Source organism: Argiope bruennichi, chromosome 5, assembly GCF_947563725.1.
Source record: "Argiope bruennichi chromosome 5, qqArgBrue1.1, whole genome shotgun sequence".
Taxonomy (NCBI): Eukaryota; Metazoa; Arthropoda; class Arachnida; order Araneae; family Araneidae; genus Argiope; species Argiope bruennichi.
The window spans coordinates 129,349,006-129,450,715 of NC_079155.1; the positions used below are offsets into that span (position 1 = coordinate 129,349,006).

The following is a 101,710-nucleotide window of genomic DNA, read 5'->3' on the forward strand; positions in this document are numbered from 1 at the left end:
TATTATTCCATATAGTTAGAAATTAATTCATAATTATTAAACCATGAAATTTTTATCAAAATTAATATGCTGCAGGGCATGAATTCGACATGTAAAAAGCATGTTAAAAAGTGCTTTATTGAACTCTTTAAATGAAGTCCGTTTTCATCCCCTTTAGGTCCTTCGGTGGATTCGTGCGTCAAGAAACCATTTGGGATGATCAAGCTGCTGCCCTGAGAGTTTCTCTTCAGAGCGATGCTGCTGCCCCTTTCTACTACATGTCCGTGTATGACAGTCCCTGGCGAGAGACAGACAGACTGAACGAGGTGTGGTTGTTGAAAGAATGAAGCTGAAGCGAACAAAAAATACCATCATTCGCATTGTATCTTGAAAATTTGTATTTAAAAAGTATAACTCATAATTTTATACTTTTCTGAAATGAAAATAAATAGTGTTATCTCCTTTGTAATTGAGAAATAAAGAAGAGAAATTCGTATTGAATCAATACACATTTACTTAGAAGCTTCGAAAATTTGCCGTGTTTGCTGTTTGAAAATGAGTGTGCATATCAAATGAAGATAATTTTAAGTGGGCACTAAACAAAAACGTTTTCATTTTTAAGAAATGATGGGCCATTCTTAAAGTTACAATCCAATGATTAGTAGGAATAAATTTGTGATAGATTCGTACAGTACCAGCAAATAACGACCTACACTAATCATTCATTACCAGTGCCATTTTTTGTAAATTTTTCGATACAAATAAAAATTTCGTTATAATTTCAAAATTGATTTCACGCTTATTGGTATGTTTTAAACTTATATACTAAAAATATTCTATTATTTATTATTTTTATATTTTACTTAAATCTATTAATATTAATTTTATTAACATTCTAACAAAAGAAATAATTTTTTTTTCTTAATTTTTAATTTAAAACAACAACAACGGAAAACAAGAACTAATGATTTTAATACACGTTTTTTTAAAATCTAAAATATATTTCAAAGAAGACAGTTTTCCATATTTTGAGACATTGTGATTGTACTTTTTTTTCTTTTTTTCAACACATCATATTTCTTAACTGTTTTTTCTATGAAGGAAGAAAATTATCTAACAGGAGTCAACACTGTGACCTTATGAATGAAATAAGAGTCAACAGCACCCTAAAATATGTGAATATTAATCGTGAATTTTAATCAAATTTAAAAAGGTCACTTGAAAAAGTATTCAGCCATTTAAAGTTTCACCACATTTGCGGTTGTGATACTCAAGTAACATATGAGAGCTTGAATTAATGATATTTGATCTGCTCTAAATGATAAGCAAAATTTTTTTAAAAGTAGCATTAGAGAATTCTAAAATGATTTTAATAAATCAATTTTTTTTTCCTTCAATAGAAAAGAAGAATTAATTTCTTCAAACATACTACATATTTAAAATTTTCACAATTCCAATCCAAATAGAAAATTCTACTTCGAGCAATTTGAAAAAATGGATTCTAATGGAGGGTTGTAAAAGTGGAAAACTTCACAATTGTTGAAAAGTCTTGCTAATAAGTTCGTTTATCTGGAAAGTTTCCAGATAAACGACGACCTTCGAACATATTAAATTACTTTTCATAGCGTGAAGAGCATGTGCGAGAAATTGCGATATTTACATCCCAAAAATGATGATGATGTTGAGGTTCAGTGAGAGAGACGAGTGACACGCAAAATAATGGCAACAAATATAATATAATGCTCAAAGCAAACTTCGAAATGTTCTCTTTTTTTTTTTTTTTTTTTTTTCCTTTTTCAAAATATGATGATCATTCTATAAACCAATTTATATTACTTGTATTTAGAATTTCAGCAAAAAAATTTTTTGATTAAGCTTTTAAAAGTAATTTCAGTGCCGCCTCGAATAAAAGCGAATTCGGTGCAAAATAGACGTGAGGTTTGGAAAAGAATTTTGGATAACAAAATAATAATTTATGTACAATTTATTCCATTGGGAAAATTGATATAATAAAAACTTTAGGATATAAGAAAATGACAAATGAATTATTTTATTAAATTCACGTTTCAGTCACACATATAAATCAATTAAAAAATGAAATACTAAAAGAAATGAAATATTCCGTTTAAAAGCGTTCTCTAAATAAAACTATGAATACAAATATTACGTGCTGCTTTTCATTATGTATTTTATATATACAGGGTGTCTCAAAAACCTTGACCGTGGCTTTTATTCCTTAAATATTGATCATAGACATATACTGTAAATTACAAAGTTGTGTAAAAAAAGGTGTAAAATGTTATGAAATCGATAAAAATTTTCAGGCGATTAAACTTCAAAAAATACAAAATTTAAATTTTTATACGGACCCTGTACAAAAAAATTCCCAGTCAATAAAATGTGTTCCATTGTATAATAAGGTCATGTACAAAATTTCAACAATTTATCACAAAAAGTCTCAAAGATATGAAACTACATATGTTTGTTATGTTTGATATACTGTTTGTTTTAGCAACAGCTAAATATAAAGCACATGTAACAGCTCTATTATTCTTAAATGGAAGAAACCCAAATTGGTTAGCATTTAGCTTGCTACATATCTTTAAAAAAAAATCAGCAATATTTTTAGTAATAATCATTTCAAAAATTTCTGAGAATATTAAAGGAATTGGTCAGTATGAAGCAATCAGAAATTTGCAACAGCTAGTGTTCATATTTTAAGACAGACCCTGAGAGTTCATCTTCAACCCGCAACAACATAGCAGCTTGCCTTTACCTACGCCAGCCTGATTCCTTCTGTTAATTCTACTTTTAGAATTGCTAATTTGAAAATAAATTTGACCTTTCAGTTTGACATGCCTGATGAAAGGACTGATCTCGAATCGTAATAAAATGTACGAAATCTTCACAAGTGCAATGTCAGAAATTTAAACGCAGTAAACACAAACCGCATTCGCATACTGAAGCAAACCGATGTGCATCCGATTACTTTCGTACCAAGCTAAAGAATCGTTTCCAATTCATAGAAACCATTAATTAGCACGATATAACTTTTCAGGATAACTCACACAAGAAGCTTAGTGAATTTTCCTTGTAGAAAAAAATTTGTAATGCAAATATAAACAACATTGTTTAATGTCACACAATACACAGAAATTTTGTATAATCACAAAAATTTTATTCAACAACTTAGCAAAAAAATAAATAAAACAATAATAAAAAAATTGAAAGTTTCTTGCGAAGAAACTAAAACATGACTAGAAATGCAAAAAAAGGATTTAAAAAAATTGCAAAATATGATGATTGTAAATATAAATAAAAAAATAATTGAAACATAAACACTTAGTAAATTTAAATAATAAGTGCAGACGGAAGAATAATTCTTTTTCGAATGCTATTAAATTATTGGTATGCTCATATTCAAATTAGCTGATAAGATAGAAAACATTTGAGTCAAAAATACATGAAATTTAATTTGGAAGTGATACATTTTCGTGTCAATGGAAATAAAAAACAAACATGAAAACATTATCATTCATTTTTTAGAAAATGTTCATATTGCGTAAAATACATTTATTAAAGGGAAAAATATTAATAAAATTCAATAATGCATATAAACACAGTCAATAACTTCTTTTCTCGTTTCACAGATATTCAAACAACAGCTAATATTCCCTAAGCCAAACTGATTGCCCGATATGCCATTTTTTCTTGTTCGAAAAGAGAAGCCCAATGTTTCTTTCTTTTTTTTTTAAGTAAGAAAATCAGGTATTTATTTTGAAAATGAACAAAATACTCACTGATAATGTATACATAAAAATGTCTAAAATGAGACATTGAATTTTTGACATCAAATCCCAGACACAAAAATATTGTCAAAAATAATTGATCATTTCTACCAAATTCCATATATTTAATTTTTACTTTGGAGTTATTGCGTTTATATGCGTGAGAAATTACAAACTATCAAATGGTTCACTTTTTGACAGATTTCATTCAAAATCTGATATGAATCTACACTTAAGATGCTGAGACTATGCATCAAGTTTCCTTTGTTCAAGTAGTTGAGTTTTTAAGTTATCGCCATCTGAAAGCACTGAGCGACAGGCGGGCCCCTAGACGAATTTGGTCCGAAATCTGATACAGATCCACACTTTTGATGTTAATGAGCCGACTTTCATTTATCCAGCTTTTTACGTTCGAAATTATTATGCTCACTTGCATTCAGATAATTGGATAGACTTCCTGAGAATGGTTTCCTTCAATATTTGACATACATCTATAAATTTGGTGTAAAGACTCTGTTCTAAATTTCATCCTTTTAGATCAAGGCGCTTTTAATTTATCGTTTTCATGGAAAGATAGAGATACTTCCAAAAATATATTTTTCGTATTCAGAGAAATCTGCGACGTAAAGGCTCGTCAAAACCTTGATTTGAATTTTTGTATATTACCATACTTTGTATGGTTCATATACAAGAAAACAAAAATGCATAGATTTTGAATAATTTTACCCTCAAACTTTGCTTTCTGATTTGGAGGGAAAGTGGCAGAATGAACAATTAAAGTTGAACGTAGCGCGTTCTTTCCCTCTGCGAACAATTAAACAATTTACAACAAACATCTTAACAATTTTAAACAAAAAGATAAAATGACCAACATATCAATAAAATTTTTTAATGAATTTTTTCCCTTCATTTTCTATTTCACCTTTTGCCAATTTTAAATTCATGAAAAAAGACCTTGGAATGATTGTTGTTGATGAGGGTCGATTTTCAAAATGGATGTCTTTCACAATGATACCTTGCTAAAGGAATAACACACAGAAATCTAGTGCCGCATATCACAAAAGATCACAGTAGTCAATATTGAAAAGAAAATGACTAGTTCTAAAAAAGTACTGGTGTTCGTATGATGGAAAACTAACTCAAACACAATTTATAAAAATATTACTGAAAAGCCTTTTTTCTTTAATATTTACAGGTGTCACCAAAAGAAGAAGTTTTTATACACACCTTATTAGTATACTAAAAAGTATATATATATATATATATTTTATTATTTCCTACTTTTTATACTTGAATTTACAATTCACTATTAATAAAATTTATGGGCCTTTCAATAAATTTTTGCAAGTTCCTTTCTATGGAGTCAAAATGCAATCACATTAATTGATATAAAAATATTAAATGTGTGCACTGTCACTGACAAACGGACAAGTACTCAGAATTTTAAAACTCTAGCTCATGAGAAATTCAAAGGGAAAAAAAATCTGACAAATACGAAACAAGTCAAACTGGCTAAGTGTCAAAAATCATTATGTTATTATCAATACATTACGATCACAGCTTCCAATGCACTGCCAATCTGATTTATCAATATAAATTGAGACAGACATCAAATTGCATTTCAAGAATTTAAAAAAAAAATGTCGGGTTAAGAGACATTATTTATTAATTTTGTTATAGGTATATGGCGAGCCTTACAGTTTAATATACTGGACTTAAGTATATTAAATAATATAATTAAAATATTAAAAGTATAAATAATAAAAAAATATTAAATTAAAATATTAAATAGTATAATTAAGTATAATTAAAAGCTGGCGGTAGTGTTATGAAAATGAGAGTTAGGAAAAGTTGGGTCTAAAAATGAGTAGTTGTAATGATTTTTAAATTAAAAATGGAAACAAAAACTTATTTTTAATATTTAAATTTTATGAAAATAAATGCATAATCAATAAACAATAAGAAAGTTAAATAAATGAAGTAATAATGTGAATTTGCACATACGCATTATCTTGGCAGATGTTGCCATGAATTTTAAAAGATTTCCATCAACAGAAAATTGTTTTAAAACAAAAGCACTCATTGCATAAGTAGTTAGAATTCAAAAGTATTAATTTTTGTGTAAAAAAAAAAGAAAGAAAGAGAGAGAGAGAGAGAGAGAGATTACAGCATGGATCGAACAATGACGAATGATAACATCAGTTGAGAGTGAAAGAGGAGATGGTGCAGAAGATAACTTACAGGAGGTCGATCAATGAGGCAGGGCAACAGTTTGGAGCAGATTAAAAAAGAATGGGGGGAGGGGGGGCATTGGAAACTCTGCACTCCATACCAGGAAACTTTTTCCCATTTTTATTGCAATAACATTAATGCTGAATTACATGCAGTTTTTTAATTTGAACAATTTTTCTCCCATATGTTGCGAAACTAAATTTGTCGTGCTTTAATGGCCTGTATTTAAAGCGAGTTTAATGTAATAATGAATAAATAAAATTATCATTTCAAAAACAAGATTCAAGAATCGCGCTTTTTAATTTCAAGTTTTGTTACATCTAACACGTTAAATAATTGCCAAAAATTTTTTAATCGAAGACATTATGCAGAAGTGAAATCTTCGAGGCCTTAAAGATTATTTACTATTGATCATTGCGGTTATTAAGTGCGGGTGCATTTAACGAACAAAAGCAATCCTTTATAATTATTGGCTTTTATGGCGAACAAAGCGAAATAACAGAGGATACTTGACTTTATGGAAAGAAAAAGACAAAAGGAAAATTCAAAGGAGAAAAATCGAATCCATTGCACTTCAGTTCATTAAACTGTAAAGCTCGTCTGAAAACATCCCATTTACTATTCTTAAGAGCAGTTGGTTTGCAAAGCTATATTCCTCCCTCCAACCCTACAGATACATCCCGTTCACCAGATAATCCGCATCATGAGCCAGTGCCCGGCCCTTCCGGGACATCCTCTTCCGAATCGTTTTGATTCGACATGCCAGGAAGACGAACAGCAGGACTGTGATAGTCAGCCCCATGACCAGAGCCAGAATCGCACTGTTTGCTTCTTGAGAGTGAGTCCGGCTTGCCTGGTAGAGTTCCGTAACAGACATTTTGAAATCCAACACGGTTCTCTGAACAGGTTTAGTCGGCTTCACAGTGGTGGCAGGTTCCTCAGATGAGAGATTTTTCGCTGTAACAAATTAAATAGTAATTACAAAAACACTCACTTATGAATGTTTTAAAAGTAAATAAACTGCATCTTAAATATTTTCTAATAATTTTTTTTTCATTAAAAATTTATTTTTATAAATAACAGTAAACCCATTCAGAACTTCAAAAAAAAAAAAAAAATGGTTTAGTTTTGACAGCAACTGAATACTCAGCTAAGTATATACAAAAAAGAGCTTACGAATGAGAATGCGATAATCTTGAAGTTTGAAAAAGCTGAAGAAATTATATGATTTACTTCGATCACTTTTGTAAAATAAAAAAATGTCATATTATCTACAATGTTTTAATTAAAAATTTTTCCCCATATAAACTGAGTACACTGCATCAGAACTCGTTAAAAAATTCTATCTGCTAATACTTTCTTCATCTTTGTATCATTTGTGGAAAAGGAGCATTGACACCAGAAATATTATATAGGATCAAGTTTTTTATTTAGGAATTTTTTTCTTTCAATTTATTACTCGAAATAATCACAATGAAATAAAATTCTTGTATTAACCGATAATAAACTGAAAATATTAAAACAGTGTATAGTCATTGAAAATACACCAGATAACGAAGTGAACATCAAGAAGTGAATGAAAACTGAAGTAAATTAAGTAAATGAAGCAAATTAAATAAGCGTGTGATAATAATTTACCTTCACTGATTTCCATGCCCTTATTTTGAGCACGTAGCACATTAGTCCCTTCTTTATGCTTTTCATACTGATACATATGATGAGGACGGTCTGTAGAAATAAATATATTTTAGAAAATTTATATCTAAAACTTATATCATACTGAATATAATGTTAAAAATTCTCTAGGAAAAAGTATCTTATCTTTATATTTAATCCTATTAACAAAATTATTAAGTAGATCATTGTTATCAACAATGCAAACTTCTAGCCTTTTCGTTTACTAGCAGCAAAATAAATCAATTCCAAAAAGCTTCCAGAAGAAAATTAATATAATTACTATTTATTTAGTAAAATTATACAAAAACTGAATAAATAAATTCAGGCTTCCCATTCTTTTTGAAGGGAAAAAAAATTAAAGAATTTTTAAAGACTTATTTGAGAAAATTCAAGAACCATAAAATTACGTACCTTAGATACAGAAATGCAAATAATGGATTTAAATAACTTATTTTCACTATTATTTTCAAATACGTAATTATTTTCTTACGTATTACGCTTAAATACTTAAGGGAAGAGCACCAAGGAACGCTCATCTTCAGTTAATAAGTTAAAATTTGAAGTTCAATGGTGGTTTCAAGTTCAGAATCCAAGCGCCTTCACCGCTGGGGGCAAACTGCAGACGGGGTGCGGGCTTTCACAGATTGGTTGAAGCAGAGTTGTATACATAACGGGCGGGCTTTCATTTCATAGGAATAACCTTACTTTTGATCAATACTTGGCAGAGTGAGGATTAAATTATTGATTTACATGCCATTGGAAACAAGGTGCCTTTCAATATACATTTTACACAAAACTGTTGAAGCTGAAATTACTAAACCAATTAGATTTGTGTCATGCACTCAAAATTTACAGTTTTTAGATTTTGAAAAAGTTTTTAATAGAGAGCGTGCCTTGCCTTCCACAATTAATTACAATAAAAGAAAACAAACCCGGATAGTACGAAAGCCAGACAATCGCGAACCGGATACTCGGGAGTGTACTGTATCTAGTTTCAACCTCTTTAGTTGTTTCAAAAGAGAAAGTGTCAATTCATTTGTCCTGTTTCAAGGATTGGTTGAATGTTCATCAAGCATTAGATTATATGTATTAAGATCATCCAGGGCTTTGTTTAAAATACCCCGAATGCGTGCAGCAATGCCAAATACGAATGCCTTCTTACAAGAGTTACGTGAATAATAATTCCGTCTACGCTTAAAATGTCTTTTCAGTTCTGCATCTAAGACGTAAAGACAGGATTGGGCGGTTGGAAATTCCTCCGTCTTAAGGAAAACTTGTTTGTTGCATCCTCTATTCACTTCCTATCAAATTATGCAGAGAGAAAAGATCGAAGATCAGTAACTCTCAATTTTCATCTTTTCTGTTGGTAAGGTAATACCAACCAATAATCCAGTCGAATTTTTATGAAAAATACAAAGCAAGCATTTTATTGGTCTAAGTTGTTGAGTTAGCTCTTCTAAGTCTGCAGCCGAATATATTACCGAGTGTAAGGGTTGTGAGGAAGTCGGAACATCGGCTTTTTACCTTTAAATCAAACAGGAAAAACTAAAATGAGATATTAAAAAGGCTTATATAATGAGTTGTCGAGTGTTAAGGCAGCTTAATGATTAGTACGCTATATTTTTATTATTATAATAATGTATTAGGAAAGCTGAAATTTGAAAAAAAAAAAAAAAAAACCCAGTTTTTTTCAATTTGAATGGAATTCTTGTAATTTCATTACAAAAATGAATGAAATAATAAAAAAAATGCGATTTCAGGTCGACATTTGCATTTTCTTCAAAAAACAGTGATGATCACTAGTACTTTTCTATCTGTCCGAACGGGCGGATCGAAAAGATAAAAAATCCTATTAATAATTGTTGTTCTGCGATTTCATATGGTATAATAATTGTCACGAAAAAAAAGGTGAAAATTAAATGAAGGAAAACAATTCATTTTCGAAAAATATTAAATAGCAGTATTCCTGAGCATGAAGGTTATTGGAAAATGTGTTTAGACTTAATAAATGATACAAAATATTAATTTCAAATTAAAAACCTCACATCGTTTTTTTTTTGTTGTTGTTTGTTTTTTCTAAATATTGACTACTGTAATGCCATCTGAAATCGTAGAGCAACGTTTTTAAAATAGAATTATTTTTTTTTCGGTCGACGAGCTGAAAAATATTGAGCGCACAGTTCGCTTATTTTTCAAGGACTTAATGAAAAATCAAGTATTTTTCAGGACTATCGAGTACAGTAAAATAAAATTCAAGGACCGTGGGAACTCTGAAACTGTTAGCAAAACCACAACCTACCTAGTTCAATAGGTAAATGATTCATAAGACTCGCTCGAATGAGATCGTCATTGCTATAAATGGAGTCATCAGCAACTCGAGGCGGACTGTAGTGCTTGGGTTTCACATCCGGATAGCCAGACAACTGCTTTTCTACTGCTTCCTCGTACGCCGTATAAGGAGGCTGCCTCGGCAGCGGGTACCTCTGCTGGACCGCCGGCATCAAGTCGATGGGCTTGCTGCGCGACAACAAGTTATAGACTGAGATATGAACACACACAAATAAACATAGGATAAAAAAAAATAGTTCTCAGAAGTAAGTCGAAGAGGGAAATCTAGAAGCAGTTATCCACCAAAGACTTTTTCAGAGCCGTCTATTTTCACTCTTATACAAGATCAACTCTTTCACAATAGTATAATCATTTATGGATAAATAATTTTTTTAAAAAAAATCCAAAAATTTTTTGTAAAAATTCAGTCTACATTTTATGTTACTATTTTGCTTCTTTTAAAAATGCACATATTCATACTGTGCAGTTCACACTGTTTATTGTTCCCTGAAATTAAATAAGATATTATTAAAATTTATCTTGCATTCTTTCACTCCAAGAGGTCAGAAAACAAAAGTAATAGCAGGTTTTGATGTAAAAAGGGCCTTTACTTTCAATAACATGGTCGAGGGCTGAAGTGGTTACTTACAGCTTTTTTCCTTCCAATATGCCGTCACATGAAGGAAATGAAATAAAACTTATAAAGATACAGATTTTCTGAAGTTCAATTCAGATCACAAATTCGTGGATGTCATCCAAAGAAAATATAAAATAATAATAATAATAATAATAATTTAAAATTATATCGTTGTTCATTTTTTAAAGAATTAGGAAAAAAATGAAAAAAAAAAAGCATGAAGTAGCAAAAATTAATGTGTTCTGCATTTTTTTTAGTCATTTTTCCTTCATTCAGACTCATCAACACTGATTTTACTACTGCAATTCTATTCTATCTTCAACAGAATTTAACAACGCAATCTGTAAAACTGGGCAGAGTTAAAAATATATCATTTGGTCTGCATCTTTATCAGATCCGCAAATCCTAATTTCTATTTTGGTATCAAATAACTAAGACAGAATTCTTTAATGTTAAAATCCACTAAGCGAATTAGTTACGGTATCAAAAACTTCACATTTTATTTATATTTCTTTATGCTAGATTGTAGCAAAGGTCAATGGACTGAGGATTGCAATTCTTGTAACTTTATATTCATATTGATTTATTGAGTGATGTTGCGAATATTTTCTTTCAACATTATTTTTATTTTGTAGTTGGCATTGCATTTTTTCTGTCAGTGCGTCCTAGTTTATTTCATTCCGATTATAGTGACATTATCAGTATGAAGCATAGACGCTGAACATAACGACTTGAAGCTGACCCAACCCACACCAAAGCAAGAAGAGACAGAAAGACAAGCGTACGACGTGATCAACCCGATCTATGTATAAAATATTATCCCAATAGGTATAAGATCATTTGTGAACAAAGTGATACTAATTATAACTTGTCTTTTTTCCCTCTTTCCTCTCCTCTTCTAAATTTAATTGTAGTTTAATTTAGTTATATTAACGTTTCGTTTTTAAAGAAACACTAAGGCTATTTTGGGAGGGACTCGCAAATGTGAACCGTGGTCAGATGACGAACCAGCGCTGTACCCCTGTTTCCAAACAAACTAAACATTCATAATTTGAGCATTTATTGACTCAAGTTACATAAAATATAATTATATACTGCATTTAGACCATTTTAACACAAGTTTTTCTATTATTAAAGATTTACAATTTAGCCGTTCAGCCCGAAATTAAGAGGATATATATATTACATCATGTTTGCCTTAAATAAATCTGATTTAATGAATTAACAATAAAGATATTGTAAAATATCATAAAAAGTATGTCTTGCATTTATTTTTTAGAAATTTCAGACATGTGCTGAATATTACACATTTCTTGATTCAATTTCTAGTAATTTCGAGAAAGATAACGAGTACTTCACTAATCTGAAGATTAAGGGCCTTGATCATAGAGAGATTTTAATACAGAGGATTTTCACATCCTTTCCTGAATGTTAATTTTGAAGATCTGATCATTTCAGTCTGCCAGTTTCCAAGGGCACCATTTCGGCTTGGAGCACACACACTTCGAGGATTTTTTTTTTTTTTTTTTTTTTTTTTTTTTTTTTTTTTGTAATCAACAGACATTCAGAAAAAAAAATGAATTTACTCAGTGAACTTACTGGATTGCAGGCCGCTTCATCTCGGGATACTGTGCTGCAAACTGCTGGGCATAAACACTCTCTTTATCTGGATAATTGTTGGGTTTATTCAAGCTGTGTAAAGCAGGCTGAGGAAATTCTGCAAAGGAATTCATACATAAGAGTTAAACAGACCAGAAGAAAAGTTACTTACAAATATAAATTTAATACAAGTAATTTTAAAATAATTTTATTAATATACTCATTTCTTTTTCATTTTAATTACTGTCTCATTTTAATTTTAAATTCTTTATTACAAATATTATGGTATCAAGAATTCTCTAGCAGGGAGCGTCATTCATATGAAATCAAAAGTTAACTAAATGATAATTAAGATATGAAACCGAGAACTCACAAGTGAACAGAATTTGAACGTCCTAGCCTTCAGAAAATGAGTGTAAAAATCAATGATAAAAATATCCTTGTTGTTGTTGTTGTTTCTTATGGCAGTTGCCAAAAAATATCCTTACAAATACATTCAATGAAAAATATTCAATATGTTTTAGAAATGATTCAAAAATTAAGTTCGTATTATATGAACAGTGGAATAAGAAAATGAACTGATGGTGAATTTTCTAGACTGCGATATCACTTCTGCGGCCGAGGTAGCTAGGCAAGTACTCGTTGCTATACCTTCCTTTCTACAATTAAGTTTTGATTTTCCCTTAAAAAATCTTCAAATGATGTCATAAGGTGAATATGGAGAGTATAGTTAGAAGATGTTATGGATGATGGTTTTCGAAGGAACGTGGATTCTGCGTTCCAACGACTGCTCTAACAAAAATGAGCATCAATCAACAGCTACTGATAGTGAGGGAAGATCGTCGACATTTCATTGGTGCAACTGATGCGTCGCTCACAGAGCATTTGAGGGCTGTTTACTCATCACTATTCTTCAAAAATCCACGTCACATGATTCCCCAGGATGCTTTTATATAGGCCACCATGCCTTTTTATTTTCCTGAATTGAGAAAAAAACAAAAAACTCCGAGATAAAAAGTTTTACATCATTAAATCAATGAAAAGCCTATAGAGCCGAGTTTCGGAAAACCTATCAAAAAATGTCTTCTAGCATGTGCTTGATAGCATGCAATGGGGAATATTTTAATTTTAAAAATATCAAAATTTGGAGGCTAAGCGCAGGCAATCATCTTTAATTAAATATTATGATCATACCTTATCGAATAGCCTATGTATCAGCAGCATTCAAGGTTTCTTGCTTAAAATACGCAATACGGTAGCGTGTAAAAATTGATTATGCGAGGTTTGGGTTTTAATCTGGCTTAAAACTCTTGCATTTGAATGATTTTTAAGCCTGAAGAAAAATACAGGGAAAATCAATTTTTACTTTGAATTTTAAATTCGCTCATAGGTCCTACAGTTTCGGAGAGGAAAAAATGGCGAAAACCATCCAAATTTATCTTTGCTCTCAAAAAATACAGAATAGGTTTTCGGTTTCTGATTGTATTTTAATATTTCATTTTAGTTCTTCGATGATGAAAAAAATATAATTTAAAATTATTTGTTAGTTTGAGTTTTTATATATATATATATATATATATATATATATATATATATATATATATATATATATATATATATATATATATAATTACTATTTTGGAAAAATAAATACACAGTGATATTTTAAATTCTAAAGTGCCATCCTTCTGTCTGATTTATTAATGTATGTGACTTGATACATTAACACTCAGTCATGGAATCAATGATTATTATAATATATTTGATTAATATCAGAACATATTTGGAAACCTTATTCCAATGACCAGCCTCTCTTAATAGGAAATCAGGCAAGAATGCAATGTTGTTTATTATCATCGTTTGCAGGTTTGTTTTAGAAATAAGCACCCAGTTTGTACACCATCTTCGGGAGTCATGGAGAGGTCCAAGATCGAATTGAGAGCACATTGTTCAGTCTGGGTTGTTCTGACGATATCTAGAAAGAACTATTGGTCTTACACTGGTTTCATTTCATTCAGTTGCTTCAAAATGTATAAGAAGTGCTCATTGAAACATTTTCTCAAAAAATGATTATGACTGTGCTGCAATAATGAATGTTTGAAAAGTACCTCAATCAGCTGTAGCAAGAAAATGGACTACTGCATTTGGGAAAGAATGCCAGTTTTTATGTTGTGGGTCATTTTTTTTTACACTGTATATATGTTACTGTGCCATCACATTCAATCGTTTCCATTTCATTAATGTTAATATAATTATCTTTCAGACACTTCATCTGCACTTAGCCATTTCATAACAGGCTCCACTTGTCAGTGCTATGTGGCTCACATATGGCAAATCAAGTTCATGCATCTCACTTTGTGCACCCCTCTCCTATCATTTCGATGCGTTTATCATCTCCTACGTTTCCACAAAAAACAGTATTATCCTTTTTGCCATCAAAAAATATTCCTTTCAATACTACAAACCGATTCATATCGTGTCTTACAGCTTGTCATGTAATGAAATTTTGCATACATTTATATAAAGCTAGAACGAATTTATTAGGAATGTTCGAAAATGTTAATTTTAAGGTGCAAATTTAAAATGTAGCTCTTTGTTTCAATATAATTTTTTAGTGATTAGTTAACTAAAATGAAGTGCAAATTTAGAGACAATTGAATTAATTGAAAACCAAAACGGACAATTTTTGTAATTTTAATCAAACAATTGATTTTCGACGGTTTTGTCATTTTCTTCATATTTATAATAATTCATAAAGAAATTCACAGAAATAGAATTAACTTATAGATTCATTGAAAAAATATTTTTCTCTTGGAATATGTTTTTATAGATTTCTCAAATCTTGAATAGCATTTTACAGATTTTAAAAATGAATAATCACAATAAATTTTAAAATGATTCCAAATTTTAAAACAACAAATGAATGAAAACTGCTGCAATGCGAAGATTAAAAAAAAAATAAGTAAGAATTATTTAAAAGATGATATATAAATTCATTAAATAATATATTCTTTTAAATTAGAAACAATTGAAAGAAAAAAACTTATAAATACCAATCAAAGAAATTAAATTTAAAATTTGTATCAATAGTAAAAATCTTAGAATTTAAAAAGATGATTAAAATCTTAGTCTATTATTATTAAGTACTAAGACAATAATCTTAGTCTAAAATAATAAATCTTAGAATTTACCTTCCACTGGGTAAGTATTATCTTGAGCTGCATCTTGACTAGTCCAGTATGGGCCATCTTCCTGTCTATAATTGCCATAGTTTTTTACACTGTCATATTCGGGAGATAAAGGATTTGATAAGTACTGATCATCAATTCTCTGGTAATTTCCATCATAAGCATTATACGGTTGATCGAAAGGAACTGAGTGAGAAGAGTACTGATCGTAATCATTTGACCAGCGATTCAAGCTCTGCACATGAGGATCATTTGCAGCAACAAACTGGCTATGGGCATGTTTAAAAGGAGATCCCAATCCCTCTGAATCTGAAAAATCGATGCACATATTCAGTATACCATGTTACAAAATATATACATGAGTTATCTACAAAATAAATCCCTTAAGCAATTTAAGGCACATTTGTACTGCAGTCACAATAATATGCATCTATTTTATTTAATTCAAACCACCTGAAAGACACTGTAAGGAAATGCAGCAATGGAGATATTTCGTAATGGGTGTAGTAATATTTAAGAAAGTCAAATTACCCATCACATCCCCATGTACTTACTAGCTGAAACCCACGAATCATTACAGATTTCGAATGAGAAAATTTTCCTAATCTTATTTACAGCCCAGACGTTCCTCCCTCAGATTTTCATTTTTTTTTTTTTCCAGTTTTAAAGATTTTGTTTCTCATAAGAAGATTTTGAATATGTTTTGCAGTACAAGTTATTACTTATTCTTTGGCTCAGAAATACAAAGTATGATATGATACCAAGATATGCTTAAAATGGATAGCGAATATGCTTAAACAGCCCAGGAAATTAGATACTCTAATAAAGAAGAACTACGGATACTCCAGGTATCTTACTCAGGAAATTCGTTAAACTGGAACTTGCTTGCAAATTGCTTGCAATTAAAACTGACTTTGTACATTGTACAGTACACTCCCGATTATCCGCGGAATTGGGTGGCGCGGCCGCCGCGGATAACAAAAATCGCGGATAATCCGAAAAAAGCTAAGAACGGGTATAGCAAAAGAGAAAACAGTCATTCCAACTTTAAAAATTTGTTTTATGTACAATAAAACGTAAAATAAACAGCAAGAAATGTTTAACTAACGCTTACTATTTTAGTATATCACTCAAAACTAGCCTAAAATGCATTTTGTTAATGAAAACAGAAAAGTGCTTTGTACTTACGAGAGGCGTCAAGGATACACAGAAAAATTAATACTGTAATGTATTATGTAATTACAAAAGCATAACTGTAAAACTACACCTTTTTGATGAAATCAGTCATTTGTGTTTGCTTCTTGCTTTGGAAGCATTTTCTCTTTGCTTGGAAACAAAAAAAAAAAAAAAAAAAAACTTAGGATAATCCGCTCCGCGGATAACCCGCCCGCGATATAATCGGGAGTCTACTGTAATTGCATTTAAATAGTAACATTTATACTTTGCATCAAGTAACATCAATAAAACAAATATTGACGTTTCATTTTGTAAAGTGTCTGCATATTATGTACCAATGAAGTCAATTCATATGACACACATATGACATGAGATATTGTGCGAGCGCCTTTCTTAGCTCCTGCAAGATCTGCTGATTTTGAAGGATGCTAGATTCGGTACAGTTCATTTCACTTATATCATGAATTGCATGTAAAAATTGCTTTTATATAACTGCAAGGACAGTTTATCTATATTAAAATGAATCAGTTGATCATTATCTATAACCCTTAGTAAATAACAAATTTGAAAATCTATGTTTCTTAACAATTCTTGAATATAAGTTTCGAAAACTCATTCTTCCACTTTATAAAAGCTAATTCATTCTATATCTATTATACAATTAATCCACGAAACAATTTGTAATATTCTTTAAAAAAAATTACTAAGTAATTTGCTGTAGAAAACTAAAACAAACATATGTGCATGCGATAATTTTTTTTTTTTCCGCCATAGAATACTCTCGAACTTTCAATCTCTCGGATTCCCTGTCAGATGAATGGGAAACGTGGGAATGCGCGTGATATTATTTTAAATGCTAAAGTTAATATTGAAGCAATATTTGTATATTTGATACTATCAGTAATATATCTGTAACTCTTTAATCAAGAAAAAGTTTCATATAAATAAACGATAAGTATATCAATTTAAACAGTGGAGGGTTCACTTCATTCTTAGCAAATAAGCTACAAATGAAAGATTTTTCTTTTTGAGAATAATAATGCTAAACACCAGTATTAAACTAACGATGTCTTCATCAGTAGTGATAAAGTACTGTTTTGATCCTTTTTGTTCTCGGAATCAAAGTTTTGAATAATATTGTCAATTCATGTCGAATCTGACATTTCATTTACAATATTTATTACACAAAAGGAGTACCTTGAGCAGTTTCATGTACGATACGAATGTTCCACTCATAAAATATCAAACAAAGGATTAAGCTTTTTATTGATGTAAAATCATGAACCATTATTTTGCAATCATATATATATATATATATATATATATATATATATATATATATATATATATATATATATATATATATATATATATATATATATATATATCGCTCCATCTAATGGTTAATGAGCAAAGCCAAAATACATACTTTCAAATTATATTATCTAGCCGTCACAGAATCCACACAGAAAAATATTACTATTTAATTCCATTTTTAACACAACAAACGGTTACACAACACTTGAGTTTCATGTAATTAATTCCACACTGGACAGTTAAAGCAGTTTGTACGTTGTACTGTGAGAGAATTATTTAAAATGAATAACAAATCTCTTTCAGCGGCTTAATTCTTGACTTTCCTATTGGTTCAAGTGTTTAATATTTATCACAACAGATTATGCTACTTTTTCTAATGAGGAAAAATTTCATTATTTCATGACCAGTGAACAATCATCCATTTTCTCATTATTTCATCTATTCCAATTAACTATTTAATGCTAATAACATCATTAAATCAACGGCCTCCATGATAATTAAATAAATGGTCCCTCTTTCAACAATTATTTTAACAATTTCATTACGAAATATAACAAAATATAATTTTTTTGTTTGAACACACACCATCATTATTTTGGTAATAATCACTTCTTGAAGCCTGTCCATCCTGCCAAACTGACTTGGAATTATCCATGTGTCTGGAGCCTGCTTTACTGGATGAAACTTTCTGCCTCTCGTTTGCCTGGGTGATGTGCACTTTTTCAGGAGTACGAACCGGTGGAGTACGATTCAACACAGGAGTTAAGTTACTCATTTTTGTTTCGGTGGGATGTGGAGACTCCACAGGACGCTGAGTTTTAGCTACGGTTTTTAGAAGTTCTAAAGTGGAGGGAGAGAGAAAGAAAGAAGGGTAAAAAAAACTTCAATGGCTTTTTATTCACAATTCATATAATAAATTTCATAAAATAACAAAAATTCTACAGAGGTATATAAATTTTTCTACCTTTTTAACACACACACACACACACACACACATCTTCTTTTAGAACAGACATGAAATCTTAACCAATTTTTATTAATTTACCAGATTTTGGTTCATATTTAAATGTATTTTATAAGCAGTATTTCTACTCGCAGTTTATCATATGAATTTTGAATAAGGATGATGTGTGTAGACATTGCAGAACTGCCGCATTTCCAACTATATAGTGAATAAATCTGAAAGCTAATTTATTTAACTTTGTGAGCTATATCTAAATCAATAAGCAATCTAAAGCAATTTTCTTTTTAAATATTTCGGTTTATAGAGAAAAATTGCATTTCTTACTTCTTGAAAAACTACATTTTAACTCATTGTTGACAAACGCAGTTCACAGGCTAAGAAACAATACACATGTTCTTTTAAAAAGAAGAAGTGACTGCAGAAAAATGTAGTTTAAAAGATGTTAGAAATGGAATTCTAAGTACTTTTCCCCTAACGAAATAGTTCTTGCAAACCAATAATTCAAATATAATTAATGATAAGTAAAAACTTTAATTGAAAATATTTGAGTACAAAGGTTTCCTTTAAAATAAATATGCAATTAATTTTTCTGCAAGAATAATTGTTTTAACTTTACACTTTATTTCTTTTTTTCTATTTAACGATAGTTGTGCGAATTGAATAAACAAAATTAAGGATTGTAAGAAAAATAATTGCAAACAGTTATTTTGTGGATAGATAATTAATTGAAAATCAGTAAATGTTTTATTACAATTTAATAATGATTTTTACATGAGGTTAAAAAATAAATGCAATTTTTTATCAACTAATTATTATACTATTTGAATTAAAAAATGGCAAAATTTAAGTTTTTAAAAAATTTATCACTTTGCTACATAGTGCTACAGATTACATCACTTTCAAAGATATAATGCACAAATTATCATTGATTCTGAATATATGAAATTCTGATGGTTTGCTGATTTTTCAATATTATAGTGAGATTATTTGTAGTAGCTCTAGATGTTGTAAAAGACATGACTATTCCCATTTCTGGAGGTCTAGATTTTTTAAACAAGACTAGTTTTTCTATTTCAAATAAAGGGAAAGAAATATCAACAGAATATAAGAATCCTTAAAGCGTAAAAAGTTTTATTTATATTTTTCTAAAAGAAAATATTTAAAATTCATAAACTAGAAAACAATTAAAATTCATAAACTAGAAAACAATTAAAATTCATAAACTAGAAAATATTTAAAATTCATAAACTATTTCACATTATATTAGTAAATATAAATATACACCAATAATTGAATCAATCAAAACTGTCAAATAAAAAAATATGAAATACGTCTTTTTTATTTAGTTCAATTAATTTCTTAAATATTTTTTTTTAAAAATGGCATTTTATATGCTATGTTATTATAAATTATGTGTCATTTTGTTTATTTAATCTTTTAAAAAGTTGTTCAATCTTTCAAACTCCAAGGAATTTTCTCTTAGCATTTAACTAATAGATCTATGAAAATTAATTTTGAAACTGATTACTAGCAAGAAATTGTAAATAAATAGAAATAAATAGGACACCATTGCAAAGGAACAAACCTTTCATGTGACATTTCAAGTCCACACTTTCATCACTTCCATCAGGACACTGAGGAATTCCATCGCATACATTGTAAATAGCAATACACTCACTGCTATTGGCACATTTGAACTGGTAATGGTGACATACACTGGCTGAAATGCAAAAGAAAGATGTTAGTAAAGTGAAATAATAAGAAATAACTCAGAATTAAAACAAAATCATAATATATAAAGAATGAAATATCTATCGCATTAGAATAAATGAAATTTTTTTTTTCAATGTGACATTGAATTCCAATTTTACTCTAAATATTGAGTGGTTTTTAAATGGCTTTAGTGAAATCTGACTATTTGAAGTGTTTACTTTTGTTCATATTTTACAATTAAGAACAAATTATTTGAGATTTCCTCTTTAAACAATGAGAAAAAAAAAAAAAAACCTTCTTACCTGGTTTAGTTGAATTATTTAGTTTTAATGGCGTTTCTGTAGTCACAATGGCAGTCTTTTGATCAGCTGAAAGTGGCAAAGAGGTACCCTGAGAATCGCTCGTGCGCAGCTCTGCTAGTTCTTTCTCGTGTTTTACTTGATTTCCCCATTGTTGAAGATCATACGAGTGTTGAGTTATTTTTAAAACAGAACTAACGAAGTAATGGTGAGGAGTAAACTTGCACAGAAAGGTAGATGGAGAGCCACAATCAAACATGTAACAACTATGAACATTCTGCAAATACAAATGCAAAATTGGCAGACAAAAATGAATTTACTGATACAAATTAGAATTTTCAATTTTAGAAAAGTGCAAAAAATTATATTTTTAAACTATAAAGTTGCCAATTAAAATAATTAAGAGATCAAAGACACACTTTTAATGTGCCAAAAAGAAGAGTTTCATATTTTAATTATTTTTTACTTTGTAAGTTTCTAATTATTATAACTATTAATATAATACAGATATTAATTAATCTTAAATTTCCTTAAAAAGGTTCTATTGATCACGAAATAAAAATTTCATTTATTGATTAAATGATGATTAAATTCTAAAAATATCAATATAATATAAAGGTCATTGAGAATGCATGAATGCACATTTCAAAAAACTAATAAAGGAAGTTATACAAAATTGATTACAAAAATTTTATTTTTAAAAAAGAAGAAAATTTAAGCAAAAGTATACATTTGCTGGTATTCTACTAAAAGTATTAGCTTAAATAAGTGGAAAAAAAAAACTCAAGGAAAAAGTCATATTATTTTTTAACAGATATAAAGCTTCAGATTGACAGATACATTATGTTAACTAATTATAAAAAATAGTTTCAAGCAACAAAAAGCTAACCCAAAACTCATGAATGTAAAAATACAGAGTCAAGGGCGGTAAAGTGGTCAAAAACTTTTTTTTTCACTTTTTAAAAATATTTAAAATAATTTGATGATACATTTTTATATTTTTACGAGCATTTTACTTGATGAGGAAGAGTACAGTGAGTAGTGCATAGGATAAAGTAATTGTAATTAAAAAATGGGTACAAAAAAGTATTATAAGAAAGAGTATTTAAAAGTACTCAACTGCAAATTTGAAAATCATATTACATAATTTAACCAAAAATTTATATCCTCAAGGATAAATAGTTGGCACATCAAGAACTTTAAGAGTGTCCACTTCATCAATGTCCTCATCTTCAGAAAAAGTAAAATAGTCTCTAATTTTACCATTTTTAGATGTTACACTGATTAAAAATTCTATTTTATTAATAACTGTCTGCTAAACTCTTTGATTGATTTTTCCCCTTAATATTTTACCAACATTCGAATCGTACAGGAATCCTTTATAATAATTGATCCTCTAGACTTGTTGATTTACTTGACTGAGTAAAATATGTTACATTTTTTTTTTAAGTATCCTCCCATGTTTTTAAATATTTCCAAGCATTTTGTTCTTGTTGTCCTTTTCATAGTTGATTTATATCGGTTTCTTCAGTTACAATTTCTCATCGTTTGATAGAACCTTTTTCTTTACTTGAATTCTGGGAACCATTAAGTAATTAGCTCATATAAGTGTCGATTGACAAAAAGTATAGTTTGTTTCAAACGTTTTAAAAGTGAAATTAGGCTGTTAACAGATATACTTGAAATTTCATTTTGCTCTAGATTTAAAGTATCTTTGTGTGATAGTCCTGATTCCAAACCTTCATTCAAACTGAAAATAGACTCTATTATGGCTGCTTGAGTGCCTATTTCACACATCAAGAGTTTTTTATTATTTTCTTTTTATTAAATAGAAACAGTCTACTGTCTTTAAACATTTTTTATGGTATCTTGTACATGAAGACAGCTATTAATGCTTTTAACATAAATGTAAAAACCCTTTTTAAAACTGTCAGCAATCCATTTTTCTTAAATCACCTTTAAAAAAAACTTTCTCCAGGATTTTTTTTTTTTTTTTTTTACCTGTTAGTTCGTGTATAGGGTCTTTTTGACCCAAACTTCCTCTTCTATTAACAAACTAGGGTTGCCCCTCAAATCTGGAAAAAATATTCCCTGTACGTCAAGCTACAAAAAAATACGCAAATAGCCTTCATGTTCTAGTTATAATGGAATATGTTTTTAAGGAGTGGAGAAAGCAAGGGAAGGGCAATATTTAACTTTATTTGAAATAATTGCATATCAATTGAAGGTTTATATTTACATACAGAAAAAAAAAATTTATTATTCAGAATTTAGCAAGACAAAATTTATATATTAAAGGGGGGGGAGGGGGTATATTACCTCTCATGTTCTTTAAGTGTAAGTCACACAAAATTAAGGACTCGGATGAAATGAAACACAAAACATTTTTGTTATCATGATACAAATCATTTAATAAAACACACACAAAAAAAATTACAAAGCAAGATTTATTTTTATTTTTTATTCATTTCTGCCAATTCAAGTATTTGAACATCAAATTGCACAGATTTTTCAGACATCAGATTCGTGAAGTACATTTTTTAGCTATTTCTCTTTCAGTGAAGATATGTGAAAATATTTTCGATAAATCATTGAATGCATTAAAGGACGAATGTGATGCAGCAAGTTTCAATGCCTATAAAAATCCAGCTTTAAATTATTGTTCTTGATCGAATCAGTTTATTTTTGGACATTAAATTTGACTTGTCATCTTTCCTTGTATTCTTTTTAGATACTAAGTCCAAATTCAATGGCACAGAGTCTTCTATATTTTTCTCTTTTAGCATGAACAGTAAGTACCTGTTATGTCATATTACTTCTTAGTTTTCTTATTTTATATTATTATCTTGTTAGAGAACAAGCAGTATTCAATAAACGGATTTCGTTGAACTTCTCGAATTCATCCAGATAAATCAGGATTTTTTTTTTTATCGGCCCAATTCGTACTAAATGTGGTTTTTGTGCTGTTCATTATATTAAAATAATTGTCTACTCTAACAACAAACAAACCATTCAGTACTTAAGTATGGTTGAATAAACACCACTGCGCTGCTTCCACAGACTAATGTTGCTAATCCCGCTAGAGAAAGGTATTCTATTCTTTCGAGTAGTTACAGAAGCTTCGCGTATACTCATTAATTGCAATTCGGGAATTTCCTGGAAAAAGAATACTTGTCTCGCAAATCGAAACTTGAATGACCTACACAAAAATGTGTGTGGGGGGGGGAGTAGAGAAAAGGGGTGAGTTTCTACATTACACAATCTTGGATGGTATTGCTTGGTTTTTAGAAACCATAATTACGATCTTTTATTCTTGCAATCTTTAGAGATCGGTATTTTTTAGATGGTGGGAAAAATAACTAAGAAACTTAAAATTCTCTGTATTTTCCCAGTTATTACAAACGTTTTCAAATTTCCCAGCATTTTCTTGGTTTTTAAAAGATGACTTTTTACTTCCTTGCGTTTTCCTTGTTCTCCGGTGGCGTGGAAACCCTGCACCAATAGTAAAAGATGGCAGCTTAGATTCATCGGATAACATTCAATGAAACTTTGGAAAGTGACTATGATGCAGAATTTAAGCAATCACTGATTTTGAACGTTCTACTCTGAACAATCGGGATATTAGTGTCCCGTTTTTTATTGGTAAAATGAAGCAAAATAAAAATAATAAAACCCTTATCAAAGAATTTTCAAATTTTTACAACATAGTATTACATTTGTCAGACATCCAGATGTTCAAATTTCGACCACTGAAGACTTTTTTTCTAACGATATTGTTTAAATAGTACAAATAATTATATTTCATCGACTCAAAATGCAATTCCGCCATGAAAGGGATTTCAAGGATACAAATTCTGCTGGCTGTTTGAATTACTATTTTATGCTGGTATGCTAAATACTGAAAAAGATCTATAGTCTGCAGATGGAACAGGTATAATGCCAATCAGTCGTTTCTACTTTCTTCTTCAGTCTTTATATTTCGACTATATCCTCATTCATCAGAAAGGGAATACAACAGATAAAGCAGTAACCAATAAGAAATGCACTTGAAAAAAAAAATTTATGATTTTGAAAAAGTAAACATAGCTCCGAATATTGTACAACAGGAAAAAAAAGAAAAAATTAGAACCCATTTGTAGCTGTCACAATGGGACTTGCAGCTCCAATAAATAGAAATTATCACAATATAATGCTACATAATTAGTTAAAGAACTTCACTTTCACTAAAGAATGATGAAAAGAATAAGCTCACAAGTTGGAATAATTTGAAAAAATTAGAGAACGCCCAAAGAATTTTTTACTATACTCATCAGAAGATGGATTCTACTCTTCTTGGATTTTATGAGAAAATATTCTTAACCACTTGTTGAGTGTATAAAGAACAGGATTGCCACTCAAATCAGGAAGAAAAAAAAATCCCTGTTTTTTCCCTGTACATATATTTAAGCTATGAAAAAATGCGCGAATAGCACTCATGTGCTAGTTATAATGGAATATGTTTTTAAGGAGTGGAAAAAGTAAGGAAAGCGAGAAAAATTTAACATTATTTGAAATAAATGCAGATTAATAGAATGTTTATATTTACTACAGAATTTTTTTTTTACCTTTCTTTATTATATAGAATCTAATAAAACAAAATTTATATATTAAGGGGGGGGGGGGGTACATTGCCTCTCATGTTCTTTAATTATAAGTCACACAAAATTAAGGACTCGTGTGAAATAAAACGCAAAATATTTTTGTTATTATGATACAAATTATTTAGTGATTACTTAACAAAAAGTATTCCAAAGCAACTTTATTATTATTTTTATCTATTCATTTCTGTCAATTCAAGTATTTCAGCATCAATTTCTGAAACATCTGCAGAATTTTCAGCCATCAGTTTCGTAAAACTAACGAGCCTAATCCTTAATAAATAAGATCAACATTTCTGTATGGCCTAATGTTACATTTTTAGCTATTCACTTTCAGTGAACATATATGAAAATATTTGTGATATATCATTGAATGCATTAAAGGGTGAATGTGACGCAACAAGTTTTAATGTCCATAAAAATTTCAGTTTTAAATGATTCTTCTTGAACTTAACATTTCGAAATCAGTTTATTTTTGGACATTAAATCTGACGTTCTCGAATTTGACGTCATTCCATTTAGATACTAAATACAGCATCAATGATGATTCTTTTGAACTGGTTTGCACTCCTGCATGTTTTTCTCTTTTAGAATGATTAGTGTGACCTATTTTCCCACATTACTTAGGCAAAACGAGCAGTACATAAAAAATTGATTTTGTGGAACTTTTTGAACCCCATTCAGCAAAATCGAGATTGATATTTTTATCTGTCCAATTCGTATGACATACGAGTTTTGAGCATCTCATTGATTTAAAAATATCTAACGTGGATTAAATAAGCTTATAGTAACGCAAATAATAAACAAACTATTCAATAAACTCAAGTATAATGGACTAATCACCACCGCATTGCTTCCACAGATTAAATGTTGCTAATCCTGCCAGAAAAATGTATTCTATTAATTCATACAGTTGCAGAAGTCTTGCCCTGCCCATTAGCTGCAATTCAGAAATCTCATGGAAAAAGAACAGCTGTCTCCAAATCGAAACTGGAATGATCTAAACAGAAATAAAGGAGAGAGAGAGTATAAAAGAGCTGAGTTTCCGCTTTACACAATTGCAAATGGCATTTTTTCGTTTTTGGAAGCTATCACTACGATCTTTTATTCTTGCGATCTTTAGAGATTAACATTTTTTGGACGGGAAAAAATAACTAAGAAACTTAAAATTCCCTATATTTCCCCTTGTTTTTACAAAAATTTTCAAATTTCCCTGCATTTTCCCGGTTTTTTTAGAGGATATTTGTTCCCTTTGTTTTCCCGGTTTCCCTTGTTCTCTCTTCTTCTGTGGCGCGGCAGTCCTGAAAAGAAAATCTATAATAATGTTGTCTTTGTTTCCTCAAGATGATACAACTGATAAAAAAAAGAAATTTATGCTGAAAGGATATAATTTCATAATTTGAACAAAAGAGAAGTTAGCAGTTGATGCACAGCATATTCAGTGTCCACATTGGTCTTTGACTATTTTCTATGGGTTATTGAATATCACACATTGACTACTCCGCCCTGCCTTGAGAATAAATCTAAATGACCAGACTGTTGCAGCAGCATTGGCAGAAACTAAGGTTGAGCCCTAAAGGCCATCACTAGTCACAATACAACCCTTCCTGTCGGAAGCAAGTCCCTTCATCGGTAGAGGGTAATTGACCATACACCATTTCTGTACTTACCCAGGTGGAGAGAACTAATTACCATGGTGACAGTTTCTCATTCTCAAATTCGGAGGAGCGCCCCCCCCCCACACACACAGTGGGATGGGCTATTGAATATAACAAGTATAATTTTTTTTTATCATTTTCGGAGTAAAGAACAATGAATTCAAATTTTGAAAGGACTATTCAAAACAGCTTGCAATCAAGTTTCTAAAGTATCACCTGGACAGAATCTATTAAAGAATGAAAATATAGCAAAAATTATTCGAAAAAATGATAAGAAACTATTTACTTTGCCATAACAAGGATGAGTAAAAACTTTTGATTAAAAATCCCCAATTCCTTAATGCAAAGAATGATCTAGAAAATCTGATTACCTTCTCTTTGCAAAAAAAAAAAAAAAAAGCCGTAAATCCTTATGTAAAATGCATTCTCTTATCATATCAAAAACTAACTTGACATTCATGATAAAAACAGACGAATTTTTATAAATTTCCAGATATGCTTTTATTAACATAGATATATACAACATACTTTTGTCATCATTCCAAGAAAATACTTTTATTTAAAAAAAAAAATAATGATGATACAAGCAAGTATATATATATATATATATATATATATATATATATATATATATATATATATATATATAACTGTACATTTTAAAGGTTGAATCAACTCTTTTTTCTAAAAAATTTCAAATGTAAACTACATGTAAAATAATGATTCGCTTGTAATTCCAATACTTTTTATATATAACGATTTAAAAAATAATAATTTTTTTTATGGAAAGAATAAGTTAAAAAAAAGTATAATTAATACTGAAAAGGTACAGGTCAGTTTTTCGTTTTTTGCTTAAAAAAGCACATCTATTATAAATTTAAAAAGGGCATTTGTCTTTTAAATAAAACTTTTTTCATTAACAAATATTCTTATGCTCAGAAAATATATTTGTGCAAATAATCAATAAAATAAGATATGCAAGTACAATTTGGTGTGAAAATGCCGCTGAGCATGTTCCAAAAATGGGCATGTAAGTTGAGGAATTAAATGGAAAAATAGTTCATTATCTAATAGTGGAAGAGTATGATGTGTCTGGTTGCAAGAACAAAACAGTAATGAAATTAGCAATAGTCTTTTTGTCTTTTCTGCAAATCACGTGATTCCCACATTTATTATAAACTAAAAAAAGCTTTAGCAACCCAAAAGTGAATTTGATAAAATGATCTGTCCAGGGTTTAAAAACTGATCTAACATCCAGCAAACAATACATACATATAAAGCACTCATTAGGACCACCTTTAGACCATTGCTTTTATAAATGAGCTGCTTTGTAAATAATAAAAATAGGCATATGATCCTCATTTGTAGATGTACAAAAAATAAATTTTACAACCCTTTTACGCAATAAGATCGACTTCATATAATCATTACATGACGATTTTCGCTCAAAAATCACTGTTATAACTATATGTACACCTGCCAATTCCATATAAATTGAAAATTATCTGGGACTCTCATAGAATTTATGTTAACAATAACTTGGAAAATAAGTAATGAAGAAAGTATAAACAATTTTAGCTGCTAAGTTGGTTGCTCGAGATGAACCAAACTGTTCAGATGTGCATTTAACCATACATTTTCCCCAATGTTTCACATCTCTAAGGTAATCCTACTCTATTGATTTTCCTCTAAAAAGGCTGTCTCTCTCTGTCTGGTGTTTAGGTATTTAAAATATGTCTGTATTAAATTTGATACATGTGCATGATTAAATGAATGTCCACATTGTAAAGTGAATGCAAGGCATTCTATTGCATGATTCTTCTTAGCATATCAGCCACATGCTTCGCATCCAAGCCTCTTATGCTCAAGATCATCGATAACCATTCGTTACAATGTCTGATACGGTATCTCTAACAGTTGAATTGCTGTGTAGATGGTCTTGCCCCAAATCACAGCTAACAGTATTAATTGCAAACATGCATGTAGATATTTTCGTGCATTCCTTTTCACATATTTTCTCAATACTGCAATTCTGCAAAGGGGAAAGAAAATCGTTATAAAATAAGAAATTTACACATGTACAGATATTTAAAGTTTAGTCTTCCTTTTAATTTTAATAATAGCACACAAGCACCTTTATATTCGCTTCAAGAAATAAATTAAATATACCTTTTAATTTCTGTCTAACTTACTTAAACCATATATTAAAGATATATTATTTCTAAAGAAACGTGCGAAAATATCACTCATTAAAAATGTAAAGATTAAAATAGAGAAAATGAACAAATTTTTGGGCCAAACGATTTTTTTATTCTTTTTATTTGAAATTTTATTAATTTAAACTTCTTTCTTAACAATATTAGAAAAAAGTTTTAAACTTCTATTCTTGACACAATGTTATCAACATTTATTTAAAAAATGAATTATTTTACTAGAGTAATTCGAAAGTTGTGTTACAAAAAAATTGTCAGTAAGAATTCGTCAATTTAATATTGTGGAAATACCATCTAAACGGAACTTAATTTTATTACATTTGAACTCGGTTGTGTTTTATCCTATGTACTCAAAAAAGTAATATATTCTTAGTTGAATTAATATTTAACTAACATCTTTTTTACAAATTAAATTATTTTAGAACATAGATGTATATTAAATCTAACTGATAATTTTACTCCGTTTTACTTAAGTTACAAAGAAAAATATTTGTAATAAATCCAGCTTACCTATTACAGAGAAAGTATTCTTGGGGCCTATATGAAATTTTCAGCACAGTCAACCTGATGAAAACTATTAAACAAAATATGGAAGAAAAGTTAAATGAGGTACCCAACTTCAAGCAGCAGCATAAACAAACAAACTAGCTGTTTTCTAGAACGTAAGTGTTGCAATTAGTATAATTTTGAATATTGCATTTAGCTTTTAATTATTACAAAGCTAAAACAAAATATTTACATTCATTTTAATATTCATTGCAAAGCAACAGCTTTTTATTTGATGTAAGGCCACTTTACCTATCACATTCACATATTATTTGACATCATTTTCCCACCTTTTGCAACTATTTTTATTTTTGAAATCGTATGGCTCAAAGATTATTTCCATTCTTCAATTTTATATGATAATAGATACTAAAACACCAGTATCTGTATGAATGATGGCGTTGTTGCTTATCTCTCTTGGATTGAATACCAATTCAAACCAAAACAAGAGATCGGGAAAAGAGGTGTGCAGTAGCTTCTGAAGGTAAAGACCCTTGAGCACCCGAGGGCAAAAGTCTGACTTTATCTCATATGAAAGATGACGCTCACACACTCGCTTGCACAACCCCTTTGTACAGGAGGGCTCTTTCACACAATTCACAGATAGAACATAGGGTAGAGAACAACCATGGCCGAACAAGGACTAGGACCCGGGACACCCAGATCACGGGGAAGATGCGGTACCCATTGGTTAGGACACCGGCTGATTTAGGGTATAAATGTGAAAAAGTAAAAATATTGTTACAAATCTATGATATTACTTCCCAGCACGTGTGAATTAGCAATCTATGATATTGATAATTCAATCACTGGAAAGAAAATTTTACAATAAGCTCTGTTGGATGCTGATCGGCTGCTGAATGAGTGATCCCAGGGCTCGACGACAAACTAGATAATACTAGAATCTTCAAGAATTTTGGCGATAGAGCCAATAGAAGCACGATTGTGATATGTGTGTGCACGATTGTTCCAGAACCTACTCTGCCCTCTCTGGAACTGTAAAAGGCCAGTAGTCTGAGGACAGTCGTGCATAGAATCACCGAGAGGTTTCAAGTCGCATAGCGAGTCAACGGATAATTAGTTGGTTCGGTCCAGCGAAATGTAGGAGTTGAGTGCAGCTCAAGCGATTGGTGAATTGAGCAGCGTGCCGAATCCTGGAGTTTATTATAAAAGCAGCATCGACTGTGATTGTTGTTAGCTACCTATTACTACTTGTGGGCTGCTGTTTGTACTGCGTTGCTATGTGTTGCGTCTCGGCTGTGTATTTGTTGTTCGTGTATTCGTGTCCTTGTGTTAATAAAAATTGTCGATTGTTACTGAGGCCTGTTGATTGTGTTACACCATACACCCATTACAAGCAAATCCGGTGACTTTATGGACTTAGTAGAGGGAGTTCCGTAACAATATGTATAATCTTAGTTCTTAATAGTAACCAATGCACAAAATAATGTTCTTTTTTAAGATAAATATTTTTTTTATATATGTATAATACTTTAAATGTATAATATATCTCCACACAAAATAATTTAAAATGAAAAACTTCAATCAAACTTCCCATCATCTTCCTTAATTTTTTTTAAGAAAGAATACAAAATTTAATTTAACATTGTAAATGGCGACCTTAAGGGAAATTAAGAAAGAAAAAAAATCACCGGAATACATTGACAGCAAAGTGGCCATTATTTCTACTGTCTGATTTTCCCTGATATTTTTAGATTTATAAAATATTTCCCTGGCTTTTTTTGGATATATCTGAAATCTTCAGAATGATACAGCTTCATTTCCCTCCTCATTTACTGCACATTATGTTCTTAATATGTGATATTGATAGTATGCGAAAAATCATTCTACAATTTTGAACTGAAATCAATATAAAATAAAACAGATACTTGTCATATTAGATTTCAGATAAGCTACATTTTTATAATCCTTTTGCCATTTTTTTTCAAATATTTCGATCATTACATAAAACACTAAAAGATATTTTGAGGTCTGATGGGCTTTTAGCCTGCCAGTCTTATTTGGGAACTGATTTTCAAAGATTTACTCATGAAAGATGTAGTACAAAATCACAAGCATATTGGCAGAGAACTTAAGAATGAACTGATCTGTTTGGTCCTTTCAGACTTTTTCTATTCATTCATTCTGTTTAACGACCCTAAATCAGAATTAAAAAATTATTCCAGTAATAGAAAAAAAAAGAAGAAAAAAATCATTTATAAATGCAAATAGAAATATCAATATGCAATTTTAAACTAAAAGGTGTGCTATATCAAAATAAAAGAAATTATTTATTGACAGCAAAATTGTCTTAAATTAAAATCTGCCAAACATAATAGAAAAATCATTTGAACATTGACAGAATACTTAAACCATTAAATGCATTTGCATCATGTAGAGAAAAACAGAAAAGTATTCCTTATCATCTAATTTTTTTCTCAATGTATAATAAATGTTTCAGAATTATAAATTTTAAAACAACCATGCATGAATAAATTTTGTAAATGTTTATGGCAACTGATTTCATACATATCAAAACATGCAAGAAAAATGTTACATTGAGGTGAATTTTTGAGAAAGTTACTGAAGAACTATGTAATAATGTACCAAGTATATTTAAATGTGTTTCATTTTGTTTTAAAATTCAGAAACATTTTACCTAATGTGAAGGGGAAATTTTAAAGTGCCATAAATTTTTTTTTATAAATATTTTAAGACCTAGTAATTTAATGAATTTCTAGATTCTGAATGCCTCTCAATACTTCGGGGGATAAAGAAAACAATTTTTAAAAAATATTAGCAAGGATGTCAGATAGATAGACAAGCAGATTTCAAAAAGTGGAAAATTAAATTAAGTCTGGTATAATATTTATTTACAATAAATTAGTTTTGAATTATAACATTGGATCAATATTTTACATATGGTTTAAAATAATTAAATGTTAATAACACAAAAATACTTTTGTTTTTGTAAGGCATGGTAGATCAGCTTGAAGAAAAAAAAAAAAAATATAATAAAATGAACAATTTTTCACTTTTGAATAAAAGAGAATCATTAAAGCTGAAAATCATAACAACAGGAGGTGGGCTTTAGTTACCTGTCTGTCCACGACAAGAACACTGCTAGACAATCGTCTATGTTTATGGCGGGCGTTATAGAAACAGGTTACTGTAGGAAGAGTTCATTTCACAGAGGTAGAAATTCATTCCAGTTTCTTACGTTGGCACGTTTAGCGCGAAATTGGCGATATTTGGTATTATTGCATTTAATTCTTGAAAACAAATTAAAAAAGTAATTCACTAAGCTGAAAATCATTTGCATGCTCGGAATATTGAAAATATCTGATATTCCCGTCATATGTATACAAAGAACAATACAAATCAAATAGAAAAACTGAATAATTATTTGTATGTCTAACGATTGCACAAAAAGAAAAAAAATAATAATTAAGAAGTAAAATCATGCATGACAAAACATTAATCGTCTTCATTTCATTTGTTTTAAATTTATATAAGTTATTAATATCAAATTCTCCGCAGAAAACGCGAGGTAATCTGTCTAATTTAACATAAAAGGTTGCTTTTATTCTGTTATAAAGTAAAATGTCCATTGTTAAATATGCTTGAAACCTTTCAAAATTTATATTTATTTATTTTTCTGATGTATATGCTATTTCCCGAGACATAAAATTAACAATTACCATACTATCAATTTTCCGATTTTTAAAAATCAAACTTTTATTTGTAACTTATTTTCAATATGCACAAGCTTTTTACAGCATAATTAATTTCGCAAAGTTTAGATGTAAAAGTATTCTGAATTTGAAGATAATTCAAATGTTCATTCATGCACGTGCCAGATGTCCCGGACTTAAAGGAACCCAACTAAATAAGCCTAACATCGCTTTACATTATTATTCTACGAAAAACGCGGTAAAAGTTTATTGTTGTATTCCAGATTACCATTTATTCATTTCCCCCGGCTTGAAAAAGAAATACAATTATTTCAAAGAAAATTTTTTCTCACGAACTGTCAATTTAAATAATAGAGTGATAAATGAGCTTTTCTTTTCCATGTATATCAGTAGTCATGAGCTCGAAGCAATAAAGGATCCAAATTCCTGCATGCATTTTATCACTTCGGGATTGAAAATTCTTCCCTCCCAAAGTTCTTCACATTTCTATTCAAAGCCCATCAACGCCGTTTGAGAATACTTATCTGCTACCGTTTTATTATCACAATCAGCGCACCTGAGTAGAAAGGAATCTCGTTAAATACTTGAATCCTTCTAACTCACATTAACGTGCATAAATTTTTAGATTCTTAGAATCATAGTTAAGAAGGAAAGCTATTGAAACAACAAGAAGGCGAGAAAACAAGCCTGAATAAATGACTATTTTTCTTTATTTTATTGAAAAAAAATAATGCGCTACCTATAATATAATATTTTCTTCATACCATTATATAGTTGAATAATATTTCGCAATACAAAATTAATAGAATTACTTCTTAACAATTGCATATACTCATTCAATTCCAGAAAAGAAATTAAATCGTTTTAATCTTTAAATATTTTCATATAGCATAATAGAATCACTTTAATTTCAAAGTAATTCTTTTTTCTTTTAAAACGATAAATACAATTTCTCATAATTATTATTTAACACTAAAAGCAAAAGGTTAAAACAACGGGTTTTTTTCCCCCTTCTCATTTTTTTTATCTTAACAATGATTGTGATAGGAGATAACTGAATTAATTATACCTGTAGATTTAAGGAAATTATTCAATAATTTCGATGAAAATAAAATACTGAATTGTAAAGTATACTTCTTTAAAAAATAATGAAATTCAAAGTTCCCTGCAAGTACTTTTTTTTAATAAATTTTCAATACACTTTTTAAATAAAAAATTCAAAATCAATAGTCAATTCATTTTACTCATACACACAGCTGAGTATAATTTGCTTTAAAAGTTTCAATTGTTCATTTTTTATAAATATGATCTGAAATGGATTTCTATATTTCCTAGTTCCATATATCGATCAATTCAAAAGGTGATCTTATTTATGTTAAAAAGTTAAATTCTAATTTACGACAATTATTTTATTAAATTTCAGTTTATAACATTAAATAAAAGTTTTTGATCCAGAAAAAGCTATAAAAGTATATATATATATATATATATATATATAAACTCTAATTTCAATTTAATTAATTTCCAAGGTTTTATCTTAATTTAGCCCATAGTAACTTCATTCTAAAATATTCTATTATTTCCTGATCCAATTCCACTGTCTCTACTTAATTAATTCAAGATAAGCTTTGTAAAATTAATATTAACCAAAGAAAAGATTAATAAAATATAAAAGAAGTAAGCTAAGCGAATATAAAGATACGTGCAACTGTGACTAAAGCGAGAAGATGAATAAGCAACAGGTTTTCTTTTATCGCTTTACATTGACGCCAAGAAAAAGAATACCCCCCAGACTTCTGTCCGACTCCACCCATTCAAAATGGATTGTCCCTAACGAAACCTGTTTCTATAACGCCCGCCGTAAACATAGACGATTGTCTAGCAGTGTTCTTGTCGTGGACAGACAGTATGCTGCATTTTCCACAGAATGCAAAAGCAAAACTATTTGCACTACATATGGCAATAACTTAATGTTCTGAGAAAAAAAAACATTTGGGATATATATTATATTTATATATACAATAATTAAATAGGATTTATTAATTTTTTTCATTGCATTTCTGGATACTATTTAATATAACCAACTTTACTATTCCTAAATTGTTTACTTAGAGATCAAATACTAAATTGGACATCAATTGCAATTTAGTCTAAAAATCAGTGAATTTATAAATTATACCATAAAATTTACAAAGAATCGTGAAGAAAGAGTAAATATTTTTTTAAAAAATATATTGATAAGGATATGTGTTGTGTTGTGACTAATGGCACTTTACAAGCCTGCTGATATGATAAAGATATAGAATATAAAACTATGACAAGCAATAAACTATTTAGTTTATCCATCATAAACTAGATACATGACAACACTGCTTAAAATGTGAAAGAAACCCCTCAAATACAAAACTGGTGATCCTTATCAGCAACGTTTTGACCCTTTGGAAACTTAAATACAAATATTCTGCTGTCCAGCATGTGCAAAGAAACATGGATGGCCAGCATTTCTCACACCATAATCATACTCATTTATTAAAACAAAAAAAAATCCAATTTTAAAATAAATGTTTCTGATTTTTCCAAATTTTCTGGAATTCCCTGGCCATTTCTAGTTTCCTTGTTAACTGGCCACCCAAGAGAGATGCTTAGGTATTATATTTCGATTAAATGATTTGCATATATTTCTTGTTTAAAGACAAAACTACCCTTGGTTAAAGATATTGCAAGTTTTCATGGATGACTATAACACTAACACAAGAAAAGGTTAAAAGGATATGCAGCATTGTTTCTTTTCATTGTGTCATTTTCTCCCTTAAATTGTTTGCTTTTGAAAAGGCAAAGACATATGCCAATTTTGTAAAGCAAAAATTCACCAAGAGGAATTATATTACAGAATTTATATTCCTATATATAAAATATAGATCTTACCTTATCTTCATATACCACAGCATTGCAGTTTGGTGTTTCTAAACACCATGTTAAGCAATCGTGATTGTTAGGGAGCACAGTCTCATTTAAATATTTCGCTCCTAATATTCTCGATTCTCCAGTGCGTATAATAGTATTTTTAGTTATATGAAACCTACTTTCCACGTCAGAATCCAGCTGGCGATTAAATCGCGAAATATTTCCCTGTGAAATAGAAATATTACTTTCAGGAAAGGATTTTGCAGAGGATAATTCATGTTTTAGAATTTTTTGCGATTCAGGTAAATCATTTTCAATTGCAAGACAATTGTTATATATGAAAAATAAAATGAATACTATGGAATTGAAAGATAATATATAATGGTAAAAAGACATATCCGTGAATTAACAAGAGCTAAAAATTAACAATGCAATTAAGTAACAAGAAGAACATATATCCCATGACATCTGTTTCAGATTGCGGATAGTTGTCGGTACATCGACGTTATTTATTTACTTCTTTTCTTCCTTACGGTTATGAGACTGACTGTAGAAATAATAGTTTGATTGGCTCAGCCAAAAAACTATTGTCCTTTCTTTTTTTTTTTTTTCCTACCCCCCCCCCCCCCTTCTTTAATACTTTACATAATCAGATAGTCGTCTTTCTCAAAGTATTCTAAGAAAAAAATTAAAGACTGGAAATAATTTTTAGTTGCAAAATATTTTATTCTAGTGGATGCAATTTCACCTAAGCTTTTATTTAAAGTATTTTTTTTTTTTTAATATTCCCCTCGAAAGGTTATACTAAATAGCTGAGAAGTTGATGCTCTTCTCAACTCTAGCAATAACAGCAGAACAGAGACAAGTGAAATCTGACATGGCGACTATGGCTTCTTTTCATAATAAATTAATGAATTTAGAGGCTCGTTTACGAGCTGAAAATGAAGCTAGAAGCAAAGATAAACTTCCAAGAGATTTAACATCGGGTTTTACAAGTCCTCAACATACACCTCGACCGAAACTAAAAACTCGTAAGCGGAAATCTAATTTTCCCACACTTCGAAACTTATTTGTTTATATTAAAAATTTATTTGTTTATAATTGCTGTAACTTATCCTTATGTTAATTAATCTTTTTCAATTACTAGATTTCGAATGTGAAGTGAATCATAGCCATCAATTGTATGAAGAGTGTAGAATTCCACATTTATATTATATTTATATTTGAAGTGAATTTGAGGGATCTTAGTTAAATTATTTTTGTTTGTCATTTTTTTCTTAAAAAAACTTTGCATGTAGTATTATATTAATTTTTTTGGTTATTTATTTGGTTTCCATTGTTTAATAATATCTTATTTGTTGATGCTTTGATTTTTTGGTCAATACCGTGCGGCTGTCTCTTATTTATATTTTAAAAATCCATCTAATGTGAAAGCTTAAGATTATTTAAAAAGTCAAAGCCTGAAGGAAGACAGTTTTAAACATAATAATAATTATTATTATTTTTCATGCATCATTTTCTGGTTAATGGCCGCTCAATCTTTTTGGAACTTACTGTTATTAACTAATTAATTAAATGTTTTTTATACTTGTTTTTATATTGTTTTATAAAGGTTTGATATTGAATAATCGGTAATTTATTTTTAAGCATTTTTTTCTTACAATACTGTCATTTTCTTTCTTTTGTACTTGTCAGTTGATGTGTATGAATCTACTTTATAGTTAACACTATATTGGAATTTGTTTATTATGTGTTTTTAACAATTATTTTTATGAAAAAATAGCTGATTTCTGAATGCTAGAATAATAAGTATTATTAATTTGACAATTTGGATAGCTCTACTAATATTAATATATTTATGATGTTCTTACTGGCTTTGGTCATATTAGAAGAATCAGGTAAATGATGCCGAATGCACCAAGTTGTAATTTTTTTAAGATGATAAATCATAAATGTGTTTTATTTGTTTATTAACATTTCTCTTTATATTAGTTTGTTTGATGGGTTTGGGTAAAAAATTTTCTGCTTTGCAAAAAATCTGATTTATTCTGAGGTAAAAAGAATATATATATATATATATATATATATATATATATATATATATATATATTTCTGCATCTTTTCACTATTGTTGATACTTCTTCACTTTTCCCCTTAATGATTATTGTGAAATTTTTAAAAAGCAGTTGAAATCAATATTATCAGTTATCATTTATATAATCTTTCATTGGTGTTAAGGCTATTAATAACTATTCTCTACCTTTAGAATTTTAAACTTTCTACTACAAGAAATTCGAAGAAAAAAAAAGTTAATATTATTTTAGACAATTTAATTAAATATTTTTTATGTATACTTTTTAAATTGTCTTTCATAAGTACTATAAAATTCATATTGAATAGAAATAGATCCCTCATCATTTAAAATCCATTTTCATGTAAGATTTCATTTTATTTTAAATGAATATAAAAAATTCTTGTACTATTCAATTTAAAAGTTGGCTGTGATCATCAATTTATTGGCCTGAAGTATTGGCCTTTCCAGTTGTTGATATTGTATGCATATATTTAATATTTCCCTTTTTTTTATTTGATAAAACTAAACAATAAAATAGAAATTTATGCTGAAATTCTTTTTCTGCTCCTGCTTTTGAAATGAAGCATTTTAATAGCAGATGAAAATGAGATGTCCACTCAAGGCTATATTTAATAGCAAAAAAGTAACAGGTAAAAAAAAAAGTTGCAAAATATAAGGGTGTTTTTTTTCCCCCATTAACCCCTTCTGTCTGATTTCCTGTTGAATGGCTAAATAGGCAGGTATGTGACAAGAAGTAGGAATGCACAGTGGGTGGCTGCACCTCTCAAACTATAACCTTTGCTACTGCTAACAGCAGTCTGAGTTGTGTTGCCTGTATATAAATATAGCTAATAGAATTTATGTCTTGGAAATTAAGTTGTACTATCATGAAAATGATTTTTCAATCATGTCATTCTACGCACATTATCGTAATTTATGCATTTAGATTTTTATTTGTATAAGTGTATAATTAAGGCATGTTTTTTGTATTTCTTTTGTTCATTTATTCTTTAGAAATTATTTTGGTTAATTGGTTTGATATCTTTTGGCACATGTTCTCTTTTAAGTTAATGCTAAGATAATGACTCACAAATTCATTTTAATCATTCATCTACGGAGATATTTTATAAATTCTTCCATCATTGTGGTACCATGAATGTAATGGAATGGAGGAAAAGGCACAGACAATATAGAAAAAGATGTCTTTATTCCATTATGACATCCAAGAAAAGAAAAAAAAAGCTATATACAGATATAAAAGTAACATGAAAATCATATAGTTACCACTTCTAAATATATAAATGCTAAAATGCATGGCTTAGAAATTGCTCTTATTACATGACATTGAATAGCAACAGTCAAATGTAAATAAATATATTTTTAGTATTGTAATGCAATGCTTTGCTAATTAATGAGATGCAAAATATCATTAGAAATGCTGTGCAGATCCATGTCACCAAAAACTCCATTCAGTCAGAGGAAAGATATGAAAAAAAAAAAAAAAAGTAGATGTCAATGAGAAAATATAATCTATTACAAAAGTAAACTTAACTGTCACCAGATAAGTAATTGTTATGATTTCCATATGGAAATTGATGGCAATATCTTCCAAAACTATTGTTTCACAAAAATGGCTTTTACATTATCTTAAAACTCGACTTTTATTACTCACTTTTATTATTATTATTTATTACATTATTTTATTATTATTATTATTTATTTTAAAACTCAACTTTTATTATTTTTATTACATTTTAAACTCATTATCAAACTTTTTATTGGTATCAGTTTCATTTCTATACATTTTTCTTTATTTTCAATAAAATTTTTATATGCAACCTGCAATTGTAATAAATCAATAAGTTTCTTCTCATGCTGCTTGCAAAACTACCAGTGATCCTTTTAACAAAGTAAAAAATCCAGTATTCATTTTATTTACCCATAATAATGCTATTTGAATGAAATACCAAACATGGCTGTCAAAAGCATCTGTAGCTCTGAAATTCAATTCATCATAACATTTAATCACATGTGTTTGCTAATATTAAAATTAAGATTTTAAAAAAATTGATTTCTTTTGGACATTAACTCCAAAATAGGATTTTCATTTCTGCTTTCATTTTTTAATAAATGTATATTTTGAATTTTCCTCCTTAGTAAGTAATGCCATATTAATTCATTTAAATTCACTTTTTTCAGCTATATCAAATAAATTGGTGAATTTAAAAAATGATAGTAATACATTCAATATTTATGGTGTAATAGCTATAAAGTTAATAATATTAGCTACCATGCTGATTGCCAAAGGTGGCTAATTTGGAAGTAAAGTACCACTTTTGCTAATAGGTTTCACAGAATTGGTGGTTTCTCCAATTGCAATGTGTTGCTTGATTTCTTTAGCAGAAATTAATTGTAAAGCAGAAATTCACTGAAGAATGAGCTTAGTAAATAGAAAAACTTAATTTGATGATGTAGAAAATTTAAAGAGAGTTAGAGTGTCTTGGATTCATATAGTGCCTCCCCCTCCCCCCCCAAAAAAAGATGCATTTAAAGAGAAGAATAAAGTTCAAATAAATCCTTATCAACAGGCAAGTTATGGCTAAGGGAATATCATTGTTGTTACCTATTGTTAGACTTCACAATAACTGTGAATAGACATTCAAAACAAAAGAAGAATGATTTCTTGGATTGCCCTTGTTCATACAAATGGATGCTTTCATAGTTAGTTCTTTATTAACCTAGCAGCTTCTGCAGCACTTTTAAGTGGGATGATATTGTTTACCTGCCATATAACCCAGACTTAGTACTAAGTCATTTCCATCTTTCCTCTGAATTTAAGAACTGACTAAGAGATCAAACCAGTGATGAGCTATAAATCTTATACCAAGATAATAACATGACTTTGAATGACTGCTATAAAATGCAGTAAATAAATTGGTAGCTTAGTATGATTATAACAGACATAATATCTTTCCAGAGGAGAATTGTTGCGTCCATTTCTGCAGATAGCAAAATATTCATTTTGATCCGAGTATTCCTATTTGATTATTCCTTTCCTGTGGCAAATAATGTTTTGTTTTTCGAGCAACTTTCAATTGGAAGATCACCTTACTTTTCTAACATAAGCATCAGAAATATTTTTAAAGTATTCTACAAAATATTTTGGGCTACTGATAAAAAAAACCTTCCTTCTTATTTATTTAGTAGACATTCTTTCTATTATCAGTTATGGCTGTATGGTTTATGTTCTTTAAATTTTGCCGTTTCACAGCAACCGGCCTATTTCTCTGCATTTAGGATCTGCTGTGGAGTGTTTCATACTTTTCCAGAGGAAAGATTTTATGATCTTTGTCACAATTTTCTGAATCATTTCAGACATAATGATTCCAAGTTATCCTATATGTCATATGGTACTTTATATTTCTTCACTTCCACATTCTCTCCTTCAATAAGAAAATCAAAAAGCTCTTGCATGACTTACACATTTTGCAACATGATTTTTAGATTGTTGATTTCATTTGTTCACTGCCTAGAGATACTCCACAATTTTCTTTTTATGATATTTTATAATTTTCCTTCATTAAATCCACATCTGCTTCTGTTGCTTTCTAACAACTGTTTCCTGTCCTTGTCAATCTCCTTTCATCTAGTTTTCATAGATGTCTCAAAATTAGAGGGTCGTTTTATGACATTTAATAGCAGAACTAGCACCTTCAAAATTGCTATTCAATGTTTACTATTGTGATAGTTGTCATTTTTTATGCTCTTTAGAATATTTCACCTTTAATTCAGAGTAATTTTATTACATTAATAATGTGAGTGTTTTGTAAATGCTTTCTCATTATTACAATCAGATGCATCTGATTACTATCTGAATTTGTTTACTTTGTAGCTCCTACAGAATAAGATTTATAATGTGATTTTTATGCTGGATTCTTGGTCATGTGGATATTTTTTGATCAAAAGTGGGGGTGGGATTCTGTTACTAAATATGTGTTATCCCTTCTGACTAATGACTGGCATATTTTCACAATGCAAGAGGTTATTTTGAAATTGATTGATTTCTGATTAGGATATACTCATCTTGCTTACATTTTATTTAGTGAAAAGGTATCAAAGTGTCTAACAGTTAATTTGGATTTTAGTTATGAGCTCATTTTTAATTCTCTTTATTCTTTTTGTCTTTCTCTTTTTTCATTCATCATAAGAAACTTGTAACGGCAAATAATAATTATTTGCCGGGTGACTTAATAGGTGACAATCATCATCCAAATATTTTTAAAATCTGTTCGCTTTCTTATTTGCATTTAATATTAAACTTTCTCCCACATATTTTCTTATTACCTATTTTGAAACAATATTATATCATTGTTCTTGAATTTTACTTCTATTTTATAATTATTATTGTTTGTTTTAAAATACCAAAACATAAAAATTTTAATCATTTATTGTTACTTCAATTTATTTAATGCATTTTTATCTTAGTTCATTTGTTTATTTATGATATTTAATGGAACTTTTATTATCTGATATTATATTAAAGCATATATCTGGTTCTGTATAGCCAAACATGGTTCTTGCACTACCAATAAATCTCAAACTTTCCATAGTTTTCCTTATTTTATGTACTTGTGTTTATTTGGTGGTTGCTATTGTACAGAAATGTTTCATTTCATTCCTATGTTTATGCTAGATGGTAACTGCTGCAATATAGTAGAAAAGTGTTTTTGCTTGATTGCTGCTACAATCAATAAAATTATTTTTATAACAATAAAAATTTGATTAATATATTTTTTAGACATGTGAATCACTAAAAGCTTGGTATTTAATTCATTATGATAAAACCTTATTAATTGTTCACACATATATTGTGTAAAATAATAAGCGAGAAGATTAAATTTAACAACAGTATTCAATATAGTGGTTGTGTTCATATAATTATATACATTTTTCAAACATATATAATAAATACTTTTTATATAATATATAAAATCCTCTTATTATTTGCAGTTTTATTTTTAAATAAGATAAAAATATCATTTGTACCAATGTTGAAATTATATTCCTTAAATATTAGGCTTTACTTGCATCATTTTTTAAAAGTGTGTGGAATTGATTTTTTATATTTTTTCTATAATTTTTTTAAAATTTTTACTTTTATATAAAGGAAGTGTAGACACAGTATTGTAAATATAAAAAAATTTAAACTCGATTTTAAGGTATCTAGACCTCTCTCAATATGAAAGTCTTTTGCATTTTTTCTGAATTTTGTCTCTGACTTACATTATTATTACTCAAAAACCCTCTGTGCAAGATCGATGAAATTTGATATGTGGTCTTTACACCAAATTTATAGATTTCTATCAAATTTTGAACAAAATTCATTCTGTTTGGTTGTCTGAATATTAGTGAACTTGATAATTACAAAATGAAGAAAGATAGATATATAAAATGCAATATACAGATTTAACATCTATAGTATAGAGATTTTCAAATTTTGTGTGAAATCAACAAGAAGTTGATCATCTGTAGGTTTATACTCGTAGAAACATGTAAATTCTGATAATACAAAAACGCAATGGCTTAAATATAATAAATTTAGTACATGATTTTGTAACTACAATTGTGGTTCTGTATCAAATTTTTATTTCAGAGTTGAAAAAAATGAATCTAAAACACAATTTTGATTTTCAGGAACTATTAATTGCATGCCAAGGATTATAAGATCAAAAACTTGCCAAGGGATTCATAGAAATTTCAGTAACAATGTTAGCCAAAGATTGATATTTTGTAAATACGTAATGCATTTTCTGCCTTACCCAAAATCTACAATATTTTTCAGGATGTTGGGAATAACATCTTTATTAGAAAATATGTGAGAAAGTGTTGGGGTGACAACTCCCATTAATTTAATTAGGCAAAATTTATTTAAGCTTTTTGAATAGCTTTTGGGGAATAAATAAAATTGATTTAAATAATTTAATTTGCTAGGAATAATTTTTACTATATCTAAAAGTTGTTAATTAATTAAAAATGAATTTAATTACCATGAAACTTTCGCTAAAATCCTTTTTTATGCTTCATAAATTATGATAGTTAATTCAGAAGTTTGCATTTCTATAAAACATATTTGTGAATTTTTGCATACAGTTATATAGATTTCTTTGTGCTATTTAAAAATATTGTTTAAGCTGATATATCTTTGAAGATTGGCTCATATAATATTCTTAAATGTATTTGTGTATATCTTATTTATTTAAACATATTATTTTGTAAAAATAAATCAATTTTTCTCAGTTCCAATTGGGGAATTTGGTTCTCCTGGTCGGCCATCTTCAGCTGGTCGGAATAGAAAGCAGTTTGTCTTGCCACAACCAACACCAAGCATGAAATCATCAGACACGTATGTTTATTGCAATTTACTGAAGTGTTTTGTGATTAAACAATCTTTTATTTGATTAAAATATTCTTTTAAAATAATTATATATATATATTTCTTCAAATTTATTTATAATGTTGTCTCCATTAACTCTTGAATTGCTTAGGAGATCTAATATTATTTGCTGCACCATTGCCTCTCGTGTAACAATGGATTTATTAGAAAAATTTAATGATAAATTAAATAGATGTTTGGATTCTTTTCCCTATTCTGAGATGTCTCAGGATAATCTTTTTGCAAAGCCATCCTATAGGGACATGTGGTTAAAAACCAATTCCAAAGTAAGGAGTTGGGTAAAGATGTATATGCACACATTTGTGGCAATTAACACATACACTTAATAAAGTACTTTATTATTTAAATATTTATAATAAGAAGCAAAAATATGTATGTAAATAAACAACAATTAGAGAGGAAGCCAAAAATAAGCCTGAGTTAAGAAAAAATAATGTGCCAGAAGAGATAAACATATATAAAAAGAAAAAGGGTAATAAAGCGCAAGTAATGCTGCAATTCAATGAAAATTCATGCAAAAATTGTAAATAAAAAAAAAAAAGGTAAATGAGTGAAAGTTTATACAGTTTTAATCATTAATGCATATGTATGTCAAATTTTTAAATTCTAGCTCTGTCTTCTGATAGAACTGGAATCTGTTGATTCCTAGATATTGAAATATGATTATCCATGCATGCAATATGCTGGATGCATGGAAAAGATATGAAAGAAAGTTGAACAAAAGTATATTTTGTTAGCATATGGAAAAATTAGAGTGTTTAAAATCATGAATTAGATGAAAACTTTTGATAGACTATATGATTCTTTTAAGTATATTTTCAACTTATTAACCTTTGTAGGTTCTCATGTTCTCTGTAAACTGAATGATGAGATATGTAAAAACCCCTTATTGAAGTAAAAGGGTGGGATAGTACTATAAATAGCTGCTGTAACAATGATTAAGTGATTAACACTTTTTTTTTTCCATGTTACACACTGGCTGATATAATCAAGACAAACAAATACAAATAAATCAAGTTTAGTACATTATCATAATATGACCCTTAGAACCAGACACTAGAAATCATGTTTTCACATAAACTTAAATATTTTATAAGCTTTTTTAGAGAATTCAGAAAATATTCTCTATCTAATCATAAAAATGTATGAATGAATGCTAATCACTTAAACTATTGAATATATACAGGGTGGTTATAATTAAATTTCCTCTATAAATAGTATCCTAGAACGCAAACGGTTGAACGAATTGCAATAAAATTTGGTACATAAACTATACACGAGATGCGCTCGCGAAATTTTAGTTCCAAAATATCCACCAGATGAATCCTTTTCCGGAAAAAAACATTAAATTTAATTCAATAATCGACCAAAACTGAATACAGAAACAATATTAACAAACCAGAACAAAAATTATAATTAAAACCGGGAAAATCTATCAGTTCTAGGAAAAAATGTCGAGATTTGCATGCTTGTGAAGAAGAGAAAACTTTATGCAGAATAGGTTAGGGTATAAAACGTTTCCAAATGTTGTGATGCTTTATATCGATCTTGGAAGAGACGGTAAACCTGTCACACCGGTACTTGTTGATGCCGTTGTGGTGAAAGCTTTTAAACCAATGCTACCCGAGCAATTGCTTTTGTATTGTCATGTTACTGGGCTGTGAACCACAAGGTCCCAGGTTCTATCCTCACTCATACCAATCCACCACATTGGTGACTTCGGACGATGAACCTTCATATAGCTGTTGTGGCACCATCTGCCCACAGCAAACCAAAGTCGTCAGATTCACTTGATGCAACAACCCAAAGTCGTCAAACTCGCTTGACGCAGCAACACACACACAAAAGCCGCAGCAACGCACGCCGTCAGACTCACTTGGCGCATCAGCAACCACTCACTCACCCACACACGCTCGACATAATGCTTGGTGCTACACAAATGGGTACAGGCGCATTTGAATCAACAGCTAATACATCACCACTCAACAGCCATATCGTTCGTCTCACCTCCGACTCCCTGCAGGGAGAGTCTGTGGTGACAGCTTATAAGCCAGTTAACAGCTACTCTACCCGAGCAATTGCTTTTGTATTGTGGTCATGTTACTGGGCTGCAAACCGCAAGGTCCCAGGTTCTATCCTCGCTCATCGTAAATTCGCTACACTGTCAAGACAGCTGTTGCCACACAAACATCAGAGTTTGGAGGCAATAGTGCATGTGCAGTTTTCTGTGTGTTTTCGACAGACAGGCAATTCTTAAAGCACCAACCGAAAAGTGCTCAGAAACGTATTTCACTACTTCCCATATAAGATCCACCATACCTAAGAGCTGCTTGATATTGACAAGCCACAACATCTCTCATTCGCAGTCAGTATTCTCAACAGAATGACTATTGATCTGTCATGGCCTTGGAATATTCTGTGGAGGACGAGGCTCATTTCTACCTCAGTAGGACAGTCAACACACGGAATTGCCGCATTTGGTCTAGGGAAAATCTGCAGATGCACATTGAAATTCTCTCTACATTCTCCAAAGGTGACTGTATGGAGTGGATTCACAGCGACATTCATCCTCGGGCCATTCTTCTTTAAGGAAATAACTTCACTTGTTCCGTTATAGGCCATCGGTATCGTGACATGCTGCAGACGTTTGTTGTGTCGTAACTACAGAAAAGGCAGGTCCTTACATCGACCATTTTCATGCAGGATTGTGTTCCCCCACAAATGAATTTATTATCAGTTGCTTCTTTCGTAATCCATGGCGACCACATTTGACGGATCTATATCCGTGCGATTTCTGGTTATGGAGCCACTTAAAAAGGCTAGCTTATCTTGGAAGTATCGCAATGTTGAATGACTTAAAGGACTCCATAACGCTTCATGTGCGAAGCATCATCCCTGCATCATCCTGGACATGATTAACAACTGCTTCTCTTGTGCAATTTCGTCCTTGTTTCTGCAAACTAAACTTTTTTTTCTCTCTCAAACAGTGTATTTTTTCTTTACTTTTATTTAATGTGGTTTTCCTTACTTTTATTTAATGTTTTTGATGACAAGGTAATCAGAAACTAGTCCATAAATGTTAATATTGTTTCTGCTTTTGGACTTTCATTGCCTTAAATTAAAAGTTTTTCTGGAAAAGGCGCCCTCTGGGGGACATTGTGAAACTAAAAAATGTTTTTCGAAATTCCGTGAGCGCCTTTCGTGTTTAGTGTATATACCAAATTTCGTTACAGTCCGTTCACCCATTTGCATTGTAAGATGCTGTTTATAGGGGAAGTTTAATTATAACCATCCTGTATATAAAAAAATAGATTTTGATTAATTTTCATTTATTAGCGTTAGTTGTCTTATTGAATGGTAAGAAATACTGCAGATTTCCTGAGATTTGTGTCTCAATTATTTACAAATGGTAACTATTAGTAAAGCTAAAAATTTGTTAAACCTTTCCATAATCTAATTTTATATTGTCATAGTGTTGTTGTTGTTTTTAATTAGAAAGCAAGATTTATGTTAAAGTAAGATCATCTGATCTAAGAATAAGTTAATTTTTAACAAACTGTGATTTTTTAAATAGATGTTAGAGCTTTTGTTTCACAAAGTGTAGATCAGTAAATATAGTATACGGTCTCTCAAAAAAAGAGTGTTACAAACCGACTCTGAGAATTTTAATACTTTATGAATACTTCAAAAGCTATGCGAAGTATACTCACAATTTTTTTGATTCCGTGATTTTGGCATGTCATCTTTGCTTTGGTGTAACACTTTTACTACATTTAATTTAACATTAATTAGTTACTACATTAATTTTTTCCCCATTTATGTTTAGAAATTCATGAAAATATTAAATTTGTGCTAAGTATGTATTTATTTTATAAGATAAATTCAATATTTTGAGAACATGATTTTTGTTTCAAGATTTTGAAAAATACATGACTGTTTTCAAGAAACCGTCAAAAGGTCATAAGATAACTTAACATTGGAGCTCTTGTTTTTAAAAACCCTCTCAAAATTATCATCAAAATTCAATAAAAGGTTATTAGGAGGTTAAATTTATGACAAAAAGGCAATACAGAAAAAAAAAAGAGAGACATAGTAAAAAAATGTCAAAGTAATTAAATAAATCAGTTTGTCAATTGGAACACATCTGTGCCCTTGAGTCATTTCCATTGTCACAAATTTTGTGAAGAAACAAAAATAAATAACAAAACTATAAAGGTGTTTTTGTTAGTGAATATACTAGCAGTACTCAGTCAACAGTACTTTGCCAATGGCATGATGAATTTTAGTGAATGTAGCTGTGCCAATTTTCAATTTGTCAGAAAAATTAATATTTTTGGAAAATTTATTTTTTGATATCGGTTTTTGAAAACTACCAATTTATCAGTATCGTGATTAACGATGAATCGAGATACAATAAATCATTATTCACAATTAATTTGCATTTTTGATTTCGTTTTAGTTTCTAATTAATGTTTTTCCCCCCTTTTCATTGTTCTTCACTTTCATATTTAATTTTTGTTAATATACTTATAAATACTGTCATATTCAAATGTATAAAATTGTTTGTGTGTGTGTGTGTTGTCTAATAGAATGATACCATCAACAAATTTATATTTAAATATAATTTAAAAATTATGTACTTTTTTATATTTACAATTCACGTGAATTTTTTATGCTTTATTCAAAATATCTTCCATATCTAAACATTCAAAATACCTTCCTGAAATAATGGTAAAGCAGTTCTGTAATGATTTTTAATATATTTATGAATAACATCTAAAAATCATACATCATCCAAATGTATCTCGCAGAAACAAATGCTAAAAGTTATTTAATTAAAAAACTTATAACATTTATTCAATTAAGATATTACTGTCCAATTAAAACAGTAAGTAAGGTATTAATTATTATTTCATTAAAAATACTTCAATTTAAATTTGAAATTCAGAGCAAATATGTTTAATTTAAATATTGTCATAATTTCCCAGGCTTTTTTTTTTTAATTCTTTCTGTGCAAGTTTTTATAAGTCTAAATTTTGTAAAATTTGATTGCATGTATATATTATAAAGCAAAAAGATATTTCTTTTTATAAATTCAATTTAAACAAAAGTTTTATTTTAATTTTTGATATAAAGATTTTTTAAGGTCTGATTTTAATTTATTGTAATAATTTTTTAAACATTTTTGCTGTCAAAATTCGCTGTTTCTTAAATCTTTGTGTTGGTGTTCTTGGCAACAAGCAACACAGAAGTTGCAACTTAATAAATCAATATTCTGATTAAATAAACTAAAATGTAACTAATGAAAGTAAAATGCAACTTCTTTTAGTAAAGAATACAAATATATATCTTACTATAAGATAATACACTATTAACAACTTAATGTAGCTGAGATATATTGAGTGATTATTCCACAAGAAAAAAAATTAGGCTTTGCTCAAAATTAGTATAGCAGATAACTTTTAAATTATGTTCCAGATATAAACAAATATAGAATTAAGTATGAAGCTATATGTGATCCTAAACAATCTGAAGTAAAAGATTTATCAGCCTTTGAAGACTTGCAGATTTCTCTACAGTAATACATTTAAGAGATTTGTGTCATGGTTTTTAATCCAAGACAAAATTACAGTCAGAAAGCATAATCATCTGCCATAAAATGCTTTCTAAACATAACATGTTATGCATTTGTCCTAAGATGGAGTTTTTGCATAAATGATAACAATATATGTAAAATAAAACTATGTTTAAGTGCCCTTTTGTGAAAGAGAAATCCCTTCCCCTGCACCTTAAATGGCACAAGAATGGGTAATGGAAAAGAAATCAGTACCTCCTAAAATGATGACCATTAGGACTCTTAGAAATTCCAATTCCTTTGAAAACTAGTTTGAGTGCTTGGTTGATCTTGATCAAACTGACAGTGTTTATTGAATTTTCGATACTTATCAAACCGCAGATACTTGTCAAATTTTCGATACATGTTGCATTCAATGGTTTTGATACATATGCTTTTGATATTGATTGAATTTTCATGACTGAAGAGAATTGGTGCTGGCTATATTTTATGAATATTTTTATGGATTTCACAATGTTTTGTAAATTGGCTGAAAATATGTGTTGTTCTTTACTTTTTTAAAACTGCATGCTTTTCTGTGATATACGCTTTTATATTGCCAAAAGTATATATTTTTTTCTTGTTTCATGTTCTTTAAAGCGTGCTCTTTTCCAATTTCATAATATATATTTTATTACAATATTTTATTTATTTAAAATGAAGATTAATTTTAATGGATATTTTTTATTACTCATATTTTCACTTTATGTGATTTGTTTATATGTTGTGATTTTTTCAAATATTCATCCAGTTTGAAAAAGTTTTCTTTTATTTCCCTTTTCTTATTTATGTTCTTTTTTCATTTTCAAACATACAGTATTTTGAATTGATTTAAATATTTCTGCTTTCAATTGTCGTAAGATTTTTTTTATTATTATTTTTCTATTTTTAATATACAGTTATTTTAGTGGTAATTTTTCAATTTCTAAACTGTTTTAACTAATTTTAATTTTTTTTTATTTCATTTCAAATTTCATAATATGCCAAAAGGTTGATAAAATAATCAGAAATAACAGATACATAATTAGCCAGGATTTTAATATTCAGAAACATAGCATTCTGTTTGAGTGTTGGTTATTTTTTCATTGAGTTTATATTAATGATATATAATGGCATATTTTTCTTTTGTTTGATTATGATCAAGACCTTTTCTTAAATTTTTAATGTGTTATATCATTTGTAAATAAATTTACCTTCCATAATATTTGTTATTAATGTTTTACTCATTTTGGAATTATTATTTTTCGTCTCTTTTTGAATTTTGAGAAGTAAAGTGAAAGATTAATTTTAATTATATAATGTGCCTATTGTTAAAATTCTAATGCATATTTAAATTAAATTTTTCAATAATACTATTAAAATTAGAATAAAACTTTATGTAATTCATATGCAAAATTAATTTTTCAAGACATTGTATTCCAAATTTGGGTTTTATTAAAACTACATAATTCTACTTGTTAAAGGCATTATTATGTCATTTCCTTTTATATATATATAAAGAATGAAAGAAATTGTTTTTAAATCAGTAACAAAAAAACGTAAAATTAAAAAATATTATGTTATTGAGAAAACACAATATGATAAATTGTGACATGCAGACATTGCTTTGGCATTGACATGCTTTATTAAAGGGGTTTTAACTTATTCCAACAGTCATTATTTTAACACAAATATTTTCTATGTTTATTGAAAAGAACACGAATGGCTTTATTTTATAAAAAGAGGCTTCTTTTATTTGAACTATCCAAATAAATGTAATAAGTGTGTGTGTTAGCAAACTGTAGACCCTAAAGTTACTAAAGGTAAAGGTGTCAGCAGTATCATGATAAGTGCTTAATTTAAGTGCTCAATTTAATTTTCATGATAAGTGCTTAATTTAATTTTCATGATAAGTGCTTAATTGGGGGGGGGGGTGGCAGAAGAAATGGCTGCCAATGACATGGAAAAATTTAGTCTGATTTCTTGATCTTTGAAAGGAACAAGAAATTTAATTCTTAGAAAATAAATTTCTGAAATTGAATATAAAGGCTAATGCAGTGGTGCCATAAGTCAGAAAACTCATTTCTAACAAAATCTAATGAATTAGAAAAATTATTAGTGAGAAAAACAAATTGAAATAGTTTTTAAAAAAATCTCTAAAACAAAACAAATTTCTATTTATATATTACATTATTTTCATATTCTAGATATATAGTTAATGACGTACTTAACTTTTTTTTTTGTTAAATTGTAATGTTAATAAAGTAATGATATAACTATTTTTATATTAATATCACTAACTGTAGTGTAATGAAATAATTTAAGTGCTTAAATAAAATTTAAGAAAAAGCATTTTAAGTAACTTTGTTTTCAATATTTGTGAAAAATTCTCAATAATTACTAGTGATATTTTATATTTATATTCATATAAAATTGGGTACTTTAGTTAATTTATTTCAACAAACTCATTGTCCTTTAATTAAAAATACTATATTTAGTTCTTATTTTTTCTTTAAATGTACTTATAAAGTACTTAACCTTTAAGATAAAACTTGTGTTATTAAATTCAACTTATAATCGAAACTTCACAATTTAAATATTTTGTTCAAATATCGTACTTGAAGACTTTGTGCCCAGATTTGTTCATTATCTTATTAAGATATATGCTCACTTCAGTTATTTTTCCTCAAATAACTGAAACCTACCAAATCTATAATTATGTGAATTTTTGGAAGTACTTTTGGAAAAGAGATTTTTTGAAGGAAAAATGGAAAAAAGATTGAGATTAATATTAAAAAACAGGAAAAGGAGAAAAAAATTCATATTGAATGTGATGACAAAATTTCATGATGATAGATTTCTTTTTCACTTCAACAGAATTGTTCCAAACTTTCCTCTTATTCAAACATGTAAACTATTTCCAAATAAGGATTATAAAATTTGTCGCGATTCCGTTTCCATATGAGCATTATATGGGTTCTTATTACCCCAGTAGTAAAAATAAATTTTTAAAAATAGTAATGTATAATCATGACTTTTGGTAACCTAGTTTTGCATCTTATTCAGTTAGTGAAAAAATAAAATTTATCATGGGATTTCTTTCTTCGCTGACTGGATCAGCAAAAAGATATGTGAACTCATCTGAAAACAATTATATAAGAATCAATCAAAGGATGTACTTGGATCATTTTTATTTTAAGTTAGACGTGTTGTTTGAATTATGAATATAAAAAATTTGTAAAAGATTATTTAAGTTGCAAAACAGATTTTATTAGATTGACAAATGTTTGCTTTTTTCAATGCTGTAAGGATGTATCCACCCCCCACCCCCCACAGCCTTTAGAAATCATACTATGGGCAACTCATGCAAAACATAATTCAAGACAACACAATGCATTAGAAGAAAAAAAATTTCTACATTCAGTTTTAAAATTTGGGCATTGTAGATATACACTACACCTCTCAGTCACTTCTTTTTATAAGTATACATTAATATCAGAAGTAATTATTTAAATTTTATTGGATATTTATGAAAGTAGTGACTTATATTGTATATTATTATTAAAATTGGCACTGACTTTTTTGTTAAATGAAGAATTTTTTTTAATAATGGTAATGCTAGATAGATTAGTGAAATAACTAAAATGTCAAGTAAGAATTATTTGTGCAGAGAATTTAATTAATGCATTGGTACATGATTTATGTACCAATGTATACAATTATGTATGCGTTCTGAAGGTAATTGAGAACTAATTTTTTTTTTGGGGGGGGGAAGGATGTTGGATTCAGTATACATGTATTATATTATTTTGTATTCAGATGTATAAATTGTTGTATTTCTTTCTCATAAATTCTCTAATTAGTCTATATAGGCTGATATAGGCTGTTAAAATCGAGAATTTATGATGAATGCATTATTTCTGAAGTATGTCAGTTCATGATGAGAATAGGCACATTAACTATTCAAATGATAAGAATTCGGTTTATGCAGAGGCACCTTTGATTGAAATTTGCATTCTTCAAAATGAATATTGAGATTTATATTTGATGAAATATGCAATCGTAATTAATACTGTGTTGAAAATTCTTCAATGCCTACTTTAGTTGTGCACAAGCTCTAAACTGCTATCTTTGCTTTCAAATCATTGACAGCAAATATGGTACCCCCAAATAGAATCCCATCAATGTTTTTCAGTTCACAATGTGTGCATATATTGTTATAGTTTTTCAGGTTCAACAATTTAGAGTTTAATTATGGATAGATGGCATTGTTAATTTGTAAGGACAATGTGTTTTAGAGAAAAAGATATGGGCAACAAAAAATGTCTGAAAGAATTGTTGAATGTGTGGGAAAGTCTTTTATATGTATAGCTCTGAGAAATCTGGGGATGGGAGCATGCATGTACTTTTACTGCCTGCTGACCTATTTAATTTCTCATGAATAATATCAGTAGGAAATGAATAATCTTTTTCTGTTGGATCAGTTACTCCTGTTGTTCAACTTATATATTTGATTTTCCTTAATAAAATCTATAGGTATTTATATATTTAAAGTAATTGCTGAATTCAAACCAGGCCCTTCTCCAATTCTAACCACCATATTGATTTTGCAAATTTTTATTTCAAATAAAACCTCCAGGTGCCTTGATATATCATGAATTTTTTCCAATCATTTTAAGATATTGTAAATAAAAATGCCTTGATACATCATGAATTTCTCCCTTCTATTTAAAGAGATATTGTAAAGTAACCTAAATTGACCACACCATCAACAACTAGGTAGATTTTATAATTTTCAGTCATTAAGTAATTTTGATATTTTGATCCACAGCTAACTGTGCTTCTTAATGTGATTGGTTGTATATTATTTTGAAAATATAATTCAAAGTAATACTTTATTTGGTGTAATAAGATATAGTTCATAAGTCGTTTGACAAAGCTAAATTAATAATATTCGTTTGGCAAGCAAACTGCTCATTGTTGAAAGCTCCTAATCTAATTGGAAATAATGGAACAGCATTAAAGCTACATAATAATAATTCAATGTAAATACTACATCAAAAATTTAAAGATTTGTCCTGTTCTGATCTATATTTACTCCTTAATTCTATTGATTACATGTATAATTCTAGAAATGATTAGCCATGTATTTTGATGTAGTTCTTATGTTATATATATCATCATGACTTGAATGTTTACTTATTGTTGTAAAAGTTCAGGATTCCAGATCAATTGTCATAATACCTTATTACTTATTCCAAAATGCCCTTATGTAGTTGGTTATGATGTTTAAAAAGAAAACTGAAAATGTTTATAACAATGTATGATGTTATCATCCTAGTACCTTTAAAAAGTGTTATGGATTTCAGGGAAACTCTAATATTCTGGTTGAATTTGATCTTTGCTTTCATTCATATTATGTAAGATGGTGACAAAATAATTATTTACTCTTCAAATGAAAAAAAAAAGGTTAACAAAACATGCTGAATTTCTGAATAAAATTGGAAAAAAAATGAATAATTTTTTCTTCATTTTAACTATCTTCATTGCAGTGGTATGAATGAAACAGATTGGAAATTGCAAGAAATTATGAAACAAGCAAATATTTTGACCATAAATTCAATCGTAAGTTGTTTTATTTCATATCTATTTATCCTTAACATGTTCAAAAAGCTTCGATTCTGATTTCTTAAAATTTCGATCATAATTTGATCTTTGTATCGTAATTAATTATAAAATGAAATACTATATCATGCATGGAGTGTGCATTTTTGACATTTATCAGCTCTTTTAAATGAACAGAGTTCTACAGTTATTTAGGAATTTAAAGTAGATGAAGCTTATTAATTTCTAGCAAATCAGAGTTTTAAAAAAATCTAAATCATACTGCGATTTGATTTAATTGTTAGAATCCATTTATATTTGTAATTCAATATTTTTAAAATTTGGAACAGAAATCCACCAATTACCATTAATAATTATTGAGTATTGTAATAGAAAATTTGTAGTATATTACAAAAGATTATCAAATATTGTGAGATTTTTGGGTTTTTCTCCTATAAAGTTTGAGATATCGTAGTAAATGTTCCATGGTGTTTTATAATTCATGAAAACTTCTAGAATTTTATTTTTTTGTATTCAGATATGCGAGAAAATACTTGATACTTTTAATACTTGAAATTTCCTTTAATGAATAAGTGAAATGTATATTCATCATTTCTTGGAAAGAGGAAACAAGTTTGTGACTTTACATTACCTTGAGAATTCTATCAACAGATAAAGGAAGTTGATTTACGAATGCTGCCATTCATCAATTTTTTCTTTCTGTGTAGATGGAGCCAGGAGAGTAGGTGAGAAAAAGTAGGATTACTGCCACAATTGCCTAAGTATTTGCAACAAATAAAATTTGTCATTCATTGCATTATTTTAATACCTGAATGTAGAACTGGTCTTTAAAATGCATAGAACTTTATTATTTGTGTTATTTTACACAGAGATTTCAAACTCTTCCAAAAAATGTCCTTAGACAGCAAGATTGTCAAAAAATTCTCCTGACAACCAAATGTTTTGACTTAATTGCATCTAGCATTGCTCCATAGATTAATGTCGATCTTATTGTATATAATATAATGTTTGAAGAAGCAATCAATAAATCTTTAGAAATGAACAAAATTTATTTACATATTCAGTCTTGGAATGTAAAAAAACGAGATTAAAACTAGAAGTTTGGCTTCAACTTTCATTGGTTACATGGAATAACCCAAAATATTTGATGAGATTTTTTTTATTCTAAAAAAATAGATTTGAAAAAGATGTTTTCTGTCCTGTGGATAGTCTATCATTAAATTGGGGATTTTTTTCACCTTATTGAATGATGGGATGCAAAAAGAATTTTAGCATCAGTAATTAATAGGGTTGTTATTCATTTTGGTTATCATCAAATAGTATCTACGTGTGATATTGGACTTCTTTGTATCTAATATTTCTTGTTACTTAGGAGATTCATCTTGGAGAATGGAGGACTACCTAGGATTTTCAGAGTTGGAGCTTCCCATGAATTTTTGTAAATTCTAGTGTTCAGAAAATGCAACTGAAATGGGGAATATGTTGAAAAGTGAAAGTTTTCTATGCCAAAGTCATAAATTTGTTGTAAAAAATTGCAGAGATCTGATCCTATCTGTCAGACTGATGTTTCTTATCTTTGACTAAAATTATTTAGTTATTTTTAACATTCTACTTGAGAGACTGTCAACTTTTGTCATTTTTAGCAGTAGATATCAAAAAAAGTTCACTGGCTGTTTAAAACTCTCATTATTATGGAAGATATTCTTAAAACTTAATAACAGTAAATAGCATTTTTAAGATTGGTTTTTCAAACTATATGCTAATATCAACAAAGTTAGTGTGAGATTCTTTTGTGATAGAATACTTAAAAAGAATAACTAATCAGAGGAGGAAAATGTTAAGAAATTGCCTAAAAGATTTGAAATATGTATGTCAGAATTTTAAATAAAGGAGATCAATCTGTGAATCTGGAGGATTTCATGTTTCCTTATAAAATGATATACGTAAAGATCTATGACTTAATTTAAGTAAGTTATTATATAAATTTTCTGGCAATGATTCAAGAAAAACTTACATTACTTTTGACTCTTTAATATTAATGGTGATTTGTGATAAGTTTGTTATTTACATAAAAATAAGCATTATCTTGTATTTGAAATAAAAGATTTTTATTTACTGTTGATTCCAATCCATTTTTTTTTTTTTTTATCGGAGCAATGAAACTCAATGCTTGTACAATGTACAAGCTTTGATTAAGGGTACTATAGATATGCTTAGGAGAAATGTAAATTGAGACTATTCTAAATGATGCAGAGGATATTCTTAACCTAAACAGAATGCTATAATGAGAAGAATTAAGATTTTGAACCAGCATTAACTTATACTAATATTGAATGGCCGTAATAAAAGAAGGGATAGAGAGTTGTTTAAAAGACACTTTTTTTAAATCCACAGAATGTTTTCCCTCTTTAACACTTTTTTATATAACTCAATATGTTTCTTGTAAAGAAATTTATTGAATTGAATGTATTGTCATTACCTATTTTTCATTCAATTCTTTGATGTGTTGGTATTTTGAAATTTTCTATAATTTGTGTGATATGCAATAACTTAATATTTTCAAATAATGGATTAATTAGTTAATATATTAAATTTTCATTCTGTATAAGTGTCATCACTTGTTAGCTAGTTGGGAAAAAAATAATTACAGTGTACCATAATATATTTATAATAATGACTCATATAGAAAATAATTCAAATAAAAAATTTCTGTTTCTTGGTGCACTAATGAAGGCATGTTTTTAAAAATTATTTTTATTGGAATTATCATTTTTATTTAAATGAGAAATAATGGCTAATTCCAGATATTTTTTTAAACTTAAGATAAGTTTTAAAAGTTAAGAAGAAAGAATATTTATTTGTCTATTAATCTCAGAGACGCTTCCCCTTGTCATAAAGATTGTGTGACCAAGAAACTAAGAAACTTAAAATGAACACTGTGTTGAATGTGTAATAGACTTTATTATGACATGTAACTAATAAGATGTGCAGCTCTGCATTGGAAAAGAGTCAACTTTTCACCATACCATTATTATATCCACTTGAAAAGTGAGAATCTACTTAAACAGCACTTTCTCTTCCCCATAACTGGTGTGCTTCATGATGGGATTGCTTTTTCCATTTGAGAACATCTAATTTTTCCTTTTTTTTTTAATAGTAATATGATAAATTAAATTTTTAGTTTCTGTATAAAATCTTCTTAGCTGTTGTTATTATAAAATTAAATTTTGTTGCGGAATTTTTTTTCAGAAATACAGATCTGATATGAGGGATTTGGAGCATCTTGGGGAGCTTGGAACTGGAACCTGTGGCCATGTAGTTAAAATGCGTCACATCCCTTCAAACACAGTTATAGCTGTAAAAGTAAGTGTTTTTAATTTTGCTTGTGTAAGATGACAAAAAGTTCTCCATCTACATGAATTGTCCAATTTGCCTCTTTCTTCTAAATCAGAATGTGTGACATCATGAAAGGTCTGAAAGAATGCCTTAAATTTAAAAATAATTTTTAAGCATCTTAAAAATATATAATTTTTTGGTGGTGGTGGTGGGGGGGGGCTTCTTGAAAAAAGTTTAATTTCCTCGAGAAATGCATCCCCCCCCACCTCAGATGTTGAATATGATAGGTTGAAAATCAACAAATGAGAAGAAATTGCAAAAGGAATTGAGCATTGCCAATTATTAAAATACTAGAATATTTATTTCAAAGATGCTGTGCAAAATACTTAATGAGTCAAACTTCTTGCGACTCCAGTAACATTAGAACTACAATTTTTAGTGCTTTAGATGATTAAAAATTTATTTTATTATGCGTCATAAAATTTATAATGGAAGAGATGACTTAGTGACAGTTAAAATATGTTGTATGCACTCTCAAGCAAATCATTTAAGATTTCAGAAGCAGTTAAGCGATAGGAATATAGGAAAATAGTATAGGAAAATTATGCATGTCTGTCTTTTTCTAACATCAGCGTTGTGCGTTTGTGAAGAGCGTTTGTTGTTTTATTCTCAGCAAATGAGACGATCTGGAAACAAAGAAGAAAACAAGCGTATCACCATGGACTTGGATGTTGTTCTGAGATGCCATGACTGTCCCCACATTGTACAATGTTATGGTTATTTTATAACTGAATCAGATGTCTGGATCTGCATGGAATTGATGGCAACATGTTTAGACAAACTGCTAAAACGCCTGCAGGCACCCATTCCAGAGCAGATTTTAGGAAAGATGGCTGTTGCGGTAAGCTGAAATGTCGATTTTTCTTTCTCTTTCAATTTTAATATCTTTACACCCTGTTCAAAAATATAAACTTAAACTGGTGTAAGGGGCAGGTTTTATGAATAAGTTTTAAGATTTAAATTATAGGTAACTTTGAATATTTGGTTTTTCCTTTAATAAGACTGAGTTCAATTCTATGGACAATTAATACTTGGTTTGTTTAATTGCTGATTTTGACATCATTATAATAATAATGATATATAACATGTACATATTGGCATCTGTTTTTATACTTTGTGTGTGTGTGTCTAATTGCAGAATAATCTTAAATTTTAGTGATAAGTTTTCACTGAGAAGAAACTGTTGCTACATATGTCTAATAGTTTTTGGATTATAACTTTTCTTTACATTCTTTATTTTCGTCTTATATTATATAGGTCATTCACTTGTAATGCAATCCTTGTATACTATAACTATTCAATTATTTCAACAAAATTTAGCATGTGCAAATTATATGAAAATTTGTCATCATTATATTTTGTATTAATAAATTGGAATTAATATTACCCAAAGAAGTAATTTCTGCTTAAAATTTTCGAACATAATGAATCGTTATTTAAAAAAGAGGATTATAGAGAAAAATTGAAGTAAAAAACAAATAATTTGCATAAACTATATAATTTATTTTGAATAAGAGGGGGGGGGTGTAGCCGATTTTCTTTCAGATGAAATAGTCCAAAAATAAAAAGCAGATGTATCCAGATTGGAGGAGAAAAATCAGTGAAATAAATTACATGAGATTTGCCAGCAACCTGGCCTAAAAATAGCACGTGTCTAGGGTCTTCCCTGTGATCTGGGCATCCCAGGTTGTTTTCTACCCTATGTTCTATCTGTGAGGTGTGTGGAAGAGCCCATCTATAAAAAGGGGTTGTGCAAGCTAATGTGTGCATTATCTTCATATGAGCTAATTAAAATGCTAAGTAATCAAAATTACACAGTTATTCTAAAATTCTATAAAAGTAATGACTATCCAAAAATATTCATTTAAACGAATTATTAATAAATATTTATTTACACAGTAAAATGCTTTGAATAATGTTTTTCTTGGTTTAAAACTATGACATTCATATTTATGGGTTAGACAATATTTGTCTTATTTGTACCATCTTAAATTATTTGCATGCTTTTTGCAATAAATTTGATTAAAAAAATTGCTATGTTGAATGAATAAAAGCACATTCAATATACATGTGCATGGATTTATTTGGAATGCCATTTTTAGGTAGATTCCTTAGAGGAATACTACCTTTTTGCAATTTTTCTTGAAAGTTTATTTATATATAAATGTAGATATGCATGTAATGCTTTAAACATAATAACTACAATAATTTTGATTGGATTTTAACTGTCTGGAGAAATGTTATAAAGATAAGATATTAGATAAAAATCTCTTATAAGTGATGGTGTTTCAAAGGGCTCAGTGGTTTGTCCAGCTTATTAATTAAAGAATAGAACTGGTGGAGATAGAAATTTTCATCCAACTATTACTTCCTTATGATTGAAGATAGCAAATCAAATTAGATAAATTAGCTTCTCATTAAAATGAAGCTATTTTTGTACTGAAGAATTTTAGATTGCTGTTACTGCTTAGAAGTAAGGGTTGAAAAGTGATTTTTCAACCTCTACTTTGCTTCTTTTGCATTTCTATGTGTCAGGTTGAAAAATAAATATAACTTTTGTGCTTATTTTTTTTTTTTTTACTTTGAAATTATTTAAATGTGCATGTAATAAAGTTTAATAACTTAAAGAAATCAAATTAAATAAAAATAATGGAACAGAAAAATGTTGGTAGGTCTTTATGTAAAAAAGATCACGTTTAGAAAATTACAGAACAAAATGTCATTCACATTTCTGTCATTCATTGGTCATTGATCTGAGTTGCAACGGTGTTGAAGCACGTTTCTCTAAATCTCGAACAATGCCTTCAATTTCCACATTAATATGAGAACAGAAAATTGATTAGAAAGTTAGCTGAATTATTTAACCATGAAAGAATGCAAATCAACACAATCATTAAAGAAAGGGATTAGATTTTGAAAGAATACAAAGAGTTCAAACTTAGTGATATCAAACGAATGAGACACAAAAAAATATATAAACATAAATGAAGCTGTTTTGGAATGGTTTAAATATGTTCTGCCCTGGGAATTGAAAATTTCTCTGCCAGAAATGGGTGGCTGGACAGATTTCATACATGGAATAACATCACTTTCCGATCACTGTGTGGAGAAATGGCCAATGTCAACCTCAGTTGGCTCATTCGACCAGCTAAAATTTCAGTTTAAATGACAGAGGTAAATTGATGAAGTCATCTGAAATTACGATTCAGTAACAAACGAATTGTTTAAAGATTTAGTTTTTAAACAGGTTTAGTTTTGAAAAATTTATTGTTTCTCAGAAGTGTAAAAGTTTAAAAAAGTAAAATTATATCATTTTTTAATAAAATGCAAAAAATAAACATTAAATAAAGTATTATTTTCTCTTTAGATGAGTTTCAAACTTCAGTTTAAATGTGTCAGACTTGTTTATATTACATATCATTGTTGTATATTATATATCATACAATTGTAAAGAAGGCAATCCCTTCAAAGCCCCCCGCCCCAGCAGCTAAATTTTCTCAGAGCGGAGGAGTGGCTGCTCAGAGAGGTTTCACTGTAGTATATAGCAATCGAATTCATTATTAACAATTAGGAAATGTAGCAGGTTAAAAGATACATACCCAGTTATTTAAACCAAATTGTTTTCCACTTTGTTCTTATTTTGATTTGGGGGGTGGCTTTTAGGACAATGATAGTTTAATGCAGTGAATATAAGGAGTAAGCTTTATAGTGATTAATAAAATTATTAAAAATGACTGAAATTTATGCCAAAAGAGCAATTTATGTGTGACAAACCATGAAAATCACCTTGAACATAAAAGCTTTTAGCCATAAAAAAATGTTATTCATTCTTCTTAAATCAATGTTCACCACAAATGTGTAAATTGGTATTTTCAAAGGCCACATTTTACAATCCCAAATGCACAATGCCATCTAAAGTTAATTCAGTCATAGAAGAACTACATCCTTTAAAAACAATTAATACTTTTAATTAAGAAATTATACAGATGCAAACTACTGACCACAGCTCAAAGTTTATCCTCCTTGTTCGTATCTTCTACAGTGGAAATAGGATGTGCCATTGAAAACAGTGGAATGCAATACCATGGAAGTTTATATCTTCAGGTGTTTCGCTCTGTTCAGTCTTACAAGAATTGATATATAACCTAGAAGAATTATAACTGAAAAATAAAACTTTGTTGACTGGAAATATCATTTATGACTAAGAAACTAAATAAAATGAATTTATCAGGATATATTGAAGTAGCCATCGTTTATTATTTGTCACTTTTAATGGCCAGCTTCACTGTGGATAGTGGTTACATTTAATTTCAGTTTTAAATTGTTTGGATATAACTTGTCCATGATTCTGTCAAATTATCTGATAACACTATATTTTGACTTGTTTAAGCTTTATTTATTGTGCCCATGAGCCTTTCTAATGGAGGAAGTACCACAATATCACGGTTATATATATATATATATATATATATATATATATATATATATATATATATATATATATATATATATATATATATATATATATATATATATATGGTTCATCTATCTTCTAAATTTCACAATGTATTAACTACGCTTTTTTTTATTTGTCTAGTAAAATACAGATATTAAAGAGAATCTCTCAACAATGGAAGACAATTATGCTATTAAATATTAACAAAATAATGAAACCATTTTAAATTTTAAGGTAACAGTATAATCTATTATTAGAAAATAAACAAAAAAGTATTTCTTAAAATTTGTTGAAATTCACTAAAAATTCCCATTACTATTAAATTCATATCACTAAAAAAACATTTTTTTGCAATGATATAAAATTTATTTTTGTGTAATAATATTTTTACAAGTTCAAAGCATCAAATTTTTTTATTATTATTTTGAATTAAAATTTAAAAGAACTACTCTGAGATGCACATTTCTATGTCCCAATGTATATATATGTCAAATTTGGTTGCTGTAAGTCTAGCATCTCATCTGTAAAACAGTGGCTACAAACACATATTAGTGGAGATTTTTCAATAAGTGGTGAATTATGACAATGGAATCTGGCAATGGAATATTATTTGAACGAACAGTGAAGTCTCTATCTGTGGTTGTTTCAATGTATAATATTTAATTATTTTTGTTAAGGATTGATGGGAATTTAAAAACATTGCTTTAAAGAAAAAGAATATGCCTTTACCTTCAAGCTTGTTGAAAGGAATTTTTTTAGGCTGTGTACAGTTTTAGGGATGAAATTTTTGGCCAGTTATTTTAATTCATTATTTAAATTTTGAATCTCTTTGCTATGTAATCAAACTCTTAAAATTTTAAACATGGTCAGACCATCTTTAGAAGATATAAAAATAGATATGAATGAATCATATGCTTTTAAGCTTAAAAGAGAAAGTGTAATTTAGCAATTTGATTGCTTAAAATTTAAATATGTTTGTTATTGCTTTTATCTTTCCCAATTTTTTACATTAAATAAGATGATGTAAGAGAAAATATTGGAATTTGATAGAAATAAATGCAGATTTTTAAAAAAATGTAATGAAATATTTATTTTTGTATAAGTTTATAAGTTATTTTAGGGGTTTCAGTCCCCCCCCTTTTTTTTTTGTACTAAAATTGATTAAAAACTTAAAATTCATGCAGCTTATTATTTGGAAAATATCCAAGTATACTCACTAAAACTTCTTATATTTGTATATAAATCAGAATTTTAATGAACTCTTCATTAATGATGGACTTCATATTGCTTAATCCAGATCAAATTTGTATGGTAAAATTGTAATGCATACAATGATTCAAAAGGAATGTTTGGATTTCTTATTTTTACTATGCAAAAGGTAGTTATATTTATTTGGCAGACATATACTTCAGAGAATATTATATTTCAGTTTTGGATGCAAGCTTCATAAACATTCAAAATGTACTCCTTTTCCTTTTTTTTTTCACATGATTTATATTATTTAATGAAATGTTTGTCAAATTTACTGTGTCATTGCTTGCAATAATAGCTTTCAAATCAATGATAATTGTTAAAAATGGAGGTATTAGCATTACTTGTTCAGCTGACAGAGATAGAGAGTTTTTCTTTATCCTGCAAAAACTCATATTATTGCACTTTGTGTGATTTCTTTTTGTGAGGGTTTCTAAAAAAGTACATTATATCCCATGTTCATTTTTGATTTGAAGGATTTTATGATAGCTTCTATAGCCAGCATCGACAAAGACATACTGCAGAAGGTTTAACAAGAATTTCTTTGTTGACTTAGGAAATGAAAGGAATGTGTATTGAACATCTATGATTTTACATTCAAACTAGATGTATACATCTCGATGTATATATCTGGAATACAACTGCGCATTGTACAGTAGCATTTTGAAATCAGGAAATACAGTTATTTATTCTGCATTGATAAATTTTTATTTTTAGATTGTTACAGTAATAACTTAAAAAATTATCATTTTTTTTTCTCAAAATGTGTTATTAGTTTTATTTGAAACTTATTTTTTCTAAAAATTGGGTTTTAAAATATTTATTTTATTTCAAATGAAAATCTGAATTATTTATCCTATTTTATTTTAGCTTTAAGATTTAAAATATTTTTCTTTCTTTTCTTTTTGTCTTCATTCTGTTCAATTTCTATTGTCATTAAAACAAACATCTTCAAGCAATTGGAATGTAGTAATTTAATGTTTTTAAAATCTTACTTGAAATGGCATACTTTTGATTTTAACGATTTTTCAAAATTAATATGATGCTTATAGTAATGAATACAACCAAACATCTAAATATATTAACTGTGATTGAAACAGAAAGAAAAAAAAAATAGAAAACTTTTATGAATTACAGAATCTTCTCCAAAAACAAAATTTTTGCTTTAAAAACATATCATGAAGATGAATAGATAAAATTAATAATTTGATTATTAGATAGATACCCTTATATCTATCTGGACATAATCATTAAAAACCATGTAATGATAAACAAATTTTCGGATTTAAATCAGAAATTTTAGATTAAAAATTTTTTTATTTTGTATTAAATAAAATAATATCTTCTGTATTTATGAAATGGGCCATTTTGATAGAAGTTGTATTGAAGAAAAGAAGTAAAGTGTTAATAAAACTCCCAATAAAATAAAACTTTCCGTAAAGGGTAGTTATGAATTATGTTTTATAGAAGACCTATGCAAAGTCGAATCCCATTTCAATTGATGCTATTCTAAATTACGCTGTAGTACTATCAATAAATTTACTCTATTTAATCTGTTATTACAATTTTGCAGATCAAAAATTTGAGCATTATTTCAAAATGCATTGCATGTCATATTTTTGGACAAAGAAATAGGAAAAGGGAAAGAAGGTGCTAAAAAGTTTTAAGTTTAAATCCCGACCTGGCATCATGCTGTTTCAAGTGTTATTTTCTCCTTTTGCTTGCTTTGTGAAATGCATTAATGTTTTTGTGAATGATTTACATTTATCCCTGTCTATATATAAACATACTTAGATTGTCAAGGCCTTGCACTATCTGAAAGAAAAGCATGGAGTCATACACAGAGATGTAAAGCCATCTAATATTCTTTTAGACGAGAATGGAACAGTGAAACTGTGTGATTTTGGTATCAGCGGCCGATTAGTGGACTCGAAGGCTAAGACGAGGTCTGCTGGCTGTGCTGCTTACATGGCTGTAAGCATCTTTCACACTTTCTGATATATTAAGAATGAGTATGCATTAAATGTAGTAATTTTAAAGTTGATTTATTATTTTATTTTGGAATGCAATTTTGACTATGTAGTGTTTAACTCTAAGAAATTATGAAATTTTTATTCGGGATTTTTTTCTGATATGGATCAAATCTTGTCTAATTTAGATTTATTAAATTAATAATATGAAAATATTTCCTTTCTCTATATAAATCATTTCTTGTAAATTATTAATCTGAAATTTAATTTAATTATTATCATTTTTAATAAAAATCTGTAACTTATAAAATGACCCTTTGGTATTATCATGCTGTAGAATTTGCCAAATTCAAATTATGTGTTTAAATATGCTTTTCTGGTCTCTTGAATTTCCAGTTTTAAAATATTGCTATAACTTTTTTATTTTTTAATTAAAAATTTCAACAAAAAAAAAGAAAAGAAAGAAATGTTTAATGCATTGATACCTTGTGCACTTTGTGATAAATGAATAATTCTTTAAGTTCCTTAATTCAAACCAATATCTTTCGATTATTCAATGCTTTCAGCCAAAACAGTGATTATAATGTATCACTTTCATAATAATAACAATAATAAACTTTAAACTATAGTGGCTGTTTATTTTGAATTTTTATTTTATTCAAAGTGATGCTTACTGTTCTGTTAGAATTAAGCTGTTTGTTATTATTTATTCATTAAATATTTAGTGTTTGTTATGCATTACTAAACCTGTATCCTTGGCTCTGTCTAATTTACATTTTCTATATGTATGTAAAAAAGTGGCCATTTTTTGCATTTTAAGATGGTGTAAATAATAGTTTTTGTGCGATATGTTCCTAAATTATGGCAGAAAAATATTAAAAGGTTTTTCTCCCAGTCTGCCTTCTTTAGGGAGTTTTTAAAAAAAATTTTAATGATGTAGCTAATCATTCTAAATGATAAGTAAGATTTACCCCAATTTTGTTCTGATTTATTGTCAGGTTAAATTATAATATCAATAATATGACCTTTTTTTAAAAAATAGATTTTCATTATAGTAAATTTAAGAAAGTGCAATTTATTTGTTGTAGAAAATTTCATTAAAATTTATAACTTCCATTATTAAATTTTTTGGTTTGCTTTTAAGTGACAAAGTTTTTATCACCACTGAGCAATTTTAGGTTTATATACATTTCATTATTATACTTGAATATAATATACTTTTCAATTTACAAAATCTTTTTACAATTTAAAAAAAATTCTGTAAAGGTTATTGATGCAATTCGATAATCAAATTTATCCCTTGCATTTTAGGATTATTGAAATTTATAAAACAAATTGCATTTTTGGGGGCATCTATTTGGTGAAAAAAAATGCTTTTAAAAAAAAAGTTAATTATTGAAAATTTCAATTGAATTGATTATGAAAATCTACTCTTAAAGATTTTTTCAAACAAACTAAACATAGAATATTAATGTAGCAAAAGTTAATTTAAAAAATTCCTATAAAATTAAAGAATCAATTTCATTTTTCTTTTATGATGATCCTACACTGCAAGGAATACAGGAACTCAAGCGCTGCCATAAATTCAATTTCGAACAAATCCTTAATAGTATTTTTTAATGAGATAGAATAAATAAAATAAAATCTTTGACTATCTGCTTCTAATTTTAAATAATTTTCATAAATTTGTCTCTCTGTTTTGTTTTGTTTTTTAAAATAATTCCTTGAAATTTTTAAGAAGCCTTACAGATACTGCATTTTCTAGGTGAAAATTTAAACTGTAGATTAAATAAGTGAATAAGAAACCTTATAATCATTGCATTTTCAATCTGAAATTTTAAACTGTAAATTAAATAAATGAATAAAACATTTTTTTCAAAAATTCACTTGGATTTTAAATACTTAATGTAGATTTTAACTATATGAATCATACTTTTTAAAAAAAATTACTGTAACAATGTTTTATTTTCAGCTTGGAAAAAGAGAATTGGAAAGAGAGAATATATTTTATTGCTTTTTTTAATTACTATCTTGAAACTTGTTTGGTACAAATAAGGCTAATCTTTAAAATGGTTTTAAGATTAGATTTACTTTTGCATAAACTGATATGTAGCTCATTATATTTAAATATTCTCCAATTTTTTAAATGAAAAATTAATAGTGCTATAAACAAATTGAATTATTATTATTGCTGAAATCAAATATATCAATTGTTAAAGTAAATAAAACTGTCCTTTTATATCCATTTTTAATTTTCCAAATGTTAAAATATAACTGAAGGATAATTTTACTGCATACAATATGTGAAATAAAAATGTTACTTTTTTAATTCACTTGAAGCAAGATCTGTTATTTTAAACCATGTGGAGGTATGTGTGTATGTTAATTGAAGTTTTAACTATGAAATTAATAATTATTAGTAGTAATTTTTAACATTTTAGGTGTGATAAGCAAGCAGTTAATGAAGTTATTATCAGTAAATTAGTATCTTATGTCTAATACTGTTTATAATAATAAATGGAATTTATATATTCATTTATAAAAGCATAAATTTTTGATTAAAATGATTAATTTTTGACGACTTGTTTAAAAAAATTTAAATAATGTTTGGCAGTTTTTTCCTGTTTATAATATAAAAAGATATACTATTTTTATATTTATTCTGAAATATAATATTCTGGTACTTATGCAAATAACTCTAATTGAATTTAAATTTAAAATTTATTTGAAATCGCAGTAACATTTACTTTTAATATGCTGCAATTTGCATTGCAAAGAGTAGTTTTATGTTTCTTAGAATTTTTAAGCAGTTTTAGAAACAAAGTATTTTGTTCAATTTCTATTATTTTTTATGTATAAAAAAAATTTAATATAATGTTTTAATACAATTTAGGATGCTTATTCCATTTTTTTTAAATTAAATTTCATAAAATTATTATTTTTTCATTATAAATAACTTGTAAAAGTTTTTTTAAAGTATATTGTACAGGTTTTAAAAATTGTGCATCGTGATTCTGATCAAAATTAAATTCAGGACGCTAATATAATTAGTAGTTTACATCAGGAAAATGCATCAAATTTAGTCTGGGAGATTTTTTGTTACAGTTTCTATAGCCACCTAGTATGAATTACAGATTAATTTTTTGGAAACAAATCAGATTTTTGCTCTGAGACATAAAAGATAATATTGTATAAATGGAACTTTTGTATTCATTAAATAATTATGTGTCTAATTATTTTTCTGAATGTAAAGAATTGAGATCTGATTATGCAGCTTCAAAATTAAATTAATTTAAAAATCTAGTCTAATTTCTGATTTTTTGATAATAAATCAAGACTAAATTTTTCATTTCATACATAAAAATTTCTTTTATTTTACTGGACACTTTGCTTTAAAATTTTGATAGGAATGAGCATAAGAAAAGAAAGGAATTTAAAAATTAATTTGAATAAAATAAATTCATAATCATTTTGTGTGAAAATTTATGTTGACTTATATTTTACAGCCTGAAAGAATAGATCCACCTGACCCAGAGCGTCCTGACTATGATATAAGAGCAGATGTATGGAGTCTTGGGATATCACTTGTAAGTTTTAACATTTTTTGGAGTTTTTGTATATATACTGTACTCAGATTATCATTTGTTGATAGGCAAGGGGAAAAAATTTCTAATATGTCTTTTGATACTTTTTTTTTAAATCAGGGAAACTCACTATGTTCAATTATTTAATATTCATGCTTTAAACTCAGTATCTGTATTTGGTTCTGACATAATAGAATACATTCACATTTTAACATAAATGTGTACATTCAGTATCAAGTTACCTTTCCCATACTGGACTGGTTGTGATTAGGTATCTTGATTTTCTGTTTTTACACCTATTGACTTTTTTGTATGTTTTTTAAAAAAATTAGCATATAAATCCATTTATTTCATTGCTCAAAGACATAATAGCTGAGTCATTGTAGAACATTGAGATACTTCTGGAATTTCTAAGGCACCGTAATTGATGAAGTTCATGCCAAAATTTTGCACATCTGATTTGATGTTCACTGTAATTTTCTTGTATTAAAATACAATTATCAAGAGATGTTTGCTAGTTTTCAACTTGCCTTATGAATTATTTTTTGTTAAATTTCAAAATTGCATTTAAAGTTATACTTTAAAATCAAATCTTTCTAAGATAGGTTTCTTCGTCTTTCTAAGATCTGATTTTGCTCACTGATGTTTAAATAAAAATATAGACTTTTATTGATATCTTGTAAAATTATACAGTCCTTGACTTGAAATTAATATAAAGCATATGTATCAAGCAAACTTTAAAAAATTAATTGCTTTATAATTTAACAAAAATATTGTTTCAAAATTATGGAATAGAATAATAACACTGATAAATTTACTGGGAAATCAATGAAACTATTATTTTGTGTGTCATGCAAAAATTTAACTCATTTCAATGGATAGTTTTTCACTCATTTTGAATTTAAATATTAGCAATAAAATTTCGTAAAGTTATTACAATTAATTCTCTCATAAATTTTCAGTGTTTCTAAAAAAGTACATAAGAAAATTTGCAAATTTCAAGAAATCAGCAGGTGTCTATATTTAGCATTTAAATGTTCATTGAACATTTATTTTAATAGATTTAACGTAATTTTCAGTGATCTTTTTGTAATCTATATTAACCTTATTAATATTTAAAGAATACATAAAAATGTGGTTCAGAGTTTTGATTTTGATAGCATTTCATCATTAGTGTTTTAATTCTTTTGGAAAGATTTTTTTTACAATGTATGATGAGTTATAGCAAAAAGTTTGATCCCCCACCTCTAAATTTTATTATAAACACCTAAATTGGAAAACTTGCATAGCATTGAAAAGTTTATTCAATTTTTGCTTAACATACTAATAAAAAATTATTATCTAACCCCCTCCCGTTTCCTCTTTTTTTCCCTCTTTCTTGTAAAAATTTCATATTATGATAATCTTTCTTTTATGTTAGTTAATTTGTTTTTGTTTCAGGTTGAACTTGCCACTGGTAAATTTCCATACCAGGATTGTAAAACAGACTTTGAAGTTTTGAGTAAAGTTTTACAAGAAGATCCACCAAGATTGCCTACAAATATGGGATTTTCTTTAGATTTTTGCTCTTTTGTACAAGTTTGGTAAGGAGTCCCTTTGCTTATCATTTATTAATTAAGTATTTTAATAACATGAATTTATTAAAGTGTTCGAAGACTCTTATTAGAAACTTAAGTGAGTAATTGAGCATTCCTTGGTGTACTTAAGTGATGAAAGAGGCTACTCCCAAATGTTTCATTACTAATCCCACTTTGTTTAATATAACTTATTAGAGTCATATAGTATCATTGTTTCAACAATATTCTGTTCTTTTTATAGGGTTCGCACAATCCTTGAAAACTCTTGTTTTTCCCCCATACTCGAAGTTCTGAAAAAGTACTTGATTTTTCATTGGATTTCTTTGAAAAAATAGTTAAAACATACATTTATACAAAATACAAAGCCAGTTTGTGATTTGGTTTTGCTTTAAGAATTACAGCAGTAAAGAGCAGCAAGAGATATCTGCCTGAAACTTCATAGTATATTTCCTGATAAAGGTGTTTCAACACTTATTTCATTGATAGCATTTTCCCTAAAAGCCTTATTTCATTGAACAGGATACTGAATTTATAGTGCTCCTTTTTGAAGAAAAGGGGAGTTTGAACGATCGTCCACGAAGTGTCAGACCATCCATTAGTGCGAACAGCATCCTTGTTGTACAAAGTTTCATGGGAAATTCAAAAGCCGAGACATCTTGCAGTGTACAAAAAGCTGGGAAAGTAACAATTCTGGAAACATCAATCCAATGCATTCTGCACAAATTCTTGAAACTGCATTCGTACAAGATACAGGCATTGGGCAAAACTATCAACTACAAGCAAAACATGGGCTCTTACACAAATGAAATGTGACCCACGATGGTTACTCCAGTGGACTTTTGGTTGTAGGGATAACTAAAGACCATTATCTGCTGAGGCTCTTGGTGGCATCAATGCTGGCATATTACACTTAGCTGTAATAGCCGTAGTTACGCACCTCCCTTGCTTAATATCTTATGGTTGCGGACTTGGTGAAATTCTTTTGCTTTAAATTAAAATGTACAGTGTTCTGTTTTTCTGATTTGCGTAAACCATCTCAGTTTAATGTACCAGCATTATCTTTCAATCATTTTTTAATAATTTTTTTATGGGAAAAAAAAGTCTAAAGTCTCTTTTTAAACATATTCCTGCAAACCACAATTCTTTTTTTCCAAGCATTCTGGGTTTTTTTAATTTATTTATTATAATTATTATTATTAGTAGTAGTAGTAGTACAATGTCTTGAAATTTGCAGGAATTTATGGTACACCCTATACATTTCCTTCATATCTAAAACTCAAATATCTTTTTAAGGTGATTCAAAGCATGTATAGATTTTTTTCTTAAAGTAGCTGAAAGTCTTGCCAAAGAAGCCATCAATGATGACATTTTGGTAGGATATTCTAAAGCTTTAACATGGTCTTAGAATCTACTCGAAATATTTTTAAGAAAATGGCTTTACCTGGATATGATTTATCATTTCATTATTTCACAGTATTTGGATAAATATTTTTGTTTATGTTATAGGTAAAAGACATGGTCAAATTTTCTTTTTGTTGTAAATGTAATATTTTTCTTTCTTTTTTAAAAAAATAATCCACCTGCAGGATAAGAGCTACATGAACTTTAGAAATGGAAGTGTGGTGCTAAATTTAAGTAAAATTTACTAGATTCACCTTGGCTGATCTAAATGACCTTGGAGTTCTTTGAATATCATTCCGATTTAAAGCTGTGATCTATCTCCAATGTGTGAGGATAAATTATTCTCCAGGAAATACTAGGCACAGGAAACTCTCTGGCCTCCACTTTGTTTTTTGCGTAGAAGGCATCCTCTAGTAACCTTCCTAACCATTGTGAACACTGCTAAAGTTCACATCAGTCTACCAGTTTTTAATAATACTGATTTAATAGCATTGAAGTTATGTACTTTCACAAAATTCCTGTAATTGTTAAGCCATTAGTGAATTTTACATTTTATAGTGGGATTGAGGGAAGTGCAGCATCGTATTTCTCATTCTTGTTAAGCACTACGAAGAATCTCGTACGCAATAAGGATTTTGCTATCAAACCATCCTTCTCCTATTTTCCCTTATTCTAAAGTGCATGCCTTTCCTATATAGAAACCATGTCCATAGTTAATTTGTTGATTTTGAAAGCTCCAGATTTACTTATAAGGCTTGCTCAAAATTACGGAGAACATATCATGACTGAGTTGCCATGCCACCGGGAGAACCAGGAAAACACGGGGAGTTTAAAAATTAATTTAAAAAATCGGAGAAAGGCAAGGAAATTTGAAAATTTTAATAAAAACTGGAAAAATACTGGGAATTTTATGTTTCTAAGGGGTTCCCTCCCCCCCCATATAAAAAATGCCGATCTCCAAAGATCGCAAGAATATAAAGATTGTGGTCATCGCTTCCAAAAACGAAACAATACTATTTGCGATTGTGTAATGCGGAAACTCGTACCTTTTTTACTGTCTCCCCCTTTTTTCTTTATAGGTCAGTCCAATTTCAATTTGTAAGACAGTTTTTTTTTTTTTTTCGAGACTTCTGTAACTGCATGAAAGAATAGAATACATTTATCTGGCGGAAATAACAACATTCAATCAGCAGATGCATAATGGTGATGTTTAGTCATCACACGTGAGTTTATTGAATGGTTTGTTTTATCATTTGAGAAATTTGTAGGCTTTTTCAGAGTAGATTAGAGAACTTTTTTAAACAATGAGCTGCTCAAAATCCGTATTGAATACGAACTGGGCGGATTAGGATAATAATCCTAATTTTGCTGAAAGGGTTCTAGAAATTCTGCAAAATCCATTTATTATTGGTAGAAAATAATTAGCCTCAGTAATATGGGAAAACAGACACTTATTAGTCATGCCAAGAAAGGAAAGAAAATTGTACGTCAGTTCAAAAAAATCATAATTAACATTAGATTTTGTATCTTAAGGAATGAAGGAGATGGAGATATGTTAAGTCAGGAAACTTCAAAATTTAATGTCCGAAAATAAATCGATAATCGATTTCGAACTTTTTAGTTCAAAAAAAGTCATTTAAAGCTGAATTTTTATGCTCATTAAAACTTGATTCGTCATATTCATCCTTTAATGCATTCAATAAGGTATCAGAAATGTGTTCACTGAAAGTGAAATGGCTCAAAAATTTACGTTAGACTGTACAAAAATATCATAACTTTTTCTGTTAAATATTAGCTCCATGGAATTGATGGCTGAAAAATCTGCAAAAATTGATGCCCAAATAGGTGAATTGGCAAAAATAAATAAATAATAAAAAAAATAAAAAAAATGCTTTTGTTAAGTTATCATTATATGATTTGTCTCATTATAACTAAATTGTTTTGTATTTTATTTCACCAGAGTCCTTAATTTTGCGTGATTAAGGAACATGAGACGAAATATACCCCCTTAATATATAAATTTTGTCTTGTTAAATTCTAGATCATAAAGAAAGGTAATTTTTTTTTCTGTTGTAAATATAAACCTTCTATTAACATGCAGTTATTTCAAATAATGTCAAATTTTGGCTCCCTTCCCTTGCTTTTTACACTCCTTAAAACCATGTTCCATTATAACTAGCACATGAGTGCTATTCGTGCATTTTTTCATAGCTTGAATATACATACAGGAAAAACAGGGATTTTTTTTTTTTTTTTTCCCAGATTTGAAAATTAAAGAGCATAAGAGGTAATATATCCCTCCGCCCCTTAATATATAAATTTTATCTTTGCTGAATTCTAAATAGTAAATAAAGAAAAATTGGTTCTTTCTTTTAAAAGCAAATACCAAAATTCTTTTATTATGCTATTATTTCATATAATGTGAAATTGTCCACTTCCGTTCCTTGTTTTTTCCTCTATTTAAAATCATATTGCATTAAAATTTTCTTTTTGCCAAAGCAGTTAAGAGATTATAGATTAAATGTGCAAATGAGCTCTCTTTTTTAATATTAATAGTATTAAAATTATATAACTGTACAAAAAAATTTATTTCTTAAAAAGGGGAGAAAATTTTTTGTGTCATAAAAGCATTGAAAAAAAGAGAAGCTATTCAAATTTCATAAATGTCTTAATGTCATTATTACCTTGCTGCTGTCTTTATCTTTTTTCACAAATGTTTGCTAAAAAAAAGGCATAAATTTTAAAGTGTTTTTTTTTTTTTTTTCAATAATTGTTCTTTAATGTGGATGTTCTTGTTTTGAATATTATTCTCCTGTTGATCATTCATATAGAATTTTTTTTCTGTTTTTCTTTATTTTTTTGTGTTAAGTAATATTGTTTGTATTTATGGCTTGTGGGCATTTTTAATATTTATGCTTTGTGGAATTGCTTGCATATTAGATTATTATTCATAACTGTAGAATTTCAAAAAGATTTGTTTCTTGTTATGGAATTTGTTAATGCAAAAACCATTCACAATTTTAAAATTGTATAACCTTAATGCCAAATGACCTTGAATACTTCCATTTGTTACATAAACTTAATCTGTTTTCATTAGAATTATGAATATTAGATATGCCTGTGGCAACAAACAGTGAATCAACTTTAATAACTTCCTGAACAATGGTGGTACATAAAAACTCCAAAGGAATGATACATCTCTTTGATGTTTCTCAGAGGTCCGTTTCTTTAACCTCAACATGCAAATCAGTCTTATGATTGAATTATCATTACACACTTGTAACACTTTTGGAAAATTCCCCCACAGCTTCCTTGCAGCTGGTTGAAAAAATGTGTTTTGAGCTTGCTCAGCTGGGAATATAAATTTTATCAAATACTCAACTGACTGTGACATCAGGGATTGTTTTTATGCTGACCTTGTTCTTTATATTTAAAAGTGAAAACAAGAATAAATCCCTTCTACTTTTTATTTATCTACTTAGTGCTTTTGCATTTTATTCTAAATTATGTTTGTCTGAAAATGCATGTAATTATTCATTATGAAGCTCATATTTTTCCTTCATTTTTCTTAGTTTAACGAAAGACTACAAAAAAAGACCCAAATATCGAGAACTTCTGGTAAGATGACTATTATATCATAATAGCTTTATTATCTGAACTCATTCTTGATTCATTAGAATTGTAGTAGAACTTTGTCTATTTTGAATGTTGTTAAATGTTTTTTCTCTTGCACCCTGAATTTAATATTGACATACTGTTTTTTTTTTTTTCTTTCTTTCTTTCTTTTGGCTTTTTCACAGTCAAATATATATATATATATATATGGTTTGTTTTCATTAATTAAATATATCCATATCCTCTTTCTTTTGTGTTTATAAGCAAATAGTTTTTAAACCCCTTCTTCTTACACTGAAGTGTTTGATCTTAATATAATGTATTCAATCCAATAAGCAATTAAAAAAAAGTACTTTGCCATTAAATTTGAATTGTACCTTTTACTTTAAACTTTTATTGCTCAAGTGTTATTTATTACTTCTTTATTGAAAGTATGCTGACTGTATATTTATTGATTATGTATTACATTTATTAAAAGTTTTGCATGCAATTTTAGCTGTCAATTAGGCATATAGTTATTAGAATGACAATTTTAATTGTCATTCTTTTATTGCATCCATTTATTCATTTTTTTTGTGCATAAATTGACTTTATTCTTATTTTTTATCTGTTCTGTATTAATCAAGTATAATTTAATATAAAATTATTGTAAACCTAAAATTTAGATTTTAAAAATTGTAAACCTAAAATGTAGATTAAAAGAATGTAATGTTAGTGTATGATTATAATTCATTGTTATAAATATTATGGAATTTAAAAAACAGTAATTTCTCGGGTTCACTAGCAGCTATTGCAGTTTATTTGAAATAAATTAACTGATAATTAAATCCTGTAAATATTAAAATGGTTAATGTCACTGAGAACATATATATGTATAAAATATCATGATGCTTGTGCAGGGGTGAGTGAGTTAAAAATCTAATACAAAAATATTTTACAACCTTTACAAACAAGATATGAGTCATAAAAATTGAATTAAAAATCTGTAAAAATAGTTTTAAAAAAATTACTGCTTTACTTTTTTTTTTATCAAATTTTTTGTGACTTACACAGATTTTGATGTTTTAAAAAATTAATGGAAATTTCAGACCCAGAAATTGATTTTAAATGAAAAAAGTAAAAGAAGCCCCATTGAAATCAATTTATGTTGTGTGATTAAATAATTTATTTTCCAATAGTGTGTGTGTGCATGCGTACATGTGTTTATTAGCAGAATAAATTTCTTATTGTGTTTTAATATGATCTTTATTTCATTCAGGAGCATAATTTCATCAAAAGGTATGAAAGAGCAAATGTTGATGTTGCAGCTTGGTTTGCTACTGTCATGCAAAAAGGCACCCCTCGAACTTTCCGATTTAGGTACAAATGATATCACTTCATGATTTGTTATGAAAACTCAAAAATGTCTCCATATTGTTGCCAAATTTTGTCTCAAAATCATCTAGTTCCTGTTAAAGGAAATGGCAGATGCAGAAAACAGAAGTGTTGCATTTTGAGGCCTTTTCTGTGACTATTTTGAGTATTGAAAACTGTGGCAGTGGATAACTCAGATTTTCAGGGCAGCTCACATGAGGCCAAAACAAAATGATTAATAATTTGGAGAGTAGTGTATTTTGATGGATGTTTGTGTTGAAAATAATAGAAATGTAAATATAGGAATGTTTATTCTATTAAGTGCCACTTCTTAGTGTCATATCAATAAAATTTGTGATATGCTGCCCCCAGGGTAGATTTTGAGTGCTTTGCCTGTGTAAAAAGTGTCATTGTTCTTGTGCTTAACATATTTTTATATGCTAATATTATGTGCATACTTTGCTCTGTATTTCTTTATTAGAAACAGGTTTTTATAAAGTTATTTGATTATTTATGTTCACCTGTGTTTTTTTTTTTTAATGAATAATATTCCTAGTTCATATAAAGTAATAGTTTTTTTATTTATTTATTTGCTACTCCCTTTGTTTAAAAATATATATAATAAGCATTTTAAAATAAATTTGTGCTAAAATCATGTTACATATTTTCAATTAATGCACTGTTAACTGTCCCTCTATAATATGAGTCCTTCTTATTGATATGAGTGGTTTCAGTTAAATGTTTTGATTTTTCCCCCCTTACAATTCAACACAACCTTTATCACTTTATAAATATAAAGGGTATTATTGTATGCAAAATGAAATTACTTTTTATTTCAGTTTTCTGAATTTGAATCCTACAGCCCAAAACAAATGATAATTGAATTTTCGTTATAATTTTTAATATATTTATAATACAGAGGGAGTTTTGTAAACACTGCACCATTTTGATTTAAATCCTGAAATGCCTGTGGTGTCTTTAAATATAGGAAACAAATGCTCCAGCTGTGAGCTTTGTGCAGCAACTGACAACATTTTAACATTACATACACAAGCTTGTTTTAGAAAAGTGCATTTTTATGTAGCAACTTATTGCTGTCACATGGCATGCTTGTTTGTATTAATTAATTTATTTATTTTTGTTTGTGTAATATGCAGGGTAGTATGTTTATATGAACAGCAAAAGATGGTGCTACAATACTTTTTGTTATTCTCATAAGAAGCATGTCTCCATCCCTGAACAACTGACAAATATGTGTGTAATCAACATGTGGGTTTATTCAAAAAGAAATAATAGGTTTAAAATATATTTTTCTAATGATCAGTGGATAGACAAAAGTTTTATCCTATGCTTTCTACATAAGTGCCATTTACTATGTAGCAAAAGTTGAATCAGGTTCCATTTTTTGCTACTGTTGAAAAAATTGGTCCCTAGTTATTGAACTCGCTGCTGAAAAAATTGGATCTTCAGGACAAGCAGGCACAAGTTTAAAACGTATATCATACCATTGGTTAAGAAATTCTGTTCTTTCTGTTTATGGATTTCTTATCGTTACATTAGAAAGCAGTTTGAATAGGTCTCGATATTTTCATTTAAGGCAATCAATTTTTGCTTTTGAGCAATTGTTCCTTTGCAAGTCATCTTCTAGGGATCTGTTGTACCAACTATGAATCTGTTTATAATGTGGGAGGTTCTATGTTGAACTTGTAACAAAATGCATAGCGGTTGATTTGTAATAATGGAATTCATTCTGTGCAGAAAACAAGATAATTTTTTCTGAAGAGTCCCTATTTTCTTGTAAACAAACAACTGCACTGTTTTAACCGGAATCATCCAAGAGCATGCAAATAAAACTTTGAACTTTCCTCTGGCCAGTCATGTATTGTGTCTCTATCTAATGTCATTCATTAGAAAAAAATATTTTAAAATGTTCTTCATTTTGTATTACCCTTTAATATATCAAAGCTAAGAAGTACGATTAATTCATTTTTGTATTGATGTTAATCTAATACTAAATAGGTTTTGATTTTTTTTTCTTTGTGATCTTTATAGCCACTCTTTTAAATTATTGTGTTCAAAAACTTTTCATTGCTATCTTTTTTTGAAATTAATTATTATATTCAGTTATACAGGAAATATTCACATTTAAACCAAAGAATCTTGTTATTTTTTAATTTGGTAGATTTTATATTTTAAATGCATTGTTTTGCTAAAATGGGAAGGAATAACGTTAAGATTGCTGGAAATAACACTGAATATATAGAGAGTATAATTGAATGTTTTTATTCCACCATTGTATCATACTTATTAAAAGCAATACAGTAATCTAAATCAGTGGCATAAAAATTAAATTTTTTTGTCTGTTTAGGCAGAATTTATCAGGTTTTCTTTTGCATGTTTCTTTATTTTTGGAATGCTTGTTTTAATTTATATTTTAAAGGTGACAATATAAAATTAAAATTTTTGAAAAATAGTTTTAAATTTTAAAATCACAAATTTATAATTTTTCTTGGAATTCAGTTAATATTAAAATTAAAAAAGTGTATTATTTAGAGTTTTCTACATTTTTTAGAAGTCCTTTTGTAAATGTTATTGTAATAAGAATTAATTTGTTTCAATAATATTCCCTTCATCCAACTTATGGGGCCCAATTTTCGGTTTCTCTGTAATTTAAGATGAAATCGGTTTCTCTGTAATTTAAGCTAAAGATGAAAACTCATTTTATTTTAATAAGCCTCGTATATTTAATGTATGAACAAAAAAGATGCTGACATTTTGGATAATGGCAAAAATTGCCATTTCCAAAAGAAATTGCCATATCTCTTCATTCTAAATATCAAATTAATTTTTTTCCTTTCTAAAATAACTATTTTATTAAATGTTTTTCATACTGTGTAAACATCAAAAAAAATGTAAGGATCAATATTGACTAATGGAATACTATTGGTTTCACATAATGAAAGACAATTTGGAAAGAAGTAGCTAAATTCTTTCTTTGTTATTTTGTTATTTCGATTTGACACTGAATATACCAATATATGTTTTGTTATCAAGCTAAATATATATTAAAAAACTAGTAGAGTTCTAATCAATAAATGATGGATTCCCACATTTCTCGGATATTGGACTTCTAATTTTAGACAGAAGAAAAAAAAAATGGTGGGTCTGTTGAAGTTGGACGGAGGGAATGATTCTTACATGCATTTCTAATTTTATTTTAGAATTATGTTTTGTAAGAGTAGAATTATATTCACTTCTGCTACATAATGGTCACATTGATAATAAAGGAAACCATTTGTGCCATACTTACGTTCTGTACCTGTTGAACTGTTTCTATATATGCTCTATTTTTCTTTTCTGAAAGAAAAAAATAGATGCAATTTCTTTTCGGCCTTTTGTAGAAGTTGCATGTGCAGACTTTAATAGATCTCCATTTTTCTGTCTCATAAGAGGTTATAGAAATTATATAAGAGTCTGTTTGTTATTTGTTTTTATATTTAAAAACATATTGTACAAATTGTGAATAAGTGTGTAAAGAATTAACGAGGAAAATCCTCTGGAAGTATAAGTAAGAAGAATAGTTTCTAGCTAAATATTATGAAATGATTGAATAAAGGATTTTGTATATAGTGTACTTTGACTTCCATTTCTTTATAATTGTGTATTACTGAACAGAATGTCTTGTATTTTTATACGCTTTTAATGAAGTGAACTTTTTTTCATGTTTATTAAAATTACATTTTGCAGTCAACTTTCCTCTCCTTTCCTCTTGTGCTAAAATTCAAACATTTTGTATAGTTATATTATTGTAATGATAGTATAGTAGTTTCTTCAGTAGTAACGATGAATGCATATGTGTGTTGGCATTCTGTGGACCAGAATATTTGACCTACAGCTATCAGATTTGGAATATATGCATATATTTCTTAGAGTATGAAAATGTACTCTTCGAGATGATATTTCTTAAAATTTTAATTGAAAATTAAGCTGAATTTGGTTCTTTTCCGTGGATAATTTCCAAAAATATTATTGCACAAGAATAAATTTTGCACCATTTTATTTTATTTCATTTTTTAATGTTTATTTTATTTATACCAATTTAAAGTCATGTATTTTTTTTTTAATCTGAATTTTGGCTATGTGTAACAATGTGAATTTGGCAATGTGAATTTCTTTAGATTTAGTTTTAGTATTTTTTATTCTCACTAAAATATAAATATATATATATCTGATTTATTGTCCTGGCACAAAACAGGTTTAGATATTAATACTAAGTTAATTTTATTCAATGCATTACAATCAAACCATGAGATCTTTTACAGTCTCCCAGATCACTACAAATTTTGATTCCAGTCTGATCTGAACTAAGTGCAATACATTTTTCTTTGTTTTCCATGAAACTATAGTTTTACTTACACATATTATATCCACTTGTTGAATGACTGTGAAGTCAGTTTGTGTTCAAATATGTAATAAAATTAAATCAATTTTATAAACATTAGCATTGATTACATACTTGAATATATCAATTATTCTTAAGCAATGATAATAAAAAAACTATTATTAAAAAATCATGGCATAGTTTTCGGACTAAATAAGATATCAGATTGTCGCTTAAAAATGACAAGCATCCAATTAAGCATTGATAGGGGTATTTTTGCATCCATTCATGTTCTTCAATATTTAGAATTCAATATCCGAGTTCTAAAGCATTTTGAGAAAACGTGTCGTTTTGAACAATAAATTTACAAAACTTTTATGTAAATCATTAATTTTAGTTTGATGATGTATGGCATTTGATGCAAGTACATTTTTCTATTGTTTGATTTGAAATTTGCATCTAAAAAATAAATACTTTACTAAGGTTATTTACAGATGATTATCAAAATAATGGAAAAACACCTGTGAATAAAAGTTACATTTTTTAATGTGGCTCGTAAGCATTAAAATATGACAATAGCCACCAATTTTATATATATAGCAATGTATATATTCTGGTAGTATGTTAGCTTTATTAAAGTTCCGCAATTCTTAAATTTTTTTCAAAAGCTTAAAATGTCGGCCATCTCAGGTTTTCAGTGGCCAAATTGTAGGAGCCCGTCTAGCTGGAGCAAGTGCGCTCGAAACATCCCAACTTTTAGGCATTTCTAGAGGTACGGTGTCTAAAGTCATAACAGCATACACACAGCGCAGCCAGACAAATTCGGCAAAGCAAAATAATGGATGGGAAGAGAAGTTCAATGAAAGAGACCGACGCGTAATGAACATATCTTTAGTTTTAAAAATAAATTTTAAAATCTATGCTTCCTGAAAAATACTTTAAAATTTTATGTCATGAAATACAGAATGTAACTTAAAAATAGCAATCAATGAACTTGTAAAAAAGCTTATGTAATCTTTCCTTTAAGTTATTGTTTCTACAAATTTTTAATACTTTTGAACCAATAAATAGCAAAAATTATTTATTTATTCAATCATTACTTTCTTTGTTAATTTTTGTACGACCCTTAAAACACGCACATCCGACACGATTTTTCTTCTTTGCGAATTCATATCCAGGCATCGAAAAGTGGTTTAACTCAGCATTTATGTAGTTTCATATCTTAGAGACTTTTTGTGATAAATTGCTGAAATTTTGAACATGGCCTTATTAGAGGATGCGGCACATTTTACTCATTGGGAATTTTTTTTGTACGAAGTCCGTATAAAAATTTAAATTTTGTATTTTTTGAAGTTTAATCCCCTGAACATTTTAACCAATTTCATAACATTTTACACCTTTTTTTACGCAACTTTGTAATACAGTATATGTCTATGATCAATATTTAAGGAATAAAATGTTATTATAAATAAAAGGTATATTAAGGAATATAAGGTCAAGGTTTTTGAGACACCCTATATATATAAATAAATAACATCGTTTTGATTCCCTTCAGTGTAACATGATACTGAATCGCCCCCATTTGTCCCTCCACTCAAAATCACTTTATCATCGAGTTTTAATTCTATATGAGGATCAGGTTCACTCATATAAGTAGCTGGTTATTCAAGGATATAAGAAGTATCAAACTTTAAATACATTGTGATTTTCATATGCATACCTCTTGATAAATTTAAATACAGTACACTCCCGATTATCCGCGGAATTGGGTGGCGCTGCCGCCGCGGATAACAAAAATCGCGGATAATCCGAAAAAAGCTAAAAACGGGTATAGCAAAAAAGAAAACAGTCATTCCAACTTTGAACAATCGTTTTATGTACAATAAAACGTAAAATAAACAGCAGGAAATGTTTAACTAACGCTTAATATTTTAGTATATCACTCAAAACTAACCTAAAATGCATTTTGTTAATGAAAACAGAAAAGTGCTTTGTACTTACGAGAGGCGTCAAGGATACACAGAAAAATTAATACATATGAACTGTTTTAATACTGTAATGTATTATGTAATTACAAAAGCATAACTGTAAAACTGCACCTTTTTGAAAAAATTAGTCAAAAAAAAAAAAAAAACTTTGTGCAGGCAGGCGCGGATAATCCGCACCGCGGATAATCGGGAGTCTACTGTATTGACCTAGTATTTCTGCATTCATCAAAATTAAATTTACTTTTTCAATTAATGGATTTTCAAAAGTTTGAAAATCTTCTTTTATAGTAACCTAAAAATCTTCACATTCTTCGGTTTGATGTTATTTCTTAAACGACCTTTATCCATATCATTAAAAAATCAAAACGTAAACCGTATCGATAATTTAACAGAGAGGAAATAAAAAAAATGACAGGCAATTTTTGAAAATGCAAATGAATTGAAAGACATGTAGATGAATGTCTGTGCCTTAGAATTCTGGGAAACACGAGAGAGATTTGTGTTTTCTGTACTGCCGGAATATAAGCTTGGAAAATTACAAAGATGTTTACTTAATTGTTGCGAATGTGAAAATTGTGTAAGCTTTGTTATCTCCAATTCATTTAATAATGTTTAATTAAATATATTTTTTTTCTAATAAAATATGCAAACTTTAAATCAAGTTAAATTTACATTTACATTAGTACTTTTGCCGGGGTAGCGCATCATCCCCGTGATCTGGGCATCCCGGTTCGGGCATGGTTCTTCATCTGTGTTCTATCTGTGAGGTGTGTGAATGTGCTCCCCTGTAAAAAGGGGTTGTGCAAGCAAATGCGCGAGTTTCATCTTCATATGAGCTAGAAGCCAGACTTCTGCCCTCGGGTGCTCAGGGGTCTTTACCTTCAGAAACTACTGCACCCTCTTCCGACATCATCATCATTAGTACTTTTCAAGTTCATAAGAAACAGCGTTTTTACTTCTATTTCAGCTGAAAGTCACATGCCACAGGGGGCAATGCCAGCGAAATGAGTTTTTTTAAAGATTGATTATTTTAAAAAAATAAACTGACATTTAATGGTTATGCTTCCTGAGTGAAAAATCGTTATTGAATTTATGATTACAAAATTCGTTTTGGTAAGCGGAATTCCCCCATTTCCTCTTCGCGTTTTAACCAAATTTTAATCTATTGTTAAACTTGTATTCTAACAAAAATGCGAAGATAAAAAAAGTTGTAAAAAGCAGAAACGTTTTTCTTACTGCGCTTTGAATACTTCCATTTCTACTTTTTTCGTCACAAATCATTACACAAAATTATGGGAGCCCTTTGAAAATTCAATGAATCATAACTGTCATTTTATTAACATTTTGAAGAATAAAGAAAAGTTTAATAAAATATTTTTTATAATGGTTAGTTGTACTGGTATAACAGTTATAAAGAAGAAAAATGACGTATAAAAATATTCTCACTTACACGACTGTAAGTTGTTGAGTAATCTTTATGCAAGTTTTGTCGAGTAATGCAATGCCGTTGGACAGAGTTTAAGTTTCTCTGCTGCTATTACATGATTGGATTTTATTTCAATTGATTGGGCGTGCTTTAGAGTCACGACATTGCTTCATAGATTTTCGCCTGGGTAGAGGTTCGGGCCGTTGCGCCAGTGAAATATGATTATCTTGAAACCATGCAAAGGCAACATGACATGGAGTTGAATTTTGTATTATATGGGAGCGATAATCTGCAGAAGGTAACAGTTTTGAAACAAATATTTTATTTGCGTATTTTGGAGGCATGACATTTCCTAGTCATAACATTCATTTGGCGTTTAACAACAGGTGTTGAATAATTAAAATGGAATACGTATTTTATGCCATTACCACCAAATAGTGAAATGTTGATCTCACCACTCCAAATAACACAGTCCCTTTGTTTCGCTTCCCAATGACTTGGAATTTTGTGCCCAGTTTAATATTTTCAACTCTTTTTCGGATTTAAAAATGACTTTTTTTAGTGGAATTTTGACATAAAGACCAGATTTCTCCAGTTGCCGTCAAATGTTCCTCGCATTCAACTTCACGCTGCATAGTGCCATTTCACTTTGTATACTTCCCTATGAGTTTCATTTATCATGCAGACACAGGCTTAATTATTTTATCATCATCTGGTATTATGCACCGTGACCAGTTTCATTTTGTAGTGACTAATGTTCCTAATATCGCGACTTTCTCTCTAATTTCATTATAATTAAAACCTTTTTTTATGGAAAGTAAAGCTTAGCATTGTATTTTGAATGACAAGTTAACTCTTTGTGCATTTTCCTTTATTTTTTACATTACGAGAACTCATAAAACGGAAGAGGGGGGGATCCTGATGTCTGCTCCAAAACGTGGTGCCAATTGTTGAATTCCTCTAATAACAGGATACCACCATATTAGCTGTTTAAGTAACTGGGCTGCACAAACAGGATCCGGTGTCGTAAATATGATTTTTCTCTTACAAATTTCATATTTTGTATGTTTGCATGACGGTTGATTTTCTCTTTAATGAATGCTTATAGAGTAAAAAGATTCATTTGAAAGAATTCTTCAATTTGACATTACAATATTAATTTCATATTCATTTTGTCCAAGATATAAAACCAGTTCATTTGTGGTTTTTCCACTCTTAAAATTTTTCAAAAATTGACGATTGCATGTTGTTTATAAAATAGCAAATATCATATTCTTCCACTACAGTGATTTTTATATGGCTCAGCTTTAATTAAGTTTCCGAACAGTAGAAAAAAGAGAGAGAAATGGTCGGGTCTTACCTGATTTCAATGCATTTTATCAAACATCAGTTGAAAACAGAATTTCTAACAATAAAAGAAAAAAGGATCAAACTCTTTTGCTTCAAAAATAACAATACAAAACCACTCAAAATTCAAAAGCACCGACTCTCTCAACCGCTAAACCCTACAACTTAAAAACCATCTTTTCGCTGATCACTGAAGTGTGTTTTTTTTTTTTTTTGTTTGTTTGTTTGTTTGTTTTATTTGATTGACTGATTTGAAAAAAGAACAGGACGTCAAATTTAATATTAAAACATTTAGATTGCATTAAAAAATTAGGGCCTTTTTTTCCAGTTTTAAATTGCCTAAAAATTCAAATTTTTTGTATGTGAAAGCTCATATAATTTTGGTGAAAGAAGATGATCTACATTTATCTCTGTTTAATGTAATATTTATTCACTGAAAACAGATATATATAAAGGTATATAGACAGAGAGAGAGAGAATAAAGTATGCATATTTAAAATAAATTAAAATAAGTAAAAAAAAATTAAATTTAGGAAATGAGCGATGAGAAAAGGGGAAGGAACTTGATGAATCGAAATATGTACTTGGATGTAATCTTTTCGAAATTTTAATTCACATATTACGTTAAATTTTGGCATTTTCCACAGTAACTTCCAAAAGTATTATTGCATGGAAAATATTTTTGCACCACTCTTAAATTTAAAATATGCATAAATATCTATATAATTTTCAATTATATTAATTGTGTGATTTTCCGTAAATTTTAAAATAGGATTTTCAATAATATTTCCCGTCATCATGTTATCATATCACATGCTTATCCACAGTTAAAAAATACATTTTTTAAGTAACTATTTTAATTACTAATGCTTATTTTAGTGGGATCAATACTTAATGCACAGATATAACTAATAGATATTAATTTCCTTTCTTACTTTATGGCGCTAAAAAGTCTTTAGCATTAAGTACATTTTATATTAGCATGAGATTTGTTACATAATGTATTTTAAATGTACTTCAATTATCCCAATGGTTTTACTGTGGTAGAAAATGGTACTTTTCATACAGAGTAAAAATATTTGTTTCTAATAAATTCTCCTATTTATTTATGTTTTATAACTTAGTAATATATATACTTTCTGATCAGTTAAATAAAATAATTACTAAAATAACCTTTAATTATAACATTATTAATAAATAACCCTTTAAAATCTTGTAATCTTAACAGTTAATGATATACTGCAAATTTTATCTTTAACAAAATGTTCTTTTAATTTTTTTTTAACTTATTTATTATTTTACAGTTTAGTGGCATTACAGTTTTCTGTCTCTGTGTATATTATTATGAGCATAAGATAGTTAAAATTTCAATATATTATATTTGGCGTGAGAGATTTTATTTTAAATCTAAAAGAATGAGGTACGACCAGAGTTTAACCCCCTGATTGGTGCAATTTTCAAAAACCGCCAACTCGCCAACAACGGTCCTGCGCCGTGTTTTGCGAAATGTTCAAAAGCGAGGGAACAGATGTCCAATCATAGCGCATAGTAAAGGCGAAAGATAATAGGTTTTCCAGTCTGGAGGTTGCCAGCTTTGGCGCATTATCGCAACTTGGCGAAGAAAGGGGTTAAACTCCGGTTCACCCAAGAATGATTCACAGAATATTTATATTTTCTAGGTATATTTAACTGTGTAATTCATAAGAACTTTGCTTCTTTTTCTTCATTTCTTTATATGCTCTAATAATTGGCTTAAATGTGTATCTCATAATAAGCTAAATGATGTGTAATTATTAAAATGTATATTAGAATTATATATTATTAAAATAACAAAGGCATCTTCATTAAGCCTTATACTTTTTTAGTCATTCAGTCTAAAAAATAAATATATCAGTCTGAATAATTAAAATCTATAGAAACAAAACATTCAGTAATTCTTTTTATGCGTGCAACACAATTTAGCTCAAACATACTAATACATCAATAAGTTGCACACAAGTCTAATTTCCTTTTATATTTCCTACTTTATATTTTGATCTTTTTAGATTATTAACTGCTTTTAATTTGCTAAAAATAAAATAAAATGAATAGCTAAATTTCAGTTTATTAATACAATTGAAATTAATGCTCAAAAGGTAGTTATAAAATAATGTATGAAAAGAACGTGAGCCTTTTATGTTATATGTATATTATGAAGGATAGTCAACAAATCTCCAATTTTAATTTACTCTTTATTAGAATATTAATTAGTTTTAAGAAAACTCAGTTTCCATCGAAGAATTATTAGTAAGCCCCAGATAAGAGGTTTCCTAAAATCAGTTTTAAGAGACAATGATAAATGATTATAGTTATAAAAGCAAATGTAAAACTGATGGGAAATTTCAAAAATGGCCCATAGGAAAGCTATATTAATGACTTCTTTTAACATCAAATACTTATGAGAAATATAAGGTAGTTTTAATGTATACGTAGTGCATTGCTCAAGGCTAGAAGCATTTGAATTTTTTTCTTTGGTACTTACTTTCGCTTGACTTTATCACTTTTAATCTTCAATTGATTACAAGGTTGTTTATATGCTTTTGCAAGTGCAGATTTTGTCGAACTGGAAATCTCACTTTATTCAATTAACGCAGGCCTTGTTGCTGAATAAACAGTTTTTTTCTTCGTCACAATTAATTATTTATACATCACTAAAAATTCAATAAATCGAAGCCAGAAAGGATTTTAAGTACATTCCTGCATTTTATTTCGCTTTTTATTGCATTGAGATAGGTTGTGGTCATAGTTTAGTCCAAAATAAGCAGATTTTCAAAGCAATTAATATTTCAGCAGTTCTGGAGAAGCCAGTTATTTTATATTTGGTAGCATTCATTAACAGTTTAGCCATCAAAATTACGATACGTCCAAACTGACAGCATCTATATCTTTTTTTTTTTTTTTTTTTTTTGTATATGTCAAAATGTACATCATTAACAAAATGAAATAAGAGTTTTTATATTCTTTGTTAGAGATTTTAATTGTTCTCTGATAAACAGTGACGAAAGTTTAAGAAAAGATAATCAAAATAATGGGGGGGGGGAGGTGTGGGATGTGCTTAGAAAAATGTACTAAAAAAACTTCTGATGTAACGTTGTGATTAAATACTTTATATGTCACATACTTGTTTAATCGGAACTTTTTTTTAATTAACTCAGCCAAACCAGACATCTGGCAGATGTCAGCCCTGCATAATTATTTGAAATATCGAAAAGCATCGAGTTACGCTACATAGTTTCTGACGTCCTATGTGGGGTATGTTTTGATTGTTAGTTGATATTTTGAGACTGAAAAAATGGAAGTGACACAATTTAAAATCGAACGAAAATCGCTCCGAAAGTCGTTTACGGTTTGTGCTGAGAAGATTGACGACGAACTAAGCAAAAAAGCTCCTAATATGAAAGTACTTTCGGTTTTGAAATCGCAAACTGGCAACAAATTTACGCGTTTGGAAAAGTGCCAAGCAGAAATAATAGTTCTTATTTTGAAAGATTAAGACGTCTAAGCGATGTATGAAGATTTTCTGTCTGTTGAGAAATACAGAGATAGATATTCTCAGCCATGTTCGCAAATTGAATAAGTGTCTTTAAAAGAAAAATCTACGAAAGAATTTTCTGAAAAAAAATAAAGTTTAAGCTCCCGAAGAAGAACTTAAAACATTTAACGGAGATGCTAAGGATTAGTTAGTACTCTGGAATCAGTTTGGAAAATGCATGACAATGCAAGTATTCTTAATGAAGATAAAATGCAGTGTCTCTTGCAATCTATTGCGCCTAAATTGTAAGCGGCTCGCGTGGTGGAGAGTTTCCCTGCTACAGCGGGGAATTATCTAAAAGCGATCAAGACAGATTCGGGCTTGACGATTGATTACTGCAAATATACATAAAAGACTTTTTATCCACGGTTAATAAAACGCAGCTACCTGCTTTATATAATGAGATGGAAGCCAAGAGGCTTCTATCTCATTATAGACATTCTTCTAAGAAGAAAAGTGCGAACTTTCGAGAACCCTGGTCACACACAAGAAAGATATGCCAATATTTTAAGTCCTTTAGTGGAATCTTGTCTGTCTGAACAAATATTGATAGCTGGGAAACGAAACAGAAGTATGAAAGATGAATCTGATGTTGAAAAACGCTCATTAGAAGAATTAATGCATTTTCTCAAACAAGAAGTGAAAGGCAAAGAAATGGTCGAATTAGCTCGAAATAGTTTCTGTTATCCTTCCAATCAAAAGAAAAGAGAGGTCGTAAATAAACCTGATAATTACCCTACCGCTACGATATTACTCATGTTAGGAATAGCACAGATAAGCGAAATTTACTATGCATCTCTTATAATAAGAAACATTCTTCTAAGGACTGTTCAGAAGCTAGGAATAAATCTCTTGATGAAAAGAAAAAGTATATTTTAAAAAAATTCATGCTTATACTGTGATAATCTATTCCTAAACAATGTAGAGATAAAAATAATGTCATTCGTGTGAAGAATTACTAAACGTGTAGCTACCCCTTATTTTCTAGGGCCAATCTTACTGCCAAACAATTATTTATTTACATAGAGATTTGTAGAATATTTGCGTGTTGAGAATTGTCATGCTGGGACATAATTGCTTCTTGACATAGTACGTGAAAAATACTGGATATTAGGTGGAAAGAGAACTAACCGAGAAATATGGAATGTTTGGGCTAAGTGTCATAGAGTTAAGAGCAAATCTCCCAGGACTGATCCAGTTTCATTTACTGCTGACCGAATTGTAAATACAGCAGGATGTGAAGTGGTAGTTGTAGATTTATCTGGTTCTTTTTATGTTAAACAGGGTGACAAAGTTGGGATGTCCTCTACACTTGCGCCCTTTACAGAGCATTACATCTGGAATTATTTTCTTTGCTCTCCATTGATGCCTTTTTATCTTTTTGTAGTTCGGAGAGGAAGGCCTCGAGTAATCTATTCGGAGAATATCATAGGGAATTGTCCACTATCCACTAGAATGAAGGATCTTGCTATAACGTCTAACAAGGGAATTTATACCTCCCACCGTTGCCTGCTGGGGTGGCTGGTTAGAGAGGGTTGTAAAAGCCGTGAAAGAGCTTCTCAGGAGAACATTAGGCAAAGCCATATTTATGTATGAAGAATTGGTGATAATCTTACATGACTGCTTGAAAGTCGTTAATTCACGTCTGTTAACATCTCTTTGAAGACATGCAGGATCTTTCTCCAATTACACCAGCAATGTTTTTGTTTGATAGATCAAATACTGAAGTTAAAGATTTAAATATGCGGGATGCTAATTATTAAATTATTAAAAGTATTAAAAGATTAAGATGTCGAACCAAAGTAATCGAAGAATTTGAGGCAGTCATTTAGTAGCGAGTATCTGGTTCAGCTGATTCAACGACAGAAACAAGATCCTCAGTCATCAAATATTCGCAAAGAGATATCGTCTTAACTGGGGCCGATGCAAATAAGCGTGTTCAGTGACCTTTAGCTCGGGTAGTAGAACAGATTCCAGGGAAGGATGGACTGGTGAGAACAGTAAAATTAAAGACTAAAAATTAAAGTCTTGTGCTCTGATTCATCCAATCCAGCTTGTATTTCTTCTTGAGATTGAGTAATGACTTAACGAGTTTTCCATACCAGAAAATTTAACTGACTGAATCGTCTGTAAACTCTCTTAATTTAGATTCTCTGGAAGCTAACCAGCCTGAGGTATCCAGATGTGGTCGTGCCATTAAAAGGCCCCCAAAACTGAAATTGGTTACTTAAGCTGATGTTTTTGAGTTGATATTTAGCTTTTCAAAAAAGGGGAAAGGATGTTGCGAATGGCATCTCTTAGCCAGCCAATGAGGGAAACCTGAACTGATGTCAATTGTTCTGTTTTCACTTACTTTTCCTTTATATTTACTAAATTCTTCTTGATGAAATGTTATTTTATGATTAAATGTTTTATATGTCACATTCCTTGTTTATTCAGTATATTTTTAAATTCTCTCAGCCCAAACAGTCACCATTATTTAATGGATGATCTTTCTAAAGAAAATATTAAGAATAAATCTGATGTAATTGAAGCTAATTCATTAATCTCGCAGTTGTAGCAAAATGATGTGTTTATAATGACTTTAATTGTGAAAGTGTGTGCGAATGACAGATTAATAAATAACATTAAAATCTTTGATTGACAGCGGAACTCAGTATTTTTACATTTCTAAGTATGCAACAAGAAATGAGGCATTAAACCAAATAATAAGATAAAAATACAACGTATGTTATTTGAGAGGAGGCAAATTCAGAGTCAAATTTATGATGCACGAGTATTTGAATTCTTATTAGTTCATTAGATGATTCATGCAATCATCATATTAAAGCTGTCGCGGAAAAGAGGATTTGTGGCACGGTGCCAAAAGTTAGCAATCCTACTGTGACTAATGAGTTGAATATAAAAGGCATAATTTTGTTAATGTTATTTCTTTATATGATAAAGATTCGGCTATTAATGAGTTGTAGAGTCTCGAAAATATTGAATTTCTTGATCCAGTTCAGAAGTTAAATAAAAAATAAAGCATTCAAAAGTGCTTAAGGGATTTAAAAATAATATGAAAAATCTGCCGAACAGTAGATACGAACTTCGTTTGCCTTTTAAATCATATGTAACTGAGTTGCCTTCCTATAAAAAATTGACTTGAAAGCGGCATTAAAAAAATGTGCGAACTCGCGCAGTGGAATAGCCTTCTAGGTCTGCGTTGACGAAATGGGATGAAGTAGAATAAGGTCAATTTTTGATGCGTCGATTCATGAAACTGGCTGAACCTCATTAAATGATTTATTGTATAAAAGTCCGAATTTAATGGAACATATACCGGATATCATTGATAAATTTCGAAGTTATCCATTCAGTAGTTCTGCTGCTCCTTCAACTGAGGATTTTTTGAAATTCTTTTACCTTACAAAAAGCAAGCAAGTTGTATATCGCCATTGTGTATCGGAGTAGTTTTTGGTGTGTCCTTTCTTGTAAATAAGTAGCACTTATACAGCAGCACTTTCACACTTGCTCGAAAATGTGGCAGCGGATGATTCTGAAATAGCCGATAAATTAAAACTTTCGTTTTATGCTAATAATTAAAAGTTGCCTTAACTCAGCATTTATCACTTCACTCCTTTTTATTCGTAGATAACAGGAAAGTGTCATTAGCCATAGGTATTGTTGTTGTTGTTGTTTCTAATGGCATTTGCCATAGACAAGTTCGCTGACGAAGTCAGCGATTTTAATCCAATGGAGCGTCTCTTATTTTTAGTAGCGCCAGCTAGGGCCAAGAATACGTCTTAGCTACTCAGGCATCACATTCGCTTGCACAACCCCTTTTTACAAGGGGGGGGCACGTTCACACATTTCACAGATAGAACAGATGAACAACCATGCCAGAACCAGGACTCGAACCCAGGACGCCGAGATCATGGTGGGGTGAAAGCTTATAAGGCAATTAAGAGCTACGGTACACGAGTAATTGCTTTTGTATTGTGGTCATGTTACTGAGCTGTGAATCACAAAGTCCCAGGTTCTATCCTCGCACATCCCAATTCGCTACATTGGTGACCTCGGACGATGAACCTTCAACCTTCGTACAGCTGTTGTGACGCTATCTACCCGCAACCAAAGTCGTCAGACTCATTTGACGCAGCAACACAAAAAAGACCGCAGCAGCATAAAGCCGTCAGACTCACTTGGTGCAACAGCAACCACACACGCTCGCTATAACGCTTGGCGCTACTCAAACAGGCGCATTAGAATCAACAATTAATACACCACACTCAACAGCCATATCATTCGTTTCACCGCCGACTCACTGGAGGGAGAGTCTGTAACAGCTACGCAACATGAGCAATTGCTTTTGTATAGTAGTCATGTTACTGGGCTGCGAACCACAAGGTCCCAGGTTCTATCTTCGCTCATATCAATTCGCTACAACACCCATTGCTTCAAGTTTTAAATACATATATATTAACGAATAAAAACAACAATGAAATCGAATCTAAAATAATGAAATGTAAGTTAAAAAATTAATATTAAAAGTTACAGTTTTCCCCTATGAAAGAAAAAACGATAAATTCCTTTGAAATGCCATGAAAAAACAAACTCATACTCACTATTTACGTTAGTTGGGTGAGCAGACAGACTTCCCTTCGGAATAGCCGTACAAACGATCATTTAAAGCAAGTGGCCTTTATGTGTCTCATTTTTCGACAACCACAATCTGCAAGCAAAGGTCGCGCGATGACGTCACTAACAGTTTAATCAGTGATGTCACTTTCACCAATCCTAGGCCACCTCTCGATTCTGGGAAATCAAAAAGTTCCGCCTTGGAAGATTTTTTGTTTCTCGCGCTTACGAGGCTGGGAAAGTGATTCGGTCTGTTCGTTTACGCAGCCCAGTAACATGACCACAATACAAAAGCAATTGCTCGTGTAGCGTAGCTGTTAACTGGCTTGCAAGCTTTTCACCATAATGGGAAAGCGCTGCCTCTATGCCAGGCCATAAGTATAAAACCGGCAGCCATAAAACCATCAAACAATGTATTTGGTCTACGAGGTATTAATCCTGTCTCATCATCCTAGATTTTCGGATTCAAATGCCTAATTGAATCAAATTCTCATTATTGGTACCAACATGAATTAAAATTATATATACGAGCTGATATCAAATGATAGTAATATCCTCTGTAAACTCTTTATACTAATTCAAGGTCAACACTTAAATTGAGTTTCATGCAAATTGAATTTTGGGATCGATAACTTTCCCAAATATTTAATCCCTGAATTGCGAACAATTAAAATTTTCATTATCACAATTACAAAATTCGAAAATATATTCGGTTCGTTTTCACACTTACGGTTCAGTTTTTATTTTTAAAGACGTTCAGTTTTTACGATTCTGGATCCATTATTTCATTCCGGAGCGTGTGATGGGTAGCGTTATTCGTAAGACACATTTTTACCCCTTCTAAACAACAACGGAAGAAGCCCGGTTCAAGTTAGCCTCTGCAGAGACCTCTTACAGTGTACAGCCATCTATAGGTGCTAACAAGAACTATCCCTATTCCACTATGTAGCTATAATAGCAGTTTTTAGATTTGGCAAATGAGCATATTTATGGCAATTTATTCTGATTTTTTTTTTTTTTTTTCATTTCATATTACACGATTTTGTTTTTCATTTTATTCCACTAAAACTTTGAATCAAACTGCTTCATTTCTTATACTCTTTCTGAAACTTTACTCGTTTCTTTTTTTTACTTGCTTCTTTACTACTCTTTCAGAAATTTAGCTGATAATTTTCTTTACTTAAAATTGAATATGATGGAAATTTATTTATTATCATTATTATTAAAACATATTTATCCACTGAGAATTTTTTTAAAGTTATTTATTAAAATTATTATTTATTAAATAACTTATTAATAACATATAATCTTACTTCTTCATTAGAATTCATTTTTTTTAAATATTTATTTAATTTTATTATTGCATAATAATTTTTTGAAAGAAAACACCTCCGAAAGCTGGAAATAATAAAAACATTTTGAAGCAAAATTTGGCACTTTTTATATTATTATGATTAAAATAACCTTTTCCCGCAATGACTCTATATTGTATAAATCTTTTACTACTTGCAATATTTTTTCTAATAGACGGAAAAGTAAGTTGTATCTAAATATGCTTTGGAGGGCAAAAATTTGTACTGTGGTTTAATTTTTAAATTTTAATGACATAAATAATAATCAAATAAAATTTTGATGTTTTTCTGCTATAGCTTCCGAGAATATTTTACTAAAAAATAGTTGCTACTTCATCTTAAAAATAAAAATATATCTGCCTATTAAATAATAAAATCGTAGTTATGAAATTCTTTCTCAGCTTCAACAAATTTTTAAATATTGTTTTTTAACAATATCTCTATCGTTGCCAAACCATTTTCATTATTCAATCATAGTCGAATGATTTTCCTTTGTTAGAAAATATGAGATAAAATTATTCATAATTTTGATATAATAAGTTTATAGGCTGGAAAACTATCAATAAATTGCGTCCTTCCAGGCAGATTGTTGGGCTTAATACTTCCGAATTAGACTGACAGTTGGCTACTTTATGGGTAGCAGATATTAAGAAACGGTATTGCAAAATTTAAATTACGATTTCAATAAAAAATTAACCATTTCAACATTTTCTTTAATAACTTCGAATCATATAATCAGCGGGATTAACGTATTAAATTGCTTCAGCTTTTTGGACTCGTGTTCCTTCTCGGGCTCTAGTCATGACATACATGCTTAGTGTGGTTTAAGTGGTAATCTTAATCATTTTTCAGAGAGAAACTTAGAATTTTGAGAGGAATGGCATAGTTTATCTGCTTTTATACAATATCTTGTGGAATATATTATATTCAATATAATATATTCAACATGTAAATGATTGCGCATTCGCTTTGTTCCTTCAGTTCAGTTTTTTTTTTTTTCTTTCTTTCAAGTTGTTTTTATAGCAGAATGAGAATTTTCCATGATACATATCGATACATGATACACTGCTCTTTTATATTCTAAATTCTTTCTTTCTTTTTTCTATGAATACAATGGCACAGAGAGCTCTTTCAGTAGCATACAAAATTGCTTTGACTTTTGTAATATTGGTTTCATGCAAACTCCTTCATCGAAACAGTGGATTAAACATATTTTGCAATTCTTCTCACAATATTTTTCTTCCCCGTCCATCCTTTTTTTTTTTTTTTTTTGTAATGAATAAAATCCGTCTTTAGTTGATTAACATCTATTTTCATTTATTTCCCTAATTGATAAATGTAAGTTAAACAATAAAGTCGATCAGACAGTTTCAAATTCAGCTATTGGAGTCATTAGCCTTAACATCTTTACAGAAGGTGAATTGGATCAATGCTAAATTATTTTTAAAAATTAGCTCTCTTCAACTTTCTGTAATGGCAATAATGGAAACTGTTTTGAAAAGATATTCTTTAAATTATTAAATTACCTATTGAACAAATGAATTTGCAAATCATATGACTCAGAGATTATAACTTACTTTATTATTGAATCTAAATTGCAAAAAAAATTTTCAACTTAGCATAAACAGAGATAGAATTCATTATTCCATTGTAATTACCATTACTTAAGACATTAAAAATTATTTTACCATTCCCTTTTCCTACAACATTTTATTCTGTATCCTGATAGAAATTCCTTTCTATTATAAAGAAATCAAAATCTTAATTTTTAAAGGTACAAATATATATATATAAATATTGATGTTTCAACTAGGAATTTTTTTTAAGTGAAAGCACATTTTTAAAAGGTTTTGTTTTTTTCCATGTAGGTAACGTGCCAATTTGATGATCTAGGGGGTCATAAATTATTGAAAACCAAAAAGTAGTTTAGAACCCTTATTTGCAAAAATATCAAAACTTGAAGAAAAATAATAGCTTGAAAATGTAAGGAATTTTATATTCTTTAATTTGATATAAGCGTGTAATGTGAAAACTGAGGAGTTTTTAAGACGTTGAAGAAAATCTAAAATGAGCACCAGAAAACATCGCTACAATATCGGTACCGACATTTGCAGAGGGTGTTGTCGAATTCGAAAAATAAATTCAGAGGGGAAATAGTAGGCGTTAAGGAGAGGAAAAATTGCCAGAAAACATAGGGTCGCATTTAACGTTTATCAGTGAAAATCGTAAATCGGGTGGAGTTTGCACATCGGATGCTTGATGCCACACAGGAAGATGCACACTTTTCTGCCAAAGTTTTATTTTGCAATGAAGCCAACTTAAAGAGTGAAAGCGTCTTCAACACGCACAATGTTTGCGTTTTTGCGCACAATTTGGTCATCCCCACATCACTATCTCGCCGAACGTACAACACAAGTTTAATATTAATATCTGACAGTAATAATATTAACTATTGGGACCATAGCTACTGCCCAAATGCCTCAGCGGAGCAAAGTACCTTGTTTTCTTTCAGCACGTTCCTCCGGATATAAAGCAGGAAACATCGACAATTGTAAGCCAGAACATTTGGTTAATGCATGCTGATGCACCAGCACATATTAGTTGTATTCGTGAAATCTGGCATGTTGTTAGCGAATGAAATTTAACAACCATCCATTCTGCAATGTTCATTAATGAATACTTGCTCGATGCTTTTATTTTCCTTGAACGCATAAAAAATTTTCATGCGGCTCCTTCTTCTCGATGACCTTGTTCCTAATCCTCACATTCATTGGGCCATCCCCTTCGCCAGGCCTATTGTCTTTCCGACGTTTAGTTTTGCGATTTTCACTGAAAAACATCTGCGACTCTATGTTTTAAGGCAATTTTTCATTTCCTTAATGCCTATTATCCCCGCTCTGAATTCATCTTTCGAATTTGACAACACCCTCTTCAAACATCGGTACCTACGTTGTAGCGATATTTTTCAGTGCCCATTTCAGTTTTTCTTGAATATCTTAAAAACTCTTCAGTTTTCACATCACACGTTTATATCAAATTAAAGAATATAAAATTCCTTACATTTTCAAGCTGTTATTATTTTTTTTTCAAGATTTAATATTTTTGCAAATAAGGGTTCTAAACTACTTTTTAGTTTTCAGTAGTTTAAAACCCCTGGATCGTCATATTGCATGTAATCTGCATGAAAAAAAAAAAAAAAAACCTTTAACAATGTGCTTTTACTTAAAAAAGAATCATAGTTGAAACATCATTTGTTGTTGTTTTTTTTATTAATTTTTTACAGTTTCCCACAATTTTCGGATTTCTTATATTTTGGCAATTTTCACCTACTAAATGTTTTTGGGACCCTATGTTGTATGGTGATTTTTTTATCATCTTGATGCTTACTATTACCTCTCTGAGTTTCTCGGTGAAATTCCGCAACACCTTGTATATATATATATATATATATATACACAGGGTGTTGTCGAATTCGACCGACAAATTCAGAAGGGTGATCGGAGGAATCAAGAGGATAAAGAATAACCATACAACATGGGGTCCCAAACGACTTTAGGGGGTAAAAATCGCAAAAATATAAGGAGTCGGCGAACTTTTGGAAACTGTAAAAAATTAATAAAAAAATAACAAAAGGTGTTTCAACTATGAATTTTTTTTAAGTGAAAGCACATTCTTGAAGGCTATTTTTTATGTAAGTAACATGTCGATTTGATGAACCAGGGGGTCGTAAATTATTCAAAACGAAAAAGTAGTTGAGAACCCTTATCTGCAAAAATATTAAAACTTTAAGAAAAATAAAAGTTTGAAAATATAAGGAATTTTATACTCCTTAGTTTGATATAAGTCTGTAGTGTGAAAATTGAGGAGGTTTTAAGATATTCAAGAAAAACTAAAATGTTGGCCAGGAAACATCGTGGCAACATCTGTACCGATGTTTACAGAGGGTGTTGCCAAATTCGGAAGGTAAATTTAAAGAAGTGATAGTAGGCATTAAAGAGATTAAAAATTATCATAAAACATAGGGTCGCAGGAGACATTTTTTCTATGAAAATAGCAAAAACAGACATCGAAGAGACAATTAGCCTCGAGAAGAGAATGACCCTAAGAATGCAAGGATTTGGAACAA

General features: G+C 29.0%; 3 protein-coding genes across 3 annotated transcripts in view; 2 read left to right on the forward strand and 1 right to left on the reverse strand.

Annotated features, from left to right (window-relative positions):
* Window positions 1-480, forward strand: part of LOC129969410 (heme-binding protein 1-like) — a 17,187-nt gene extending 16,707 nt beyond the window's left edge. The window contains exon 5 of the mRNA XM_056083974.1: window positions 158-480. Within this exon, the coding sequence (XP_055939949.1) occupies window positions 158-326 (169 nt within the window). The 3' untranslated portion in view covers window positions 327-480. The remainder of the gene's footprint in view (window positions 1-157) is intronic.
* Window positions 481-3,352: 2,872 nt separating this feature from the next.
* On the reverse strand, window positions 3,353-37,071 carry LOC129968587 (uncharacterized). Its single transcript, XM_056082642.1, has 9 exons — window positions 36,572-37,071; window positions 20,901-21,174; window positions 20,471-20,605; window positions 18,507-18,761; window positions 15,432-15,737; window positions 12,241-12,358; window positions 9,976-10,193; window positions 7,638-7,727; window positions 3,353-6,956 (listed from the first exon to the last, which is right to left on the reverse strand). Exons 1-9 carry the CDS (start codon window positions 36,944-36,946, stop codon window positions 6,667-6,669), a joined length of 2,061 nt encoding a protein of 686 aa, XP_055938617.1. The 5' UTR covers window positions 36,947-37,071; the 3' UTR covers window positions 3,353-6,666.
* Window positions 37,072-37,404: 333 nt separating this feature from the next.
* On the forward strand, window positions 37,405-82,531 carry LOC129968741 (dual specificity mitogen-activated protein kinase kinase 7-like). The gene is made up of 10 exons (XM_056082940.1): window positions 37,405-37,581; window positions 44,922-45,027; window positions 56,224-56,296; window positions 59,546-59,659; window positions 60,306-60,533; window positions 67,194-67,373; window positions 70,876-70,956; window positions 72,394-72,536; window positions 77,504-77,549; window positions 78,805-82,531. Exons 1-10 carry the CDS (start codon window positions 37,428-37,430, stop codon window positions 78,913-78,915), a joined length of 1,236 nt encoding a protein of 411 aa, XP_055938915.1. The 5' UTR covers window positions 37,405-37,427; the 3' UTR covers window positions 78,916-82,531.
* The last annotated feature ends 19,179 nt before the right edge of the window (window positions 82,532-101,710 follow it).

Bases quoted from the DNA above. Each gene is read 5' to 3' on its own strand.
- LOC129968741 (XM_056082940.1), top strand. From the start codon at position 37,428: ATGGCGACTATGGCTTCTTTTCATAATAAATTAATGAATTTAGAGGCT. The intron at 59,660-60,305 runs GTAAGTGTTTTT...TTTTATTCTCAG, and splicing joins ACACAGTTATAGCTGTAAAA to CAAATGAGACGATCTGGAAA. The intron at 70,957-72,393 runs GTAAGTTTTAAC...TTTTTGTTTCAG, and splicing joins GGAGTCTTGGGATATCACTT to GTTGAACTTGCCACTGGTAA.
- LOC129968587 (XM_056082642.1), bottom strand. From the start codon at position 36,946: ATGTCTTTTTACCATTATATATTATCTTTCAATTCCATAGTATTCATT. The intron at 12,359-15,431 runs GTAAATTCTAAG...ATTCCTTTGCAG, and splicing joins TAATACTTACCCAGTGGAAG to AATTTCCTCAGCCTGCTTTA. The intron at 6,957-7,637 runs GTAAATTATTAT...AATTTGTTACAG, and splicing joins GGGCATGGAAATCAGTGAAG to CGAAAAATCTCTCATCTGAG.